Genomic DNA, 141,532 nt, shown 5'->3' with positions numbered 1-141,532 from the left:
CGCTCTGCAGTGTCGAGAGGGGAGTTCTCTTTCCTATACTGCTAGAGCGCTCTGCAGTGTTGAGAGTGGAGTTCTCTTTCCTATACTGCTAGAGCGCTCTGCAGTGTTGAGAGTGGAGCTCTCTTTCCTATACTGCTAGAGCGCTCTGCAGTGTTGAGAGTGGAGCTCTCTTTCCTATACTGCTAGAGCGCTCTGCAGTGTTGAGAGGGGAGTTCTCTTTCCTATACTGCTAGAGCGCTCTGCAGTGTGGAGAGTGGAGTTCTCTTTCCTATACTGCTAGAGCGCTCTGCAGTGTTGAGAGGGGAGTTCTCTTTCCTATACTGCTAGAGCGCTCTGCAGTGTCGAGAGGGGAGTTCTCTTTCCTATACTGCTAGAGCGCTCTGCAGTGTTGAGAGGGTTCTCTTTCTTAGACTTGTATGCAGGACTGCAGTTTTGAAAGGCGATCAGTCTTGACCGAGCTTGCATCCATATCTAACAATGTTTGATGATTTCACAAGTTGTTTGACTGGGTGTTGTCCATTTCCTGTCTGTAGAGGAAGCTGATGACGATGATGACCCTGAATACAACTTCCTGGAAGACATGGACGAGCCAGACCAAGAGGACTTCCGTAATGACCGGGCCGTACGCATCACCAGTAAGTGTATTGAGACCAGTCTGTACACACCAGTAAGTGTATTGAGACCAGTCTGTACACACCAGTAAGTGTACTGAGACCAGTCTGTACACACCAGTAAGTGTATTGAGACCAGTCTGTACACACCAGTAAGTGTATTGAGACCAGTCTGTACACACCAGTAAGTGTATTGAGACCAGTCTGTACACACCAGTAAGTGTATTGAGACCAGTCTGTACACACCAGTAAGTGTATTGAGACCAGTCTGTACACACCAGTAAGTGTATTGAGACCAGTCTGTACGCACCAGTAAGTGTATTGAGACCAGTCTGTACGCACCAGTAAGTGTATTGAGACCAGTCTGTACGCACCAGTAAGTGTATTGAGACCAGTCTGTACACACCAGTAAGTGTATTGAGACCAGTCTGTACACACCAGTAAGTGCCTATGGAGAGCGGGCTGTATAGAGACTATGCTGTGTGATTCCAGGGTAATTAAACAACCAAACAAATTATATTTTACGTATTTTATTTAGTTACCTGTTTATTTATTTATTGATCCCCCCCCCCCCCCCATCTGTCTCTTACAGAAAAGGAAGTCAATGAGTTGATGGAGGAGCTGTTTGAAACGGTGAGACTAATCCTCTCTGTTTGCCTTTGCTTGATCTGCTCTGCTATGGTCTGTTAACATGATATACATATATAAATATGTGTGTGTGTGTGTGTGGCTTTTACAGTAGGAAACTGATAAGGGATATCTGTTCATTTATGTAGAAAATAAAAAAGAAATAGACTCCCATTGCATAGCAGTTTGATCCATTCCTGGTTTTATTATGAGTTTAGTAAGACACACCTGAGCTTGTTACCTAGACACCCTGTGGCTAATGAAGCTTGTAGTAAAACCTGGAATGGGTGAAACTGCTATGCAATAGGAGTCTTACTTCCATCTCTATTATCATTGATTCACACTATAAGTGAAAAGTTACTGCTGCAGATTCCTGGCACCTAATCACTTTGCAATCAATCTCATCCTAGCTGCTGATGAGTTAATAACACTGACAGCAGCATAAGACCCATGCTTTCCTCTCCACTACAGAGCCGGCTCTTCAGTTGAATGGTGAGCCGCTCAGCCCTTGCCTTTCCATTAAATTCAATGGGCTGAGATGCCAGCTCAAACTCGATCCAATGATGTAGCAGCAGCCAGACCGTGTGACCCACAGCACAGTCTATAGAGCTGACTTTCAAGTATTTACATATCCCGGGTTTATTCAGCAGAGCAAGTGACGAACCACAATACTGTCAGCGCAGTAAAAAGATGACCAGTACAAATAAAGCTGATCAGCCTTACTGCAACTGCTTTGAACCTCAGGGTAGCTGTCCCTTACACTTTCTCAACCTCTCCTTCTCTCTGTCTGTCCCTCAGTTCCAGGAGGAGTTGGGGGTCCCCGAGCCGGATGATGAGGGACCCGAGGAAGATGAGGAGAAGGAGGAGCCCCCCCAAGGGACCCCGAAATTCAACGTCCCGCAGGCCATCAAGTAAGCAACCCACCTAGACACTCACACAGTCAAAATCACAGTGTGGATACAGCAAAGACGCCCAATGGCTAATCAGTCAATCAATCAATCAACCAATCAACCAACCAACCAATCAGTCAATCACTGAGTCAGTCAATCAACCAATCAATCAGTCAATCAATCAATCTATTTTTGTATAGCGCCTTTAACGAGGGCCGCCACAAAGCGCTTCACACGAAGAAAAAAACATTTACAAATCAAATATAAAAATAACAAATCATCAAAAAATAAAGCGATAACAGACTGTGTCACAGGCTTTGACGAGCAGCTTTGCTATATTGTTCAGCTTCTGGGTCTTTAGGAGATAAATACCCATTAGGTAACGTTTCAGGGAGCCAGGGTTATGATAATAACCTCACATTTTCATTAGGGGCGCACCGATAAATATTTTCTTGGCCGATAACGTTAGCCGATGGTTATCTACCCACATCGACAGATATCAATAGGATACCGGTAATAGACAGTGTAGGTAAGCGATTGTAAACTACTAGAACAAGACATAGGAGCTATATTTAAACTGTTTTATAATTATAAATGTTAAAGTGAACAGATATCGTTTACTTGTTGCATTTATAAATACAAAATAAATACAAAGAATAGTATTATAGTGTGTGCTGGACAGCAGTTTATACATTTGTTTTACAACACAGTCACACAAAAATAAACTTTGCATTTGCAAACACTTTTGTAGAAAAAATTTAACTTGTGTAGCCACTTGCTGTCAAACGTTGCGTATTATAACTTCTACCTGTACTGTACAGTACGACGAACAATCCTAGTATTCAGAGAGCTTTTTTTAAAAAAACATCAGAATAATATTTCTGTTGCACACAACTCGGCTATCCTTTTGTTGTCTTCAGACATTTAAAAAAAAATCCAAACCCCGCTCTTTTGAGACATATTTACTGCAGGTTGATCGCGGGTTACACAGCACTGCGTCATTATTAGCATAGCAAGCGCGCCTGACCAAACGTTACATTCTGTGCTGGAAGAAATTCAGCCGTGAATATCGGTGGACATTATCAGCTGAAATAACAAAAACGGATTGTTTTTTATTCCTTGTATCAGTGCCATGCCGATAGGTGAGTCAGTTTTCCCACTGAAATACATTTCAAGGAGAGTTTAATCAGATAGTCAAATATTTGTCGCAGCACTCGTTCCCATTAAAACTGCTCTCTAATATTTTGGCCAATCAGTGTATCGCACCTGTTAAAGTTCCACAGCCCTGGGGGGGAGGGGGGGGGCGATCGGAAACCTTGTATTTGTTTTTCTTTTTGATTTATCTTTGCTCTATTTCTGTCCCTGTATCTCTTGGCTCGTGTACATTGAACCCCCTTTCAGACAGGCAGGGGGAGTTTGCCTGTAGATTAATACAGCCACGCTGCTGTTTGCGCTGAGGCACAGCGTGCGGCTCAGTGTTTGAAATGAAGATTATTATCCTAAGCAGCTTCGTTCTGTTTAATATTGATTCTCTCAGACAGCAAGTGAGCAACACCTGGCCTTGTCTTGAAGTTTCTACAACAACGTGTGTGCGTGTGCGTGTGCGTGTGCGTGTGTGCGTGCTTGCGTCTTTTTCCATACTTGTGTGGCCCTGATGTTCTCATCCAGAGCTTTTTAATGCACTAAACTATGTCTATGCCAGCCAACTAGAACTGAAGAGCAGCTCTTAATGAAGTTTCCCATAGTAAAAGCACAGGAAAAATATGGTGAAGCATAGCTAAGCACTGTAAAGCCCAGAGATGTATGGTAAGGCACGTAAAAAGAACATGGCAAACCAGGGATGGAAATAAGACACCCGAGATGTTACCTAGACAGTTGGGCTAATCAAGCTCATAGTATTATTATTATTATTATTTGTTTATTTAGCAGACGCCTTTATCTAAGGCGACTTGCAGAGACTAGGGTGTGTGAACTATGCATCAGCTGCAGAGTCACTTACAATTACGTCTCACCCGAAAGACGGAGCACAAGGAGGTTAAGTGACTTGCTCAGGGTCACACAATGAGACAGTGGCTGAGGTGGGATTTGAACCGGGGACCTCCTGGTTACAAGCCCGTTTCTTTAACCACTGGACCACACAGCCTCCTAGTACAACCTTGAATGGGTGAAACTGCTATGCAATAGGAGTCTTCCTGGTAAATGCATAGTATAACCATTGGAAAAGCATAGGGGAAGATTGTAGAATTATCTGGCGCAAATACCATGGTAAACTTTTATAAGGGAGCTCCTGAACTCAACAAAAAAGATTAAGGAAGTCCAGTGTCCTCCTTGGAATTGGGGCAGAGCAGCAGAGTCTGTGCTGTGTCTGTTTGGGAAGGGAGGCAGAGCAGCTGCTTACTGCAGGGCCAGCCTCGGAGAAGGACCCGAGGCGTGGCCGAGGCACGGCCCAGAGAGGCTGCAGGGAAGCTACACTCCACACCCGCTGTCCTTTTCATCTGTGAACTCGCTTTGAATAATCAGAACGATGCCTTCAGAAAAATACAGTCCTGAATGCGGAGGGCCCTTTGTGTGTCCGAGTGTGACACTGTCTGGAGAGCGTGAGTGTGGCTCTCTGCATGCTTGTGTGTGTGTTTGAGTGACACAGTGCGAGGGTGTGTGTGTGACACTGGGAGTGTGTGTGTGTCTGTGAGTGATCCTGAGGACGTGCATTTCTCAGAGTAGCTGGGGCGCGTGTTGACAGGCCTCAGTAAAGTCCACACTGCCAGCCCAGCTGCAGCTGAGATCACAAACACAGATAGGCGAGGCGAGGAGAGGAGCAGGACTCCACCCAGCCTGCATCGCCTCCCCTTGTCCACCAGCACACAAACCCTCAGGCTCATCCGCTGGGCTTGTTTCCCTTTAGATGAAAAGCAGGCCCTTAAGGATAAGCTTTCAGATCCTCCTTTTATTTATTTATTTATTTATTCATTCATTCATTCATTCATTCATTGTTTAATTGCAGCGATGTGAGGCAACGAGACTCTGTAAGCTTGAAATACATTTTGGACTAGATGGATAGAGAGTTCTTGGGTAAATGAAGAGAGCACCAGTCAGAAAGTAAATAAGTTCACTTGAGTTTCTTTCAAAACAGCTAAGATTTGTGGAACTATTCTGTTTAAGTGCTTTGAAGAGTTAATTATTTTGTATTTAAACCTGTGTGTTTGAATGGGAACCGGAGCTATGGCTACAGCAGAGCTGCGGCTCTAATTGGTGTCATTATCCACCATCAATCATAATGAGTTAATAATTAATCCAGGACTGGATAATTGGACTCAGGTGTAGACCACGCGACTAGCAGCACCGTCTGCATGTGAGTGGAGATGCATCATGGATTGAGAAGGGGGGTGGTGGGTACTGTGTCCCACCACCCAAAAAAATACACTGACGTCATGCCTCCTTTTGAAATGAAATATTACAACATGTGTATATATCTATATATATATAAGTCTAATTAAACTAATTGAATAGATTTTAATTGCAGAGAGTGGGGGCGTTGGCATGGGTAAGTGGTAAACTGACGTGCATGAGCATGTACTGTATATACAGAGAGAGAGAGTATTTTCAGCAGCTCCGCCACCCCCATGTCTTGGTCACGCTTGCCTCCCCTGTGCTTGCTCCTTTAAAGTTATGTAGAAATGAAATGGAAACTTAACAACCCTCACTGTGTCTTTGTGTGTTTGTGTCTCTGTGTCTGGGTGTCTGTGTCTGTGCCTCTGCGTTCAGGTTTGAGGAGCCCCTGTCCATCATGCTGAGTGAGCGTCACCGCACTGTCAGGGAGCAGTTGGAGGCACTGCGGCAGCGCAGAGCCATGGCGGGGGTGCGAGTGGAGGCTGCATCTCCCCCCCGGCCCCCCCCTCCACCCCCGCCCCCTCTTCCCCGCCCTCACACACCCCAGCCCCTCTGCCTGAGCCAGCGCCAGAAACTACACCTGCAGCAGCAGATGCAACAGGTGAGCAGCTTCCATCCAGAGCTCTCCAACACTCACACAGGTGAGCAGCTTCCATCCAGAGCTCTCCCACGCTCACACAGGTGAGCAGCTTCCATCCAGAGCTCTCCCACGCTCACACAGGTGAGCAGCTTCCATCCAGAGCTCTCCCACACTCACACAGGTGAGCAGCTTCCATCCAGAGCTCTCTCACACTCACACAGGTGAGCAGCTTCCATCCAGAGCTCTCCCACACTCACACAGGTGAGTAGCTTCTATAGAGAGCTCTCCCACACTCGCACAGGTGAGCAGCTTCCATCCAGAGTTCTCCCACACTCACACAGGTGAGCAGCTTCCATCCAGAGCTCTCCCACACTCGCACAGGTGAGCAGCTTCTATAGAGAGCTCTCTCACACTCACACAGGTGAGCAGCTTCCATCCAGAGCTCTCCCACACTCACACAGGTGAGCAGCTTCCATCCAGAGCTCTCCCACGCTCACACAGGTGAGCAGCTTCCATCCAGAGCTCTCCCACACTCACACAGGTGAGTAGCTTCTATAGAGAGCTCTCCCACACTCGCACAGGTGAGCAGCTTCCATCCAGAGTTCTCCCACACTCACACAGGTGAGCAGCTTCCATCCAGAGCTCTCCCACACTCGCACAGGTGAGCAGCTTCTATAGAGAGCTCTCTCACACTCACACAGGTGAGCAGCTTCCATCCAGAGCTCTCCCACACTCACACAGGTGAGCAGCTTCCATCCAGAGCTCTCCCACGCTCACACAGGTGAGCAGCTTCCATCCAGAGCTCTCCCACACTCACACAGGTGAGCAGCTTCCATCCAGAGCTCTCCCACACTCGCACAGGTGAGCAGCTTCCATCCAGAGCTCTCTCACGCTCACACAGGTGAGCAGCTTCCATCCAGAGCTCTCACATACTCACACAGGTGAGCAGCTTCCATCCAGAGCTCTCCCACACTCACACAGGTGAGCAGCTTCCATAGAGAGCTCTCCCACACTCACACAGGTGAGCAGCTTCCATCCAGAGCTCTCCCACACTCACACAGGTGAGCAGCTTCCATCCAGAGCTCTCTCACACTCACACAGGTGAGCGCAGCACACGGCGTACTCACTGTAGTCCTGTTGACTCTTTTTTTTAATTTTTTTTCTCTCTGCAGCATGTCCAGTTGCTGACCCAGTGCCACATGCTGACCAGTGTGGTTCCAGGACTGGAGAGCGAGGCCACCACCACACGCCTCTTCCTGGTGAGTCTGAGCCCATGGCAATGCACTTCATTCTCACTGTTTAATAGAACTGTTCAGGGCTGACCTGCGTGCATGTTCGTTATCCCTCCCCTGTTCTTCCTCCCACCCTCTCCCTTCTCCTCCATCTCTTTCCCCTACCTCTCCCACCTTCTCTCTCTTCCTCCCTATTTTCTTCACCCTTCCTCCTCTTCTCTCCCCTCTTTCTCAGAGTGAGCTGCTCTCCTTTGCGGACCGCGCAGAGATGGCTTGCTGTATCCTGAGCCCCGGGTTCACCAGCGCATTCAGAGCGTGTAACCTGCAGGGGGCGCTGTGCCTGCTGGACGAGTTCGACCGCTCCGTCAGACCAGAGCTGACCCCCCCAGGGGACTCCCCACACAAGACCAGGGCCGTCAAAACCACCGGTAACGCTGGGATCAGAACGAGACTTCAAACATTTCCACTAGAAGCCTTTCTCGATGTCTTCAATGTAAATTCAGTGACAAACGTGTTCAACGAGAAGTCTTTCTGTGTCTTCAAATTTGACAAATTCAAAACGTCTGCCACTGAATTTAGGTTATTTTACTAATTAGATTTAGTTACACTATGGAGTGTTTTAATAGTTATGGGTGATACTGGGGACCAGTCAGCTATACTGGGGGCACACTGCTTGAAGTGAATTTGATTGCAAAAAAAACATGTTAGTATTCGTTCATATAAATTATAAATTACTGCATTAAAAAGATGTACAGGAAACCAAAGCATGACTGACAGAATAAATAACCCCATTCTACTGTAAGGTCAGAGATTGAAATAAGACTCCAGTGGCACAGCAGTGTCACCCATTCCAGGTTTTACTATGAGCTTGATTAGCCCCAGTGTGTATAGGTAACAAGCTCAGGTGTGTCTTATTAAACTCACAGTAAAACCAGTAATGGATCAAACTGCTAGGCAATGGGAGTGTTATTTCCATCCCTGAAGGTCATGTTTTTAGGGGTATTGTTCTTTGCGTTGACAGGGACGGACGCCCCCACGCTGCCCTGCAAGGTGGCCTGGATGCTGGCGACCCGAAAGGAGTTCCTGTACCCTGAGCTGCTGCCTGTCTGCTCCCTGGACCCCCAGTTGAAGAGCCGCAAGCAGAAGACTTTCTATGCCAAGGGAGAGGACAGGTAACCCCGGGCTGCAGCGAGCAGGGAGCAGGGCATTAGAATCGATGGTTTACACCCCTTGGTGTTTGCCATCACTCCGAGTGGTTCTGGGTTCGATTGCTCCTCCAGTACTGAGCTGTTGTCAGTTTTCTCTAAGTCTGCCTCTACCTGGCATATATACATGCTTTGAATTGAATGAGGCAGGCTGTTCAGTGCCTGGCATTTAGGCTTCTCCAGACAAGCTTAAAGCAGCTCAAAGCCAGGTAACAAGATTTAGAGGAAAAAATAACTTTATTTTATTTTTGAATCTTGTCTATGTTAATGTTTTCTTTCAAAAACGGCACCTCTGACACTTGTGTAGCACGTGATGGGGAACGTTCATTATTTTGTCAGCTACAATCATTTTAACCCTGCCTTGTGTCCTCCTGCCCTGTCCTACCCTGTCCCCTCCTGCCCTGTGTTGTCCTGTCCCCTCCTGCCCTGTCCTACCCTGTCCCCTCCTGTCCTGTGTTGTCCCCTCCTCAGTTTGCTGGTCCTCGGGCTGAAGCACTTTGCTGAGACGGAGTATCCGCGGCAGTTCATCAGTAAATACCTGCTCCCGGGAAAGACTCCTGAGCAGATCCAAATCCGGCTGCGAAAACTGAACTTGTCCCGCACTCCCAGCAACGACGTCAAGGTGAGCCAGCACTTCCTGCGGGGTCGCACTCCAACATGTCCCCTCGGAAACGACACAAGCGTCTTGATGACTAAAATGTAATATGGAAGTTGTTTTACCTTAAGTGGATATATTTCTAGAAATGAAAAACCTCACTGTTAGTTTTTCCACGTGTATCGGATCCAGTTAAAATTTTAAAATTTCCCACTTTGAATCGTTTAATGTTTATCACACCCCATAATGCTAAACAACACGCTGAAAAGTGAAGCCGTTTGAAGACGGCACTTCCTTAAACGGAAGCAAAATAGGAAAAATGAATTTCAAATTACAAAACAAAGAAAGAGTATAATAAGGGGCTCAGTAATCCAGTTTAGGATTGAAGGACACATTCATCATCACGATCACACCCCGGCTGCATGAAACATTCATAACAGACCCTTCCAGCGCCTTGTGGAGTCTGTGCCACGGCCAGGCTGTGATCAGGGGATCAGTGACACGACCACATCTCAGCTACATCTCCGGATATAGTGGCACATGCACCCTGGAGTGTCACACTGTAATATGTCCCCCCATCCCGTTTCTCTCTGCAGTATTACAGGACGTACAATGAGGTTCCTGTGATGGCTCGTGCCTGCCGCTACGTCCCCCCCACCCAAGCGAGACCCCCAGTGGAGAGAGAGCTGAGCAGCATGCCCATCTGGCTGCAGGTACGACTAGCCGGGTCGTTTAATTAAGTATTTTTTGAAAGAGGTGAAACACCTGTTGATTTTACAAAACTAAAGCCAGGAAACTCTGTTCTGTATTCCAGGTAAGCACTCTTGCGGTGCCTTTCATTTTGTAAGATTAACGTGATATTTTTTTTTGGATTAAAAATCCAGTAAAGGCGCTCCGCGTGGAGTGCAGAACGCGCCCTATAGCCTGGAGATCGCGGGTTCGAATCCAGGCTATGTCACTGCCGACCGTGACCGGGGGTTCCGAGGGGGCGGCGCACAATTGGCCGAGCACCGCCCGGGGAGGGAGGGATTAGGTCGGCAGGGGAATCCACGGTTCACCGCGCACCAGCGACCCCTGTGGCTGATAGGGCGCCTGCGGGTCTGCAGCGGAGCCATTCAGATCTGTGTTGTCCTCCGGCACTATAGGTCTGGTGGCTTCGCTGTGGATCCGCAGTGTGAAAAACGACAGATTGTCAGGAATATGTTTCGGAGGACCCGTTTCCTGAGTCACCGGGGGGTTGCAGCGGTGAACCAGGATAAAAATAATAGTTGGGCATTCCAAATTGGGGAGAAAACCAGGGTAAAAACCATTGGCGATGACTACATTTTAAATATTAAAAAAAGAATGGCAGAAACGCTTTGAAAATATGGCCTGCTGGCACTAGCCGAAGCGTTTGTCTCCTTGACTCTTTTTTTTTTTTGATAGTTTTACCAGCAGCAGAGATACCGTCAGCGTATAGTAGGATGCAAACTGTGTACATTTCATAGCATGCTGAGGCTTCAGTATGTCAGATATAGGATATTGTGATATCCACCCCTGAGGTCAGCTTGCATCTTACAGCATCATGTGAGACATTATTTAACTGTGAATAACTAAATAGCACAGCTTCTAATTTCCATCTGATACAAGCCATGTTATACAAAATGATGTGGAAATTTAAAAAGAGTGCCAGTATCAAACTAATATGAGGGACAGACAGCTAGCAGACCCAGGGGCAATTGCAATCACAGCAGAGCTGTTTGCTGAAAATGCAATTACAATTTCACTGGTATTGTGTTCAATTACAATTACGCTGGTATTGTGTTTAATTACAATTTCACTGGTATTGTGTTCAATTACAATTTCACTGGTATTGTGTTCAATTACAATTACACTGGTATTGTGTTCAATTACAATTACACTGGCATTGTGTTCAATTACAATTACACTGGTATTGTGTTCAATTACAATTACACTGGTATTGTGTTCAATTACAATTCATTACAATTATGCTGCAGTAATTACTATTACTGTATTTTGTTGAATTTATGACGCAGCCCACATTTCCCACCCTCAATCTGAGGAAAAAATAAAACCTCAAATAAAGATGCATTTACAAAGATGCACCCTCAATTACCCAGAAAGCCATTTATTATTATTATTATTATTATTTATTTCTTAGCAGATGCCCTTATCCAGGGCGACTTACAATTGTTACAAGATATCACATTATACATTATTTCACATTATAAAGATATCACTATTTTTTTTTTACATACAATTACCCATTTATACAGTTGGGTTTTTACTGGAGCAATCTAGGTAAAGTACCTTGCTCAAGGGTACAACAGCAGTGCCCCCCACTGGGGATTGAACCCACAACCCTCCAGTCAAGAGTCCAGAGCCCTAACCACTACTCCACACTGCTGCCCATTTATACAAAGGAATACTCAATTTTTTGCAATTAAATGCTACAAACTTGTCTATCGGCATATTGTTGAAGCATATTGCACATTGGTTCTTGTTACAAGCATGCTAATTTACCAATCTCTCCTTGTCATCATCCTCTGAGCTGGAGGGGTCCTCTGTCGCTTGACGTCTGTCAGACACTGACTCCCACCTCTTTGAAAATGACTGCCTGTATCTCATGGGTGATTTGAGATCGGGCAGTCAGTCACACACAATTACAGTTATAATTCACCTGAGGTCTAATTGTTAGATACATAGATAGATAGATGTATTTGTGTGTGTATTTATATATGTGTGTTTTAATTCTTTCAGAGAAGCTTGCCTTACATCTATGAGTGTGTGATGGACTACACCCTGATGCAGCTGGAGAGGGAGGGTCTCCCTGCCAGCCTGGGCGAGGCACCCCCCCCGCCCCCCATAGTGTTCCCCCCCGGGGTCCGCTACCCCCCCGAGCCCCCCAAAGACCTGGTCCTGCCTCTCAAGCTCGTTGTGTCCCGCTACCCTCGCAAATCCTTCAAATTCCGCAAACGGCCGACAGTCATGAGACCCCTGCTCATCCGCCCTCCCCCCTGCACCCCCCCTGGGCTCGTACCCCTGGCCAAAGCCCCTCCCCAGACCACCCAGGCACATCTGACCGCGCGCCCCTTAAACCTCAACCCGACTGTGACCCTGACCCGGATTTCAGGGAAGGAGCTCCTGCAGAAACTTCAGTCCCCTTCAAAAAGCCTCTGCAGCAAAGATGGGCTGATCGCACCCACTGGAACGAAGAGATCTGTGCACGTGCAGCAGGCTAAGACTCTTGCCCCTGCCCCCTCGCCTGCTCCCTTCAGGGAGCTCTGCCCCATATCCAAACTCCCTATGTCCTGCCCCGTCTTCAAGCTGGAGCTCAAGAAAGTGAATCGCCGCGGACCCCGAAAAGCCAGAACCAAGCAGGTCTACTCCAGTCTCCGCCCCCGAAAAGTGCAGCCCATCCAGCCAGCTCCGCCCCCCTCAGCCCCTCCACCCCCTCCCTCGCATCTAGTGTTTGCCATCCCTGCTGGGGGGCAGGTTCAGCTTTTAAGCCTGGGGGGGCCTCCTAGTAATAATAGCAACATTATGAACAGTAATCACAATAGAGGTATGGCTGCCATAGCAGCTAGCTTGACTCAAGGGTTGGGAGGGGTTGGGGGAAGAGGAGGACCCCTCAGTGCAGGCCCCGCAGGGCCCCGCAGTATGCTCCAGCCAACCACTGTCTTCATCAACCCCGCCTCCTTCCCCGTGCTGGCCACTCCCTGTTCAGTGACCGCGCCCCCGGTCCCCAGCTCATTGGGTACAGCCCTGGTCTACCCTGTCCCTTCTTCTGACCTGGCCCACCAGGGCGTTGTTTTAGGAGACAGCAAGCACAAAACAGCCGACCTCCCTCTCTCTGTGGCACCTAAGGACCCCCCAAACTGCCCTCTAGCCCGCTTGCGCCAGCTTATCACCCTTGTACCCCCTTCTAGGAGATCCACAGGTTCATCCCAAAACTTTGAATATCACCCAGTAGCAGTAGCTACCGGAAAGGAACACCCAGTCTCCAGTACCCCCCCTCCAAATACCAGCCCAATCCCAGAGGACCCCAACAGTGGCCCAAAGGGATCTGCTCCCCCACATCCCGACAACTTTATTCCCGAGTCCAAACCTGACTTCCTCATCGGGGAGTTCAAGACCAGCCCTGCCAGCTCTCCGGAGGTGGTGGAGCCTGCAGCCCAGACCCCCAGCCCCTGCGCCTGCCTCCTGCGAGAGGTGAAGCAGAGCCCTGGAGGGAGCCCGCCCCTCCCTGTGGAGGAGATGCACATCGACATGAACATCAGCAGCAACAAACACATCGTGAAAGACATTCCTAGCACCCCCAGCCCCACCCCCAGCCCCACCCCCGGCCCCGCACGCAGCCCAGCACACTCCTTGTACCCCGATTCTCAGTTGAGCCCAGAGTGGTACCCCCTGGTCCCTAGCCACCCTCCCACCGCTGACGAGCCCTATTTCGTCCCCGAAGAACCCCCTTTTAGTGAGAGCGATGGGGAGGGAGAAGAGCTGGATTTTGGGGGTGGCGGGGAGGAGGAGGAGGAGGAGGGAGGAGGCTGGGACTCGGGCAGTGATTTCGGGGAGCCCATGCTGGCCCTTTCGGAGTCGACGGGGAGCCCCGCAAGCAGCCTGGACGGCCAAGCGGACGCCCTCGAGAGACTGATGGAAGTGGGGACCCCCTTGAAAGGAGAGGGAGGGGAAACGATGGAGGAGGAGGAGGGAGGAGGAGGAGGAGAGAAAGACGCGGCTACCCCTGAAAGAACAGCGCACGTTTCCCTGGACACCCCCCACACTGAAATATCCCCCCCACCCCCAAGCCCTGACGAGCAGCAGCAGGGGGATGGAATACCCCCAGCGGAGTGGAACAGGGAGGTAGAGAGGCTGTGTTTAGGGGAGCATGGAGAAGGGAGGACTGAGAGAGAAGCGGGGGTGGGGGGGCACAGTTTGAGCGCCGACGCCCCCCCTCCTGACCAACAAGGAGCGCAGAATTCAGGGGGGGTGCAAGAGGAGCAAGGTGGGGGTACGGTTGAGGGGGAGGGGGAGGGAGAGGGAGAGGCGGAGGAGGGGGGTACCCAAGATGAAGAGGAGGAAGAGGGAGAGGAGGAGGATGATGAAGGGGAGAGGGAGGAGCCTGAGGAGGAAGAGGACTTCGATGACCTCACCCAGGACGAGGACGAGGAGGAAGTGATGTCGTCGGCCTCGGAGGAGTCTGTGCTGTCCGTCCCCGAGCTGCAGGTAAACCGGTGGGGTTTCGGAAGAGACAGTGATGTGCGTGCGAGTGTGTGTGTCTGTATACACAGTATGTTACAGGAAGGTCTAAGCAGGGTTCATTTGTAAAAATTAAGAAAGAGGGAAAGCATTTTTGTCTCCAGTCCTAATGCACTGCCCTTGATTCACAGCAGCTCTCAGATATGCTTCAGGTTCCCCTCTGCTTGTGGATCGGGGAGGTTTGTGTCTCATTGCTGGTGTCGGGAGCTGCATGCCCACCTTTGCTGTGTTTTAACATCATCTTCATTTTTGAACGATACCAGAGGCGTAGAGACTGATCTGAGGAGACCGGACACTGCTGTTGTGAAGAGCGCTAGTTTTTAGTTTTTTTTTATTGTGCATGTTATGTGTGTCAGTTTCTTTTTTGAAACAAAATGCTTTTTTTTTCATACGGTTAATCATGTCTGTGTTGACTTTAAAACATGCTGTATAGTTATAGGCATTGTGTTACAGGAAGGTGTGTGTATGGACAGTGTGTTACAGTAGAGCCTGCACACGTTGCTGCCCCCTGCAGAGCACAGTGGAGATCTCACCTGGCTCTGTGTGAGCGTGTGTAGACAGTGTTACAATAAGGTGTGTGTGGACAGTGTTTATAGTAAAGCCTGTGTGCTGCTGCCCCCTGCAGGAGACGATGGAGAAGCTCACCTGGCTGGCCTCGGAGCGCAGGGACGCGAACTCGGAGGAGGAGAACTCCCCCAATTCCCAGGAGGAGAATTCCGAGGAGGAAGAGGAGGGGCCTCAGAAGGGGGAAGAGGAGTCCGGTGAGGGAGGGGTCCCCGGGGGGGCAGGAGGGGAGACCCCCAGAAGGAGCGGGACCCCCGAGACCAGCGGCAAGGGAGCAGGGAGGAGGAGAGGTGAGGGGGGAGGGGAGAGTGAGGGGGTACAGGGCTGTGTTGTGTTCAGGGGTTGTGCGGTTGTGTTTCTGTGCTATGTTGCTGTGTTTTCTGTGCTGTGTAGCTGTGTTTCTGTGCTCTGATGTGCTGTGTTTCTGATCTGTGCTGTGTTGTGTCATGTCCCCCCAGGTGAGGCTGGGCGGGGGGCTCGCCAGGGCAAGGCTCCCTATAGGTCACGGCGGAAGAGGAGCCGGGTTCAAGCCAGCAAGGACGCCTCCAAACTGGTGCTGCTCTGCGATGAAGACATCCTGGAGAAGGACCCGCTGAGAGAGCACAAGGATATCGCCTTCGCACAGACATACCTCAACAGGGTGAGAGACAGAGAGGGGTGGAGTGAAGTCTAGGGTACAACCAATGCGTACAGATTACTCAAAGTTGGATAAAACCCCCATAAAAAATCACACACCTTCTGTTCTGTAAAGAGGTATTTCACACACACAGAGAATCCCCCAAAAACGGCTGCAGAGCAGAGCTGGGGAGAGTCCTCTGCTAATCCCCATACAGAAGAGAACTGGTTCCACCTAAAAGAAAGCAGCCCAAACTCTCTCCACTTCCCAGCACTGGAGTCGGTCTCAGGCAGTGCACTTAAACCATCATTAAACTCCTACATGCATCCCTCTCCTCCAAAACTACTGTTAATATCCAGGAGAGCCCTGGCACTGAGCCCGCCAGACAAAACACTAGGCTCTGCCCTGGTAGAAACCTACACCCTCTACTGGAGAGAACCGATTCAATATCAAAACACTCCCTCTCTACAGTTCTCTCAACAGAGAATACACACTGGCAGAGAATCTCATTATCATAAAGAACCCCCAAAACACCTATAACCTAAATACAGAGTCAGAAACGGGCAGCACAGAGCCCAGTGGAGACACAGAGAGGAGGGACTCTGTACCCAGAGACACCGTGGAGAGATTGAGATCCACTTCACCCTCCACTGTGAGAGGTACAGAGAGAGAGACACAGAGAGATACAGAGCTGAGAGAGGTACTCCCTCAGGCTGTCAGACAGGATCGAGAGCGTTCTGCTCCAGAGACAAGAGGAGAAACTGCAGGTCTTTCTGGGGGAGAGGAGAGAGGGAGCAGTGATAGCTGCAGAGTTTGCAGCTTCCTGCCACAGGGCCAGAGACACAGGCGAGCCCGACGCACAAATATTGTTCAGTTCAAGTCTGTTCTTTTGTGTTCTCTAACACATTGTATCATTGGCAATACTTGTTCAACTGGTCATACCAATCAAGTATTGAACTTGACAAATACACACACACACACACACACAGGTGCTGTATTGATCCCTCTCTCTTGACAGGTGCGCGAGGCCCTGCAGGACTCCCCTGGGAAGATGGAGCAGTTCCTGCGCTTGCTGTTTGAGTTTGAGACGAGCTCGGAGCCGCGCACCGCAGTCGATCTGTACCTGCAGCTCAGCGAGGTGCTGAGGGACTGGCCAGAGCTGCTCAGAGACTTCGCTGCCTTCCTGCTTCCTGAGCAGGCCCTGCAGTGTGGACTGGTAATACAGCCACCTTCTATCAATACCCTGACACTGACTCCTAACACGGTCAGCAAGGTGCTGAGAGCCCTCTTGCAGCTCCCAGTCTGACTGCTCTCTTACTGGTCTCTTTCCACCTGCTCCCAGTCTGACTGCTGTCTTACTGGTCTCTTTCTCACTGTTCCCAGTTCGAGGAGCAGCAGGCGTTCGAGCGCAGCAGGAAGTTCCTTCGCCAGCTGGAGATCTGTTTCGAGGAGAACCCCTCTCACTACCAGAAGGTCGTGCGCATGCTGCAGGGGGGTCCGGAGCTGCCCCAGGCAGACATCGAAGAGGTAAACATACCGCCCATACCCCTAAACCAAGCACACACCCGCCCATGCCCCCGACACACCCACCAGACCTGACACAAAATACCCAAAGCAGACACACACGCTCATGTCTCACAACTATCTCTCTCTGTCTCTCTCTCTCTCTCTCTCTGTCTCTCTCTCGCTCTCTCTCTCACTCTCTCTCTCTCGCTCTCTCTCTGTCTCGCGCTCTCTCTCTCGCTCTCTCTCTGTCTCTCTCTCGCTCTCACTCTCTCTGTCTCTCTCTCTCCTCTTCCTCTTCCCCTCTCCCCCTCTCTCTCAGTTAAAGGTTCAGATGTGGACGCTCCTCAAAGGTCATCACCACCTGCAGACCGAGTTCTCCTCCTTCTTCGAGCAGCTGCACCCCCCCCCCTCGCGCCCCTCTCACTTTGAGGAGGTTATCTGGACGGAGGAGCGCGAGCGTGACCTACAGCAGTTCGACGGCTTCGAGGAGGTGACCCTGCCGGACCTGGAGGAGGAGGAGGAGCCCGCCCCCCCCAAGCTCCCCAGCACAGGTGCCCGGAGCCGCAGGAGGAAGGAGCTAGGGGCCCCCGGGGGCCACGACAAGGTATGGCGACGTGAGGGGGACGGGGATCGTCACAGGAAATCGAGAGAGGCCTGTCTGTGTGTGTCTGCCTGTGTCTGTCTGTGTGTGTGCACGCCTCTGTGTGTCTGCCTGTGTCTGTCTGCCTGTCTGTCTGTGTGTGTCTGCCTGCCTCTGTGTCTGTCTGTCTGTCTGTCTCTGTGTCTGTGTGTGTCTGCCTGCCCCTGTCTGTCTGCCTGTCTGTCTGTATGTGCGCCTCTGCATGTGTCTGTTTGTCTGTCTCTGTGTCTGTGTCTCTGCCTCTCTCTGCCTGTGTCTGTCTGCCTGTGTGTCTGCCTCTGCCTGTGTCTGTATCTCTGCCTGTGTCTGTCTGTCTGTCTGCCTGCCTCTCTGTCTGTCTCTCTGTCTGTTTGCCCACGGATGCAGCAGTCAGTCAGTGGATCGGCTCTCCCTTGTTACTGTGATATTCTCTGTATAAAACCGGTTTTCTTTCCAGGAGTGGGAGTGCACAGAGGGGGGGAAGGACTGCCCCTGCTCCTGCCACAAGACCAGCCACGAGGGCAAACTGCGCAGGCACAAGAGGAAGAGCTGCCCACGCTGCCACGGGAGCAAGGTGAGAGGGGAAGAGGGAGGAGAGGAGAGGAGAGGAGAGGAGAGGAGAGTGAGGGAGAGTGGGGGGGATCGGTGAGTGAGAGATGAGTTGATCTATATTTCTAAATGTTTGGTGGCTGTCTTTAATTGTGTTGAGTATTTCTCACTCTTTTCCGTGTCAGGTGTGTCATACATTCTTACTCGTCAGCATCATTTCCTTCTTGTGCTGCACTTTTACCAAAGACTCGACAACTTACCCCACAGAGTTTACATCAAAGCTATGGTTGATGCTCCCCTGATAAAGGCACGGCTGTGTGGCGTGCAGGGTGAATTACACAGTCAGGGGCGCGCAGGGGTCCCTGAGGGTCTCCCCTGGTAAAGGCACGGCCACGTGACGTGCAGGGGGGAGTCAAACAGTCAGAGGAGCGCAGGGGTCCCTGAGGGTCTCCCCTGATAAAGGCACGGCCGTGTGACGTGCAGGGTGAGTCACACAGCCAGGGGAGCGCAGGGGTCCCCGAGGGTCTCCCCTGGTAAAGGCACGGCCGCGTGGCGTGCAGGGTGAGTCACACAGCCAGGGGAGTGCAGGGGTCCCCGAGGGTCTCCCCTGGTAAAGGCACGGCCGCGTGGCGTGCAGGGTGAGTCACACAGCCAGGGGAGTGCAGGTTCTCATCCCAGCTGTGGAAAGTCGCGGGTCTTCGCTGGGGACTCCGAAGGGAGCATCGCATTTGCTCTGAGGTAAAACCGGCAGGGGCTGTTTGTCCGACCGGCCAGACACCCAGTGAGCTCAGAGCGGACACCTGCAGGGCTGGCCTTTGTCCTGCAGAGGCCAGCAGCTCAATGACATCTCCTCTCGAGTTCCTGGGTGTGGAAGAGGAAGCTGGCTCAGTCGTGGGGTCGGAGGACGCCCGCTGAACCTTCACTTCTCCTGAGCAGCTGTGCGGGGGATTACTGCGGTGAGGGAGCGTAATTGGACATCTGAGCTAAAATAATTGGGCAAATAAATAAAAAGCTGTGGCTGATGATGTGCAATGCAGGGCACGGCTGGGCTCACCCCCGCACTCAAGGCTCTGTGTGATTGATGTACTGTGAGCGACCGTGTCTGCTTCTCCAGCAGGGTGGAGACGCCTCCAAGGGGCCGAAGAGCAAGGAGACCCTCGAGCCCAGCGCGGGCAGCCCCCCCAACGAGGGCAAACAAAAGCAGGACGAGGACGAGGAGGAGGAGGAGGAGGAGGGAGAGGCGGAGGAGGCAGAGGAGAAGGGGAGGCAGGCTGGAGGCAGTGAGCCGCACACACCTGTCTCAGGTGAGTGACTATACAGTATATTAGGGAGGGGTTGGTGTAACAGTTCCACTATATGCTAACTGTCAAAAAAAATACCCTGATAACCTTTATATCACGTAATACTAAAATGAAGGCTAAATGGAAAAAGTACTACTGTTAATTACTGTAAATAACGCACAGAAAATCCCACTTCCTTGGGCTCCCGAGTGGCGCATCCAGTAAAAGCACTCACGTGGAGTGCAGGATGTGCTCTATAGCCTTGACGTCGCCGGTTCAAGTCCAGGCTATTCCTTTGCCGACCGTGGACGGGAGCTCCCAGGGGGGGAGGCGCACAATTGGCCGAGCGTCGCCCCCTTAGGTCAGCCAGGGTGTCCTCGTCTCACCGTGCACCAGCAACCCCTGTAGTCTGGCCGGGCGCCTGCGGGCTTGCCTGTAAGCTGCCCAGAGCTGCGTTGTCCTCCGACGCTGTAGCTCTGGGTGGCTGCACGGTGAGTCTGCAGTGTGTAAAGAAGCGGGCGGCTGACGGCACACGCTTCGGAGGACAGTATTCACAAAGAAATGTGAATACTGTAAACCACCTGTTCAAACAAAACTAGTGTATGTATACAATACTGACCCCCCCTCTAGTGTATGTATACAATACTGACTCCCCCTCTAGTGTATGTATACAATACTGACTCCCCCTGCAGTGTCTATATACAATACTGACTCCCCCCCTAGTGTATGTATACAATACTGACTCCCCCTGCAGTGTGTATACAATACTGACTCCCCCCCTAGTGTATGTATGCAATACTGACTCCCCCTCTAGTGTATGTATACAATATTGACTCCCCCTGCAGTGTCTATATACAATACTGACTCCCCCTCTAGTGTCCATATACAATACTGACTCCCCCTCTAGTATATGTATACAATACTGACTCCCCCTCTAGTGTATGTATACAATACTGACTCCCCCTCTAGTGTCTGTATACAATACTGACTCCCCCTCTAGTGTCTATATACAATACTGAATCCCCCTCTAGTGTATGTATACAATACTGACTCCCCCTGCAGGGTCTGTATACAATACTGACTCCCACATTTAGAAATACTAAAATAAACCAAATTAATTCAATGACAAACTTTGCCATACTGCAATAACTTATATTGTGGATTTTTTTGGTCTTGTGGTTTTGTTGTGTCAAGGTGCTTGGCCAAAAAGCTGTTGTAGACACAGCTATGTGTAACACAGGCTAGATAAATCCTCGCTGGCTGTGCTCACGATGGTACTGGCTATTACTGCTGTACAGACTGGACGATCTAGCATGTGCTACAGAGGTCTATGGCTGGCATCCAGAACAGCTTCTGAACTCAAACACTTTGAAACAGACCAGTCACGTTCCTGTGGCACGGAATTCATTTCATTTCTTTTAGCACTTCATTTTGTTTCCTTTTGTCTTTCAGATTCCTGCAGCTCTCAAGACCCCACTGGGATGGAGGTGCAGGTTTGGGGGTCCCCAGACTTGGGGGTCACTCTGCCTCGGAAAGAGGAGGAGAGAGGGGAGGAGGAGGAAGAGAGAGTGGAGGAACAGGAGGAGGAGGAGGAGGAGAAGAGAGAGGAGGAACGAAAGGAGGAAGAGAGAGAGGAGAGAAAGGAGGAGGAGGAGGAGAGAAAGGAGGAGGAGAGAGAGGAGGAGGAGAGACAGGAGGAGGGAGACCCAAGCAGAGCTACAGAATCCACACAACCTTCCCCTAACGCCATCAACCAATCAGCAACAACCACAGCGATGACCTCGCTGGACCCCGCTGCTACCGTCGCCTCAGAAACAGAGCGAAGGGCCGCACAGACCGAGGGAGTCTGGGAAGGGGGTGGCAGTTCAGAGGAGGTGAAGAGACAGAGTGGAGGCTCCAGTGTCTGTTCCAGCCCCTCCCTCCTCCCCCCCCACACAGACTCCACTCTAACATCCCCCGGATACAAACCCCAGGGCTGCAGTGCCTCTCCGAGCAGGCAGGGGGCGCAGGGGACCCGGGACACCCCAGGGGTACAGCAGGGGACCCCTTCACCCCCCTGCGGGAGTGCCGACTCCACCGTGTGTGCCAAAAACATCTCTGTGAGCGCTACGGGGGAGAAGGTGATCCTGTGGACCAGGTGAGAGGAGGGGGGTCTGTGGAGAGAGAGGCAGGCAGGCAGGCAGAGATAGTCCTGGGGCCAGTTGTATAAAGTACCTTCATTATGAAGTCTAAGTGTACCCTTATCCAACCTCAAATGTGTTACCGCTAGAACCGCCGCGGTTATACTCCTAACTCAAACCGTCGCCGGCAGTCATTGCAGTTACATTTTAAACAACATCAGTATTAAAATGAAAGACAAACTATCGGATGCAACTCATTATTCAAGCACCTCGTATCAAACATCTGCACGGCCGAAACACCGTATTTAAATGAACAATTAAACATGAAAGGGTTTGTTTTCTATCTTATAAAGCACTACTTCAAAAAACGTAAACATTTCAAAAGAAACTAGTGTGTAAACAGGTGTATGTGCGTACAAAACTGTAAAAACGAAATTGCTGAATTTAAAAGGAAAGTGATGTGTTTTCTCTTGCGTTTGCCACTCGGTGCAGCACTGAATCCAGGCTGAGCTGCGGCAGCTTTGCAGTTTTCTGATCGAAATGTTTCTGCCGAAGCACTGTGGCTAGCTTCAAGATGAAATCTCTCCTACTCGTATTTTCCCTGGTGCATTCTTGTACAAAACGAAGGAATTGATGGCTGCCAGGTCCAGTAGAGATAACAACAGGCTTGTATATATTAAAAAAATAGAATATTGTAGGTTATATTCAAAATAAAAACATGTATTGTAAAAGGCAGTCAAAGTGACTGCTTTGGCGATTCTCAGTGGGAGGGATTATAACTTCCTTATTTTCGTGATCCTGCCTTTCCGACGTCGTCAGGGTATTTAATACGTGTATTTAGTAAAAGTCATACGTGGACAACCGCATAACTTTCAGATTTTTATTATTATTTATTTCTTTATTTATTTCTTAGCAGACGCCCTTATCCAGGGCGACTTACAATTGTTACAACATATCACATTATACATTATTTCACATATCACATTATTTTTACATACAATTACCCATTTATACAGTTGGGTTTTTACTGGAGCAATCTAGGTAAAGTACCTTGCTTAAGGGTACAACAGCAGTGTCCCCCACTGGGGATTGAACCCACAACCCACCGGTCAAGAGTCCAGAGCCCTAACCACAACTCCACACTGCTGCTACACACGCAGAGTAATTTCAATTTGAAAACCTCAAACTGTCAAAATGACGGCCGTGGTGGTTCTCGTGTTAAGCTGGTTTCTGCAGCACCCTCAAAGGAACACTTAAGGGGAAATGTAACTTGAAATATTTAATGCAACTGGCCGCTGTGAAGGTTTAAGGAACTGAATTTATTCAGCCTGGAACAGAGAAGAATTAAGACCCAACTTGACAAAGTTTTGAGATCAATCAGCTGGTAGGAACCGGACACTCTGAGCTGAATGGCCTCCTCCTCGTTCACAAATTTTCTTCTGTTGTAATAATGAAGCTGTGGAATGCAGATACAATTAGAAACACCTGCCATAACAGTGTCAATGGGGTGTAAGGACGATCATTCCTTCTCTCCCTCTCCCTCTGTAGGGAAGCAGACCGGGTCATCCTGACTACCTGTCAGCGGCAGGGAGCCAATCAGAGCACCTTCCAGGCTATCTCCGGGCAGCTCGGCAACAAGACGCCCAATGAGGTGAGAGCAGGACTTCAAGACTGTAGAAAATTTCAAGTCAAGCAGGCAAACGTTTCAGTGAGCTCTGAAGAGGCCCCGGCTACAGTGTTGGTCACTTGACTTTGTTTCTTATAGTTTGTACCTGGGAGTTCTGCCTGAGCGTTTCTGAAGTCGTGAATTTTGGATTTGTCGTTTGTGGTTGACCGCATTCATATTTCATATTTCTATTATTTTTTTTTTTCATATTAATACATTAGCTGAATTCAAAGGTTCTTTACATAACTGCTAAAACTAGATTTTTATTGATACTTTCCGGATCTATTCAAAGTTCTTAATATAAACACTAACAATATATTTTCAGGGTTTATTCAAAGTACTTGACAAAAGTGCATAAACAGACACAAATGGAATCAATTAAGAATAGAAAACTTTGTATTTATTAAGAAATTTAAAAATGTTTACAAAAATGAAGAGTTCAAACTGATCTTCATAGTATCAAAGTCCACTTCTTTGCTAAACTCATTTAGCCCATAATATTTCAACTGATTGGCATATAGAAATTAAAGTACGTTAAACTAATCACATCGCATCGGTCATCTTCAAATAAATCCACAACAATCTCTATTCAGAGCTATTTAAAACCATATAACCGCTGGTATCTTAAACGTGATCTAGCTAGTTAAATTGTGCACATCATTCTACTATAATTTAGGCAGTGTAGATGTTTCATAGTCAATTTACAAGCAGTGTAGATGTTTCATAGTCACTTTACAAGCAGTGTAGATGTTTCATAGTCAATCTACAAGCAGTGTAGATGTTTCATAGTCACTTTACAAGCAGTGTAGATGTTTCATAGTCACTTTACAAGCAGTGTAGATGTTTCAAAGATGTTTCATAGTCACTTTACAAGCAGTGTAGATGTTTCAAAGATGTTTCATAGTCACTTTACAAGCAGTGTAGATGCTTCATAGTCACTTTACAAGAAGTGTAGATGTTTCATAGTCACTTTACAAGCAGTGTAGATGTTTCATAGTCACTTTACAAGCAGTGTAGATGTTTCATAGTCAATCTACAAGCAGTGTAGATGTTTCATAGTCACTTTACAAGCAGTGTAGATGTTTCAAAGATGTTTCATAGTCACTTTACAAGCAGTGTAGATGCTTCATAGTCAATTTACAAGCAGTGTAGATGTTTCAAAGATGTTTCATAGTCACTTTACAAGCAGTGTAGATGTTTCATAGTCACTTTACAAGCAGTGTAGATGTTTCATAGTCAATTTACAAGCAGTGTAGATGTTTCAAAGATGTTTCATAGTCACTTTACAAGCAGTGATGTTTCATAGTCACTTTACAAGCAGTGTAGATGTTTCATAGTCAATTTACAAGCAGTGTAGATGTTTCAAAGATGTTTCATAGTCACTTTACAAGCAGTGTAGATGTTTCATAGTCAATTTACAAGCAATGTAGATGCTTCATAGTCACTTTACAAGCAGTGTAGATGTTTCATAGTCCATTTACAAGCAGTGTAGATGTTTCAAAGATGTTTCAGTCACTTTACAAGCATTGTAGATGCTTCATAGTCACTTTACAAGCAGTGTAGATGTTTCATAGTCAATTTACAAGCAGTGTAGATGTTTCAAAGATGTTTCATAGTCACTTTACAAGCAGTGTAGATGTTTCATAGTCAATTTACAAGCAATGTAGATGCTTCATAGTCACTTTACAAGCAGTGTAGATGTTTCAAAGATGTTTCATAGTCACTTTACAAGCAGTGTAGATGTTTCATAGTCAATTTACAAGCAGTGTAGACGTTTCAGTCACTTTACAAGCAGTGTAGATGTTTCATAGTCAATTTACAAGCAGTGTAGATGTTTCAAAGATGTTTCATAGTCACTTTACAAGCAGTGTCTGTGTATCAGTCACTTTACAAGCAGTGTAGATGTTTCATAGTCACTTTACAAGCACAAACAATTGCATTTGCTTTGTCCAATTGCCATTTGTTCTAGCACTTCCCCATGCACCTACTCACTTGATCCACTGGGGGAAGTACACTCCTTGTGTAACCCTGCACCTTGTATGGCATCCGAATCCACATTTACTGTGTTCCTTTTGTAAACAAAGTCCCATCTGTTTTGATAAAACTCAGCATTTTGTTTAAAGTTTCATCTCGACGAGCTGACCCTCTCAGTAGGGGTTCTGGACACTGGTTGATAAACCAGTCTTCACCAGATTTGAATCTACTCACGTCAAGGCTTCTAGGAGGTGATAAATCTTCACAGAACGTCTCGAGTCTGGTAAGGTGTGAAAACTAGACCCTCACAGACTGGAGTTTAGAAATAGTGTTGGAATTGTGATCGTCACAGACCCACATATATTAAAGAAAGGAATTGTATTAATAATTATACCCATTCCCCACACCGGGTCTGACCGTCCTGTCCCGTGTCCCCCTGCAGGTGTCTGCTCGGTTTCGGGAGCTGATGCTTCTCTTCCACACGGGGGCGCAGCACTACAGCTCGGAGGAAGAGGAGGAGGGCGCCGGCCTCTCAGAACAGCTGACTGATGAGGAACTGGACTGAAGCGCACAGCCTGATCTGGCCCGACCCAGAGGTGAACGAGCAATTCTGAATAGCTGTCAGCCACTGGACTGAAGCACAGAACCAGACCTGACCCAGAGAGGAACCAGTAACTCGGAACAGCTATCAGACACTGATGAGGAGCTGGACTGAAGCACAGAACCAGACCTGACCCGACCCAGAGCGGAACCAGCAACTCTGAGCAGCTGTCAGTTACTGGACTGATACACAATGGTACTGCCTATAGCTCTGTGTACTGACCCACAGTATAGCTGACAGCTACCGATTTAAAGAACTTGGCTGAACCGCAGAGCTGGTAGCATACTGTACAAATAAACTGGACCGGAACCAGAGCCGATTGCTCCGCTACTGACAAGGAATTTAATAAACTAACAGTGCCGATCCTAAAGGACAAGCAGAACCCGAGTGCCCGGGTCACACTGCCTGGACTTTGCCTGTTGATGCTACACAACCTTCATGCCCACGTTAATTTGCAGGAGTGTGTTGTATTGATGGTTTTGGACAGGCTGGGATTACAGTTTTTCTTACTGTGCTTTTGAAGTTACAGGGAAATAAGGAAAGAAATGGTCAACCAAATACTCGACAGCATTAATTAGGGAAGAGACCTTTTTTTTGTTTAAATGCTTATTTAGATCCATGATTCTTTTTGGTGTGAAAAAATAGATATTGCTTTTGGAAGACTGAGGAATGTAAGTTTGTAAATAGTAGAGAGGAAACGAAATGTACAGTTTTAAAGTGTTCCATGTTCCCACGTGTCACTGTTTTCTGTTCTCCTTTGTCATTTTTATAAATAAAAAAAAAACATTATATATATATATATTTTTAGTTAACACAAACACATGAAATGTTGGGGAGAATGTTACGTTTAAAAAAAAAATAATGATACTGTGTGTTTCTAAATGTTCAGGGCTCCCTCTAATGGAGAGTGTGTTTCTCGCGCCCTCTTTGCTGTGTCAGGCCTGTCATACAAAGAGTGCGAGAGAAAGCACACCCTCAACTTGATCAGAGGGAGCCACTGAACTCTTAGAAATGTACTGTAAGTCATTAAAGCTGATTATTGACATAATTTGATCTGTCGTGGTTTAGAATTCTGTGTCACTGAATTTTTGCGACATTCCTAAGTGTAGCTGTTGTAACTACGTTCCGGTAGGGATGTGACTGATAATTCAGAATCGGATTTTATTGAAACTCGTGAACACAGGATTCTTTTAACATCTGACCCGGATTAATCCACGACTGTCACGTTATGAAAATGGTTTTGCGAACTCCTGTTCGACGTGCATTATTTAGGGATTTAGAAATACTAAAAGAAACTTGAATTCAGTCGAAACATTCAACATCGAATCTATTACGTTTCTTTCAGCGTTTCTGAATTCAGCAGTATTGAGTGTTCAAAGTTCTGGAGGATAGATTTATTTTTAGGTAGTGTGGATGAGGAACCTCTGCAGTTTAACTTGAAAATGAATCCATTAAAAAAAAGAGCACAAGACAGAGTCCTAGGAAAAAAATGCAATGAAACCAGACCCTCCCCTTGACCGCAATGCATTTGTTTATTTGGTTCTGAGCTCCCAGTCCTCATGACTGGGTCTCCCCTTGCAGCACTGGGAGTTCAAGGTTTTTCTAAGCCAGTGGTGCTCGGTCCATTCCAGTCCAGCTGCTTCTTTACTGAATTTAACAAGTCTACAGCCTTAATCCAAAGTGCAGCCCAGCTCCTTCAGTTATTTCAGGTCCCTATCCTGTTCTTGGAGTGCAGATGATGGGTTCCTCAGTCCGATTCCTCCTCAGACGAGGCGTCGAGGTCAGAGTTCATCTTATAGTGCTGGGCCAGTGCCTTGAGGTATTGCAGCGCCTCCCGGAGGTCATCGAGCTCGGTGCCAGCGGACAGGAAGCTGCAGAACCTCCGCAGATCCAGAGCGCTGACCTCCGAGTGCAGCTCAGAGAGACAGCGGTGCAGGAGAGGGGAGGACTGGAGACAAGTGAGGACAGGGACACTGTCCACCGCTGGGGAGACAGAGAGAGACAGTGTGAGGAGAGGAAGGGGACGGGCTACAGTGAACGAGAGAGGAGAGAGAGAGAGAGAGACACAGACTCACGGGTGCTGGCTGGTCGTGGGTTGGACTCCAGGAAGCCATGCTTGCCCAGGGCGGGGGTGAAGATCTGAGGGAAGGGGGTCATCAGTTTGCAGGGGCTCTGAACCAGGTGCACCACGCTGCAGACCAGGGGAAACACAGGGGATCACCACGGTACACTGAAGTGTGCTCACTCTTACCAGGGAGGGAGTGTGTGCATTCTTTACCTGGGTGTGCCGGGGTACCGCTCCTGCAGGTAGGCTGTCAGCACGTCCTCTCCAGAGCCGTAGCAGTGCAGGGGAGAAGGGGGCTGGGTCCCAGGGGCCAACTGACTGGAGAGGGACAGGGACAGGGTTAGAGAGGAGCAGACAACACAATCACCAGGCTGGATCAGGAACAGCAGTGCTCCTCAAAGCTGTCCTTGTGAGACAGCAGCTGACATCTGGAATTCTGCAATACTGGCGAATCATATTTCTCCCTTGTGCAGGGATGGTAAGAAGACTCAGTAAAAGACACAGCTGAGCTTGTTACCTATATCCTAATCAATTTCGGATTAGGGCGAAACTGCTGACTTTTGACATTTACCTCTATTCCAAAAACGTGGAATAAAATGACATTGAAACACAGGATTTCTCAGATGGCAGTAGACTGGAATGACTCTGCAGAACCACTGAACTGGAACACCAGGTGAAGCCCGTTGGTTCGATATTGATACCTTCATGCGTGTGAAGACATGAATTGGATCAGAGTAAAAAAACGACAGCCCCCTGCACTCACCTGACCAGGCTCTGCCCCTCTACTCCTCTCAGGGACACCGATTGGGCGAAGCACCGCCCGTCACTCTGCTCCCCGCAGGCTGACAGCGGTTTCCACGGCAACGCCTCGCCGAACCCAGCGAGCGCGTTCGGGAGACAGTCGCCGAGCATCATGGGAAAGGGGACCGCGCCAGACGCTGTCACCACCTGATGCAAGAACGAAGCAGTAACTGAAGGGGTGATTGTTAATGAGATGACCGCGTCGGTGGCTTGGTTTTTGCCAGTTATGTTATCTAAATTAAAGAATATAAAAAGAAGTTGTTCATTAAAACTATACAGCTGCAATATTAGCAAAGACATTTTAAAAACAGAGAGAGGGAAAACAAAGTGCACTGAGACACGGCTTCAATGTGTTTGCACTCAGGAAACATGCAGGATTTTAAACACTTTGCTGCATTTTGCTGTACTTGCTTCTACCGAAGAGCACCCCCTGCAGTCTTTTCAAGAGCATTGAATGGGATACTCTACCTCCAACACAAGAGAGACATTGTGGAGCTCAGTGAGACATTATCAGGGATGGAAATAAGGCTCCCATTGCATAGCAGTTTGATCCATTCCTGATTTTACTATGAGTTTAATAAGACACACCTGAGCTTATTACCTGTACACACTGGGGCTAATCAGGCTCATTTTAAAACCTGGAATGTGTGAAACCGCTATGCAGTAGGAGTCTTATTTCCATGCTCAAAAACCATCCGTCAGACAGCCCCTTTTAGTCCACACATTTGTACTTTAGTGGGTATTTAAAATTAGACACTGATTTTTGTACATACAGTTTAATTACAGTAGCTTATAATGTATCAAGATCCTGAAACAGGTCTGCTGCTGTAAAATGCTCCAGACTAATCCAGCTGTGTCTTATCAGGGTAGAAGTGGAGTCTCAGCCTGCATACAATCCTCACTGGTTCCCAGTCTGCCCCCAGTACCCCCGATCCTTACCTTCCTGCCCGACACGGCGAACACGTCTGCCAGCTGCCCCATGGTGGCGCTGTCCTTCAGGGTGCGGTAGGGCAGGGTCAGCGTGTCCAGAGCTGTGGCCAGTACAGCACTGCTGTGATACCACAGGGAGGGCTGGGGAGAGGGGAGCGAGGGGTTAAATGCAATACAATCCTGTGTGTGTGTGCGTGTCACTGCCTGTCTGTGTGTCTATCAGTGTGTAGGCATGTGTCCTTAACTCTTTCAATACTGCAGACTAGTTAATGTATCTAACATAGGAACACAGCAGTCCCTGGCTGATACAGATTATTCTGTGTATTGGGCAGCAGTGTGGAGTAGTGGTTAGGGCTCTGGACTCTTGACTGGAGGGTCGTGGGTTCAATCCCAGGTGGTGGACATTGCTGCTGTACCCTTGAGCAAGGTACTTTACCTAGATTGCTCCAGTAAAAACCCAACTGTATAAATGGGTAATTGTATGTAAAAATAATGTGATATCTTGTAACAATTGTAAGTCGCCCAGGATAAGGGCGTCTGCTAAGAAATAAATAATAATAATAATATTCAGATATGGTGAACACAACCTATGTCCCCCAGTAATAGCCAATAAGTCTGACACTAGGACTCTGAATTGCATGATCCAAAAGAGACACACTGAAAAAAATAAAACAGAAGAACAGATACAAGCAGCTACCGAACCACTACAAAGAAGAACACGATTATAAAACAGGGCAATAAAACTAACTGAGACCAGCTGGGGAAAGGGCGAGGCGCTTTCAGAATTACTGATGGACTCTGTGGTTCGAAACGCAAGACGGGGACGAGAATTACAAGTTCAGGAAGAAAGTCCCCATATTTACCCATAGAAAGACATTAAATTATTCTGCACAGTAGTTAGTGAAAACCACACGCTGTGCTCTTCGTGCGGCTGACACATCTGCTGATCACTAACTTATACAAAGGTAAGAACGCTTCATCGTGTCTATTTTTACTGTCATGGTGGTCGTGCGGTGTTGAGTTGGGGGGATACATCTATTAATATAGGACAGTGTTTTTTGCGCGTGACTCCTCCCATGTGTGTGATGCGTACAACACTTTCACATTGTACACATTACTGTACAATGCAGCAGCAGGATTTGTTTTGTAGCTAGAGGCTAAGAAAAAAGTGTGTGTGCTAGGTATTCATTTGATTTTACTACAGTACTATAATGTATAGGTCTACTGTACAGATTCATATTTGTAATGTGCACAGAGAACACACAGTTACAGACACTCGTATTTGCAGGTCTCTGTACTGCTAGTAGTTTTGCACATGGTTCATGACTGTCTGGTGACTCACGTCGTACTGCAGGTGAGGGAAGGTGATGTGGGGGGGCGGTCTGCGCCCCAGCCCCCCCCTCAGGGACAGCGGGCAGAAGAGAGAGCTGTGATTGGACAGGCTGACCACACCCAGGACGGAGTTCAGCAAGTGAAACACATCTTTTACAGGGCTCTGAAACAGAGAAACACAATCGCTGCACACACTACACAGACGCAATCAACACACACACACACACACACACACAATCAACACACACTAGGGCTGCTATGATTAAATCGAAAGTCAGTTTTTCCAATCGATTTCATTCCTCATCATATACATCGATATAAATACTGGATAATTAATAACATTATTTAAGTTCATCAATGAAACTGCATCGAGCTGCCTTGCTGTTTACAGTATTTCTGCCAGACAAGCAGTGGGCGTGCTCTTCTCTTCCTGCTTGTGTTAACTAGCATCTGATTTGCTGGTCCCGTCCTACCAGCGAATCAGATTTGAAAATGCTTTGCAAGTACACGCCCCTCTGTGTATTCGATGTAAATAGAAAAGCGGTCTTGAATCCAGAGCAGGATGACAGGCTTGTATTCCTGGCAAACAACATGCAATAAATTATTATATTGTGTGCCCAATAATCGATTGCTATTTGGAGTCTTAAGTGACAGCCCTATTACACACACACACAATCACTACACAACAACCACACCTCCGACACAGGACTCTGGACCACACACATACTATGCCCCTCTCTCAGGGTCGGGGTGTGTGGTGGGTCTCTCTCGCTGTCAGGGTCGGGGTGTGTGGTGAGGGTCTCTTGCTCTCAGGGTCGGGGTGTGTGGCGGGTCTCTCTTGCTCTCAGGGTCGGGGTGTGTGGCGGGTCTCTCTCGCTCTCAGGGTCGGGGTGTGTGGTGAGGGTCTCTCGCTCTCAGGGTCGGGGTGTGTGGTGAGGGTCTCGCTCTCAGGGTCGGGGTGTGTGGTGAGGGTCTCGCTCTCAGGGTCGGGGTGTGTGGTGGGGGTCTCTCGCTCTCAGGGTCGGGGTGTGTGGCGGGTCTCTTGCTCTCAGGGTCGGGGTGTGTGGCGGGTCTCTCTCGCTCTCAGGGTCGGGGTGTGTGGTGAGGGTCTCTCGCTCTCAGGGTCGGGGTGTGTGGTGAGGGTCTCGCTCTCAGGGTCGGGGTGTGTGGTGGGTCTCTCTCACTCTCAGGGTCGGGGTGTGTGGTGGGGGTCTCTCGCTCTCAGGGTCGGGGTGTGTGGTGGGTCTCTCGCTCTCAGGGTCGGGGTGTGTGGTGGGTCTCTCGCTCTCAGGGTCGGGGTGTGTGGTCGGGGTGTGCGGTGGGTCTCTCGCTCTCAGGGTCGGGGTGTGTGGTGGGTCTCTCTCGCTGTCAGGGTCGGGGTGTGTGGTGAGGGTCTCGCTCTCAGGGTCGGGGTGTGTGGTGAGGGTCTCGCTCTCAGGGTCGGGGTGTGTGGTGGGTCTCTCTCGCTCTCAGGGTCGGGGTGTGTGGTGGGTCTCTCTCGCTCTCAGGGTCGGGGTGTGCGGTGGGTTTCTCGCTCTCAGGGTCGGGGTGTGTGGTGAGGGTCTCTTGCTCTCAGGGTCGGGGTGTGTGGTGAGGGTCTCTTGCTCTCAGGGTCGGGGTGTGTGGTGAGGGTCTCTCGCTCTCAGGGTCGGGGTGTGTGGTGAGGGTCTCGCTCTCAGGGTCGGGGTGTGTGGTGAGGGTCTCTTGTTCTCAGGGTCGGGGTGTGTGGTGGGTCTCTCTCGCTCTCAGGGTCGGGGTGTGCGGTGGGTTTCTCGCTCTCAGGGTCGGGGTGTGTGGTGAGGGTCTCTTGCTCTCAGGGTCGGGGTGTGTGGTGAGGGTCTCTTGCTCTCAGGGTCGGGGTGTGTGGTGGGTCTCTCGCTCTCACTCTCAGGGTCGGGGTGTGTGGTGGGTCTCTCGCTCTCACTCTCAGGGTCGGGGTGTGTGGTGGGTCTCTCGCTCTCACTCTCAGGGTCGGGGTGTGTGGTGGGTCTCTCGCTCTCACTCTCAGGGTCGGGGTGTGTGGTGGGTCTCTCTCACTCTCAGGGTCGGGGTGTGTGGTGGGTCTCTCTTGCTCTCAGGGTCGGGGTGTGTGGTGGGTCTCTCGCTCTCACTCTCAGGGTCGGGGTGTGTGGTGGGTCTCTCTCACTCTCAGGGTCGGGGTGTGTGGTGGGTCTCTCTCACTCTCAGGGTCGGGGTGTGTGGTGGGTCTCTCTCACTCACAGTGTCAGAGTGTGTGATGGGTCCCAGCCCCCAGGTGAAGACTCCTCTCCCCCTATACTCATCGTGCAGCAGCTCTGTGACTCCAGAGCCCAGGCCAGAGAACCCGTCCTGCAGGTCACACAGCACCTGGAATCCCTGCCAAGACAACGAGGCGGTCAATGCACACAGCGAGGGGGTCAATGCACACAGCGAGGGGGTCAATGCACACACACAGAGGGGGTCAATACACACACAGAGGGGGTCAACACACACACAGAGGGGGTCAACACACACACAGAGGGGGTCAACACACACACAGAGGGGGTCAACACACACTAAAAACCTTTACAGATTTATTTAATTTAAGACTTAATATACAGGATAAGCAATTACAACCATATGCGAAAGCACTTTCACTCTGTGTGTGTGTGTGTGAGTGTGTCTGCGAGTCCACGTCCGCCTGTGTCTCTCTCGCCCCCTGGTGGCAGGCGGCAGTGTTTACCTGCAGGTAGTCACATTCCTCCACAAAGAAGTGCAGCCGGTCCTCCAACTCCTCCAGAAACAGGGGCTCCCTCAGCAGCGCCTCCCCCTGGCCAAACGCCTCCATGCGGTTCGTCTCCCTGCAAGAGGAGCATAGGGACAGGGATGGTAATAACACTCCCACTGCATAGCAGTTTGAACCCTTTCTGGTTTTACTAGGAGTTTAATAAGATACACGTGAGCTTGTTACCTCCACACTGTGGCTAAGCTTGTATTAAGACCTGGAATGGATGAAACCGCTATGCAATAGGAGTCCATTCCCGGAACAATCAGCCGTCGTTGATGTTACAGTCAGGGACAGGGATGGAAGCAAGACTCCCATTGCATAGCAGACTGAACCCTTCCTGGTTTTACTTGGAGCTGAATTACACACCTGAAACATCAATTAATATTTCATTGAAGCTTGCAAAATAAAAGCCATGGTGATCAATAAATCGATTAATTGTTACATCTCTAGTAGACAGGGGCAGAGAGACAGACAGACAGACGGAGGGAGACAGACAGGCAGGCAGATAGGGAGGCAGGGAGGCAGGCAGGCAGATAGATAGGGAGGGAGGGAGGGAGGCAGGCAGGCAGGCAGGCAGATAGGAAGACAGGCAGGGAGGGAGGGAGACAGGCAGGGAGGGAGGAAGGGAGGCAGGCAGGCAGACAGATAGGGAGACAGGCAGGGAGGGAGGGAGACAGGCAGGGAGGGAGGAAGGGAGGCAGGCAGGCAGACAGATAGGGAGACAGACAGGCAGACAGACACATAGGTAGGCAGACAGACCCGTCGTGGTTGTACTGGTGAATGACGGAGATGGAGCGGGGGTGAAGGTGGATCCTGAGGAAGTCTGACCACACCCTCACACTGCCCTCCAGAGAGAACAGCTTCTGAGTGCGCTCCACACTGGCATTCACTGAGCCCTCTGCACCTGGACAGGGAGAGAGAGAGAGAGAGAGAGAGAGAGAGAGAGAGAGAGAGAGAGAGAGAGAGGAGAAAAAAAGAAGGGGGGGAGGACCTTTTATTTTTTATTAAAATGGGGAATGTTTCATATGTTTGTTTTTTTGTTTTTTGTTTTTTAAATTGAGGCGGCCGATTATTATTTTTTAATTATTCTGAAATGTCCTCAAGCCTAAAACCAGAATCGCTTTTACAATCCAGAGTAGAGGTGGGCGGGCTCCCAGAGGACAGAGACCAGCCCTGCCTCTTATCCGCTCTGAATGTGCTCCGTGTCTGGCCAGCAGGGGTCGCTGTTGCGCGACGAGGAGAAGCAATCCCTGCCTGTTTCCCATCCCTCACCCCGGGAGCGTCAGAGCCAATGTGACGCCCCCTTCAGGGTCCCGAGCGAAGTTCAGCGAACTGGTGCCGCCCAAGCTGTGTGACTCATCCTGCGCTCCCAGCTGGATGCGCCACTCGGGGACCGCGTTTACGATTGCTTTACATGCAGTATATAATACAATCCTTACACACAGTACTGGGATGACAGGGAACCCTTCAAATGAGTTCATGTAAGGAAAAAATATTCCATGTGCAATTTCTGAAATACTTCTTGTAACGCTTCGTCAGGGGGCCTTTTAGCAACAAATACACCTGGAGACAGCGGCTCAGCTGTAATATGACCAGGGAGTAATGCAGTTTTATTTCACTCCCACAGCAGAGCCCGATCACTTCACAATGAGGCACTCCCTAATCTAACTTGCTAGGATGTGGTTCAGGTCTCGAGCCAGCGCCTGCAGGAGCTGCTATTCCACCAGTATTAATAACCCTTCTCTCCCGACAGACAAGGGCTCGTTTGTCCGCATCCTCCCCTCTCCCTCTCTCACCTCTGTACTGTTCACGCTGCTGCTGCTGGCTGAATTCTCCCTCTGCCAACACCTCCCCCTGCTGGACACAAAGAGAACACATGCTCACTTATCGTACAGTTAAAAATGCTCCATGTTAATTCAAGTCTATCTTGGGGATGATATAACGTGGGGGTTGCCCAGCAACTGGCCAGCCCACACTGAACTGAAGACCTCTTACTTTATTATTATTATTTATTTCTTAGCAGACGCCCTTATCCAGGGCAACTTACAATTGTTACAAGATATCACATTATTTTTACATACAATTACCCAAACAGTTGGGTTTTTACTGGAGCAATCTAGGTAAAGTACCTTGCTCAAGGGTACAGCAGCAGTGTCCCCCACTGGGGATTGAACCCACGACCCTCCGGTCAAGAGTCCAGAGCCCTAACCACTACTCCACACTGCTGCCCTTACTGGCTCAGAGCCAATACGGCTGGGCTGGATCTTAACATTATACAGAGCGTCAGTCTTTACCAAATCTGCTTTTACACACTGCCATAGAAGAGGCGTGTGGTTTAACTCTAAACTGCAAAACTCATTACTAACATTTTTGCTAGTTTTCCTCATCAAAACTCCAGGGTCAAGTCTCCCCTTTTCTGTGTAAGTCGCTTACATAAAGGCTCCTGCTTAATGAATAAATAATAAAACAAGCACACAAAATAAACACACACCCATATATTGAATACAAAGAAGGGTGGTTAGGGCAGATAGGGCAGATATCTCACTTTAACCCTGCAGATCTGTAAGGAGCAGATGATTGGGCGGTTGGGTCACGTGACTCTGCACACACCAGAGCTGCGAGACGCCACATAAAACACCAAGAGAGACTGCGGGAGGGTTTATAAACCCATTAGGTGCCAAATTAATTGAACTTAACTTTTGCGGTTAACAAAATTAGACTAAGTTATCTTAACAATATAGTTTAAGAGATCATTTAAATAACAGGTAGATGCCAGTTAAAAATGTTCCAGAAATTCCTCGAATGGAACTTTTAATTGGTTAATGGCATCTCACTCCAAGAGTGTATTGAGTTACACAAAGTGATCCCAAAACAGTAACTAATGTTTGCTGAATGGTGAATCTGTGCAGCTGATGACTGCAATGAACTCAGCATGTTTGAATAATGTTGCAAGTGTTGTGTCTGGAATTGGTGACCGCGCCTTTAATTGTGTACAGCTGTAATATGGGAAACAGCACATTAGTGAAGTCCTTAAACTCTGAAGGTAAACAATGTAACAAATCTATGACGTCATAAATATTAACACGTTTTTAAAGAGAGAGGCAGCATTTCTTGTGTGTAACCCACCCCCCCAAAAAAATTGTTTTGCTGTCGCATTGGCGACCATTTGAGCCGCAGGCTGGAGCCCTGTGTATTTCGTTTATGTGGGTGGGTTCTTAATAGACTGCATGAATTGCACCCACATCTCTTAAAAGAGGGGGATCGGTCTCAAGATTGCAGGATTCCCGCAGTGGCACACCGAGCTGATACAACCCAGCTGGAGAGGATACTGTACCGATGCCCTACACAATCACCTCTAGTAGTGCTGCACACAAACCGACGTCAATTACTGGGAGCGAGCTCTCCACAGAAATCAGGTGCTGACAACCAGGCGAGGGGTTTGATTGGGCTAAATTTACATTTCAAGTGAAACCGCTGGAGAAACAGCTGCTTGGGTGTGCGAGGATTGCTGTTCTCCACACTGTAAGGAAAGCAGCGATCTTTCAGAGGAGAGTCTGTGCTGCCCAGCTGCTGTACTCACATCCAGCCGTTCCAGGTCCTGCAGGAACACGTTCTTCACAGCCGGCTCCTCTTCGTGCGTCATCACCTCTCCCTCCCTGAAAACAAGACAGCAGCAGGGACGGAAATAAGACTCCTACTGCACAGCAGTTTCACCTGCTCCAGGTTTTAATACCAGCTTGATGAGCGTGTCCTGTTAAACTCTTAGTAAAACCAAGGATGGATGGATCTAAGTTTTATATACAGTAATAATTCTTCCCTCTAGATTCACTGATTACCATTTGCATCGTGACAAGTCCAAGAAGCACAGCTCATTGTAATTCACCGAGGGGTTCTTCAAGTCAGTGTGTTTTATTGTTGGTATGAATACTTACTCTCCAATTTATTTTGTCTTTTAACTTAACAGTCCATCATTGAATCTTGCTGTGCATAACACAAGCAGCTTATCGCAGGTATGGTGACACGTATTGTGGGGAAGGATATTATCGTTGCACATTGCATACTGCACTGAAGCCTGTGCGACGGCGATATACTTCCCCGCTATCAGCCTCGTGGCATGTATTTTGCTGGGTAGTCGATAAGCAAGCCTGGTAAGCATAAAAAACACAACAGGAACACGTACATCATAGGATATTAAACAGGTACTGTGGGTATTTTCCTCGAGAGGAATTATCACTTTTTGACGTCACTACTGTGGTATTATTTTTTTTGAATGGCTCAGGATGCAAATATACCCTTCGTCCTTTTTTATATATATATATATATATATATATATATATATATATATAGTTTGAGAAAAAGGAAACTGCTGTGTACCAAAATGATCAATAAGAAAAAAGAGAAAAGGATATTTCAGGTACTTAAAAAGGTCTAATTAATTACAAATCAATTATCAGGACGTTTCAGACTACAAGTCCTTCATCTGCTGAATACGAAAAAAACAGTGCTTTAAGAAGTTGATAAAAAACAAACAAGTAGTCTTTTAAACAAAATTCCAGAATGTTGATGATGATGATGATGATGTTGATGATGATGATGATGATGATGATGATGATGACCTCAGAATAGAATGTTCATTCCAAACGGCTCCAAAGTGCCTAGTTTGAAAATAATTTCACATTCCTTTTGTTTCCTGACAGCATTAGTTCCATAGCATTGAACCATCCCACAAATTGTGATGTCTTCTATAGTGTAATAGATAGATAGATTTAGGAATGCTTCAGTCAGTCTGGAGTCACTCACCATGTGAAGGTGCTGTCCTGTCTGTGTAACTCATACAGGGTGCCTTCCTGTCTCAGTGTATTGAGGCTGCCTGTGGGACACGAGAGAGACAGAGAGAGAGAGAGAGAGAGAGAGAGAGAGAGAGAGAGAGATTCAGGTCTACCTTGAGATCCCTGCAACAAAAGTATATCAGTGCAGCACAAACTCACTATCCAGAATTAGCTCTACACAGGTGAGGGTCGTTGGTGTTGATTGGGCTAATCGACCATTCAAAGTGAAACAAGCGAAGAAAAGCAGCGATCCTCACAAACCCAAGCAGCTGTTTCTTCACTCGTTTCACTCTGAATGCTAAAATCAGCCCAGTCAACGGCAACGACCCTCTGAACAGTGGAATAATCGATTCATGCAGCACTAACGTGCGCAGACAGGGTGTCATGCTACACATGCAGGTGTTTCAAAGCAGTTACTTCACAGTCATCTTCATCAAGCGTTAGATTCAGAGCTACACCAATGCAAAATCAATCAAATCAATCTGATCGGTCACCATAAGGTGTGAAATATCTTTATGCAAAACCAAACAAATTCAGATTGATGCAGCAGTAACACGCCTATTGCACAGCAATGTCACCCATTCCAGGTTTTACTACCAGCTCGATTAGCCACAGTGTGTCTTATTAAACTCGCAGTAAAACCAGGAATGGATCAAACCGTTGCACATTCCTGTAATTGTATTGCCTATGACTATGAACATAAGAAGGTTTACAAACGACAGGAGGCCATTCGGCCCATCTTGCTCGTTTGCTTGTTAGTAGCTTATTGATCCCAGAATCTCATCAAGCAGCTTCTTGAAGGATCCCAGGGTGTCAGCTTCAACAACATTACTGGGGAGTTGGTTCCAGACCCTCACAATTCTCTGTGTAAAAAAAGTGCCTCCTATTTTCTGTTCTGAATGCCTCTTTATCTAATCTCCATTTGTGACCCCTGGTCCTTGTTTCTTTTTTCAGGACCCAGAGCTTGGAGATCACACCATCCCTGCTGCATCCAGTCCTGGGTTCAGAGTTACCTTTAAGAAGCTATATTATTGAAATATTGACTTACTGTTACACCATGAACAGACTGAGACTGTGCTTGCCTCTAGAGATATTAAGAGCTCAGAGTTTAAATGTTTAGAAGAAGTGAAATGGAATCTGACAGCTCTGCGTGCAGTGGTACCTTTGAGGTCCAGTGCGATGAGGCGGGGGGTGTAGGTGGTCTGTCCGGACTGTGTGAGCCCCTCCCTGAAGAGAGCATCGCTGCGGACCTCGCTGGGGAGGTTGTGGGGGTCCGCATCGTAGCGCAGAGACGCGTCCTGAGGGGGAGCAAAACAGCCACAGTCAATACCACACCTTCGGGCACTTACAACTGTAATTAAACCTTGGCACACCTTCGTAATTGTATTTGTAACTGTAATTGTACCATATAATTGATCAATTACAGTTTAAGGTCACACTTTTCCAAATGTAATGTAAGGTTATATAGCCAAGACAGCTGAATTCAAATCTAGAGAAGTTATATTCAAATGATATAATGCACTGGTACGACCACACCTAGAATATTATTATTATTATTATTATTATTATTATTAATTTCTTAGCAGACGCCCTTATCCAGGGCGACTTACAATTGTTACAAGATATCACATTATTTTTAATTAGAGTTGTTGAAGCAGAGACTTGGATCCTTCAAGAATAGAATGGAACCACAGACTCTCAGAGGTTTCATTTGCCCTACTAACCCGGTTCGGTTTTTTAGTTGGTTTGTTTTCCCTCTCCCGAGTACTCACGGACCGCGCTTGCATCACAGCGAGTGAGGTCAGGTGGTCCGAATGGCGTTTTCTCATTCTGGAATGTCTTTTGCTATCAATCATTCTCCGTTCCATGTTGTGTTTTACTCTGAGTTTAATAACACACACCTGAGCTTGTTACCTATACACCGTGGCTCATCAAGCTCGTATTAAAACCTGGAATGGGTGAAAATGCTATGCAACAGGAGTCTTATTCCCATTCCTGCACATGCCTTTTGTCTGCTGTCACTATGGAGTCTGGACCATCTTAAAAACTAAAGAGACATCGAACACAAGAGGACTATGCGGACCCTGAGAACCACGACTAGTAATAATAAGGCGCCTCCTTAAGACTCACCTCTTCAAACAGCACCTGTAGAACTCCTCTGTTGTATCCTGGGACACTATCACCCTTCATTTAAATATGCTTTATTTTGCTCTTATCTGCCCCCTATTTTACTGCATTTAATCCTGTACTTCAGAATACTGTAATCTGCCAAGTGTTCAACCTGTAGTACTTTGTATTTAATCATATCCTGCTGTAACTATCACTATTTAATCATATCCTGATGTAACTTTCACTATTATCTGCTGTATTATTGAATTGTGGTTTGTCACACTTGAGAATTATTGTATTTCTTGTTCTTATTGTATGACTTATATTGTAACACTTGAATGTATTTGTATTTGCTTGCGATTGTAAGTCGCCCTGGATAAGGGCGTCTGCTAAGAAATAAATAATAATAATAATAATAATAATAATAATACCAGTCTGTGTTTATTACGTGTACTGTTTTCTCGCGTTTGCTTCTCTGCCCTGATGTATTTATCCAGGACTCTGTAACGATGCTTATAGATCAATACTGTACAGGAAACCCACAAACCAGTTAAAGAACTACGTGTTTAGTAACTTGCCTGTAGATTCCACCAGTGCATCCCCACATAGTTGGCGTAATGACCGAGTTGCAGGGTAACTACCTCCCGACACACACTCCCCATCCCTCCTGAATGCAGATAAAATTCACTTTATCAAAAACACCGCAATCACCATCAGACAGTCTCACTCTAACGCACGTCTTTCAACCCCCGCCCCCTCGTTTCCTGCTTCCATAGCAGATTGGTCCGCTGCTCACGAAGCTGTTTTATGATTGGCTGGCTGGATTCGTGGTTCACTGGAAGTTCGGGTGCACCGCGCCAGGCGGCCACACGTGCAGCGGCGAACTTTCTGATTGGAGCGCAGAAAATAGGAGGGTGCCTGTGATTGGTTTATAGGTGTTGCGGGTAAACATCTGCGCTAATTGGTCTGTTAAATATTAATTATACAGCGTTTAACATTTATTATATTATTATTATTATTTATTTCTTAGCAGACGACCTTATCCAGGGCGACTTACAATTTTTACAAGATATCACATTATTTTTACATACATTTATAAAATCGCACTACAGACGAAAGCCTGTATTATGTCCTTACACTGTGAATGAAATTGCATTATTATTATTATTATTATTATTATTATTATTATTATTATTATTATTATTATTATTATTATTATTCCTCAAACTTCACTCTTCCATTTTAAACACAAACATATTCAATACCATAATATTTTATCATCCATTAGAAATACTCAAACCCATTTAATAAACTCTATCACAGTTTTGACTCCGTAATATAAAAAAGAAGGTAATTATTTATACATTTATTTATTTTTGATTAAGATCCAACATTTACATATTACATACAAAACATAATTACAAACATTTAAAAAAACATGTTGTTATTCACTGTTTTGATAACAAATGGTTTGCGAACCCTTTTTCAAGCACTTCACACACAAAAAAACTTCTATGTCCGGTAATCCGCCGCCCCTTATTGTTGTGTCGTATTAAAACACACACGCACACGCACACGCACACGCACACGCACACGCACACGCACACACACACACACACGCACACGCACACGCACACGCACACGCACCTCGACTCCTCCCCTTTAAACGCGAGCCTGCGCGTTCAGCTCACCTGGCCACACCTGGTCGACTCAGAGTCAGCGAGTTTCGCACTAAACAGAAACTCGGAAACGCAAAGTAGAACTGACCTTTAAAAAGGTAAGTTAACCAGTACTTATGCGACTATTAAAACAAACTGGAGCTTTACAAAGCAATGCTTGTGTTCGCTAAAACACATTTTTAATAATGCGTTAGTGATTGTTTTTCGCGTCCGCTGTATAGGCTTTCTCATGTTGACTATGTACTGTCTTTTTAGAAACAATAGGAGAAGCGATACATTTTTTCTTTTCGTAAAACGTTATTTTTATTGATGTTCTGTATATTTCTATCGAAACTACTTTTTTTAAGACGTATTGTTGATTAGCAGCCCAGTCTACCAATGAGAGTTGAGTTTGTGAGTCCATTCAATCAATCAAAATGGACTCGTATGAAAGGAGGCGGGCTTTCTCAGCACACCTGTTGCGGTATATTTTTGCATGGGACACAAAGCAGGAAGTCGTTATATATATACATGTATATATTACCTCTATTCAATGATGTCATCGAAAAGAAAATATCATTATTTGTGCCGTTGAAGTGGAATGTCTCGGTTCAGTTTGGCTATGCTTGTTGACCACTGTATTTACAGACCAGTTTGTTTGAATTCTTCAAAGGCAGTTGTAGCCCCAGGGAGAGAAGCTTGACCCCCATTGAAACCTGTCTGCCTGCCTGTCTGCCTGTCTGCCTGTCTGTCTGTCTGCCTGTCTGCCTGCCTGCCTGCCTGCCTGCCTGCCTGTCTGTCTGTCTGTCTGCCTGCCTGCCTGCCTGTCTGTCTCTGTCTGCCTGCCTGCCTGCCTGTCTGCCTGTCTGTCTGCCTGCCTCCATGCAGAGTTGTTCTCCAATTAGATGTGCCATTCAGAGGCCAGAGCCAATGCAAGCAGTGCCTTCTGAAGGAATACCTGTTCCTAACAATAGGAGGCACAGTTTCTAAAGATCTAGGTATAGATTATTGTCAAGAACACAAAGAGAAACTTGATCCAAAGTGGCTAACTAGATGGTGCTGGCTCTTGCTTCTAGGCTGATCTAGCCTAGATTATGCATATCTGTGGCAGGGAACTAGAACTAAGAGCATTTCCTGAACTCCTGTCAAAGCACCTTAACACAGAATTAACTAACTGCAGGTCTCATCACAGCATGAATATGCCATGAGTCTGTGGGATGTTCGTGCAGGTTCAGGGCAGAAACAATGTATTTAACCTCACACTCCTGGCTAATAATAGGGATGGGAATAAGACTTTCATTGCATAGCAGTTTGCTCCATTCCTTCTTTTACTATGAGTTTAATAAGACACACCTGAGTTTGTTACCTGTGCACCGTGGCTAATCAAGCTCATAGTAAAACCTGGAATGGGTGACACTGCTGTGCAACAGGAGTCTATCCCTGAATAATATCAAGCCATGCCTCGGTGTTGCTGAGTGTTGAAAATGTTCTTTTTTTTTTTTTTCTCAAGTGAGAACAGTCTCTCCACGTTTTGATCCTAACTACGAAGACAAAAAGAAACTGAAACACTGTCATGCTGTCCAGGACAGAGCAGCAGGCTTCGCTCCTAGCAAACACCCAAACCAACAAGGACCCCACACCGGGGGGAGAGGGAGCCTGGTCCCCAGTTCAGAGGCCGGGGGAGAACGAAGGCAGCAGAGCCCACATGGGGCTCAGCGATGACGCTAAGCTAGCCACCGGCAGCCTCTCCCAGGCGACGCCAGGAGAGGGCGCCGGAGAGAAGCCGGAGAGGGAAATGGAGACGGAAGATGGACAAGAAGTGAATGAAATGCCGGAGGTGGCCGCGCAGGTCTTCAGCCCCAGCGTTCAGATCGTCACGCCTCCGTGCAGCCTGAGGAAGAGGAAGGAGGCTGAGGCGTACGAGATCGAGGAGGCTCACCCCTTCCTGGCCCCGCAGAAGGAGCCCCTGCACGGGCTGTACGAGGACTGGCCTGAGGGGGCTGATAGCCTGCCCCACCAGAAGCCGTCCGGGTGCTGCGGGGGCCGCTGTGACTGCTGCAGCTACTCCAGCCTCAAGGCCACTGCCTCCCTGGCCGGGGCGCTGCTCATCGCACCCCTCTTGCTCTACGGGGGGTTTGTCTTCCTCCCTTTCGATGCCCCCATCCTCTCAGGAGCCCCCTCGGCCGTCATCTACACCCTGCGCTGTGCCGCCTTCGCCACTGTGCCCATCGTGCTGGGTGAGCCACCCCTGTCTGTCTGTCTGTCTGTCTGTCCTTGTCTGTTGGGCTGTGTTCTTCTGTCTGACTTAAGGGACAGGCTTGTGTGTTTCTGTCTTAAATTGTGAGGGAACCAGCTCCCCAGTAATGTTGTTGAAGCTGACACCCTGGGAACCTTCAAGAAGCTGCTTGCTGAGATTCTGGGATCAATAAGCTACTAACAACCAAACGAGCAAGATGGGCTGAATGGAGCCTCCTCTCGTTTGTAAACTTTCTTATGTCTGTCTGATTTTCAGGGATTGTGTCTGAGTGTCATGCTGTCTGTCTGTCTCATTGCCTGTCTCTATCTCGAGTAGTAATGTAGCAATGTGAATAAGTGGGTCAATAAATCCCTCCACCCCCCCTTCACCTCCATGCTTCTGCATCACTGTGTGTTCCCCTCCCCTCCAGGCATCGCAGTGCACGGGATCTCTCAGCTGTGCTCGTCCTCGCTGGATCCGTTCGGGGACAGGAAGCAGGAAGTGGAGGTTCACCGGCGCTTCGTCAACCAGTCGGTCAGCCTGCTGGTCCTGTTTGTCCTCAACCTGGCCGTGCTGTCCACCTACCTGGACAGCAAGACCCTGAAGCTGGTGCCCCTGCTCAGCGGGCTCTTCGGCCTGGCGCGGTGAGGGCTGCTCTCCTGCGGGTTCGCTGGCTTCTTCAGATCAAGTTGAGAGCAGACATGGGCTCCGTTCAGATAGTATCTGTGCAGTTCCTAGTTCATTGCAATTCCAATGCCATTCCTTTGAATCTAAGACACCCTCAAATTTCCAACGCTCAACTTGAGGGAGAAAAATAAAACATGCAACCTCAATTGCACATCTAAGAAAACGACGTATGGAGGCAGTTTGCGGTCGTCTGCTGTCGCACAGAGCATGACGGTTATGCGTTGCTTCTCATTTCCAGTCCTGATTACTCACACCTGCTTTTCTCCCTTTCTGTTAACTGTGGTATTGCTTGGCATGTCATAAAATATGCTCTCAGCTTGGTCGGAGGTAGCCACAAACTGATTTTAATGTACATAATCTGTGTTGTGCAGACCCAGCTGTGGTTTAAACACTTACAATAGTTTGCTGTTGACATTGAGTGCAGAGCTACAGTGAAGTAAGTGTGGCTGCTGCTAATAGGCTCCTGCTGGGACGTGTTTAATAATGTCCACTAAGAAGAGGTTAGTCTCCTCCAGGTGGGGCTGTGAGATGCTCTAAAGAAGGGCCTTCGTTCTGTTCAAACCCCTCTGCCTGGATGGCATCAACCCTGTGTGTGGTTATACCCCAGTACTGTGAAGTGTTCTAAAGCAGAGCAGACCCTCTGCATTGAGAAATAAGCTTCAGTCCACACTGAACCCTGCCTGTCTGTCTGTCTGTCTGCTACAGCGAGTCATGTCTCATTCCCACTGTTCTGCAAACCACCAGGTTAATTAAAAAGACGGGCTCAGGAATTTGCTTGTAAGTAGCCTGCCTACCTGTGGCATGATTTCAGAACAGTGGATTTAAAGGGACAGCGAGAATTGATTTGGAGAAAAATAACCCCCCCCCCATTGCACAGTCGTTTGGTCTATTCCTGGTCTTGCTGTGATAAGATACATATGAGCTTGTTGCTTATACACTGTGGCTAATCAAGCTCGTAGTAAAACCTGGAATGGATGAAACTGCTATGCATGGGAGTCTCAGTGTTGAAGCAGCATAACCCAGCTCTCCCCGAAGCTGCTTATTTTATTTGCATGGTGTTTTGCAGGTTGATCTACTGGCTGGCGTTCGCCATTGGCAGTAATTTCCGCAGCTTCGGGTTCGGGCTCACCTACTTCCCTATCGTGGCGATGCTGGGGGCAAACATCTTCTTCATGTTCGTGCAGCAAGGGGGGGGCTTGTTCGCTACCGAGGCCGTAACCACGACCCCCTCGCCCCCCAAGCAAAGATTCTGGGGCTGAACGCCCCCCGCCAGCACCAGCACCCAAACCACAGACCTCGTCGGATCATTAGAAATGCTGCAAGAAAGGTAGTGAAGATGGGTGACAAACATTTCAACTGGACGCTGAATTGAGCACTGAATTCAGTTTCTTTTAGGATTTCTAAACGCAGCACTAGTATGTGATTTAACAGGAATGAATAGGCTTGCTCCTTTCTCATGTTAATTTTTCAGGGGCTCACGAAATAGCATAATGAATCCCTCGGCTTTTAGGGTGACTGGGGTTCTTCTTTGGAACCCCATGAATCCTGTCAGTTACACAACAGGCTTCATTGCTTTCAGTCTGAGTCGTTTCTGACCAGCTGTGATCGAGGGGGGGCGGAGCTATCCTGAGCCAATAAGAAAGCATCAGGTGTGATTGACACCCGTTTCATTAGATTTTTCCTCTGCTTGGAGATCTCTGCTCCAGATGGATTTGATCAGAAGCACAGAATAAATTGAGAAGATTTTTGACCCCTTCGGTGGTTTGGAATAAAGCGGTACCAGATTATTATTTTTTTGTGCTTTTATTTTTATTTAATTAATATATATATAATCGTATAAACTGTAACGGGGAGATGCAGCTTTTGTATGTTCTAGAATGTTACAGATTTAATTTCGATGACAAATTAGTTTTCACGAAAGTGTGTGTTTTACGTGCCACTGGATTGGTTCATCTCCTTTGTCATTTGTCAGATGGCATCAGTCTGGACTACATGCAGGGGTGGAAATAAAAACCAGGACTGGATCAAACCGCTATGCAATGTGAGTCTTATTTCCATCCCTGAGGTGAGTGCCACTCAACAGGATAGAATAGAGAGTCGCATTTCAATCTTTAGTCCCAAATGTGTGAAGCCTCTGTTAAACCAACGTTGTAATCCGACAAACACAACGTGAACTGCTAACAATATTCTGACTTCTAAGAGCTGCATTTCTTTGTGGGTTCTTTCATATGTTTGTGTTTGAATTTTGTTAGCGGTGTGGTTTGTTTCCATTCTCCTGGGTAGTTTTAGCTGAACAGGGAATCACTTTGTTGGAAGCTGCTTTCCACTGGACTGGGTGAGCGCAGCAGAACAGAAATATTCCTGCATCCACTTGCAAGAGCAATGCAGACAGATGCAGAATCTTCAAGCTGCTGAAGAAACGCAGGCCTCACTGTAGCGCAGCATGTTCATCCCAGCAAAAGAATAACCGGAAATGAACAAATACATTTATAGTGTGGCTTTAATCATTTATTATTATTATTTAGTAATTTAGCAGACGCTTTTATCCAGAGAGATTCCAGAGACTAGGGGGTGAACTATGCAGAGCCACTTACAATAGGACCTCGGTTTACCTCTCATTTTTTAGTTATCACATTTTTTGTTTTTTATTGAACAAGCCTGTAAAAACAGATGCTGTTTTACTTGAGTTTAAACACTGAAGAATAATTTAATTTTTTTTTTTTTGTATTCAACTGTAAAGCTGTACAATCTACAAATGTACAAACATTATCGTTTTTTTGTGTGTGTGTGTAAGGTTGTCTATTTATTGTGGTTCCATTTGAATCCTCTATTTATTTTGTATTCGTATTTTTAATGTAGAAATGAAGAAGGTACTTTTTTTTTGTGTGATAATAAACCCACGATCTGATGTGATTGTCTCTTTTATTCTGCCTACAGATTCCTCAATGTATGGATGTGTGCTTTGATTTGCTGTTGTAATTCTTGCAAGCTGTTTGATGTAAATACCGTTGGGTTACACGTACACATTTAGTTCACTTGATGCCCCCCACGGGGGGGGGGGGTTGATGAAGTGAGTTTTCTCCAGTTGGGCTGAAGCTTGTACCATTGCCAATCCCGATGGAGATCAGTTAAACTAGAGCACGGTTCACACCAAACCAGACCCTTGCCATCACACAAAACACCCATTTTAAGTAGATTAAGTCAGTCCTGTGAAGTTAAGCTGAGGGAACGTGAAGCCACTGTGTGGCTTGGAACTTGGTTTCAGGAGACTAGGTTTCAGGTCACTGCACGGCACACCCAGGGAGACTTGGGGTTTGATACAGCAACCTCTAACTAGGTCTCCTGGAACCAGGTTTCAAACCGCTACTCCTGGAAAAGTGACTTTGTGTTCCCTCAGCTTTAGAGATTACACTTGTCTGCTTGCTGTGATTAATCTCCCTTTTATTTATAGTTGCATGCAAATCTGTATAATATGTGTTACACACGCAACCCCTACCCACTGAATCACTGGCAATATGTGTTACACACACAACCCCTAACCACTGAATCACTGGCAATATGTGTTACACGCAACCCTTAACCACTGAATCACTAGCAATATGTGTTTCACACACAACCCCTAACCACTGAATCACTGGCAATATGTGTTACACACACAACCCCTAACCACTGAATCACTGGCAATATGTGTTACACGCAACCCTTAACCACTGAATCACTAGCAATATGTGTTTCACACACAACCCCTACCCACTGAATCACTGGCAATATGTGTTACACGCAACCCTTAACCACTGAATCACTAGCAATATGTGTTTCACACACAACCCCTAACCACTGAATCACTGGCAATATGTGTTACACGCAACCCTTAACCACTGAATCACTAGCAATATGTGTTACACACACAACCCCTAACCACTGAATCACTGGCAATATGTGTTACACGCAACCCTTAACCACTGAATCACTAGCAATATGTGTTTCACACACAACCCCTAACCACTGAATCACTGGCAATATGTGTTTCACACACAACCCCTAACCACTGAATCACTAGCAATATGTGTCACACGCAACCCCTAACCAGTGAATCACTGGCAATATGTGTTACACGCAACCCTTAACCACTGAATCACTAGCAATATGTGTTTCACACACAACCCCTAACCACTGAACCACTGGCAATATGTGTTTCACACACAACCCCTGACCACTGAACCACTGGCAATATGTGTTTCACACACAACCCCTGACCACTGAATCACTAGCAATATGTGTTACACACGCAACCCCTAACCACTGAATCACTGGCAATATGTGTTACACACAACCCCTAACCACTGAATCACTGTCAATATGTGTTACACACACAACCTGACCACTGAACCACTGGCAATATGTGTTAGACACACAACCCCTGACCACTGGCAATGTGTTTTACACACACAACCCCTAACCACTTGTGTGCTACAATGCACCCGTTATTAACAAGCAGCAAATATTCAAAGACTGCTGAAAAAAACGACATATTTTATATATTTTATTCAAAATCGTACATACTTGTTTTAACGTATTTCAAAACGTATAAACTATTTCCTCTGAACATACACAGACAAGGAAGGTTACCTTTTACCTAGAACACATGTTTATTCAATGATAACTGCCAACACCCGCGCTTGTCAGAGCCTCCTTTGAACAAAACATAACAAACGCTTCTCAATCTCAATAGTGAAAAGGCAGTTGCGCATTTCTAAAAACTGAAGAGAGTCACTGACGAACCGGACTGACCGGTCTCAGGAGTACCGTGTGCGCCCGCCCCCTTCCACTCGCTCGCTGCTTATCACGGGTCTGAGCGATGTCGGGTCCGCCTGTGACGCCTCCGAGCCGGGCAGAGAGCAGGGAGGAGCAGCGGGGGGGGGGAGGCTGAAAATGGCTGCTGGACAAACTAGCTGCAGAAGGAAGTCTTGCGTTTTCAAACTTGCGTGCCAATATTGTCCTTTCCGGAAAATAAGAAAAAATAAAAATTATGGTAAGTGACTTTAATTAAACCTATTAATTTGGTACCGTGTTGTTTACGCTGTATAATGAATTCAGTCGCTCACGGTTTTTGCCCTCCAAAAGATTATGTAAGATGTTATAACGTAACTAATGTAAATAAAAGTGCGTCCACTTTAGTTTTTTTTTTTTTGGTGGGTGGGTCGTGTCGGCTTTAATTTAATGTATTATAATGTTGTTTTCCTAACGTAAGGAAAATACGAACTCGTGACTTAGGAAGTAAACAAAGTATTGTTCCCTAAACTCAGGAGATGTATTGATTAAAAAATAAACTGAAATAAAAACCCTCCTGTGCAAAGAAGTGTAAGATTACGAGACAAGCTGGAAAACAAACGAGAAAGTGGAAAATGACTTGTTATTTAGAGAGAGCAGCAATGTGATCATCACTGGACAGTCCAAACAAGCGACATTATGACTGAACAGCATGACTGCAGCGGTAGTATCGACACGCGTACTTTAAGGATTTTTTGTCCACAAAGCGCTTATTGTTTGACTTGGTAACTTTTTGCTTACGGTACACTTAACTAACACACTCAAATAGAAAATTCGTTTAAATAAAAATAAAGTGTGGAAAATACAGGAGTTTACTGCGTACTGCCTTCCAGTTCAGGCGGTCAACGTCGGATGTAGTTGCCACTAGCAGCCGCTAGAGGGTGCGAAACAAACGGTGTTGAACTGATAGTAAGTGTTTATAGTGATAGGTCTAGGTTCAGGGGGGTCAGGGGTAGGGGTTAGGTTTAGGGAGGTCAGGGGTAGGGGTTAGGTTTAGGGAGGTCAGGGGTAGGGGTTAGGTTTAGGGGGGTCAGGGGTAAGGGTTAGGTTTAGGGGGTCAGGGGTAGGGGTTAGGTTTAGGGGGTCAGGGGTAGGGGTTAGGTTTAGGGGGTCAGGGGTAGGGGTTAGGTTTAGGGGGGGTAGGGGTTAGGTTTAGGGGGGTCAGGGGTAGGGGTTAGGTTTAGGGGGTCAGGGGTAGGGGTTAGGTTTAGAGGGGTCAGGGGTTAGGTTTAGGGGGGTCAGGGGTAGGGGTTAGGTTTAGGGGGGTCAGGTGTTAGGTTTAAAAATATGATTTGCCAAAGATATCCCGTTTAAGGATAGTTGCTGTTTTGTTTTTTCTAGAGTTGTTTTTTGTTTGCCTGCTTTAAAGAAAAAAAAAAAAAGCGCTGCAGTTGTATTTATTGTAATGTGACGGCACGGCTGTATTTAGTTTTACTATATTTTTGTAATAAAATTTTAGAATATTTTCCGCAATTTTCATTATATTAATTTATGAAAGGTAAAGTATGAGATTTGGTAGAATTTTGTGTTTTTTAGTGTGTGAGTTAACTGTACCGCACCCACACTTTTAATGTAAGAAAACGCGAGTGTCCAGTTTTCTTTCTTTTTTTTTGTCTGTTTGAGTATTGGGGGTTTCTTTTCACAATTAATTTGTGCTGATATTATTGAGCCAGTGATCCTTTGAAACTAGGCTATTAAAAATCTTCAGGGAAAAACACTTCCAAAAGTTTTGATTTAATAATACATTCAAATCAATGTGCGGTTTCCTGTCAAATTCATTTATACCGTGCCTGATGGCGGACTGTGTTTGGGATTCGACATATAAACTACAAAATATATAACCTACAGAACTGTGCCAGCTCTGTGTTTACAGCTTTCGCTTGTAATTGTTAAGCACATGTTGTAACAGTCTCCCATTTGAATTGTATTCGTGTAATGTTATATTTTGAGTGCCATTGCAGGACCGGCACGGTTGTAGTATTAACGCGGCTGTGTTTTAATGTTTATCCAGCTTATCAGTGAACCCCTGATAAAGTCAACGCTGCTGCTAACATTTGTGCGCATTCCCCTTTGAAGCGTTCAAGGTTATTAGGTCGGGCGTGGGGGCGTGCGTGCGTGCGTGTGTACTGTTATCTTTTTTTCTCAAAAGTGCCAGCAATCTCCTTATGGTACCTTTTTTAAGGGGCAGGTATTGGAAAACAAACTATGGTGTTTGTAGTATATTGACGTAACAGGATATATGTAAAAAATTTTATTACATTCCCCCCCCCCCCCCCCGTAGATATCCGGAGCCCCCCCATGTCCAGCTCGGGGGGTCGGTGGTCTCCCTTCGAGCCCCCCCACACTGTTAGCACCCTGGTGAGTGTGGAACCTACCCCCTGCATGACCTACAGCGTGCCGCAGCACTCCGATCTCGAACCCTCCTCCGCGCCCAGCGTGTTCCTGTACTCGGGTGAGGGGCTGAAATGTTTGTCCATTTACCACTGTGCCATTTCTTTTAGACAACAGTCAAACTGCTAGTGTAGAAATAGCCTCATTGTAATTTCTTTGAAGCATTTTAACAGTATCATTTTATATTATTATTATTTATTTCTTAGCAGACGCCCTTATGCAGGGCGACTTACAATTGTTACAAGATATCACATTATTTCTACATACAATTACCCATTTATACAGTTGGGTTTTTACTGGAGCAATCTAGGTAAAGTACCTTGCTCAAGGGTACAGCAGCAGTGTCCCCCACCTGGGATTGAACCCACAACCCTCTGGTCAAGAGCCCTAACCACTACTCCACAGTGCTTCCCTCTTATTAGAAATGAATGCTTTGTAAATATGGTCTTGTGTTAGTGTGTGCTGGCGCCATCTAGTTCTCTGTAACACTACGTCTGCTGTTTCAGACTCGGAGGACGGAGGGTCTGCGATGGACACAGGGCCCCTTCCCTCTCTCCAGGCGGTGCCTCAGGGAGTCCCCCTCTCAGGTTCTGATCCGGACCCCCCCAGCAGAGCTCTAGCAGACCGGGACAATCAGAACTGGGTCCAGCCCGAGGACAGAGCTCCGAGCCTGCAGCCCGACCAGGACAGAATCCCAGAGCACCGCGAGAGCAGCATGGGTGAGTCTTGCATTCAGTCACTTCACATCCACTTCCAGCTACTGGAATCAGGCTGATCTCTGGGATACAAATTGAGTATTTGTGGAACTGCAACAAATACTGTAATGTGTTTTAGAAAATATTTTTAGCAGTTCCGCACAGGCCTGTTGTGGTGTTCACAGAACCAGTCCGAGCTGAGTTTGGCGCAGAGTTCGAATCCTGCTGGGAATGAGTTATTAGACATGAATTGGATGATTTAAACTGACCTGTATTGATTGAAATAATACTCTTTGTCAATAATTATAATAATACTGTATATACTCCTTTCAAATAGATCTGTAAAACCGGTAGAAAATATTATTAGCCGTCTACGAAAGTGCCTGCTGGAAGGAGTCAAACTTGGCAGGCTCTTATCATTATTATTTATTTCTTAGCAGACGCCCTCATCCAGGGCGACTTACAATTGTTACAAGACATCACATTATTTTTACATACAATTACCCATTTATACAGTTTTTACTGGAGCAATCTAGGTAAAGTACCTTGCTCAAGGGTACAGCAGCAGTGTCCCCCACCTGGGATTGAACCCACGACCCTCCAGAGCCCTAACCACTACTCCACACTGCTGCCTTGTGTGGATAAGGTCTTGTTAAGATATTCCAGTTTTATGAGAAAAAGTGGCCAGTTTCTTTTGTTACTTTCATTACTTTCATGTCTTATATTAATCAACACCAAAAAATTGGCAAAAGGCTAGGATGTCTTAAAACCTGCTTCCACTGGATTTTGTATGAACAGAGAAAGGGGTTAATTCAGTTAAATAATATTACCATTTCTAGGTTATGTTACACTGAAGTAACTGAATTAGAAATACATGTTATAAAATCATTTAAATTTAAACTGTTATACAAATAACAGTATTATTGTTGAAAGAACATATTGCATTTAAAAACGAAAAGTTCAGTACTAACTGACACGTTAAGAATATTGTAATAACTGTACTGTGTTTTAAAGAACACAAAACCTGCATAAATAATATTGCAGCAAATTATGAACCGGTTACAATGATTTGAACAAGTGTTAATGTTAGAAAGCTTGTCTATGTGCCTTTGTTGTTAGTGCACATACACTCGTGGAAGCCTGTAACCTTGAAAGAAGCAGGTCTCTGGGGGAACTAAACACGGAGGCTAGGTATTACAAATTAGCCAAAACAAAAGGGTAACCCTTTTTAGACAGAACAATATTTGAAACTAAAAAGACCTAATTGATTTTGATTGTGTTGTTACTAAGCATAGAGGTTTTAAATATTCTGATCAGTGACAAAACTCTCAAGAGAAATAATAGGGATATTTAAGTATTAAAGAAAAGGGCTTGTAACCAGGAGGTCCCCGTTTCAAATCCCACCTCAGCCACTGACTCATTGTGTGACCCTGAGCAAGTCACTTAACCTCCTTGTGCTCCGTCTTTCGGGTGAGACGTAGTTGTAAGTGACTCTGCAGCTGATGCATAGTTCACACACCCTAGTCTCTGTAAGTCGCCTTGGATAAAGGCGTCTGCTAAATAAACAAATAATAATAATAATAATAATTTTGATAATTCATTTTATAGTTGTGGGTGATATTTCTTGTGTTTTATAGAGATGGATACGGATGTTGACCCAGAGACAGGGGAGAGGGCGCTGGGCTGAACGCAGGAGGACCACACGGGAGCCCTCAGGAAGGGGGTCAGGACTTCAAATCTGTTCACAGTGTCCCTCAAGCTACGTTCATATGAAGGGTGTTGCTGCGTATTCCTTTGTAGACCGTTCTGGGTTAAATAATAATTGGACACACCCGTGGAGAGTGTTTGTGCAGCTCTGCTCCGGAGTTCAGGTCAACGGGGGTTCAGGTTAAAAGGTAGTTTATTTTACTGTAGGTAACAAAACCATAGTGCTTTATTTTTGTGTCTAGTGGGGATATATTTGTGTCTTTGTTTTTTTTGATAAGTGAATTAATGCTCGAGGGGGGGTGCTAAGATTTAAAAGCAAGTAATAACCTCCAGTTATTTTTTTCTAGCAGGACAAAAGCCATTGAAATGAAATGCGAGTCATGACTTGTGGCTTAAAAAAAAAAAACTGTGAAAGATAATTGGAATGAGTTGCTGGTGAAACTGCTGATCTCTAAAAGTCAAATGACTGTGGTTTGGTTTTGTTGCGCTATTAGAAGCTGAATGTCTTATTTATGTGTTGTGTATTTCTACATGGTTTGAAGCTCTTTTTACCAAAACCTTTATTTATCTGTTTTATACTTTTTTTATGTATACGGTTTCTATTCTGCACACTGCTGGAGTAAAAGCAGGGATCAGGAACCGTTTTCGGTGTTTTAATCCAATTCTGTTAGTAATACAGGTATAGAAATAAGACTCCCATTGCATAGCAGTGTGATCCATTCCTGGTTTAACAAGACACACCTGAGCTTGCTGCATGCACACTGTGGCTCATCAAGCACACAGAGGAGGCTGTGTGGTCCAGTGGTTAAAGAAAAGGGCTTGTAACCAGGAGGTCCCCGGTTCAAATCCCACCTCAGCCACTGACTCATTGTGTGACCCTGAGCAAGTCACTTCACCTCCTTGTGCTCCGTCTTTCGGGTGAGACGTAATTGTAAGTGACTCTGCAGCTGATGCATCGTTCACACTAGTCTCTGTAAGTCGCCTTGGATAAAGGCGTCTGTTAAATAACAACAAACTCTCCCCTACTGGGGAATCAAATTTAAAAGCACGGAATCCAGTCTTTTTTTTAAATGTTCCCTGTGTTTTAGATTCTAGTAGGGTGCTTCCTACCTTCAGTTCTAAACTTACTGATTTTGCTGTTTTATAGTCATCTGTTATACCTTACTTGGATATGCATTTTAAAATGGATTTTTACGTACAGATGAACTGGTCATATCTGATGCAGTTGGTTCCCTCGGATATGTGAAAATATTCCAGCTCAGGGAGTCATTATACTTCATTGCAGTTGCTTTATTAACATAGAAAATGCCAGGTTACTTCAGTGTGTCTGAAACGGCACAGTACAGAGCTGCACGTGCACTGAACAAAGAAAACCAGTGAAAATGACTGTACAAGAAAGCACTGCGATACAGTATGTGGCAATATTGAAAACAGCACCCCAACACCAGTTCTTGCTGTGCTTTCTCAGCCTGTACCAAGTAATCGGACAGGTTTTCTTTTTTGTTTCGCATCCTACGTGTTAACCTGAGACCAGAAATGGTCTTTTAAAAAAAAAACAAAACAACAAAAGCTCGCACACAAACACAAACTGTCTTTTCCTGGTTTAACTTTAGTCAGGCATACCTGAACTTGTTATCTATACACTGGGGCTAATCCAGCTCCTACTAAAACCTGGAATGGGTGGAACTGCTGTGCAATAGGAATCTTATTTTCATTCCTATAATAATAATAATAATAATAATGCTGGTTACCATCAATGGAAATAAGGCTCCCACTGCGTAGCAGTTTGATCCATTCCAGTTATGTTCCCTCTTGTTCTTCTCTCTGTGATGAATCTGAAGTCGTGTCTTGGGTTAACTCTCTAGTCCGTTTCTGATTTGAAAGACTTCAATCGGGTCCCCTCTGTCCCTTCTTTTTTCTAGGCTGAAGAGATTTCATTATTTGAACCTGTCCTGATCGCTCATGTCATTAAGTCCTGGGGTCAGCCTAGCTGCCCCCTTCTCGAGTGCAATGATGTCTTTTTTTTTTGTAGCGAGGTGACCAGAACTGCATCAGTATTCCAGGTGGGCACTGTATAATCTTAACATCACCTCTAGACTTGTATTCCACGCCTTTTGCAATATAGCCTCACCACACGGGTGAGATGCTTTCAGTGAGGATCCCTTTTTAGTCCTTGTTCCTTATATCCAGCCCCTTCATTTTGTATTTCAAACCTGGATTGTTAACTTTTGGAGTGCCTTTGCGACCTCGTTTCTTGTATCTTCCCTTATTTTCTTTTCTTATTTATTTAAACATTCTCGGAAACACACCTGTATGTGTCCTTGGTGATTTTAAGTTGTTTTGTAATGATCAAACTATAAATTGTATAGAAAAAGAGGAAGGTCTCTTAACTCTGTGACATGCCATGCCCTTTGGATGTCCAGCTTCTTGAAGAGCTGTCCCCCCTCCTCACATTGCATCATATGGAAACCCTGGTCCTCACTGGATTGTAAAATATGTTGCTTACTGGCTGCACCATGCATTGAAACTGAAATGTCATCATCCAGAGGAGAGATTTTGATAAAACATGATTTTGGTACCTTAAGGCAACGGTGGAGGAATAACATGACATTGTGAAGGAGGGGGGAAAACAAAATGTTGGTTGTAATTTTTAACCCTTGCTCTGTTCCGCAGTGTCAGTGTTCTCTTTGTAAAGGTACTGTTTGTACAGCTTCGATCATGTTGTTGAAAGAAAGAAAATGTATTTCAATAAACAATGAGGCATCATTCTGTAAAGATCGGGTGTGGTACCATTGACGGTCTGAATCAGTGTGTGCAGGAGTACAATCAATAACTCAATCTACTGAGTATCAGTGTGTGCAGGAGTACAATCAATAACTCAATCTACTGTGTATCAGTGTGCAGGAGTACAATCAATAACTCAATCTACTGAGTATCAGTGTGTGCAGGAATACAATCAATAACTCAATCTACTGAGTATCAGTGTGTGCAGGAATACAATCAATAACTCAATCTACTGAGTATCAGTGTGTGCAGGAATACAATCAATAACTCAATCTACTGAGTATCAGTGTGTGCAGGAGTACAATCAATAACTCAGTCTACTGTGTTATCAGTGTGTGCAGGAATACAATCAATAACTCAATCTACTGTGTATCAGTGTGTGCAGGAGTACAATCAATAACTCAATCTACTGAGTATCAGTGTGCAGGAATACAATCAATAACTCAATCTACTGAGTATCAGTGTGTGCAGGAATACAATCAATAACTCAATCTACTGAGTATCAGTGTGTGCAGGAATACAATCAATAACTCAGTCTACTGAGTATCAGTGTGTGCAGGAATACAATCAATAACTCAATCTACTGAGTATCAGTGCAGGAATACAATCTAATATTCTTTAATATTGACTTTTTACGTTATTATTCATTAAATTCACTTGCAATTTGAACCTTAACACCTGTTTATTTATTTATATATATTTTTTTTACAGATACTAATATCCATGTATTATAAAAAATAATAGATGGGCCTCTTCAGTGAGTTACAGGAAAACAATTCCTTCTCGGGTTTCTGTGACAGTTTATAAACTACTCAACCTGACGGTCTCGTAGTTTATGATGTCACAGCAGGGGTCTGCAAGACTGGTCCTGGAGAGCTGCTGTGGCTGCTGGTTTTCGTTTCAACCAATCTCTGTTACTTAATTGAACCAATTACTGTCTTAAGTAGTCAAGATTAACAGGTGCTCCAGATCTTTAGCCAGTGATGATGTAAAGACAGCTATAAATCCTGCTGGATCGGGGCTCTCCAGGACCAGGGTTGGAGAGACAAACCCTAGATGGAATTATTTTCCTGTAACTCACTGAAGCCCATCTGTTATCTTATTTATATATCTTTCTTTATCTCAATACCAGGCATCAAACATGGTCAAGAAATATGAAAAATAAAGACATACGAATGTAGTTTTCATATTTTTTTTAATTGAAAATATTTCTGTGTTAAAACAATCATTTACATCTTGAAGTTAAATATGAGAGAGGAGAGAGGTGTTTCAGTGAAGAGCTGGAGAATCTATCACAGCCATCAGTGCCAAAGCAGCAGGACTGCCACAGAAAACAGAGACTGAACTACAGTGAGTGAGTGTGTGGAGAGAGGATGCAAGTCTGTGTGTGTGTGGAGCAGGGATGTGAGAGAGTGTGTGTGTGTGTGGAGCATAGACGCAAATCTGCGTGTGTGGGTGGAGCAGGGATGGGAGTGTGTGTGTGGAGCGAGGATGCAAGTGTGTGTGTGTGTGGAGCGAGGATGCAAGTGTGTGTGGAGCAGGGATGCGAGTGCGTGTGTGGAGCGGGGATGCGAGTGTGTGTGTGTGTGGAGCGAGGATGCGAGTGTGTGTGTGTGTGGAGCGAGGATGCAGGTGTGTGTGGAGCAGGGATGCGAGTGTGCGTGTGGAGCGGGGCTGGCATGCACGATATCCTTGCAGTGAGACGGAGGGGAATTAACTGTACAAACAAAAATATATAAAGACCAAGAGGATCGCTATGAAACAGGTTTTAACACCAACAGCAGCGCTGCCTCTATATTACCACAGAACAATCCGGCCATGCTGACAGTACATTGTAAAAGTCCTGCATTACCCTGAACAAAGACCCTTCGCTAATCCACGGTTTTCAATATTTCATGTTTTTCAGATATGCTAAATAAAGAGGGAGAACAGCATATGAAAAGAACAATGCTGGTTGCTATTGAATGAGTTGCGACTTCACCAGCTCTCCCTGGAAGAGTAAGACCAGGTACAGAACCTGGTAGTAAACGTCTAACACTCATCATCATAAACTCCAAGTCCAACGTAAAAGACACTGGCCCAAACGTTTGACTTTCTTGTCAGTTAACCCCGTTTTTACCAGGTTAACCTGTAAGTGACTCGGTACGCCCTTTTTTGTGAATGGGTGCTCTGGTATGCAGGGATGAAAGAAGACTCCCATTGTATAGCAGTGTGATCCATTCCGGGTTTTACTGATTTTAATAACACACCGAGCTTGTTACCTACAGACTAATCAAGCCTGTAGTAAAAGCTGGAATGGGTTGTGCTGTGTCAGCCACCCAGCCTCTTCCAGAAAAACATCACAACTCAGATATTTCCTCAGAATAATATTTACAGAAACATGGTCTTGCCCAGGCTTCTTCTGATTGGGTTAGACACTAGCAGCTAATTAGTAACGCAGTGGTTTGATTTGGGTGGGGGTGGGGCATAGCATGGCAAATGATACAGAGAGATGCTTTGGAAGGGTTTTAGAGGTTAAGAGGGGGTGAGTGTAATTAAGAGTATTGTAGCAGCAACACCCACACTGGGCGAGGTCTTAGTTTATTGGTGCACATAATGGGGGCGTGGTCTCATAGGTTTGCGGGCATGACATCAGTATTCCGGAGGGGTGTGGTCTCAGTTGATTGGTGCGTACCCGGGCTGCTGTCTCCCCAGTCGCCGCACACACACATAGGCCCCTCCCACCAGCAGCAGCAGCGCGGGCGTGCCGAGCCCCACCACCATGATACCCAGAACCAGCGGAGAGAAGGAGTCCTCTGGGGGGGAGCCCAGACCAAGCAGGCACGACCTGGGGGGGAGAAAGAGGACTGTAAGGCCATTCGAACGAGGTTACTGTTTGATCTTTGTAATCATTTCTTATGCATTTCTAAGTGCTCTAAAACGTGCAGCTTTGAAAGAAACCCATTTTAAAGCATGCTACCTGGTAGTACACAATTGCAGCACTAATGCTTTAAAACTACTCCAATTCAGAGCAATGGCAAATCGAATTGGGTGGATAGTTCCCAATAAAGTGGCCAGGCAGTAGACACTGTTCGCTACAACCCCTCTGCAGCCCTGCAGTATCAGTGACTCTTGTCCCTCACCAGCTCAGGTAGCCTGTGGCATTGTAGAAAGGTTCTCCAGGGATCCCGAAACTGATGTTGACAGCGCTGGCTCTGTACCCCTGATCCAGGGCGCCCCCGAAGAAGGCCAGAGCGAGCCCCAAGCGAGGAGGGGGCAGGGGGGGGCTGGCGGGGGAGTGCCGGCAGGGTGTGGAGTCCTCGAACACGGGCGAGGCAGTGCGGTATGCTACCGGCTTCCACTGAGCATAGCTGAGCACCGGGGCACTGCTGTTAACATGCACTGAGACCAGCTGAGACACCTGGGACAGAGGAGGGGCAGGAGAGGAGAGAGTTTTCAAAACATACCGACACAGCCAGACACACCAGGGATGGAAATAAGACAATTGCATATGATAACGTTGTTTGCTATTGAAGTGGCTGTAACTAGGGGTAAGACTCCTATTGCATAGCAGTTTCACCCATTCCAGGGTTTACTACAAGCTTAATTATCCAAGTATCTATGTAAAAAGATCCTATGTGTCTGATCAAATTGCAATGCAATGTGAGTCCTATTTCCATCCCTGGACACAGCCAGACTCACTCAGAGCCTCTTTACCTGGAATATGGAGGGAGTATATTCATCGTCGATGGAGCGGTGGGTCTCCTCTCTCGCCTCGTGATCTCGACTGTCGATCGAGAGCAGCTCTAGAGCGAACCTGGAGCAGTTTGACCTGGGCATGACCCCTTCAATCACGAAGCGCAGCTGGGAGGAGTTAGCACTGTGGAGGAGGCGGGGCCAGGCAGGGTCACGACCCCAGGACTCAAAGGCAGAGATCTGAGTGAGAGAGAGTGAGAGAGAGAGAGAGAGAGGAGTGGCAAGAAAAAACAAACAAAGTCACAGTAGAATCCTGGAACAAAAGACATTTAAATGTACTCTGTGTCAAAAGTGACCATGTTCGTATTCGTTTATATAAAAGAAATTATAAAGGACTGTTTAAAAAAAGATATCAGATCTGAAGTGAACAATACAGTCTAGCTTGTTTGACTGGTTTTCCAGCCAGTATTTGTTGAAGTTTTGACAGGATATACCAACATGAAAAACCCACGCTTGTCCCAGGAATAGTCACAAACTGGTCCTGCAGGGTCATACTTGAAAAACAACCATGCATCAGATTACAGAAAGAAAAAACTGAACCCAAAGGCAGTCTAGAGGCTGGTGGACAAGTTTGGAGGAGATCGGTGACTGTTGTGTCACTTTGTAGAGTGCAACATATGGACAGATACACACACAAGGCTCCCCTCTCCCCTCTCCCCTCACCTGGAAGCAGACTCTCCCTCTGTGCTGTGACTGGTTCCTCCCACAGAGCTGCGCAGTCAGGGCCGAGTGGTTGAGGGTTCGATTCAGGTCCTCCCAGGTGAACTCCTCCAAGCTGTAGGGAGGGAAGTAGCTGTCAGCTGCCGCCTGGGACTGATCAGTGCTGTTATCCCTGTACTCCCAGATCTGCAGGGAGAATAAAAACAGTAGGGATGCAACAATGAACCAATTATTGATTCTTGCTAGCCTCAATGAAACACTGATTGGATTAATCTCCCTGGTTCCCCTATTTGGAGCCTGATGTAAAACGAGGTACCCAGAATCACGCGCTTACCTGTGTGTTGCTAATTAAAGCTCTTCCATTTGTATGGGTTTCGATATGATAAACTGCAGAACCATAATGAAGAAAAAAACAGATGCAGGGATGGAAATAAGACTCCCATTGCACAGACGTCTGACCCATTCCTGGTTTTCCTATAAACTTAATAAGACACACCTGAGTTTACCTACACACTGTGGCTAATGAAGCGCGTAGTAAAACCTGGAATGGATGCAACAGGAGTCTTATTTCCATCCCTGGACAGATGTCTTCTTGCTTTTTAATAATACAGTTCTCACAATGCATATATTATTTTGCTCTATGTAATAACATGCATGTTTGCCATGTTTACTGTATCTGTGTACAGCATGTAACGGTATATGGAAATGGTTGGGAAGAGATACCGAAAATAAACTGGCCTGTGCTGTACAGTTATTACAGTGTAATCACTAAAGCTAAATTCTTAACGTTAAAACTGGGCTAACGTTAAAACTCTAAACTAGTACCAACCCTAGGATAACCTACTGTATTACAAGATCCACATTTACAATGCATCTCCAGCATGACTCCAAAGACATTTCTTGTCGAAACACTAATCGCAGGGATTGAAACGGCTCCTTTCGCACAGCAGTGTCACCCATTCCAGGTTTTACTAAGAGCTTGATCAGCCACAGTGTGTAGGTAACAAGCTCAGGTGTGTCTTATTATTAAACTCAAAGTAAAACCAGGAATGGATCAAACTGAGCAACAGGAGTCTTATTTCCATCCCTGGATCTGTTTTTCGTGCTCTAGTGGGAGTGTTCACAGCGTCGCTATGCAGGAGCTACCTTACTGAAGAGGAAAGCCGTGGAGTACCGCACAGCGCTCGCTGGCTCCACCGTCAGGCTACCCGAGATGTTGTTAGACAGCATGCGCTCCCAGTCGATTTGCACCCGGGTCTCTGGGCTGTCCGTGTGCACCAACAGCAGCGTGGGCACCCCCTGGCTGCCCCACAGGAAGTGCAGCGTGTCGTTGTTCCCGACGGCACGCACGTGGAGCACGCTGACATTGGAGGAGCCGCTGCGACCCGGGTTCAACTCCAGGGAAACCTGCATGCAAACACACAAGTGATTGAAGAGTAGGGTCAGGTAGGGCTAATCCACCCACGTTTTCAAATCACAGACGTTCATAGACAATATGTTACTTCAAATTTTAAATCAGGGATGGAAATCATACTCCTATTGCATAGCAGTTTCCCCCATTCCAGGTTTTACTATGCGCTTTGTTTGCCACAGTGTATAGAAACAAGCTCAGGAGTGTCCTATTAAACTCATAGTAAAACCAGGAATGGATCAAAGTGCTGAGCAACGGGAGTCTTATTTCCATTCCTATAAATGTACCTTAAAGTAGACAAGGTTGCAAATCGTATTTATTGCAGTGCAAGCATATTTAAGGCGAGATTAGGCTCGGGGGTGGAATAGCCCCACGTGAATATTTTTGCAAGTTCCGTTTCTTTGTGGACAGAATGTCAATGATTCGTCATGTGCACCATTCGAGGCGTGCATTTCAAGAAACCGCAGCACTATTTATTTTACTTTTCCCTTTTGAATGTGTACGTTTTACAAAACCGCCAGCAACCAAGTTTAAGCGAAGTCAAAAGATTAATTACACTTTGTAGCTTAACATCGGGCTTGAAAAAAGAGATTCTTAGACTTTAGACCTTAACGTGTAGAGAAAGGGAACGAGGGGCTGGTAAGTTTTAAAGAAATCTGGGTCCGGTTCGGGTTTCATACCCAAATAACTGTGTATATATTATTATTTCAACAGCAGAAGTACAGCACTGTACAATGGTAGCTACTGACAATATAAATAAACCAAATGAGCGCAGTCACCGGAAACGTGCAATGCAATTCAATAACAATGTACCGGGTTGACAGCTTTATCGGAAGCTTTACTGACACAACGTTTTAACAGCAGAGTTACATTTCTTAAATTCGGCGTCTTACCTTTCTGCGGTAATTATCCGTGCCGCCCCCAAAGAAAGCCTGGACGGCTGTTATTAAACTTATAAAGTATAAAAATACATCGAGCCGGACCAATCCTGCCAACAGCTTCATGGCTGATTCCGCAATGAGTCACGTGTGACCAGTCAGCTGATCTGTAAAGCACAGGCGCGCTCTAAAAGGGGAAGGAACAGCTTTAAGGGCTTGCACGATCAAACGAGCACTAGCGACATTACACCCCCAGGGGCGCCATCGAGGGAGGGGGGCGGTATGGTGGCGTAGTGGTAGTGCTGCTGCCTCACAGCGCCAGGGTCCTGGGTTCGAATCCAGCCTAGGGTACTGTCTGTGTGGAGTTTGCATGTTCTCCCCGTGTTCGCGTGGGTTTCCTCCCACAGTCCAATTGGTTGATTGGTCACTCTAAATTGCCCTGTGTGTGTGTTGCCCCGCGATGGACTGGCGTCCCGTCCCGTCCAGGGTGTATTCTCGCCTTGCGCCCTGTGTATGCAGGTTAGGCTCCGGCTCACCGCCACCCTGTAAAGGAGTGAGCGGTTAATGCTGATGCATGGATGTTGTAAGCACCAGAGGTCACGACACCAACAAAAAGCCAACTCAGAACACCAGCACTTCAATTATAACGTCTTAAGTTAAAACATCATTACATATGCAGCGACCTTTACATGTTGTGACTAGTTCCCAGACAAATCGCAAAGTATTCTGCAAAAAAATCAAAAAAAGTCGCACAAATAGTGAAAGAGCGTTCAGCGTCAACATTGCTTTAGAAATTCAGATTGATATGCGTTCATATACAGCAGTAGTGTGTTCATTTAAAATAGAAGATTGTTGACAATGAAATGTTACTGACAGTTACTGTTTTTTCCCATCACAGTATGCTAACTCTGCTTGTATCGCAGTATGTACCAAGATGTAAACGCTCTTCATTGACGCGTGATAAACGGTCTTGCCACCTGAAAAAGAACATTTACAAAACAAGGCGGCCATTTGGACAGTCCGGTTCCTGCAGCTTATCGATCCCCAAACGATATCAAGTCGGGTGGTAAAGGACGATTCTCAGAACCAACGAGTGAGACAAGCACTCGGGTCTGTTGTATTGTAACGGCTGACCTGATCACACCACCATGGCACTGTGTGTATAACTGTGCTGCTTATCTATCGCTGCTAATCACCGTTTAAGACTAGTTTAACCGTGTTATTGAATTCAATTTCAATTCAACTCAATCTATTTTATTCCTATAGCGCCTTTCAAACCACAGTATCTCAAGCGCTGTTGGTAAAACAGAAGTACACAACATCAAGTAGTAGTAACACATTAATAATAATAGTAATACAATTGGAGAATAGAGGTAATTAATAAGAATGAACAAGATTAAAAATAAGCAAATAAAACAATGATATTTGTAAGTCAGGTTTAAAAGGCTACACTATACGTCTTTAATCTTGCTTTAATATCGTGTGAAGCAGCATCTCTAACAGAGAAGGATAATGACTTCCAGTCTGGGGTGTTTATAATTGAATGCAGTTTCTCCACTCCTTTCACATCTTACCTTTGGGAGGCACACATGGCCAGCGTTAGCTGATCTTAAAGTGCGCAGAGGTTTATATGGGGGCAGAATCTCTCGTAGGTAATCCGGTGTCAAGCCATGCAGTGCTTTAGATGTCAAGAGTAAGATTTTTAAATCAGTTCTAAAATGCACTGGAAGCCAGTGCAGGGAGGTCAGCACAGGAGTTCTCTGATCCTGTTTCTTTGTTCCAATAAGAACCCTGGCAGCTGCATTCTGAACAAGCTGCAAACCGGACAAAGCATGACGTGGAAGCCCAGCAAATAAAACATTGCAAGAGACAAGACAAAACCAAAGAAAGAATTACCTTCTCAGCATCAGACAAAGAAGGAAAAGATCTAATTTGAGCAATGTTTCATAGAAGATAAAGACACTTGTAATGTTTCTAATGTCTCAAAACTCGTCAGAATTTTTTTTTTTTAAATTACAAGTATGTCTCAATCCTAAAATTCTATAGCTATGCAAAATCTTTGGCCATAGCTGTACATTACAACACAGGCAACTTCCCCATCATACTTCTGCAAACCTTTGTTACAGTATTTTGAAACTATAAAATCAATGTCATGACATCATGCAGGTGGCTCATTGATAAAATGGCCAGTGAAGATTTCTTAAACCCAGCAATATTAGACAAAAAAAAAAAAAGTCCATGCTCACAGGTTACGGAAGAGCTTATAAAAGGGGCTTGCTAAATGCCTGAAACCAAAATATGTTTCCAGTACAAGACGATCCAATATTCTGCACACATCCCAGTCACAAAGCCCACCTGTGTGCTTACACAGGACTTGAGGATGGGGACACCAGTGAAGCAACTGAAAACATTTATTTTAAACAAAGTATTAAAAGAAATGTAGAAACAAAACAAAGCTTTATTATTTCAACTGACTTTATTGTCACTATTATAATGCAGTTACAACTGATGTAAACCATTTTGTGTCATCATTTCGACAAGCTGGGTGTCAGAGAGCACACTCGCGGAGGATTCTGGCTCCGAGCCCCTCAGACATTGCAATAAATACTGAAATGCGGGCGCGTGCGTGTGTGTGTGTGTGGACTGACTGGTTGTTCAGAGACATTGCAGACCATTCCTACTGCTCAGCCGGTGGAGCTCCAGAGTCACCCCCCTTCTTCTTGTGACCGGAAACAATGTCGTCGATACGCAGGAGCAAGATGGCAGTCTGGAATAAGAACATAAGAAAGTTTACAAACGAAAGGAGGCCATTCGGCCCATCTTGCTCGTTTGGTTGTTAGTAGCTTATTGATCCCAGAATCTCATCAAGCAGCTTCTTGAAGGATCCCAGGGTGTCAGCTTCAATAACATTACTGGGGAGTTGGTTCCAGACTCCCACAATTTTCTGCGTAAAAAAGTGCCTCCTATTTTCTGTTCTGAATTGCTTAATTCGTTTGTCTGTCAGGTCAGTACCTTGTTTCAAAAGGTAAAAGCTAGCCTTTTCACTTAACTTCACATCTGCTCCAATCTAATCATAACTACCCTGCAAAACCAATGTGTAATCGACCCATCTCTCACATTTCACACATATGCCCTTTCAACATGTAGTATGCTTTCTCAAACATTAACCCTTTGCGGTCCATTGTCGGACTGGGTCCGACATTGCAATTATTCCTCACAGGTCCTTTGTTGGACTGGGTCCGACATCATTATAGCAACGCAATAAACGGGTGTTTAGTCGTTTTTTCTCCGGAAAAAGCCGAGAAAACCATTCAATTGCCGAGTGGGAGCGACAGGAGCCGAGACAAGTCGGGGAGAAAAAAAAAAAAAAAAAAAAAAAAAAAAGGCGTATCTCATGAATAGTCATACATGGTATCAGGTATCAGATAATGGGGCGTTCATAGTAAACAAGCTGGCTGAGTGCGTCAGCGCACTGAGACTATCATGGACATTTGCAGAGCTTTTTTCAGATGTTATAGTAATAAAATAATGACTTGGATCGCATTATTGAGGAGTTTGGTGATAAAACGAGTGATCAGGAGATGATTTATCGGTATGTACGACTATTATTATTATTATTATTATTATTATTATTATTTATTTCTTACATAGCTGAACGCTATAGCAAACGAAAGGGTGGGGCGGGGCTGGAGATGCCTAGTGAGTGCTTTGTTGATATGCAGGGCCATTTAAACCCGTTTGACTGAAAAAAAATACTTTTAAACAGCGTGTTTAAAAGTATTAGTTAATAAATGGACCGCAAAGGGTTAAAACACATTTAAAAGGGGAACTGTAATCAAATGAATATACTGTACTAACAAACACACAATTAAACAGAATTTAAAAGAAATGGCTCAAAATAAGCCGAAAAGCAGCCACCTCTGGGGTGGAGCGAGGCAGCGTATCTGTGCCAGCACAACACAAACACAAACAGAACCAAACATGCAAAACAGAAGCAGAGAGCCCCACCTCCACTGCGGTTTTGTAGGTCTGAGCTTTGACAGCGAGTGGCTCCCAGATCCCCAGCTCCTTCATGTCCACCAGCGCCCCGGTCTCTCCGTTCACTCCCCACGACATGCTGCCCTCCTGAGTGTGCTTTGCCTGCAAGAGACCCCAAACAAACGTCTTCATTCAAAATACTGTAGTTCAGATTTGAGCTGCAAGAAAACATTTCTATATGTAATACTATGGAGTGTGTTACTGTTCTGGATGAAACATTTCTGTATGTATCACTGCAGGGCTGGATATAAAACTCCCATCGCACAGCAGTTTGATCCCTTGCACTAAGGATTAATCATTTTTAAGTGCACCACTATGAAGTGTGTTAGTTGTGAATGAAGCATTTCTATGTGTTACAGCGGGGAGTGCCTTACCCTGAGGGAGGTAAGGACCCGGATGGTGCTGGCTCCGCAGTTCTGAATCAGGGTTCTGGGGATGACCTCCAGGGCCTGTGCCACGGCGCGGTAAGGCCACTGCTCCACACCGGTCATGGTCTTGGAGCGCTCCGTGAGCAGGTGAGACACAGCCATCTCCGCAGCCCCGCCCCCCGGCACCAGGGAGGGGTCAATCAGCACATTGCGGCACACCTGCATGGCGTCCTGCAGATTGCGCTCAACCTCCTGTGCAGGGAGCAATGGAAAAGCAAGGTGAAGATAATGCCTTCATCAGTGTATACAAAAACACCTGGACATGTTAAACCTGGTCCACTCGCAACAAATATCTCCTGCCATGTATAAAATAGTGGTGTAACTATATACTAATCTCATGATATGGTAAATTTCACGATATGCATCATGATAGATGTGACTGTCCCGATTGGCTACATGTAGGATACATTATAAAAAAAAACAATTAAATGAGATAGGGAGAGTATATATCCATACCAACCATAAAACCCACTTCATTCAAGAACCACTTGGTGATCTGCAATGAGCCATGTTATGCTTGTGTTCTTGTATCACGATATCAGAGAATGGGATGCCATCTACACATATAAGATGTAAAGGGGACTGGTTGATTTCTCGCTCAGGTCGTGTCCCTATGGCTGTGTAAGAGAGCTAGTATCTCCTTGCTAGCACAGTTGATGGTGTTTTTAGTTTTATGATAGTGTGCAGTACACATATCTGCCCAGATCTGTGTCCGAACTCCCAGCAAGTATCACCATGCTAGACCTTGTATGGAGCTGATGCTGTACTCAGTAAGCTGGTACACAGTACAGAGAGCTGCACTCCCAGCCCGTATCGCCATGCTAGACCTTGTATGGAGCTGATGCTGTACTCAGTAAGCTGGTACACAGTACAGAGAGCTGCACTCCCAGCCCGTATCACCATGCTAGACCTTGTATGGAGCTGATGCTGTACTCAATAAGCTGGTACACAGTACAGAGAGCTGCACTCACAGCCAGGATCTCCTTGCTGGCCCCTCTCAGGATGATGGTGCAGGCTTTGGGCTCCTTGCACTCTGTGATGAAGGTGAAGTACTCGTCCCCAATCTTCTTGATCTCGAACAGGCCGGCGCCGGTGCCCACGTCCTCCTCGCGCAGCTCGTCAGTGCGGCTGGCAATGTGCGCGCCACACGCCCTGGAGAGAGGGCAGGGTTAGGAGGGGGCAAGGCCACAGAACTGGGAGGACAGCAACAAGAACTAAGCTCAGCTTTTTTAAGGCACTAGCCAAAACGTGTTTGTTTACATGGCTTTGTTTCTTAGTGTTACCTTTAGTAAATCCTCTCTGTCTTCCCACTTTACCATACAACCTTTAAGTTAATAAGACAGATGTGTTTCAACTAGTGCCTTCATCAGTGTACCTTTCTTTCAGGATCTAAACTAGGCAATACAAATGAGAACATGCTCCTAGTATTACTAGTAGTAGCAGCTAGAGATGGCAGAAAAATTTAAATTCTGAAATCAGTTCAGAGACGCCTCACGATCCCTCACCTGGCAATTCTGTTGTTATCTGTTTTCCTGACACGGCGGATGGCTGTGATGTTTGCTTTCATGAGGTAATGCTGAGCCAAGTCTGGAAGAAACAGCAGGCGACTGTTACATTGCAAGCCAAAGCAGCAAGACTCAATGCTAGAGGGTCGCTAGCTGGGGGCTTGGAGTCCTTGACTAGAGGTTAAACTGAATTACATTTAGACATTCATGGCTGGTTTCACAACCCAACTGGCATTAATTTCAGACTAGCTCAAGGTAACATGAGGTAGTCTAGTGCCCTTGAAACACCAGGCAACCTTTGAGGAACTTACTGTAGGTGACAGGTTTATCATGTAAAAGATCAAACACACTCTCAGCAAGCAACACATTTTAAACGTATCCTGACTTGAGATACTGAATGAAAATGGATCACCCCTACAACAAGCTGCTTGAAAAGTTGCCTCATGTTACCTGGGCTCAAATGCTAAATCGGGGTCTGTTTTCTACCTGCATGTTTTCAGGAACAAAATAAAGATTGCCAAGACTTTTTACATAAAAATCTATGCAGTACTGTAGTCAGTGGAAGTCTAAACTAATAAAATAGGTCTGCAACAGGTGTAAACTCAGGGATGGAAATATCCAGAGTTTTACTCGGAGTTTGATTAGCCACAGTGTATAGGTAACAAGCTCAGGCGTGTCTTAACTCATAGTATCCCTGGTGAGTTTTGTGGTTTCTTTCCCTACCCGAGATTCCCTTCTCTGTGAAGATGAGGTCTGGTTTCAGACGGATGATGTCTTCGCAGATCTGCTGGATGTATTCCTCCTCCATCTGCAGAATTCTGGCAAAGTCTTCCTCCCGGGTGATCTCAATATCCGTCTAGACAGACGGACAGACAGACAGAGGAAGCGTTAGGACAGTCAGCCAAGAAAGGAAATACTAGGCAAACAGTCTATAGCTATGGCCCAAATTTTTGCATCACAATTCCACACACATCTATCTATCTATATATATGCAGCTGGTTCTTTGAGATAATTTTTAACTGACATACTAAAAGCTCTGAGCCGGGTTGCTCAGTAACCGGTTTAGGGGTCCTTCAGAAAATGCTAAGCAAATGACGCCTTGCTAGCATTATCAAATCGCACGTTGACTTGGTTGTTTATCAGTTATTAACAAAAGAATCACAAATCAAAACAAAAATGTCACTCTGCTTCATCTAAAAGATCAAGGTTGGCTTCTCAGAAATATTAAGAGGAATTTACCACAGAATGGTAATTTATTCCAAATAAAAATCAGGTGGTGAAGTATTTGGATTGGGGTTTAACTTCTAAATGCTGTGTTTACAATTACCAAAATGATACATTGAACAGCAAAAATGAGGTCATTGGCTTGCCAGAGCCCAAGAACCTTTTAATTTCTAGGGGCTAGCAGCCTCTGGCCTTACACACTCCCTCCTCGCTTCGCCTGGCACATGCTATTGTTTTCTCCTTTCATAAGTTGGCATCTCTGGAATATGTTGACGTAACATTATTCAGCCAAATCGACTTTGAAGCAGTTAGTTAATTCTAAATAGTGCTGATGCACAACTTTTGGCCATAGCTGTACATCCAAGACTAAACACCAAAGGTAATCCAATATAAAAGTGAACTACAAAAACACCTACAGTGTGTTTATTTGAAAGTATTTTCATAAATACACAGTTCAGGGTTGAAACCCCCCAACCCGCCGCCACCCACACCGGTTATATAAATTAATAAATTAGTTGTTTTATTTATAAATCTAATTTCAAAAATCCACACAAAGAACAAATTGCAGGAATCTAAACAATACCCTCATTGTACATCAGTTTGATCCTGGTTTTACAAGGAGGCTTTCAAATGAACTGGCGTTAGCTTATTCAGCCAATGCTCGCTCCAGCAGTATTATTAGTATCCAGTCAGTTGATGTTGCGGATGCTGTGGGGGCAGTACCTGACTCTCTCCCTTCTTGTACTCCAGCGAGCAGTCGAGCAGCACGATGCGCGGGTTCTTGATCATCCTCCGCATGCGGGGGTGAGTCACGTCCTTGTTCACCATCACGCCTCGCAGGACGCACGAGTCCTCGATGATACCGCCTGGGATCTGGAGACACAAACACATTGAGCAAAATGAAAAGAAAATCCAGCGAAAAACCTCTGGAATGCAATCATGTCTGAATCTCACAAACATGATTTAATATATATATATTTTTTTCTTATTGGTTGAACAGTGAAGGGAATTCAGTTTTGATTACAATATGCAGTTGATTCAATTCGAGTAGCACTTCTATTAACCCTTTGCGGTCCATTGTCGGACCTGGTCCGACATTGCAATTATTCCTATCAGGTCCAATATCAGACTATGTCCGACATCATCAAAAAGACGCAAAAAAATGGTTTTTAGTTGTTTTTCCTATGGAAAAAGCCAAGAAAAACCATTCAATGGCCGAGTGGGAGCGACAGGAGCCGAGACAAGCCGAAAAAATCCCCCCAAAAAAAAACCAAAGGGCACATCTCATGAATAGTCATACTTGCCCCTGGCATCAGATAGGGGCGGTCATAAGGAAACAAGCTGGATGGTACTGCATCAGCGCTCACAGAACATCACAGACATTTGCAAAACTTTTTTGAGATGTTATAGTAATAAAATAATGACTTGGATTGCATTATTGAGGAGTTTGGTGATAAAATGAGTGATCAGGAGATGATTGATCGGTATGTACGACTATTATTATTATTATTATTTATTTCTTAGCATATGTGAAAGCGATAGCGAACGAAAGGGTGGGGCGGGGCTGGAGATGCCTAGTGAGTGCTTTGTTGATATACAGGGCCTTTTAAACCCGTTTGACACTGAAAAGAAAACTTTTAAACAGCGCGTCTAAAATTAACTGCGCGTGTGAAAATAAATTGGACCTGACGCGCCTGACACGCTCTTAATAAATGGACTGCAAAGGGTTAAACAGACTCTGCATACTAGCCCATGTGTTTATCTTGCCCATAACCGCACTTCCATTATGTTAGTGCATGCGACTATACCGCAGTGCTGAAATCAGATGAGGCTGTGACTGGGTCTGATCAGTCTGCCTGCCCCAGATTAAACCCCATGCCAAGGAGTGTGTCCGGCAGCCTGGGTCGTACCTTCTCCACCTTGGCGTATTTCTTGATGTCGATCTCTTTGCGCCCGTTCTCCTCCAGCTCTACGGTCTTCACTGCGTCCAGCGCGATGTTGCAGGCCAGGTCAGCCCAACGGTTGATAGCCTTGGTGTTGATGGCAGAGTTTATGATCTTCAGCATCATCTCCCGGCTGCTCACATCCACTGGGGTGCTGAAGACAGACATCGTTTTATTTTTCATATAAATAACGGAAGGTTGTAAATAAAGGTTTAAACGTTAAAACTGACATTTTTTAATAATTAAAATAGCCAAAAAGAGGATCTTGCATGGATTCTAATTTTTTTTTTTTCAAAAAAACATTTATGGTATTTTGATGCGCTGCAAAACACTAATTGAAAAAAAAAAAACTGAAAAGTGAAATTATATAAAATGTACACATTAACACAGAAAAGTCTACTTCTCTTGAAAATTGACAGTTAAATTGAAATTCACGGTTGACAAATACTTACTCAACAAATGTACATTTACAGCCTAGTTTTAAATTAAAAAATAAAAGTGGGAAACTTGAATTCATCAGGGATCATGTAAGGTGCACAAAGTATAAACTTGAAGGACAGTCAAAAGCTCTGTCACTGATCTTACATTCCTTTTAGTATTCCGAACTTAGCAGGTCTAACCCCAAAAAAACACTGAATTTACAACACAATCAATGTAATGATCCCAGCAGTGTTTGCGAGGGACAGCCCAGGTGCGTACCTGATGTCTTTCAGGATGCTGATCATGTCGTCCAGAGCCTGTCTATAAGCGCTGATCACCACCGTCGGGTGCATCTGCTGCTCCAGGAACTGCTCTGCTACTGCCAGCATCTCCCCGGCTAGAGGCACACAAACAAGCATCACACGCTGCAGCACTGTGGTCACAGGTCGAGTGCAAACGGCAGTGAAACGCTTAACGTTCACTGGTCACCACCTGTAATGGAAGTCTGAGGGAATCCTAGAATACCCCTGCGTGCCGTGGACAGTACAAAAGACCCCCACCCCCCACTGTCCACTGTTTTTAAAGCTGTTTAATTTCAGGGATGGAAATAAGACTCATTGCACAGCAGTATGATCCATTTCTGGTTTTACTATGAGTTTAATGAGAGTCATAAGGGATAGTGACACTGTAACCACTTTTAAAACTAAGCTGAACACTTAGCAGTACACTTCCTAATTACAGTCCTGAGTATTTCTATGCGCTTTGCCTGTCCTCGTTTGTAAGGAGGTTTCTCTCGTGCTGCTGCATTTACCCAGAATGATGACTGACGTGGTCCCGTCTCCCACTTCCTCGTCCTGGGTGCGGCTGATCTCAATCATGGACTTGGCTGCAGGGTGCTGCACTTGGATCTGCAGACAGTAGGAAACAGCCCTCTCATTACAATACGCTTTGATTGTTTTTAGACACCATACACATCAACCAATCGCGATGAACTACTTCCCAAATTCCAAAATTTCAGCACATCTTATCCTGCGTTCATAGAACTCCACACCAATGTTAAAAAAAACAAACATGTAACTGGTACCTTTAAGAAAATATTAACAAAACTGCAGAAAAGCATTTGCTACAGTCTAACAAGGTAAAAGACATGTAATCCTTTGATGCAGCTGGTTCAAGTTTGTCCGGCTGCACTTTCGTTTTTCATAAACCCTGTAGCCCTGCATGCATTATTTAAGGAATGTGGTAGTTGATTCTGGACTGAACCACTTCAAGACAAAAATAAAAATATTTCATTTTAAACCTATTCCTGAGTACATTTGTTCGATTTCTAATAAGTTAACACGTCACGTGTAGGTCGATTGTTCTTGTAGAAGTGACATCATTTCACCCAGTTTGAGCTCAGTTTTGCTCCGCAGTCCTCTGCACAAGAAGACATCTCTCATTCAATAGAGACACCCTACATGTGACACACTAACTTACAAACTGAGACTCCCGTATGCGTCTCAATTCATATTGTATTACTACAATGAGCTACAGCAGTATGGTTCTTCACCTCTCTGAGGATAGCGTTGCCATCGTTGGTCATTACAATCCCTCCCATGGGGTCAAGCAGCATCTACGAATGAGGAAAACAGAACAAGCAGTGAGAATATAAACAGAACACAGTGAATCTGGTGAGAAGGCTCTCGCATTTACACCATGGAAAAGCGAGAGTCTGTCTAACCCCACAGCAGCATTAAATTAAAGAAAAGTAGACCATTGTTTTGATGTCTGTGAATGTCTTGAACTTCTCTTTTGACATACTGCGCATCTTATGACGTTATGGGCATACATTAAAACACCTTCTAAGCTACAATTATATAAAAAAATAACTGCTTTATACAAGTCACTAAATTCCATTTAAAATGGAGAGAAATTGAAAATATAAATGCTTTCTTGTTTATTTATTAATATATTTTGAAGGGATGGTCACCCAGATAAGTACCATTTGCACAGAGTTACCACACCAAGCCATATTGGTTAGAAATCTATTTGGTCAGTGGTAAGTGGAGTAGTGGTTAGGGCTCTGGACTCTTGACCGGAGGGTCGTGGGTTCAATCCCAGGTGGGGGACCCTGCTGCTGTACCCTTGAGCAAGGTACTTTACCTAGATTGCTCCAGTAAAAACCCAACTGTATAAATGGGGAATTGTATGTAAAAATAATGTGATATCTTGCAATAACTGTAAGTTGCCCTGGATAAGGGTGTCTGCTAATAAATAAGATAAATACGTTGTACCCTTCCATGAATATACAGAGCTGTATTTAGTCAGGGAAAGCCAAATAAGGCAATGACTCCGACTGGTTGCAGTAAATGAATGGACCAAGTCGCTTACCTTCATCATAGCTCTGGGTCCCAAGCACGTTCTAATGACATCTGCTATGGTCTATAGAGTATAAAGAAAAAGGGTCCGACATCAGTTACAGATCATTGCAAGAAAACGTAATTATTTTTATTACATTGTATTTTTTTCCCCATCAGCTACACACCTTCGCTGCGCTGATGTTCCCGGTCTGGACTTTTCGTCCAGACTCCCTTTTCATATTCTGACCTGAACAGCGAGAAAATAAATGTGATTAATAATATGAGAAAACAGCCACCTACACAACTACTGTATAGCAATCTGAAATATCAATTGTTATCGATGTAAAATGCACAGACCGCACACTTATTACAAAGTACACAAACACCAGAAATATAGCGGTGTACAGTATTTTGACGCAGTTATAATATCCAACACACCGCTAGGACTAGAAGCACGTTAGACACAAGCAAGTCTAGTACGATTGGTAATAACAGATATTATGAAGGCAAGACAATAGCAGTACAGTAAACAAGACTGAATCTTTCAAACGGCCTTTTTTTTGACAAGACAGACAGTTTTCCCAAACCTAAAAACTGCATTGCAAACATGAAAAAAACAAAAATAACTAATCTTGTCCAACCTACCGCGACGAGACAGACAACAACATATGCGAGTAGCATCATTTGAACAGCAGAGCTGAATAAATAACATTAAATTAAAATCACAATTCGCTGACTAATTCGACCGTGCAGGACATATCCGGCGCTAGGCCCATTCATTGCGTCTCGACTCCAGACAGGAGCTCCTGAGACTGGACAGCAGGGTTAATTATTTAGATTAAAAAAATAGCTTTAGAAAAATAACAATAATCGTAATTACAACTTACTCAACACGATAACTGGGCGGCCCATCATTTTGACTCGAGGTGTGTGTAACCGAACCGACTAGAAGCTTCTACAATGCCGGTTGCACAGACTGAGAGACAGAGTGGAGGTGGGGCTAATGACAAGTAGCCAATCCCTGAGAGAAAACCATGCCTGACACCGCCATAAGCCAATGGAAATTCGACTTCGCATTGATGTGCGGGTCGTGCAGCCAATCACAGTGAAATAGCCCTACTCTAAGGGGAGGTGCCACGCAGAGGTAGCCGCCTCGGTTTTTTACCAGGCTCTCCTCGTGGGCACAGGGAGTGTAATGAAAGACGAGAAATAAACATATATTTGAATTTTAAGAAACTGATAAAATTCACAGACACGCCACAAGGCTCACAGGTTTTTAACCATAAGTCGGCGTCTCTTATACACCGTTCTCCGTTGAAGTCGCTTTGCCGTCCCAAACTGTACCTAAGAAGCGGAATGGAAAAAACCGTTAAATTACTACGCATGCGCGCCCAGTCGAAGATGGGATTTGTAGTTTTCTTTTAAGTTACCATGACTACCGAACTCGCTCTCCGTACACACGAGGCTGCACCTTTGTAACCTGGGCATGCATGCATGCATGTAAATACTCCTCGATCGCAGCTTCATTCGGCTGTGGCTTGTTTTGTTTTTGTGTCAGCGTGCAGTAACTGGCAAAATGAGCTGTACTCGTATTCTGATACACATTTATTACACGGAATTGTTTTGTTATAATTTTTTCTCAAAACTTCATTTTTGTAAAAAGTGCTGTGCTCCCTCTTAATTCTGCGACCTGACTCGCACATAAAAAAACCCAACAAACATGCATCTTATGTTGTCAGTATTATTACCTCTGGCGTGAGGGAGAGATCCATTCCACACTGATGTAGGGAGCCAGACCTGGCGATTCTTACAGATCATATACATTAAACTGCAACACAGTAGTTTCCTTTTTTTTGTTTGCAATTAGTTCTCAGTTGGGGGTCCATATTCAAATTTTAAAAAGGAGTCCACCCCCCAGAAAGAAAAGTTTTAAACCCTCTTATCTAAACAGCAGGTATGCTAAATTCTGCAAGCCCCAGCGATAACCAGCAATACTGCACAATATTCCTAAACGTTTTTACTAGCACATTAAAATATCCTGGATGATTTGTGTACTTGCAAATACCCAGTATGCAAACCAGCACCTGGGTGCAGCACGCTGCAGTGTACTGCAGTGAATGCAAATGTTTTAATGTATAAATCACAAGTCAGAGACACATTTTCATAAAATAGTCAAATCAAACCCTAAGATTCAAGGCCTGCCTCCCAGCAAAACTGTGAAAGTAAACGAACGCATACACTGTTTTACAAAAAGAGAACTTTCCAGGATTCTCTGGGGTTTCCCCTCGAACAATCTTTGTCGACCCCAGTTTGAAGACCACAGCTGTAGATTGATCCAAATGTAGAATTACGTATAAGGCTGTATTCCCCCCCCCCTCCCCAAAATTAGCACAGATTTCATGATTTCCGTGAAGGTTCCCCATTGCTGTGAAAGAACAGTGTGGCACTTTACTTCAGGTAAATGATTGAACATGCTGCAAAAGCTGCACGATTTCTTTAAAATGTCTTCAATGAAAAAGCAACCGGAAATCTTTCTCTTGAAGATCGCCATGTCCAGCACAAGGGGGATTTTCCTGTATCTCTTGTTATTTTTACATTTATGTATGTTTTTTTTATTTTGTTTGATAAATTTAGGAACATCTGTTGTATAATAACTCGAGAATGATCTATTTTTGAACGTGACAAAGCTGTTTTTACCTTGTTTTTTCCTGTGAAATAAGCCATTTTTTTTACAGTGAAAAAAAATCCAGCCCTGCTTCTATGCTGCAATCTATTATTATTTTCACATTTTTAAAAAATCAATCCAATCCACTTACAAAAAAAGCAGAAACGAACATCAGATCATCATCATCATCATCATCATCATCAGTGCATTTATTGTTTCCTTGAAACCCATTCGCTGCAGAACAGGATTTGTAATAATTGCTTTTATTTCGTCATTGACCAAGGAAGTGCTACTCTATTAATAATAATAATAAAATAATAATAATAATAATAATAAAAAATAAAAAAGTTGTACATGACATTTTACAAGGATGGACTAAGACAACCATTTCACAGAAGTTCAAGCCATTCCGGACGAGACACACCAGTTTGCATTGTAATCAAGTAGTCACACTATCGTTTTAAATACCATTGTTATCCAAGAAAAAAACAGTACGACTCTCTGGTAAATTAAAGTCAGCTACCAGTTTACAGCTATTGTGCTTATAAAACACACCCCCATGTTAAGTGTAATCCCTTAATCTTGTAAACTCAGTCCACAGTAGAGCTGCACGGACCGATTACTGGGACTGAGCTCTCCAGAGAACAGGAAATCATTGGTGTTGACCTGGCTAATTTACCAACCAAAGTGAATGATTGGTAAAATCCCACCTCAGCCACTGACTCATTGTGTGACCCTGAGCAAGTCACTTAACCTCCTTGTGCTCCGTCTTTCAGGTGAGATGTAATTGTAAGTGACTCTGCAGCTGATGCATAGTTCACACAGTCTCTGTAAGTTGCCTTGGATAAAGGCGTCTGCAAATTATTATTTTTTTTTTTTTAAATGTAATTTCAAAATTAGCCTGATCAACAGCAATGATCCTCACCTGCGTGCAACTCTAGTCCACAGTAAAACACGGAATGGCTCCAAAGATCCATTCAAGATTGTATTTAGTCTAAACTCTTTCTATTTAAAATATCACATACTATTCCTTGTGTATTTTCAGCAGAACTGCAGGTTAATAGATCGAGGCGGGGCGGGGTCTATTTTAATGATCTTAAGACCACCCACCCCCAGCCCAGGATTTAAATGCATACAGTGACTGAAGTTGTATTTTTTCAATTATTCCCCCCCCCCCCCTCCAGTTTCAATTCTATACTCTATATAAATATAATAAATAAAATTTACAAAGATGACAACTCGCCTTGCGGTCTCAATTTCTAAACAAAAATGCATTCAAGATATTGCACACCGACAATTCTTGAACCAAGTTCCACTCGACCTTTCCTTAACTTAAAGAGAAATCCTAAATTACTACTAACTGGGTAAAGCCCCACCCTAAGTTACTCCAAACCACACGACTTTGGTTTTATGTACTGGCCCACTGGCAAGAGTATAAAACGTGCAGCAATCCCTGCAGACGCAGAGGGGTGCAAATTCAAGACACGGGGCTAAGATGATACAGTAGCTTCAAATAAATTACTTTAATTAACTCTACCTGCGCCCCCGTTCACAGAATCGCTGATTTACGGAATTATACAGTAATCAGCCCCTCCCCAAATGCATGAGAAACTCCACCCTTGAACAGATAGACCAATCACCTTTTTGTCATTGGTCCCAGAAGCCCCACCCTCCTTCAGTATCCCGTGACAATCATTTTGAAAAAAACAAAACAAAAAAAAACACGGAACGCATTTGTCGATATTAACCAGTTACTGCTGTCTGCTGGAGTTTTCACGTACTTGCTTAAAACAGTACTTTAAAATACCCATCTTCCAATTCTGACAGTGATGAGCGCAAAATAAATCTCTGAAAAACGTTAGCTCTGTCTATCTATCTATCTATCTATCTATCTATCTATCACAAACAATGAACATGAAAACTCAGTATTTTAATTAGCTACAACGTTTCAGCTTCTCTCTTGTTCAGATCTCGTGGCAGAAATAGCCAGGTAGATTGATGCTGGTGTCTGCCTGGCTATTTCTACCACGATATCTGAAGACGATGGAAGCCGAAACATTGCAACTAATTATTAAAGATGGTGAGTTTTCAGTTCATCAGTTACCTTTCTTCCTCATTAAGTATTTCTAGTGATTGATGAGTAACCTGTTGGATCCCAATTCTCCTTGGATAAGGAGCTGTTTGTTTTTGAATTCTCTGTATCTGGGAAGTTTATTATAATGGCGCCACACAGCAGGGTTAAGCGGCACAGGCTGTTCGTTTTGAGTGACTCAGTCTCCAAGCACGGACAGCAGACAGCGCTAACAGGCACGTGGACACATCGACAGGCGCGTGCCGTTCACTAGGTCTTCTTTCGTCCGTTTACAGATCTTCCTTTCCAGGGGTCAGCACAGGGGTGCTCGTTGCCTCCCTCTTCAGGTAGTTGATGAAATCGCTCACCTCCCGACCGCCCTGGAACAGCAAGGTACAGCATGAGTGATGCTGGAGGTACGAGGAGCAGAGCAGGGCAGGACAACAGAGCTGCACGAAGCGATTGTTCAGATGGAGCTCTCCGCGGATTCAGAGGAGGGGTCGTTGGTGTTGATCGTGCTAATTCAGAATTCCAAGGGAAACAAGTGAAGAGACATCTGCTTGGATTTGTGCGGATTGCCGAGACCACTTTGAATGGTAAATGATCCCAATCAACACCAGTGACCTTTACCGGATTGTCAGCGCCTGACTTCTGTGGAGAGCTCAGTCGGAATAACCAAGTATTTGTGCAGCACTATTGGACAGTAAATACAAATTTTCGATGCCTAGGTTTGATTATGGTTTCCCTTTCACATCACAAAAACGTGACGAGAAGACTTGCCTCGTATCTCTTTGGTGACTCCTTGCTCCCCTTGGGCACAAAGTAAAGCGCAGGGAAACTGCAAATGAACAAGAGAGACATCATTATTAACATGCTTTTTTTAATCATTGGAAAAAAACAATAAAAGAATCAAAATGCATTAAAAAATAAATACAATAATAAAGTTGATACAAAAAATATCTCTGATGTTGCAATAGAGATGGAGGAGGTAGGAACTGCCCTGTCCTGTTTTTGTTGAATGTGTTACTAATGTTATTACAGCAACAATCAGGCTGCTGCTACCCTGAATGGTTAAACTGTTTAATAAACACAGCGACGCTCTAGTGCTGTTTGGGAATGTGCCCGCAGGCCCGTCCTTACCCTTGCACGTCATAGTTAGGTGGCACATCGTTGGCTGTGGCATCCATCTTGGCAATAACAATGTTGGGGTCATTTGCCAGCTGAAAGTGTAACATTTAAAACAAAAACAAAAAAAATGATTATAAACATGACAATTGTTAATTTCTTTTTTTATTTAGTAGTCGCCAATTATTTTTTTTTATCTTTTTCTCCCAATTTAGAAATATCCAATTATTTTTAGGCTCAGCTCACCGCTACCACCCCCACACTGACTCGGAAGCTGTGAAGACGAACACACGCTTCTTTTCACTCTGCAGGCCCGCCACACAGCCAACCCAGAGCTACAGCGTCGGAGGACAACGCAGGTCTGGGCAGCTTACAGGCAAGCCCGCAGGTGCCCGGCCAGACTACAGGGGTCGCTGGTGCGCGGTGAGCCGAGGACAGCCTGGACTCGAACCGGCGACGTCCAGGCTATAGGGCGCCTTTACTGCACCACTCGGGAGCTCCCAGCAATTGTTAATTTAACAGGTCTTTCAAAACTCTTCATTATGTTCATCAAAATGGTGCCGGATGCTTTGCTACACTCGTAAGAACATTGATGTTTAACAAAACAGCAAGAGAAACGCTGCGAAACGTTCCTATACCCCCCCAGTGAACCTCGGGACAGTGCCCACAGTCCCTCAGGGCAGTCCCACCTTCTCTCCCAGCTCGTTGTATTTGGGCTCCAGGTTCTTGCAGTGCCCGCACCACGGGGCGTAGAACTCGATCAGCACGTCCTTCGAATCGTCGTTGACAATCTCATCAAAAGTCTCTGCTACCACCACCTGGGATCAGTACAGGAACCAGGACTATCACTGTAATTATTACTATGACTATTACTACTGCGACTACTGTTATTACCACTATTATTACTACAGTAAAACCTGTCTAATCCAGCACCTCTGCAAACCAGCATTCCAGGGACAGCAAGAAGATTCCCGTTGCACAGCAGCTTGATCCATTCCTGATTTCACAGAGTTTAATAAGACACACCTGAGCTTGTTACCTATACACTGGGGCTGATCAAGCTCGTAGTAAAACCTGGAATGGGTGAAACTGCTCTGCAATAGGAGTATTATTTCCATAGCTGTACAAACTCAAAAAAATAATAAAGTAATAACATAGTTTAACCTCGACAGGTCAAAACATTTGTCTAACAGTCTTAGTTTGTAGTGGTTTCACCTCAGTAAGAAAGAGATGGAAATAAGACTCCCATTGCATAGCAGTTTGCTCCATTCCTGGTTTTACTATGAGTTTAATAAAACACACCTGAGCTTGTTACCTATACACTGGGGCTAATGAAGCGTGGAAAAAGTAAAATCAATACAATCCTTGTAAATACCGGGTATACCTTGGCAATATCACCGGGTTCAGTTTGTATTGGGGATAGTGTTAAATTTTACAATACTTCTGTAATCCGGCACACTGTATAATCCGGCACAATTTTCTGGTCCCACTCTAGGCTGGATTTTACTGTAATACTATTGTCAATACAGTTGTTGCTACTGTTGTTATTGTCAATATTATTTTTCTATGAGCACCTTGACGGGCCCGTCGCTGTTCTCCGGGACAGGTTCTGATTTCATGTAGCGCTTCAGCTTCCTGGCAAAATAATCCTCCAGGAATCTCTCCAGAGCCTTCCCGTCACGCCTGCGGACACAGAGACACGGAATGAGGCTACATGCGACTCACACGCCACGAGAAACACACACAGAGGCTGCACATACACACACGAGTAACGGTTAGGGCCCTGAACTCTTGACCGGAGGGTCGTGGGTTCAATCCCAGGTGGGGGGACACTGCTGCTGTACCCTTGAGCAAGGTACTTTACCTAGATTGCTCCAGTAAAAACCCAATTGTATAAATGGGTAATTGTATGTAAAAATGATGTGATATCTTGTAACAATTGTAAGTCGCCCTGGATAATGGCGTCTGCTAAGAAATAAATAAATAAATAAATAAATAAATAAATAAATAATGAAACTCAATTGAAACTTGGTCTACTGGGAGTTTCAAATCTCTTAGGCAAATTTGACCTTAGAATTCTGATTTAACATTTTGGATGCGAGAAAAATGCACACACAAACACAAAGGTGCAGCTAAACTAAAATACAGATATACTACAACACTGAATTAAAACGCTTGCTTGTTTGCACCCGTACTCACGTGAACTCCTCCTGCATGGCGTACTTCTCCCCGGCCACAGTGCGCAGCGTGACGACGGGGAGCTCCCCCTCCGTGGCCCCCAGACCGAACTCAGACACCTCGTACGAGAAGTCAGAGCGGTCCGCGATCGCATAGCTCAGAGGCATCCCCTCCGACACGAACCTAGAGGCAACCTTCATCACCCTGAGAGGGAGAGGGAGGGAGGGAGGGAGAGGGAGAGAGAGAGAGAGAGAGAGAGAGAGAGAGAGAGAGAGAGAGAGAGAGAGAGAGAAGACAGGGATATATATATCTGCATTGCATGTCTACAAATATGAAATATTTCTGTATGCTTCCTGCATTAACTATGCTTGTATGACTTGTCATGCCGTTAAGGACCATTCGAGTTGGAGAGAGGGAGCGGGGGAGATGCAGGGAGACAGGCAGACAGGCAGGCACATTACAATGAGAGGGAGAGGACGAGTAATTCTTTGTTGAAACAGAATTGACTCAATGATTTTCAGTGCAACACTAACAATCCTATTGTCCCTGTTTGAAAATGTTGGCCAACATAAACGTTCACTTGGCCATCTGATTTTGAAATCTAGTAGCCAAATGGCCACCAGCATACCAAGCAATTTGTCCCACCCTGTGTGTGTAGCAGTTTGTTACTTTAGTATAATTTTAATTGTAACAATTTAATAACATAGCATTGTATTTGTAATTGGAATTTCATTCAGCAAACAATTCTGCTGTGATTGTAATTAAAATCACACTGTACCTATTTCTCCAGTAGTTGGATCCCTTGGGGTTGCGCAGGTAATCCACATCGAAGAACACAGTCAGCAAGTCCCGCCCCATCAGCTGCTCCTTGTTCTCATTGGTCAGGTGTGGGCACATACCAAATCTGCAGAAAAAACAGGGGAGGAGCAGAGCAGTTTAATTAGACTGTGGGGCTTTTTCAATTATCTAAAAAACAGTAGCAGATCTAAATACCACCACCAGGGAAAAGTAAAAAATGAAAATAGAAACTGCAAACTTCATAATGGGTTTGTGTATTGATATTTATTTATTTATAATGGGGTTTGGGTGTGCAAGGTCTTCCATTCCCCGCTCATGTCATTTAATGACGCAAATAACGTAATTATGTTATTGTTTAGATCCAGACACTTCCTAGCTTGGTATGTACAGGCGTCTCCAGCTGCTGTAGCTGCAAGAGCACTACGGCCAGAATGGCCGTGAATAGACACACACATTTTTGTAGTGGACAGAGCGATCTTTAGCAGAAATTTTTCCTTTGATGCAGCTGGTGTCTTTTTCGTAAAAGACATTTTAAAGAAATCGTGCAGCTCTATGCAGTGTGTTCAATAATTAAGGCTGGGATTTTGTCACAGAATTTTGTACCAAAAATCACGACGAAATCAGGGTAAATTTTTTCAAAATTACAGAGGAAGGGGGAAAATGGTGTGCAAAGTCACAGCGATGACAATGCAACTGTGTCTTTTTAAATACAATAAACAATGTTACTTTGTCTACAAAACTGGAAAAAAAATAAATGAATTAATCTTGATTTATCATGGTTTTGCCACCTCAATGTGAACCGAAGTGACGAACTGAACTGAGCAATACGCACTGTCCCTTCACCACAGACATAACACTGACACAATCAAACAAGATAGCTGCTTCCGCATCCAGCTCTCAAAGAATATCACAGACATTTGAGATGTTATAGGAATAAAATAATGACTTGGATAGCATGTGTTCGTTTTCGCCCCTCTCGAGTCAGCGCAGGGGTGGTAGCGGTGAGCTGAGCTAAACAAAATAATTGGACATTACTAAATTGGGGAGAAAAATAACAAAAAAACTAATTGGCGACTACTTAATAAAAAAAATAAAAAAAATAACTGGCAATGCCATGTTGCTGGTTTATTTAGGGCCAGGTTCGAGGTCGTTAAGCCCGTTGCTAAGCAAATAACACATTCACTTTCCTAGCGTATTACGTGGTGCACAAAATGGATGAATGATCAGAAGCAATGTCTGTGCACACTGCCCACCTTCTGAAAGCTGTTTTTTTTTTCATGTAGAAAGAGAAAAATTTAAAATATATATCCAAAACACACGTTTAACAGTTTAAAAAAATAAAAACTGAATTTTCTAAATAGGTCTTCGGGGGGTACTTTTTCCAATTATTAAATCAGTTAAAACTGAACACTTCAAGCCCTACCTATATTTATAAACTTATCTTAGACTGGGGCTGAGAAGTTCCAACTTGATTTTTAAGACTGCTAAGGTAAGGCGGGGTCTCACTGAACTCTAAATTGAAAACATACTTTAATTGGTTTTGTTTTTAACTTTTTACAGCGCTCTGGGATGCCTTGGTGTGAAGGATGCTATATAAAAATAAATGTGTATTGTATTGAAAAGGGTTAAAGCTGTTTTTCATTTTGTAAAATTAACATGATTTCTGTCCTTTCAAAAAAAAAAACAGGAGCAATCAAAGTACGGAGGAAACACTCTGAAAATACGGCCCATCATACGTTGACCTGGGAAGTTACAGACGACTCAGCCGCACGTACAGCTATGCGTCTGAAGACTCACATGTTCTCCTTGATGAATCTGCGCAGGCTGCTGGTGGAGATAGCCTCAGTGTATCGCACAGAGCTGTCCTCAAACTTGCTGTTGAGGTGAGGAGGTCTGAACAGCACAACGGCTCTGGGAAGGAGTGAAAGGAAGGGGAACGTTGCAATTTCCAGAATTACAGAAAAAAAGGAAACTGTGTGCCACTACCCCATTTTTTTCTTAGACCCCCTCCCTCCCTCGCTCTGCCCTCCCTCCCTCCCTCGCTCTGCCCTCCCCACCCCTCTAAACCCCCTCTCTGCACTCTCGCCACTCTCCTCCCTCTCTTTTTCTCCTCTACCCATACTCACTCTCCTTGGATCTGGTTCCTGTGCAGCAGCTCCGGGGTGCTGGTGTGGGCAAATTGGTAGCTGTCTCTCAGCACTGCAGCAGCCTTCAGGAACTCTGCCAGCTGGGCACTGCCGGCATCCGAGAAGAACCCTGGGAGAGAGGGAGAGGGGGAGGAAAGAGGAGAACGAGGGAGGGGAGAGAGACAGAGAAAGGGAGACACAATTGAGAGTTTGTGAAAAAGGGTCCCAATTATAGTATAGTAGTTCTCAAATGTGCAGTTTTTGAAAGAAACACATTACAGCAAACATATAGATTTTATTTTCCGCAATGCCCGATAAACTTTTTTTTTTTTTTGCCATTGGAAACCTGGTAAACAGGGCTTTTATTGCTAACAATAAAGGGTATATTTAAGTTTTCATTGTTTCGCTTTTTTAGAGGTTCTGGACAGGTAGTTGAACTGCAATGCGTCTTCTTGACTGCTGAATGTTGATGTTAATGATTTTGCAAAGCGCTGTTTATACTATACTATCAGGGCTCCAGACAAACTTTCTGACTTGGGAGTCAATGGCTTCTTGGCCAAAAAAAAAATTGGTCGCCAAATCCAATTGCTGGGTGCCACGTCAAAGCAAGTTGGTTGCCATCATATTCAGCTACTTAAAATACAAGTAACTATGTCTGAATACTCACTTGTTTGTTGCCTCATTCTGCCAAACGGTTAATCTATGCAGCTGACGACTGCAATGAACTTTATATTTGAAATATTTTGCAAGTGTTGTGTATGGAATTGTTGACTGCGCCTTTAATTGTGTACAGCTGGAATAAGGGAAATATATGAAATCTGTTTGTGGGACTCAAAACTTTATTCAGGCACCCTACGATTTGACTGCCGAAAGATAACGCTGGTTTATTGTAGTTTACAAAGAAAACCTTTTTCAGCTTGATACAGTTACCTTTTCACTTCCTTTTTGTTTAATTGAGCTTTTTGTTGCATTACAGCCCTTCATTAAATTTGTGCCACTCTTTATTTTAAGTCTGCAAAGTATTTTGTTAACGGCACATGTGCAACTCACAAACCTTCAGTGTATTTTAATTTTTTCGCTGTTCTTGTTCAAAATTTCTTGAATGCAAGTGTTCATTTTAAGCTACATTTTTACACAACAGTACTCACACACGTTCGTGTCACCATCACACCATTGCATGAAACTGTGGTCCCCGTATTCTGCTGGTGTTAATACAGAGCCTCTCTGCACTTACAAGCATTTGTATTCGATCAAATTGTTACCAGTTTATTAAAACATGTGATATTTGCAGGTTTTTTTTTTTATAGAGACCGATGTCATGGTGCGTTCATACACATGCTTTTAAAGAGAGAGGCAGCATTTTTGTGTTACAGGTGTCAGTGGTGCCTCACCCCAAGAAAAAAACATTTAAAAAAAAAAAATTGTCGTTGTCGTGACCGTTTTAGTCGCAGTCTGGAGCCCTGTACCAAACTCTCCTCTACTCACCGACCACGCTGGCATCGAAGCTGTGGATGAGCCGGTCGAGATCCTCAACAGTCTTCAACTCCACTGAGCTGGGGCCAGCCTGCTGCTTCATGTGGCTCACAATCCCATCTGCAAACAGACAGCCATGGAAATAAGACTCCCATTGCAAAGCAGTTTGAGCCACTCCTGGTTTTACTAGGAGTTTAATAAGACACACCTGAGCTTGTTACCTATACAGACTGTGCCTAATCCAGCTCATAGTAAAACCTGACATGCAATAGGAGTCTTATTTCCACCCCTAAGAGATCATATTGAACGCTAAGGAAAAAAAATAAAAATGTCGATCTCATATGAGAAATGTTTCTCTCTAAATCTGCCTTTACCTGGCTTGACTATTGCGCTCTGAGATAATTGCTTTTAAGGGCGTTATACAAAATAAAGTTTATTATTATTATTATTATTATTATTATTGAAGCAGGAAAATCCTGTGCCAGGACTGAGCAGCCTTCCTCATTCCATTCAAATCACTTGGATAGTGCAGGGATAGTAATAAGACTCCCAACTGCACAGCGCTTTGATCCCCTCCTGGTTTAACTAGGAGTTTAATAAGACACACCTGAGCGTGTTACCTATACACTGTAGAAAACCTAGCTTTATTAAAACCTGGAATGGGTGAAACTGCTATGGAACAGGAGTCTTATTGCCATCCCTGCAACTCTTCCAGCCCCGTCTAACTTTGTGTGTGTAATTATATATATATCACACACACACACACATACATACTGTATATACACACGTTACACTATTGGAATGTAACCATTAAATCTGACTCCCCCCACCAGCAACACTGCCCCCTAGTGGATGGATCAGTGCCTACAAACTCACCTGCAGATCGGGGCCCATCATAGGCCGAAGATTCCTCTCCATTCCTGAAGATCTTCAGGGTGGGGTAGCCATTCACCCCAAACCTAGCGCAGGTCTCAGAGTTAGCTGTACAGTCAACCTGCACGCCAAAATCACCATAATTAATGACTGTGTAAATATAAGAACTCTGTATACTATATTATTATAACGGGCTTCACAGACCCCGATGAGCCCTCATCTTGGACAACCTAATGTCACCTTAAGCTAAGGTAGTTCAAGAGCTAAATCAGGAACCCAGCCATCAATATAACTCCCATTGCACAGCAGTGTGAATCAAACCACGTTTTATTACTGCAATCTCAGCTGTGTAATAAACCAGGCCATTTCATTTATTTATTATTTTGCTTTAATTTAGTGTGCCCAATTATATTACTCCTGATTTTCTCCCAAATTTGGAATGTCCAGTCATTTTATCCCCTCACCGCAGCACTTCCCCACACAGCTGAGGAGAACTGAAGGTTCAGCGGGCGTCCTCCGAATCCACGACCGAGCCAGCTTCCTCTTCCACACCCAGGAACTCAAGAGTGGATGTCACTGACCTCTGGAGGACAAAGGCCAGCCCCGCAGGTGTCCGCTTTTGAGCTAACTGGGCGTCCGGCCAGCAGGGGTCACTGTAGCACCAAGAAGGAGAAACAGTCCCTGCCAGATTTGGCTTCCTATCCCACGGGAGTGACGGAATCCCCTGCGAAGACCGTCCACTTCACACAGCCATGACCCGAACCTGTGCTGGGCGAGCTACCCTGCACACCACGCGGCTGCGCTTTAACCAGATAAGCCACTTGATGACCCCCCAAGTAAGCCAATTCTAATGCTCTATGAAGCCACAGACATCCTTATTCTGTGTTCCACAGACAGAACTATTTTTGGATAATAGTTTGTTAAAAAAATTAAAAAAAGACAAAAACAAGCACGGTCCTTACCTTGGCCAGGGCTACCACTCCCCTCAGCCTGGTGGCAGCTGCTTCATACTCTGGAGCTAGCTTCTGACAGTGACCGCACCTGGACAGAGACAGAGACAGACACGGCATGTGTACACGCAAGACAAAACTTCAGGATATCAGTAGTGCTGCACGAACACATTATCAGGGTCGCGCTCTTTCCAGGTGAGGGTCTTTCAGTACGGTTACGCGAGATCAAGTTTTCAGAAAACCAATGTATTTTGGAAAACTGAATCAGGAAACTGACTTCCTGAGAAAGACACATCTGTGTTTACATGACTTGGGACAGATAATCCAGTTACACTTATGATAAATTCAGCTATATAGCGTGTGGTGCTAAAAAGCAAAAACGCTCCAGCCTGAGCTACGCAGCCTGGGGGAAGAGCACAAAGTCAGCTGACTTATGTTGCTGGATCCTTGGGAAGGAGCGAAAGAGCGACTCAAGCAATACGTGTAATTAGTAAAAACTATTACAGAGATTAGTTTAAATATCACATATCATTTGTGTAAACAATAATAAATGGAGTGTGGAGTAGTGGTTAGGGCTCTGGACTCTTGACCGGAGGGTCGTGGGTTCAATCCCAGGTGGGGGACACTGTTGCTGCACCCTTGAGCAAGGTACTTTACCTAGATTGCTCCAGTAAAAAACCCAACTGTATAAATGGGGGATTGTATGTAAAAATAATGTGATATCTTGTAACAATTGTAAGTCGCCCTGGATAAGGGCGTCTGCTAAGAAATAAATAATAATAATAATATATACAGATTATTTATCATTATTATTTATTTCTAAGCAGATTTAATCAACAATGTACTTATCTGAACTAGGCTCTCCAGTCAGGTCAGTCTTGATAAAGATGGTGTGGAGATCTGTGAGCGCTGCCCTTTTACGCCCTTGGGGGCGGGCCATGGCTGCCTCACTGAGCAGCTTTGCCATACAATATTCAGGATTCAGGTCTTTAGGGACCCAAACGGTAATGGTTACATTTAGTACTTGAAAAGGAACAGTGCAGTATTGCATAATACTGCTCTCATACTGTGATGGCATTCAACAAATGTATTAATTAAATCAGCGAAGTGCTGCCCCAGTTCCCATGCTTTCTTCCACAGCAATATGTAAGAAAGTAAAAACTGGAACAATACATCAACCGCTGCCATCTTTCATGATACCTTACCGGATATTGTAAACATCCGGTTGACAGACCATAGCAAACCGAATGCACTTGCAAACTGAATTGTGAACAGAAACGAACTCGGTCCTGAAAAAAAAAAATTGGAAAAGGACCAAAAAAAAAAAAAAAAAAGCATGCAAACGAACTCGGTCCAAAGTGTCCGAACGGACCCAGTGTGAATGCAGCCAACCTCTCAGTCAATCTACTCTTAATCTTGCAAGTATCGCGATGCAGTCATTTTTTAATGCAAAGTAACTTGTGTTTTTTTTTATTTGTTATTCAACCCAGGAACTAAATAATTATTCTATTAAACGCATTATTCTATCACAGCACTTTGCGAGAGACAGACGGACAACCTTCCCAACACATACAGTGTCCGCTACTGTTTATGTTCCATTCATCACCTACAATGCAAATAAGATGCACAGAACCACATTATTATTATAATTATTATTGTTATTAATTACAATTTATTACCATGGAGCGAAAAACTCCACCAGCATGGTCTCTTGCTGGCTGGCTGTGCTGTCGAAGTCCGAGTCCCCGAGCTCGAGTACATCACTGGCCGCTACCAGAACCGCGCCGAGGGCCAACACGGCTACCGGGGAGAGCGACAGACACCGGGCCATTCCGCTCCAAACCGGGGACTTAGATAAACACGGGACAACGAGGAGGACGAGCTAGCTTTCTGAAAATGTCCCTAACGAAAAAAAAACCCTGAACACCAGACTTATCTTGTGATGACAACCGCGTCTCAAGAAGGAAAAGGAGGCGGGTGCAAACCGCTCGGGGCAGAACCTGTGCGCCCGGCGCTGATTGGTTAGAATCGAATCGAGGGGTTGGGGTGGGCGGGACTGTGAGGTGCGTAGACTTCTGGGAAATGTAGTTTGTGTCTTTACTATATATATGTAGTTTATTCTTGAAAAATAACCCGTTTAGATGCACTGTGCTCACTTCTCTTTCTACACAGCTGAAGGGGTTGTGTCCGATATTACAGTGAACACCTAATTCTCTTCACAATGGGTATCAAAAGCCTCTGCCTAGTTATCCCCAACAGTGATGGTTTACAAGCACTTAGGCACTCCCTTGATAAACGGACTGTAAAAAACTGCAACCAATAATCTTCTGAAACTTGCGGAACTTGTCCTTTCTTTGAATTGTTTTTCCTTTAATGGAGATTGTTATAAACAATCAAGAGGTGTCAGCGTGGGGGTTAAAATGGATTCCTCACAATTCTGCACAGACATTTGCAGAAATTGTCTCACATAGGAAATCGTTATTTTTTTTTAATTATGATTATTTTTAAATCAGAAATGCAGGCATGTTGATTTACTGTAGTTTATTTTGGTGTCCGCAGCAGCCCGCGACAGCTTCCGTCTAAACTACAGGATGAATCGCGCACGTAGAATATAACTGCACATGTCTGTGCTGAATAGAACCACAAAACCTTCCATGAAGACGTGCCTCATACCAGCATCCGGGGGAAAACGTTAGGATAATTAAGACAATAGCGATACCAGTTGAAATGAGGGAGAATACAATCAGAATTACTGGCACCGTATATCGGCAGCTACAGTGATACAAGTGTTTAACATCTGCAAATATAAACGCGAAGGACAGTAACATTGTTAAAATGGGCCCGAGCGCAGTTGCACCTGTTGCCAGACATTTCAGCACAAATAACGACACTGCAGAAGACAGCAGAATCTGTGGGGTAAGTCAGTGCTATGGGACTGTAGTCTGCCGCACCCGTGTGGTGAATGAAGTAATTGCAGGCGGGAGCACTGAAAGTAAAAATAAAAATCAACACGTTTCTTAAGGTCGGTTGCACGTAGCAGTGATTCTAGCAAGCCATGGAAAATAAATCTAGTGATTCAGGGAACTGCAGTGAATTTCAAGATAGATACCGGAGCTGATACTAGTGTTATCTCTGAAATAGGAGGTAATATCTATATAGAAGGCTGTGTGGTCCAGTGGTTAAAGAAAAGGGCTTGTAACCAGAAGGTCTCCGGTTCAAATCCCACCTCAGCCACTGACTCATTGTGTGACCCTGAGCAAGTCATTTAACCCCTTTATGCTCTGTCTTTCGGGTGAGACGTAATTGTAAGTGACTCTGCAGCTGATGCATAGTTCACACACCCTAGTCTCTGTAAGTCGCCTTGGATAAAGGCGTCTGCTAAATAAACAAATAATAATAATAATAAACAACACATTTAATCCTGAAGAAAACTCCACTCCACTCCGCGAAAGGGTACAGATGTAACCCTTGACAAAGTATACAAAAACAAAGTATAAAGAAAGAGACTCGAGGTTTGAGGACTCGACTACAAGTCTGATATATATAATCTTTGCTCCAGTTCATTAGAATGTGTATATTAGTATTTAGCTGTTTAATAGATACATTGTCAACACCTGGCCAGCAATTAGTTCAATGCACACATTAGCCAATAAAGGGGTGTGAACAAGAAAATCAGAAAAATGCAAAGTCTTATACTCTTTCCTGCTTTCACCCTAAGAAGAGACCCTTGAGGTCTTGAAAGCTTGTGGTTAATTATTGTTTAGTTCATCCAATAAAAGGTATCGCCTCTCCTTCTCTGTGTCTGTCATTTCAGGACTGATACGGCTACCGTTTCACCTATCAAAAGAAAACAGGAAAAATAGGTATGCAACAACTCCAGATGAATTTAGTGTCATGCTTGCTGGCCAAGCAGCTACATTTGTCACCACACTTTGATATCCAGCAGGGTTCCGTGGAGGCACACGGGGGTTATTTGTTCACCCATCAACACCACAGTCTTTATGTACTGACTGGCAGATGAAACTGCATTCCAAACATGACCCAGCACCTCCCTCAGATAGCTGATCATACACTGTGAGTTTACAGAGGCCATATCCCTTCCGATTACGCTTCCTTGATTTACCCATGATGTGTGAATAAAAAATGTCAAAACAATGTTGAAAAATATATTGCTGCAACATGGGATTCAGCAAAGGTAATGGGTTTCTTGTTAACACTTCAGGAGGTTCTGGAACACTTTTAGCCCATCACACTGTGCCCATAGCAACCCCAGTGAAGAGGACCCCCAGCTCGGAGCTGTTCTCTGACTCAGGAATGCCTCTGAGCAGCTGTGTTTGCACAACGCCTGCCAAGAGCCCAGGCCTGCACGACAGCACAGTGTCTGAGGAGAGGAATTCTGAGCCACGAACGCCAGCAAGAACCAAGCTGCCTTTTAAATGCCTTATCATCATATTTGTAACCTGTTTCAGGTCACGATTATTAGAACAAGCTCCCTCTGCTCTGTGCTGGTGGATTAAAGGAGGCTCTTACATTAGGGTTGCTTTTCAATGAACCCCAAATAACTCAACCCAGGCACTGTTGGCTCTATTTAGCCCAACAGGGCTCTGTCATTGGCATACTAGCCCCTCCAATCCCCTACTAGCTATGCTCCCACCCAATCCAGCTGCACACAGACGCCCCTCATACCACAATCATAACACAAGCGGACAGAAAGAACAACAGTCTTTGATAGCCGCCTCACCGATACAGTATTAAACAGAAAGAAAAATCGAAATTGATTTTTTATTAATCTGTTTTAACTTAAAGAAACAAAAACAAAATATATATATATTTTTTAAACTATTAAAAAAAAAAGCCTTTTAATGCGCAACAATTTATTATTATCTAAGCGGAAGTCTTACTAATTCTGAGTTTACAAAAATGAAAGTGATTATTTTAAAATAACATCACAATTCAAATTTTTAAAAAAAAAATTACACGTGCTGCATTTTTTTTTTTTGTTAAAATAGCAAATTGCTAACTTGAAGGCCAGCAGTGTGGAGTAGTGGTTAGGGGCTCTGGACTCTTGACCGGGGGGTCGTGGGTTCAATCCCAGGTGGGGGGACACTGCTGCTGTACCCTTGAGCAAGGTACTTTACCTAGATTGCTCCAGTAAAAACCCAACTGTATAAATGGGTAATTGTATGTAAAAATAATGAGATATCTTGTAACAATTGTAAGTCGCCCTGGATAAGGGCGTCAGCTAAGAAATAAATAATAATAAAAGTGTCTCTAAAAACACCATCTCTCTCTCTCATGTAAACCACCTGTCAAAAGAGGGAGGGCTTCACTGAGCAGCTGCAGTTTGTACTGCAGTAAAACGCGTAGGAGTCGTTTTAAATGGGTAATATTTTGTTTTCAACATATCAAAATGTGACAATTAAATACTTATGTTAAAGTAAATGAAATTGTCTCTTAATAAAACCGCTCTTACATTCACGGAACTGCCCCCTCTGCTCTGATATTGTTGATCAGAGAAAGAACGCTGTTACATTAACCGAACTGCCCCCTCTGTTCTGATATTGTTGATCAGAGAAAGAACGCTGTTACATTCGCTGAACTGCCCCCCTCTGCTCTGATATTGTTGATCAGAGAAAGCTCTTACATTCACTGAACTGCCCCCTCTGCTCTGATACTGCTAATCAGAGAAAGCTCTTACATTCACTGAACTGCCCCCTCTGTTCTGATACTGTTGATCAGAGAAAGAACGCTCTTACATTCACTGAACTGCCTCCCTCTGCTCTGATATTGTTGATCAGAGAAAGCTCTTACATTCACTGAACTGCCCCCTCTGTTCTGATACTGTTGATCAGAGAAAGAACGCTCTTACATTCACTGAACTGCCTCCCTCTGCTCTGATATTGTTGATCAGAGAAAGCTCTTACATTCACTGAACTGCCCCCTCTGCTCTGATACTGCTAATCAGAGAAAGCTCTTACATTCACTGAACTGCCCCCTCTGCTCTGATATTGTTGATCAGAGAAAGAACGCTGTTACATTCACTGAACTGCCCCCTCTGCTCTGATATTGTTGATCAGAGAAAGAACGCTGTTACATTAACCGAACTGCCCCCTCTGCTCTGATATTGTTGATCAGAGAAAGCTCTTACATTCACTGAACTGCCCCCTCTGCTCTGATACTGCTAATCAGAGAAAGCTCTTACATTCACTGAACTGCCCCCTCTGCTCTGATATTGTTGATCAGAGAAAGAACGCTGTTACATTCACTGAACTGCCCCCCTCTGCTCTGATATTGTTGATCAGAGAAAGAACGCTGTTACATTCACTGAACTGCCCCCCTCTGCTCTGATATTGTTGATCAGAGAAAGAACGCTGTTACATTCACTGAACTGCCCCCCTCTGCTCTGTGCCAGTGCAGCAAAAATAAAAGGAGACTCTCATAGAATGCTCTTATACCGAACTGCCTCCCTCTGCTCTGGGCCTGTGGAGCTGAGAAAAGCAAGCTGCCATATTTACATTCTTAAGGTCCGGGTTCAAAACCTGGTTCCTTATGCACTAACTGTTTGCAAATCATTTGCAAGTATCTTGAATTTTAGATAAATTTTGAAGGCATCATAATTTCATTATGAGATATCTAAAAATGAAACAGATATCTCAAATTGATTCACAGATTTCTTTAAATAATGTTTTGCTAGCATGACTAGCCTGTAGAGATATCTCTAAATTATTTTAAGACGTCTGTAAATAACTTCCTGTTCATTTATATATAGCTCTAAATAACTTCCTGTTCATTTAGATATAGAACTAAATGAACAGGAAGTTATGAAGAGATATATTTAAATGAACAGGAAGTTGTTTAAAGATATCTCTAAATGAACAGGAAGTTACGTAGAGATATATTTAAATGAACAGGAAGTTATGAAGAGATATATTTAAATGAACAGGAAGTTGTTTAAAGATATCTCTAAATGAACAGGAAGTTACATAGAGATATATTTAAATGAACAGGAAGTTGTTTAAAGATATCTCTAAATGAACAGGAAGTTATGAAGAGATATATTTAAATGAACAGGAAGTTGTTTAGAGATATCTCTAAATGAACAGGAAGTTATTTAGATATATCTTATATTGAATTTCAGATATCTTTAAATCATTTAAAGATATCTCAAAAACATTCTGAGATATCTTAAGCCGATTTAAAGATATCTGAAAATGCATTTTAGACATCTCATTTAAAGCTCCTTTTAAAGATATCTGAAAATAATGCTCAGATATCTCTAAATATATTTTAAGATATCTCCACATATTTAGAGATATTTGGAAATGATAATTGGACTTGCATAAGAGGTTATGAGGACCCTCTGTAGGTGTCTTCGCTGTTTTTTATACATTTATTGATTTTTAGTTATAGATTTCAACATCACCTATGTATATGTACATTATCATATATATATATGAATTGATATATTTTCATTTATTTTATTTTGTAATTTCATTGTTTGTATTTTTAAATACCTGTGTAAATATATAATGTTTTGTGTGTCCGTCCAAAGGTAAAAACGAAAGGGCTTTGGATTTGAAAAGAAAGCTGTTTTATAGTGGATCATTATTCAATAGGTACATTATCATATTATCCCAAACTTTTGTATTTGATTTCTTTATCACTGAGTGAATGATCAATCTTTTCCACATTACACTAGGATTGAATTCCAACAATGTACCATCTGGGATATTTCCAATTTAGTAAAATAATTTTTTTAACATTGACATTGATAATAAAATCGATTTCTTTTTACTGTTCATACAGATCACCTAATATAATGGAAAGATGATAGGATTAATACTTTGGATACTGTTACAACAATATGGCTGCTCTTAAAATATTCTCGAGAACCTTTTTGAACGAGAGAATCTTTCTTTTTTTACGATACAAAAATGTGTCAAAATTTTATCTGTGATTATTGATTTATAGATTTATAGATCCGTAAGCACAAAAAAAACAAGAAAAAATAACTAAAAAGTCATTTATAAAGTTTACCACAGTTGTTTTGCACAATGTTTTTGCAGTTCTAATATGATTTCTATGATCCACGGTATACGTTGCATTTATAAATGACCCTGGTATGCCCTGTTCTGTAATAACCCCTCGCTGGTCTTTATAGGGTCACCACCTTTGAGACACAAAAAAGACAGCCACTGCCCCCCACCCCCCACCCCCCACTAATAAAAGGGTCCTAGTGCCGATTATTAATTAATAATACTAAATTAATACTAAAATGCCTTATTATTTCTTAGCAGACACCCTTATCCAGGGCGACTTACAATTGTTACAAGATATCACATTATACAGATATCACATTATTTTTTCCATACAGTTACCCATTTATACAGTTGGGTTTTTACTGGAGCAATCTAGGTAAAGTACCTTGCTCAAGGGTACAGCAGCAGCGTCCCCCACCTCGGATTGAACCCACAACCCTCCAGTCAAGAGGCTAAGAGTCCAGAGCCCTAACCACTACCCCACACTGCTGCCGTTTAGAATCCCTCTCAGTTTCTTCAGCTCACCCACTAACCTTGCTACACCTGTGATCAACATTAATCTCAGCTCTATTATGACTAATTTAAACGCTGTTGCCATATAAATATTCCTATAGACAACCTCAAACAAGAATAATGGTTTAGATTTTACATTTTACATCATTTTGATATTGAAATGATATGGATGTAAAGGTTTTATTGAGAATGGTCATGACAATCCAAGACTTTTGTTTTCTACAATAAGCAGACTGTTAGAGCCGAGGAGCTCTTCTGCGTGACCTGCTTCTCAAGGTCTTAGTGAATCATTTTCTATTTACTGCGGACAAGACAAAAAATATACAGAACTATATGCGTCCCTTTATGATCACTGTGCTTAACTGCCCCAAGTGAAAAAAAACCCAGCACATTAAATCTTTTCGTCTGCAAGGCTGTACAAACAACGTCCAGGTGGCAACCCTAATGCTTTTCCATGCTTTCTCTGTGCTTTATTGAATTACATTTATTTAGAAAAACTGAAAGAGACAAGCAGCAGGTTCCCAACTGAACAGGTTCATCCTATATCTTTTAATAGCTCCCCAGCCCCCACCCCGCAGCATGTGTACATGCTCAGAAGCTTGGCAGGCTTGTGCAGTTGTTGGCTTTGCAACAGGTGTCTTTGCTGCATGATTTGTCTCCGCTGTGGTATCCGTCAAGGCCCTCTGTGAAAAATCACGCTTGTCTGCCATTTGACAAGGGGGGGGGGGACGGGGGGGGGGGGGGACGGGACTCAGCAGCTTGCTCATTATTTCTTCCCTCAGCGATTCACAGGGACAAACTCAAACACTGACACAAGGGAGCCTGTCTTGCACTCAGCGACAGCACAAACCAAACTTCTTATAATGCTTTGGGATACAGACTACAGTGTATAAAAGGTTAGAAAAAAAAGCAATTGGATACACTGTACATTTTTTCCAGCAAACAGCGGAGCTGTGAGGTAAGTGATATTAACAACTTCCTTACATTATTTAAGTGTTAAGGAGAAGCAATTTCCGTCACTCACTGTGGTGCGTGAGGCGTTATGGAGAGAGCAGCAATATGCTTAAAAATGAACTTAACATGAAAATGTGTGCATTTTTATAAGTATTGAAAGTGTCCAAAGACTTTGTTTAAATGCGTTATGCGAACAAATCTGTAACGTTTTTGCCCTAAACAAATTTTATTCACAGTGTAGAAATTGTAGTAATAGCAAAATTCAACGACTATTTATCCTTCCGCAAAGAAGAATTAGGGGGGACTTGATTGAAGTTGAAAAAAAAAACGAAACCATACCCTATTTAAGCACAGGACTAATATTTAGTTTCTTCTGAAAAGACTCTGAAGTGAGGTGGGGAAGCATATTAGTGTTGCTCAATGCACTGAAGCCCATGTTCTGCGCAACAGCGATATGCTTCCCTGTCTAACGTTCTGAGAATCAGTACTCTTTTTATATGCTTTTTTTTTAAACTTCATGTTATATTTTGGAATAAATAGTTAATATTGGTTTTATTTATTGTATTGGCTTATTTAGACACTCCACAATAGTACAATATTAGCATGTACTTTATGAGACACGTATGTGCCCATGGCTAAACATTTGCGGACCACTGATGGGTTAAAGAGCTGTAGATAAAAAGAATGATTTTACCGTTTGCTGTCCATGCAGATGCAATTGATCACACTGTGCTAGGAACTGAAAAGATTTGGAGAGAAGGAACGTTTTGACCACCTGTTCTAAACTAAAAATAAACAACCCTGAATGTTCAATGAAGGGCATCTTTCTGAAGCTGTTTCGTGCTTGTATTGAACATGAGCTGGTTCAGGTTCTGGTTCAGGTTCTGGTTCAGGTTCTGGTTCAGATTCTGGTTCAGGTTCTGGTTTAGTAGCTGGTTCAGGAGCTGGTTCAGGAGCTGGTTCAGGTTCTGGTTCAGGAACTGGTTCAGGTTCTGGTTCAGGAGCTGGTTCAGGTTCTGGTTCAGGAGCTGGTTCAGGAGCTGGTTCAGGTTCTGGTTCAGGTTCTGGTTCAGGAGCTGGTTCAGGAGCTGGTTCAGGTTCTGGTTCTGGAGCTGGTTCAGGTTCTGGTTCAGGTTCTGGTTCAGGAACTGGTTCAGGTTCTGGTTCAGGAGCTGGTTCAGGAGCTGGTTCAGGTTCTGGTTCAGGTTCTGGTTCAGGAGCTGGTTCAGGAGCTGGTTCAGGTTCTGGTTCAGGAGCTGGTTCAGGAGCTGGTTCAGGAGCTGGTTGAGGTTCTGGTTCAGGAGCTGGTTCAGGTTCTGGTTCAGGAGCTGGTTGAGGTTCTGGTTCAGGAGCTGGTTCAGGAGCTGGTTCAGGTTCTGGTTCAGGAGCTGGTTCAGGAGCTGGTTCAGGAGCTGGTTCAGGTTCTGGTTCAGGAGCTGGTTCAGGTTCTGGTTCAGTAGCTGGTTCAGGAGCTGGTTCAGGTTCTGGTTCAGGAGCTGTTTCAGGTTCTGGTTCTGGAGCTGGTTCAGGTTCTGGTTCAGGTTCTGGTTTAGTAGCTGATTCAGGTTCTGGTTTAGTAGCTGATTCAGGTTCTGGTTTAGTAGCTGGTTCAGGAGCTGGTTCACTGGTTCAGGAGCTGGTTCAGGAGCTGGTTCACTGGTTCAAGAGCTGGTTCAGGAGCTGGTTCACTGGTTCAGGAGCTGGTTTGCTGGTTCAGGAGCTGGTTCAGGAGCTGGTTCGCTGGTTCAGGTTCTGGTTCAGGTTCTGGTTCAGGAGCTGGTTCGCTGGTTCAGGAGCTGGTTCAGGAGCTGGTTCGCTGGTTCAGGTTCTGGTTCAGGAGCTGGTTCAGGAGCTGGTTCGCTGGTTCAGGTTCTGGTTCAGGAGCTGGTTCAGGAGCTGGTTCGCTGGTTCAGGTTCTGGTTCAGGAGCTGGTTCAGGAGCTGGTTCGCTGGTTCAGGAGCTGGTTCATTGGTTCAGGAGCTGGTTCGCTGGTTCAGGAGCTGGTTCATTGGTTCAGGAGCTGGTTCGCTGGTTCAGGAGCTGGTTCATTGGTTCAGGAGCTGGTTCAGGAGCTGGTTCGCTGGTTCAGGTTCTGGTTCAGGAGCTGGTTCAGGAGCTGGTTCACTGGTTCAGGAGCTGGTTCATTGGTTCAGGAGCTGGTTCAGGTTTTTTCCTTTCACAAAAAAAAAATAATAATAAAACTTGCTAATTAAGAAACTTATCATCTGGTATTTTCCTCCAGTAGGTGAGATACAGACAAGATTAAACTGGAATTTATCTACAAACACCAGAAGCCTCTTCTCCAGGTGTGAGTGGACATTTAAAGTACTGGAAAATATTCCATTCTTATGGTAACTGAATTGAAAACTGGCATAAGAGTAGCAGTGATGACAGGGAATGAAGGGGGAGCATTTTCATAAATTAGTGGGATAGACAACCATTGTCTCAGTTTAGTCTGGTGCTGTTGGATTCAACTCAGTTGAATCGTTTGCAGTGTTATGGAATGCCCCGCAGAATGTATAAGAAACGCATTACACTACCTTTGCTGTGTCCCGCGTTGTCCGTATCTCAGCTAAATATTTTTAAACACGTTGCCCGTTTTTAATCACAAATCATGGGCTATAAATCTTCTGGGGATTATCCAAACCACGCAGCTTTAACAGATTTTTGATAGAATGAGTTTTTGTATCTGTCTGTTATCTATGGTGGAATCCCTGAAACTAGGATTGAGGCTGGATAATATGAATGAACATCTGAGCGTTACTGGAATTCAGCCAGGACGTTGGAAGTGCATCCCTGGCTCTCCTTCGTCATGTCCACAGTAGACCCAGTTTAAGATCTGCAGGAAGGCACGTTGCCTCCAAAGCCCTTTCTTCTAGTCCTTGTTCATACTTTTTTTCAGCAACCCGACTGTGGCAGAGAGCTCTGCCCGTGTATATTTATTGATGTTTGGTGGTGGTTGGCAGGGATGGGATTAATCGCTAATTATTGATTTCACATCCCATAAAAGGAGAGCCCAGGTCTCCATTTGGAGAGAGGAGTTTGGTGAGTGAAGCTGTGTTGTTTTTGTGTCTTTAAAAGGTCAGTGAAGGCTCTGCCCAGCCTGAACAGTTTTTGCATGCCTGTTTAAACCTTTATTTTGCCCTTGTGCCTTTTTGTTTGTACTTTTGTGTTATTTTTGTTCATTAAAGTGTGCCTGTAAAGCAGTTTCCTGGCTTCTGAGCCTCTGTCTCGCCGCTACCCTGTCACACCTACCCTCTCCCTTGCCGTTTTCCTACATTAGCAGCTGCTATTTCAGGCACTGGGTACCATATGCTGTCGGAAAGGCTTGACTAAATTTAGCTTGCTCTATTTCTACTGTCCCACCCCCTACCACCACCGCCCCATTTAAAGCCCAGGGTTCGAATCCTGTAAGTAGAAGAAAGGTCAAAAGGAGACAGCAAGGACAGCTGATCAACTCATCGGTGGCCGCTAGCACACAAGCATGATCTAGAGTCGATACTGACTAGACAAGCTTAGCTAACTTAGTGTTACAGCGAAATGTGTTTTATAGATCAGCTTAGCAAAAGCAGAAAGCATGGTAAAGCATAGGGAAGCTTTGTAAAGCTCAAGAGGTATGGTAAAGCATGTTAACTAGTATAGTATAATCATGGGAAAAGCATGTAAAAACTGCAAAATTACCGTGCAAATTTACTGTAGTAAACCTTTCTAAAGATTTCTAAGGGATATACTATTGTTTAAGAGTGAATTAAGTCAGCATGCGATTGCAACACAGTGCAAAAATACATCGGGGATAAAATGATACAGATTTGTCTACTGCTTAATGTTAGTTTATAGTTTATGGGTTTTATAAGCGTTTATTACTAGTTAACTAAACTGAGGCATTCACACCTTTAAAGGTGGCAGCCTTAATCACAGTGCATTCAGATCATGCTCCCTGATCTGGATACACTGCGATCCTTAGGAGATATATTTTTTCTCCTGGTGAGCGCGTTGAAAAATGTATTGTCCAGTCAACGGACGGCACAGGAGTGTGGTAATATAATATAATATAATATAATATAGGGCTGCAGTGTGGAGTAGTGGTTAGGGCTCTGGACTCTTGACTGGAGGGTCGTGGGTTCAATCCCAGGTGGGGGGACACTGCTGCTGTACCCTTGAGCAAGGTACTTTACCTAGATTGCTCCAGTAAAAACCCAGGCTGTGTGGTCCAGTGGTTAAAGAAAAGAGCTTGTAACCAGGAGGTCCCCGGTTCAAATCCCACCTCAGCCACTGACTCATTGTGTGACCCTGAGCAAGTCACTTAACCTCCTTGTGCTCCGTCTTTCGGGTGAGACATAACTGTAAGTGACTCTGCAGCTGATGCATAGTTCACACACCCTAGTCTCTGTAAATCGCCTTGGATAAAGGCGTCTGCTAAATAAACAAATAATAATAATAATAATAAATGGGTAATTGTATGTAAAAATAATGTGATATCTTGTAACAATTGTAAGTCGCCCTGGATAAGGGCGTCTGCTAAGAAATAAATAATAATATAATATAAAAAATGGGCATCTTAGTAATCAAAGCCCTTCATACATGTGTTATGCAGTGGGCCATTTGCTTTCATTTTGCACACAGTGGAAATACAGGCCAACGTGTCAAAGATGTATTTGGTTTCTCTTGACAGAGATGTGAGGGTGATGTACTGTAATCACGTCTCTATAAGACAGATTGCACATGCGAAATGGTTTTTGTCTATATAAATATAGCGTCTTGAGTGGATTGCACGTTTCACTACACAGCCTGGCCACCCTTTTGCATTGTCATTGTTTGCGCTTGCATGACCTGTCTCTTTGTACAGCAAACACTGTACTATAGATTGCAACACTCTCACCTCACCCCACAGAATGACAACTAGATCTCCATTTTTTGTTGAAAGATCAGTGTGTTGGATTTCTATAATCTATAGTGAGAACAGGTCTAAACGGGGCTGACTGGGGTTCTTCTGCGTGGATAATCTGATTACTGGGGAAGGCTGGGTTCCAGTTACATTAGTATAAACTGGCAGAAGTCAGAAGTGATGGACTTTTTCACAGGCCAAAAAAACCACAGTGGTTGGAACGCGTGACGTTGCAGTGCTGGCGCAGCAGGTATGGAAATATTTTCCTTTTAATAAGAAATCTTTCAAGAATGATGTTCTCAAAGTCTCCTGGATTATTTCACAGGGTCATATTTCCAATGTGATTACTCCAGTCTGCTTTACCCTTCTGCTTTTAGAAGTGCTGCTTGAAATGTATTCTGTGGCACAAAATGACTATGTTCATATTCGTTCATATTGCAGAATTTTGAAATGACTGTATCCAACAATCTAAATGATATCATGCAAAGGAAACTGAAGCATGTATGACAGCTGAAATAAATTCACATACTTTCTGCTGTAAAGATGTTGCTCTGCTTTGTAAGAGATAATATGATGGTGGTTTGTTTTTACTGTAATACGTTAGGATTTCTGCTTTTTCCTACTAATTCAAAATTCAAAGAATATCTCAACATTTATTTTACATTTTTTAAAAATATTTGAACATGAAAAACCATTATTAATGTAATGAATCTCCTTCTAGTGTCATCGCCTCTAATTCCTTCCACAGCCTATGGAAATTGGTTCAGACTCACTTTCTCTGTAAAAGTGATCTGCTCTGAGACAGATTTATTTTTTCTTTAACTTAAATTTCAAATCATAGTATGTTTTTTAAACAGAGATGAAACAACATTACGTTATCTTGGGACTAAAACAGCAAAAAACAAATGTCTTGAAATGTATACCACACGATTCCTCAGCCTCTATATATTAAGAACCCTTTTATCATTAAATGAGTTTATACTTCTTTCATCGTGTATTATAATTAGACTTTTCTCATTGATTTAGTGTCCCATCTGGACAGGGTTGTCTTAGTCCCCGGAGTATTTTGATTGATTAAAAAACATTGCAATTATAATTCTTTTTTAATATATAAATTATAGTGATGGAGTAATCGTGGTGTAGGTTTTCATACATTTTGCATTGTTTAGTGCTAAATCTTATTTTTCTCATCCTTGGATTTCTTGTCTTCATTGTCAGCTATTATTATAATCTCCTCTTCAGTAAAGTCGCCCTTTTTGTGATTTTGAACACTTTGAGCCATTGTTCCGGGGTGAATCTTGCACATTTTTTCAATCGCAAGTGTTTTTTCCTCACCTCTGGAGGAGTTGTGAAGTCCACCTACAAGTGCGAAATTCAACAAATATGTATGATGTAGAAGGACTGGGTGTGTGGTGCTCTTCTCTGGGTGTGTGGTGCTCTTCTCTGGGTGTGTGTGGTGCTCCTCTCTGGGTGTGGGGTGCTCTTCTCTGGGTGTGTGTGGTGCTCCTCTCTGGGTGTGTGGTGTTCTTCTCTGGGTGTGTGGTGCTCTTCTCTGGGTGTGTGGTGCTCCTCTCTGGGTGTGTGGTGCTCTTCTCTGGGTGTGTGTGGTGCTCTTCTCTGGGTGTGGGGTGCTCTTCTCTGGGTGTGGGGTGCTCCTCTCTGGGTGTGTGGTGCTCCTCTCTGGGTGTTTGGTGCTCCTCTCTGGGTGTGGGGTGCTCCTCTCTGGGTGTGTGGTGCTCTTCTCTGGGTGTGTGGTGCTCTTCTCTGGGTGTGTGGTGCTCTTCTCTGGGTAGTGTGTATGTTGTAGAAGTTCTGGGATGTTAGGTCAGTGTATGGCCACTGCAACTCCAGTGATGTGAGAACGCAGCATTGACAAATCAGTCAGCGATTCTTCTGACTTTCTATCATAAAAAAATAGTGGCCACTAAAAATGCAGTGTATGTAAAGAATGTTTTTCACCTGGCGTTCTGCACCCGCTATCGAATTAGCACTTTGCCATCATTAATCCATTTAAATGATATTGAAATGCATTCAAGTGAAGAAAAGAGCATGGAATTGGGCGGGGATCTGGAATACTAAGAGGGCGCCAACATTCTAATGAGATGCAAGGATTGTGCCTTGCACTTAAGCAATTGCTGAATCTCCAAAAACTTTGCACCTCCTCTTAAAAGGTGCAAATCATCGCAGAAGCGAGTCATTAAGAGCTGTATAAAACCACACACCTTGTCCTGTCATTGGCCTCAGGATGGTTGCTGTGGTACACTTCCTGATGCGGTGACGCTTGGCTCTTTTGAGGACAGACTGGGAAAACCTTCAGAGGAGAAGGACAAGACAGAGAAGACTGCATATTCAAACCCAGGGTCGCTTTGGGATGCCAGAGGATGCGGTGGTAAGGTGTTATCATCTCACTCTGCAGGTCATCGTAGACCTAATAGCTGAAGAGGACCATATGGCCTCTTTGGTAGCTTAACTGATGTTGGCTGAGGAGTAATTTGCACTGGTCTCAAGCTTACATCGGCTGCAGGGCAAAATAATTGCCTGGTTGCTAAGCAATTTGGATTTTGCAGCCACAACTGTTTGCACAACGCCTATCCTTACATCAGCCCCATAGTGTTTAAATTGCAGAGCAAATTGCTCAATGAACCAAAACCTTATCTGGAGCTCTGGTTGTAGCAAATATATCTCAGTTATGCATTATGTAGCCACTAAATTAAATGTATGGCCCGCCAAAGGTATTGTGTCCCTCTGCTACCTCAAAGTTGCCCATTCCTGCTGTGTATGGTAGAATGAATTCTGTGGACCTTGTGTTTTTGAGGCAGTGTGAGCTGAGCAGCGCTGGCAGAGCAGTGGCAGACGCGGAGCTACTGATTCCTGCATGGATTGGAATGGGGAAGGCATCTGCCTGCAATAACAACACACTGCAAACCAAGAGAAGCTCAGTGGTCTGGAGACTGCTGCTCACCCTCCTCTTCGTCAAGCAAGGCATGTGGCTACAAACGAATACGTTAAAGCATTAGAGCAGTTAGAGGTTACTCAAAGTATAACCCATTGAAGGGTAGCCTTTTCATGACGACTGTAAAGTTGCTGAGATATGAAGTTTTATTAATGTCCACTGGGAACGCGAGTTGATACACTCAATCATGCTTAACATCTGTTCTGTTAATATCACATATTAATGTCATCAAATTGAAATTCTCACTGTTGGCGTCACTATGATAAGTGCCGTTCAAATGATTCTGAGGCACTATCTGATCCCTAAACAAAGCCCTCTCTCTTGTGCTCTGCAGCGTCAGCCCAGTGCAGGATCCTGCGATGTAACTCAGAGTTTGTTGCCGCCACGCTGGACCTGGGCGACGGGGCGGGGGGCAACGCCCGCTACTGCAGTGCCCTGCGTTCGTACGCCCTCTGTACCCGCCGCACCTCCCGTGCCTGCCGGGGAGACCTAGCCTACCACTCTGCAGTGCAGGGCATTGAGGACCTCATGATCCAGCAGCGCTGCCCCAAGACAGGGCCCACCTCCCGTCCAAGGCCCCAGGCTCCGCTTTCCAGCCACGATGGGCGCCCAGCGGGGGACACCTGCAATTACAACAGGAGCTTCTACTTCCGGGAGGGTCGGCTACCTTCCTATTTCCACTGCGGGGTCTTTGGAGACCCCCATATCAGGACCTTTCAGGATGACTTTCAGACCTGCAGAGTCAAGGGTGCCTGGCCCCTCATAGACAACAACTATCTGTATGTGCAGGTCACCAGTACCCATGTGGCAAAGGGGTCCAATGCCACGGCGCTCACTAAGGTAAGAGGGGGTGTAATGGGATGCTATAACAAGCCATTCCAAAGGCCAATTTAGGCACTGGTCAGCTGGTGTTCATGGCAGGGGCCCTGGCAGTAGCTTCAGTGACACCGGCCACAGGCACTGTGAATCATATCTCAGCTCAATCCTAAACACCCTGCCATCCAGTCCTAGGCCTCTCTTAATTTAAAGACAATGACAAGGTGTCTTAATTTAAATGACAATGTCAGCTGGAGGCTAGTTTATTTATTCTGTTCTATTGGTTTTGTTCTGCTTCAAACTAGAGCCCTGAATGTTAACTTGAAAAACGAATGGCATACTCAGTGTTTTGTTTGTTTGTTATTGGAGTTTATTCAAAGTTATCCATTAGTAGTTTTAGAAATCAATAGAGGGATGAATAGTCACCTTTTCACAATTTCTCAAAGCTTACGTGTACAACACAAATCTAGAGCATTGTTTTCTCTCTGTAGACTAATGTCTAGTTGATGCACTTCATACATCAACATCTATACTAAGTGAAAGATGAAAGCCTGACCTTTGCTAGTTATCTGCACAAACTCAAGTATTAACTAGTTCCTGGAGGTGACACAGGTAGGGAAAGTCACTTACAGAATTTGTGGAAAAAACTTTTAACCTCCAGGTTAATCCTCTGTTATCAATGGTCTCATGAGTGTGGTTGAATTGATCCAATATGAATAAACATTTGTATAAATACACAAGATAGGTATGTATTTATCTTCCTATCTGTTACAGGTGTGTGTTTTTTAAAATGCAGATGCTATGATGATGTAATTCTGCATGATGCAATGGCTGCAGTTACCAGAATACACAGTTTCTGTTTAGTTTTAAACCATTTAAAATGTATTTTATGTGTATTTTTTTTTTACCTGGAAGTGAAAGGGGTGAGAAAAAATTATCCATCAAGTATATAGTGTTATGTTGTTGAAGCTGACACCCTGGGATCCTTCAAGAAGCTGCTTGATGAGATTCTGGGATCAATAAGCTACTAACAACCAAACGAGCAAGATGGGCTGAATGGCCTCCTCTCGTTTGTAAACTTTCTTATGTTCTTATGTTCTTATGTTATCTGCATGGGCTTCGCCTGAGTAAAAAATTAAGTCTGGAAACAAGCATCTTGTGAGAATGGTTATTGTGCTAAAGAGATGTTAGAAACCACAGCTGCACTCATAACCTTCCTCTCCCTTTGTGGGTTCCAGATCACCATCATCTTCAAGAACTTTAAGGAGTGCATCGACCAGCGGATCTACCAGGCGGAGATAAACAACGTCCCTGCCGCCTTTAGCGATGGATCGACCAACGGCGGCAAGCGAAGGGGGGGAAACAGCCTGACCATTGGGGGTCAACCGTCCGGACAACACATTGAGATCCATGCGGTCTACATCGGGACCACCATCATAGTGCGACAGAGTGGGGACTTCCTCGCCTTCTCCATCCGCACGCCCCAGGAGGTAGCCAACTCCTTCTCTGAGGAACAGGACCTGCAGCTCTGCTTGAGCGGCTGTCCCTCTTCCCACAGGCTTCCCCCGCTGGTGTCTTCTGCGTCAAGCCTGCAGACGGCCAAGCTGAAGTGTGGGAGCGAACTGCCCAAAGAGGATATTTATTTCCAGGCGTGCGTTTTCGACGTGGTGACCACTGGGGACACAAATGTAACGAGGGCTTTGGCCGAAGCTTTGGAGGATGCAAGAACATTGATCCCAGACGTGGAGCGTTTGCACCTTTATGCAAGTTCTGCAAGCACAAACCCCATCACTCTCCCCGCGCTTTGGTTAATCTTCCTCTTAGTCACAGCACAACTTTAACTGGAATTATTTAATAGCACACCGTTCCTCCAGGATGCTGGCATGGATGTAGCGCAGAGACAGTACTTAGTGTGCGACTCATAATGTCCCCTCAAAATAATGTGCCTGGGGGTCCCCGAGTGGCTGACCTGGGAAAAGCAAGACCATGTGGGGTGTGGGTTCAAATCCCGGCTGCACAGTTGCTGATCTTCACTGGGGATCCCGGAGGGAGAGTCGCATTGTCTCGGGCGTGCCCGTGGGTTAGGGAGGCAAAACCGGAAGGCAATGTTTCTCCTCATCTCGCTAACCCAGCTGGCCAGGCGCCTCGTAAACTCAACCAGAAACCTGCAGGGCTGGCCTTTGTCCTCCAGAGGGCGGTAGCTCGCTGACAGTTCCTGGGTGTGGAAGAGGAAGCTGGCTCGGTCGTGGGGTCGGAGGACGCCCGCTGAACCTTCGGTTCTCCTGAGCAGCTGTGTGGGGAATCGCTGCGCTGAGAACAAAATAATCGGACATTTAAAACTGGGGAGAACATGGAGGGTAATATAATTGGGCACTTAAAAAAAAAAAAAAAGAATGTGCCTAAAGTGTGTCCTGGAGGGTCTGTAAGAAGAAGAAACTGATTCGAATACTCATACTGCCAGCAAATGTGCCGACATCCACCAGGTCCAATGGGAGTTTCAGAGGATGGAGGCCTCTCTCACCCCAATTCCAATGGTGTTCTTGGAATGACCTGTCTTATAAATTGTTAAACTCAGCTCATCTCCAGCTAATGGGACACCTCTGGACTCAGACTTAAATACCTATTCAGACTGGTACCAATATACAAAGTAGCCAGTACAGCGAGGTGCCACTGTAAATACTGCCAGGAATATAACTCTCTGAGTTTGTAAGAGGCTGTCCATATCTGTCTTGTGGAATCTCCATTTCAGACCCACGTCATCGTCAGCTGTACTAGTCTGTGGGCACTGTGATTTACAAACTCTGTTGATATGAGGAAGAATCTGAACCTGGGTTGTGCTGTACGTGCGACATGTAGCTGTGGATCTCAGGGGCTGGGTTCAGATTCCAGAGCCGACACAAAATGCGTATCATGTGCTCCGGTCCTTATTGGGTGAATCTTGAGCCTCCAGATGGCACAATTTGTTATATAAACATGCCATTCAAATTGAAGGTGAATGCACATATTTTTTTTTGACATGTGACTTTTTTCCTCAGGCCTAATTTGTAAATAAGAACAGATTTTATTTTAAATGATTGAATATAGGGAGGTTGAGCAGTAAACAGTCCAGGACTGGAAAAGAGAAATGGGATATTGCTGTTAATGTAGAAACATTGCACGGGCTTATAGCAAGCATAGATTCCCATAGAGAAGTATTTTCATGCTATGCTAAAAAAGCCTTTAGCAAATAGAAGTACATGACAAGTAAGCGCTACGTAATTATTTCATTAGCTATTACCCCTTTAAATACATAAATAAACACAATGCATGGTACACCTGTATAGCTGTTAAGCAGGGCATGCCTTTAGTTACTATGCTTTACTACACCCTGAAGTATTCCATGCAATGTCATAATTGGGCACTAGAGGGTGCTACAGTACCATTCTTCCGGTTACCTGGCAACGCAATGCTCACCCCTGAATAAGAACACCTGTCCGTCTCTGCTGTTTGTTGTCTGTTGGTTATCCCTGGTGCACTGAGGCCCATGCAGGTGATAAAAATGAAACGTATTTCAATTTTACAAATGTAATATTTCCTGTATTCTAAATGTTTTCAAAATGTTCACATGCATGAAAGAAAATGAACGTTAAAAACGGAGAAAAGGCACAGAAAATGTCTTTCCCGTGAGTTTCCAATTCTCATGTGAAGAAGAGAGTGTCGGGGGTCTCTAAAGCTACCTGCATGTCCAGCTCATCCTTATTAAATACGCAAAGAAACACTAGCCTGCTCTCTGTTTATTCAACTGAGAAAATGTTAAGAAGCACTTAATAGAGTTAGAGGATGGGGTTTGTCGGTGTATTGGTAATATCAAAACATGGCAAACCTGGGTAAACAATGGTACATGCAGAGTATAACCATGGGAAAGCATGGAGGGAAACGGCACAATTATACAGAAACACACGCTGTGCCTTCCTGCTACCTTATTCTGACTGTGGGACAGTTCAGGGAACGTGTTCAATATTGGGGTGTCCAGCACAGAGACTCTAATATCTGTAGCGTCCCTCTTCCCTCTGATGTTGTAGCTTCAAAGATGTTTCAAAGGGAAGAAAAAACCTATTCGAAATGAAAATGGTATTTCAAGCTTATTAAAATCAATTTCTTGCATCTTATTAGCTTTATTAACATTAGTCCCATTTCTTGGTTGTTATTATTTCTTAGCAGATGCCCTTATCTAGGACAACTTACAAGATATCACATTATTTTTACATACAATTACCCATTTACAGAGTTGGGTTTTTACTGGAGCAATCTAGGTAAAGTTCCTTGCTGAAGGGTACAGCAGCAGTGTCCCCCACCTGGGATTGAACCCACGACCCTCCGGTCAAGAGTCCAGAGCCCTAACCACTACTCCACACTGCTGCCACACTTCTTTCATAGATGAAATGGTAGTCCAGAGATTACAGACACAGAGAAGGAGAGGTGATACCTTTCATTGGACTAAATAATCAAGACCTCAAAGGTCTCTTCATCAGGTGAAAGCAGGAAAGAGAGATTCATGTTTACATTCAAGGGGACTGACAATGAGCGAGACTTTATCAGGAATTCACCAATAATCTGTCAAAACAAGCATTAAAACAAACAGGTATTGAGACAACACATATGCCAGTTTTTCTGTAACTCAAATATAGTACTAAGCATTGCATTGTTAACAATTCTGTTCATTATTACAATTTATTTTCAATATACAGAACATTTTAAAACACATTTAAGAATTAAAAACATACATTAAAATCTAATCTTGTGCTTTTATTTCTCAAAAGTTGGGTGGAAATCATGTATGATTGATAAATGTGATTGAGATTAACCAATAACAGTAGCTGTAATGTTTCTGGGAGCTTGTACCTATTGACTCTATATTCAGACGGGAACGTTTCAATATGCAGAGTGGGGCATTAACAGGAGTAATAGTGAGTGAATATATAAACTGAAAGCCTGATGTTGCACTCAGCTCTAAGTATTTTATTTTAAAGCTCAACTCAAGGTTATAGCCACACTGCCTAGTATTGGGACAGGACAACGCAGCTCTGGGCAGCTTACAGGCTAGCCCGCAGATGCCCGGCCAGTCTATAGGGGTCGCTAGTGTGCGGTGAGCCGAGGACACCCTGGCCGACCTAAGCCCTCTCCCCCCGGGCGGTGCTTGGCCAATTGTGCGCCACTTGTGAGCCCTATAGGCAAATATTTTAATGAGAAGGTAGCAGTGCTCCAAAATGCTATCCCTTGTCTAGGAATACAGCACGACTCGGGATGTAATGGTTATTGAGGTCAATCCCACTCAGACCCCTACAAAATATTTTGGAATCCCAGAATAGATAATCGCCCCCTTTAAGTAAACTGGTGTCAGATTATAATAAGTGAGGTGGCATTTGCTACCAATGGGATCCTTTTCCTTCTTTAAACCTCACAAAACTGAGTTTCTGCAACCCGTCTGCTCCGCAATTCAGTGTGATCGCTGTCCTCCTGACAGACACCATTACAGACATGAAGAATGTTCCACCCAGTTATTCTGCATTGGTGGTAAATGAATCCTCATTTCTGCACATTTTTTGGAGGCAGTGTGGTCCAGGGTTTGTAACCAGGAGGTCCCCGGTTCAAATCCCACCTCTGCTCCTAATTGATTCACTGTGTGACCCTGAGCAAGTCACTTAACCTCCTTGTGCTCCGTCCTGCGGATGAGATGTTAAATCAACGTCCTATTGGAAGTGACTCTGCATATAATGCACAGTTCACAGCCTACCTCTGTAAAGCGCTTTGTGATGGTGGGTCACTATGAAAGGCGCTATATAAAAATAGATATTATTATTATTATTATTATTATTATTATTATTATTATTATTATTATTATTATATCTAGAGAACCACATATCCAATTGTCATGAAACTTGATAGAAACCTTGTTCAGTTTAAGTTGAAGATCTAGGGTGTATCTGTCTGTATGTATACTTTTAGCAGGACAGTGCAGAGCTTGAACTGGGAACTATGAGCTCAAACCTGTTCAGTAAAAGAAACACTACACCATAAATGGTCAATTTCAGTTTCCATTGTCGCGTGCCAGGATGTATCATTTTCCTTTACATAACGGCTCATTTATTTTGCCCAGAATAGCTTCACAGAACACTCAAGATTTCAAACCAGCAGGTTAAAGACAGAAAAGCCTTCCACGGACAGAATAAACTCATTGAAATGGTGGCTTTTTATGAACAGTATATGATAAATGAAAACTCTTTACAGAGGGTCATTTGTAAGAACAGTTTAACACACTGGCAGAACAAACTCAGTGTTATGCCATATTACACCACAAGAGGGTAGCAAATACAAGAGACATGCTTTTTGCACTGCGGGTGTAATGCTTTGGTACAGACTGGTAATCCCCTCTGTAGAAAAGTACCTTGCTGGCCTCTTTGAGAGTGTTTCTTGTAAATGCTATGCTTATGATAACACTGTGTCTGACTAAGGGAACCGCTTATCCAGTTGTGATGAAATTTGATAAGGACTATGGATAATACAATGTAGAAATAATTCTAGTGCTTCTGTCTGTCTATAAAAGGAGTGCTAACTATGATTTCACCAAACTGCTTTCATTTGGCAACCATTTAATACCCCACTTCACTTAAAGATCTTTGGGTTCTTTGCTTGAATTTTATATTCTAATTTGAGACAACAGACAATACATTAAAAGGCTGCAGCTGGTTCCTGGTCACTATGTTGTGTAATTAACCACTGGACCATTCTTGCAGGAGTTACATTTTTGCAGTGGCTTGTTACCAGGAGGTTCCAGGTTCAAGCCCAGCCACTGACTCACTGTGTGTGACCCTGAGCAACTCACTTAACCTCCTGGTGCTCCGTCCTTCGGATGAGACGTAAAATCAAGGTCCTATTGTAAGTGACTCTGCAGCGGCTGTTGTTGATGCATAGTTCAACCCCTAGTCTCTGTAAGTTGCTACGGATAAAACTGCCTGCTAAACGACTGATTTAAAATCATACCAATGGTCTCGCTGCACCCAGACCATGTGACCTCAGCTAACAAGATGCAGCAGTTTATCTACAGCATTGTATTGGAAGCATATCCTGAATTAACATATTTGAAGAACCAGAAGTTAAAGAAAAGGGCTTGTAAGCAGGAGGTCCCCGGTTCAAATCCCACCTCAGCCACTGACTCATTGTGTGACCCTGAGCAAGTCACTTGACCTCCTTGTGCTCCGTCTTTCGGGTGAGACGTTATTGTAAGTGACTCTGCAGCTGATGCATAGTTCACACACCCTAGTCTCTGTAAGTCGCCTTGGATAAAGGCGTCTGCTAAATAAACAAATAATAATAATCTAGACAGCAGTATCAGTTTATACCATATTTGTCCTGGCTTGGGAAGGGGCAGGTATAACCAGTAAAGGACCTTTCTTTTATTTTTTAACAATGAACAGCAGAATGTGACCATGCTATCATATGTGTTCCGGTTTTAACCTCTGCATGTGTTTCTGTTGTCTGAAATGAACAGGAGAATTGCTTGGTCTGAATGCATGCTTTTCAGATTTGATCTCTATGGATGCCTATCAGGTTCAGGGCTGTATGTGCTGGGAGCTGTCGTGAATGAACTGTGGTCTGAATACTTGTTGCATATTTTTTGACCTCTGTTATGTCATGGAAACAATCCAGGGCAGTTTAGCATGTACTGTACTGCACTAAAATTACTGCGGGACAAAAACAACTCATACATACCATACTCTAAAATTACCAGAGCATCGTATTGTCAACAATATAACACACGTGCACAGAGCCACCAACAACGCTTATGATAATTATCCAGAGGTTTACTAATATCAAATGCAAATGCAAGTTAACGAGGTAGTTTATTTAATTCATACACTTGCAATTTCTCAGAAGACTGTGTATAGTTTTCAGTTGAATAACATTCTAGTTTCTCTCTTCAAATGACTAACAACATTAGAATTTATATAACTGTGTCATTACACAGAGCTCTCCTTATCCAACATAACCAGACACTGATCTGCCATTGTTTTCTGTGGAGGTATCTCATTCATACTTGTCATTACACATGGGGCAGCAGTGTGGAGTAGTGGTTAGGGCTCTGGACTCTAGACCGGAGGGTCGTGGGTTCAATCCCAGGTGGGGTACACTGCTGCTGTACCCTTGAGCAAGGTACTTTACCTAGATTGCTCCAGTAAAAACCCAATTGTATAAATGGGTAATTGTATGTAAAAATAATGTGATATCTTGTAACAATTGTAAGTCGCCCTGCTAAGAAAGATGACACGGGTAACGACACCTGCTCTGAAACCACTCAAGCCCTACTCTAAGCAGTGAACTCTCTCAGTGGACTGCAATGTTTATTTCAGATTAACAGAGGTAAGTGAAAGGATACCTTTAAGAAGCTGTAGTATAACAGTGATTGTGGCATGTTCCTCAGTAATAAAAAAACCCTCTCATTCAAGTAATGGCTTTATTGCCTTATTAATACATTATAACATGACCCAGCAATGCCATTATCACTATATTCAAAATATATAAACTGCAACTTTTACTTCAAAAGCGTTCATGTCATTTCACTTATACCAGAAAATATCTATTTACTCTACTGCATCAGAAAACAGACTTTGCTGGCGTTTGCAAAATGCTCTTATAACTGCTGCAACAGGAGGTTATGAATGACATCATAAAAATGATTTCATACAAAAACCAGCGGCTGATCTTCTGAAAGCCCTCAATCAGCTATCTAGCTCCCCTTGTTCCTCTTGCTGCTGGCACTTTGACCTATCAACCTCCTCCTCCCCATCCATCGCCTTGCTGTGCAGCCCGAGTCTACTGTGAGAGGCTCAGCGACCAATCTTCTGCACGGCCTTGTCCTGACATTCTAGAGTGGCGCTTCCTGTGAAGGAAAAGGCTGAGGACAAAGTCACGTGTATTACCAGATAAAGAACTGCAATCTGTCACGTGGCCAGTCTATCGTTCTGGAAAATGGTTTCAGTTTCACAGATAGTATTTTACAGAAAACACGTACGTAAATTCGGGCTAGCGTAGGCCTACGCGTTTTCAAATCCTTGTAGTGAACATCCTGTCCACTCTAGCCAACTGTAAATAAAACAAGATAAATAAATACATGCATAATCTTAGATGACTTCAAACAAGGTCACTGGTGTTTAGTTATGTATCACTTCCAGGAAAGCTGGTGAAACAAATCTATTAAAACTCCCTTTACTGGAAAGTTTTTCAGGCAGCTGTTTGTTGTCTACACTCCTTAATCTTGTTGCTGTAGATCTTGTCTGTATTGACACATACCTGCTGGCTGCCTGCAGGCTTTGATATATATGTTTCAATTCCTAGCTGCTCATCAGCAAGTGCTAGGATTTTCAACAGGGTATTAAGAGTCATGTTATTTAATAATGAACAAAAACATTCAGAAAATCTAATCGGATAATTAACATTAAAACACACAGCAAAAATTATTATTTATTTCTTAGGAGACGACCTTATCCAGGGCGACTTACAGTTGTTACAAGATATCACATTATTTTTACATACAGTTACCCATTTATACAGTTGGGTTTTTACTGGAGCAATCTAGGTAAAGTACCTTGCTCAAGGGTACAGCAGCAGTGTCCCCCCCACCTGGGATTGAACCCACGACCCTCCGGTCAAGAGTCCAGAGCCCTAACCACTACTCCACACTGCTGCCCCAAAAATGTTGTACTATTATATTGTACAATATAAACACCTGAGAACGAATTAATTACATGAATTATACAAGAAAATAAATATATTATTTAGGCCTATAAGGACAAAACGATTGCTCAAATTTTCACATTTTTAAATATTTGTACGTTTTTTTTTTTTTTAAATCAATGAATAATTCATTGCTAGTAGTGCTTGTGAATGAAGTCTGGTCTGAAGTCTTGTTGGATATTTTTTGACCTCTATGCAGTGGGAAGTCATGAGGTTTTAATAAGCTACATAGTAGATTCTCTGCCATGCATTTCACCAGTCAGAGCCCTGGGGCGCGTTCAGCACTGCTTTCCAGGAATTAACAACCCTGCCCCAAGCTGGAACCTGCATTAACCATGGACTAAAATTAGCCAACGGGACAACAACAACCCGTACTCTTGGTCTCCCAGTTGGTGGCTCTGTCATTGACAGCGTGTGTCTGGTTATACCGTCTCGCCAGGTTTGAAATTGCTGGCTGTGAGCACCCAAGACGGCAAGCCACAGTATGGAAGGACTGCGGAGGGTCCTGTTGAACAGCCGTCCCAGGTGTGATTACTGTGCTGCCGTCTGGACAGAATCTCGTCTCATCTCGTCTCCTCGCCTCTATTCCTTCTTCTCTTTAAATAGCTGTACACTACAATACATTAAAACTGTGAACACTCACTGTATCACCGAGTCAAGTTATAATACAAACACACGACTAAAAAAAAAGTATTCAGATTATTCGTAAACGTATGTGTGCCCATGAAAATAATATTAGTAATTCGTTAAAAAACACACGTTCCTTTTGTGAAAGCAAAAATCATCAGCCCATTAACTTTAAACAAGTCTATCCTATAGGGGGCGCCAAACACTTGAAAAGGCGCCACTTCCATGAGGACATTAATTGTTATTTGTCTGTACTGTGGAATGTGTGATGGATAAATAGGATTGTGTGTTTTATTAAACGGGGTACGTCGTGATGAGGTCTGGTCAATTAATACAAAAACGAGTATTAATAAACGTCAGCATTGTTTAAATTGTAAACGCCCGGAAGCATTTCTTGATCTGATGGTCAGAACTACACAAAACACCAAATAAGACGACTGCGTTACATACAGCAGACTCCCATATTCATGTGAAATGTCTTTGTGTCAGATAGTTTCATGTAAATAACGTAACACTGATATTAGCTACAGTGTTATGTTATTGTTATATTATTGCGTGTTGGAGGTATCATATAGTAATATGAATCATTATTAAGATAGTACAATATCAACGGCCATTATTTTACACTAAATCATCACAATTACTTCACAAACGGGTAACACGGTGCAGGCCTGAAGTATCTCTGTGCATTTTCTATATATTTAAGTGAAAATGATAAATGACCTAGAATTCACTCTAAATAACAATACAGTTAAATAGATCTAGGCAGCAACAATAACACAGAACTATAAATGATGTATTTTTGTTACATGTCTCAAATAGCATTTATATCCGCTTCGGTCAAGATTTTTTTAAATTAATATTTTTAGAAATGTCAAAAGAGTTTGTGAGAACTCTTATGGAATTGGAGGCGATGCACAACAAAACTAAAAAACGTTATAAAATAGATACCTAGATAAGAAACTTAAGAATTATACAGGCAGTGACTGAAGGGGATCTGGAATGCTAAATATAAATACTAATTCTCTGTAGAATTATGGGGTGTCTTAAAATGTATGCGTTGTTAAAATAAAGTGTAGCATGCACAACGCACAAAGGTGTATAATTAACACGTACATCGACTAAAATATTTCAGAACTCCTTCTAACGTCTAGAAACATATAGTATGCATATGGAATATGGTCGGTTAAACTTTGCAGTAGAATTTAGCGGGTTGAAAACGTGCAGAATGTGCGTTTGCCAGACTGCAAGGAGAACATTTGACCGCACCTCCCAGCAACAAAGCAACTGGAACAGAACGTACACCTTTAATTGTATCTTAACATTGGACGCGGACTTCGGGGTGCAAAACAAGGCTGCCTGAGGCTTTGTTAGGATGACTTGATTGGCTGTCTGGGTTTTCAATCAACCTCTAAAGCCACACCCCCTTCTCTCCCGGCCCCGCCCCCTCAGCGAGCACTCGCTTTGCTGTTATTATCCATGAGCTGTCCACGCGTCGGCTTTAGTAGCTGATTGGCTGAAGGCGACGCAAACAAGCCGGTTTGGCCAATGGGAGGGCTGTACACGCGGTGAGCCATGTTGAGCATTCTAGTAGCACATGGACACTGAAACTGATCAACAAGGTCTGTGAGTCATGGCAAAGGGTAGGGATATAAAAGCGAGGCTTCCTGGGTTTGTTTATAGCGCTTAGGTTACAAACAGCAGACAGAAAAGAGCGAGCAGGCAATTGAAATAAGCACTTTGCGAGCGAGGTGCATGGTCGAAAACGCATAACGATATTTTGTTTTGTTCGACATTGCATTCGCGTTAAATTCGGGAAACGAAACAGAAGCCAAAATGGTTGTGATGACAAAGAAGATGAAGAACTTTGAGGTGGTTTTCAGCGACCCCAGCAAGACTTACTCGAGTGGAGATAAAGTAGCGGGACGCATTTTGGTGGAGGTAGCCGAGGTGACCAAGGTGTCGGCGGTGAGAGTCATCGGCATCGGATGCGCCAAAGTGGAATATGCCAAGGGGAAACAGCGCTGCCGGGAGGACATCGACTATCTCCGCTACGAAGACACGGTCACTCTGGATGACCAGCCAGCAGGTAGGAGACGAGACTCAAAGCATCAGACATCACTACATAGAATGGTGTTATACAGTACAATGCTTGATCAGTTACACAGCACACTTAGAGACCATGCAAAGGGATTCTATACAGTACTGGAATTGAAAAACCTTTTAAAACTGCTGGACAATTTAATTGGCAATTTTTCCTGCGGGTTAGCTTTTTGATGGGATCAATTTGAAACAGCTGCGGCGTGCAATGAATTGTTCCCATCAGTTCGTCATTAGCTGAGCCATTTATCTCTTCTGGGCTGCTAAAATTACTGTAATTCCCCTGGCTGGCGAGAGGGGGCGCTGTTGAGGACGCGCTAATGGGGTATTCCCATGCTCTTGAGAGCAATGGCTGGCAGGCAGCACGGGATGTGTATTAGGGAGGGGTTTCCCTCGAGATAACAGGGGTGTGCTGCTTGAGAGCCTAGATAATGTTAAACCAATAGCGAGCAGCAATAGGTCTGTGACATCACATTAGTCATTGTACTGCACAAGAACTAACCGATAATGTTTTCATTTTGTTTTTAGATGCGGATGGTTCAGTGATACTGAGACCTGGAAAAAAATACGAGTACAAGTTCGGGTTTGAGCTTCCACAACAAGGGTATGTGTCTGAAGCACTGTGCTTTTTCAGCATATAGATGACCTTTTTGAAAATGAAGCTTAACTGATGCGCCCTCTGCAAAGTGCTAAGAAAAATGTTAATTTTGTGTTTCACAGGCAGTTGGTCTCGTCCTACAAGGGGAAGTTTGGCAGCGTACAGTACTACGTTAAAGCATTTCTTGAGCGTCCCAGTCAGCCGTTACTGGAAACCAGCACCAACTTTGAAGTGGTGGAGCCCATTGACGTCAACACACCAGACTTGATGGTAAGGGGATTCATATATAATACAAAATCAATCTATCTATCTATCTATCTATCTATCTATCTTTATTTTATATAGCGCCTTTCATAGTGGACCACCATCACAAAGCGCTTTACAATAGTCGAAATACAAAAGTCAAAATACAGAATTGAACAGAAAGCTTATTTTCTTTTGGCACTAGTTAAGAGCTTGAAAGAATGATGGGCTTGCAGTAAAGCATTGCCAAAGCTGCAGTCTGCTAAGATGGATAGCAGCTGGAATCTCTTACAGCTCATATCTCCAGTTCAAGTCTAGAGATTCAGTATATCAAGTTAATTTAAGAGACACATTACCTGGATTTGTGTTAGGCCAAGGTCACTTAAGCCATTGTGACTGACAACACAGGGTTGGTCGATTCTGTCCCGCTACAGTGAGCACACAGTAGTAGCACCGAAGCATATCTCATTAAGAAACAGTCATGCCTTTATGAGGCTTTATGACTGTGGTGGGCAATTAGTGGTTAATGATTAACTCACCTGGTACAGTAACTCACTCAGTAACTCAAGTGCATGTGCATTGAAAATAACTAACCTAGCTTCAATCGACATTAATGTTTCCTTTCTGCCTATTTTCAGTCACCCGCCGCTGGGACGAAAGAAAAGAAAGTGACTTGCATGTTCATTTCGGACGGACAGGTGTCACTCAATGCCAGAATCGACCGGAGAGGCTTTTGTCAAGGTAAGCTTTCTGATAGATACAAGTACGTTGGTGTGCCCGTGTCTCTGATTATTATCGCCTGAAGATTGATGATCGCTAACATTGCCTTTTCCTTGTGTCACCAGGAGAGGAGATCACGATCGACGCAGACTTTGAAAACTCCTGCTCTCGCATCGTGGTGCCCAAAGCAGCCATCATTGCCAAGCACACCTACCAGGCCAACGGCCGCACCAAAGTCTTCCAGCAGAAGCTGTCCTCCGTCCGGGGTAACCACATCATCTCCGGCATGTGCGAAACCTGGAGGGGCAAGACCATTCGCGTACCCAAGATCAAGCCCTCTATCCTGGCCTGCAACATCATCCGGGTGGAGTACTTCCTAATGGTGAGTTCAACATGCTTGACAGCCTTTAGTTCAGAGTTCTACAAAGTAGATAACTACACCCCCTCTGTTTTTGGGTGAGCGAGTAGGGATTAGCAGGCAAAAGAGGTATCTTCTCCTGCAAGATCTTGGACAAGGCCTGCAATGGGATTCAGTCCCCCTAATCCAGATTGTTGGTTTGTTCTCAGCTAAGACATTTTTAACATTCCTTCTTTTCCCTTCTCACAGATCTACGTCCACATCCCTGGCTCTAACAAGCTGGTCCTGGAGCTGCCTCTGGTAATCGGCACTATCCCCTACAGTGGTTGCAGCAGCCGCACCAATAGCATGAGCAGCCAGGAGGGCAGCAGCGCAAACAACAGTTGGGTGTCTCTTCGCCTCCCCGAAGCACCCCCAAGTTACGGTGACGTCTCCAGAGACTGCCGCATGGAGAGCCCTACCACGCCGCTGCTGGACGACTATGATGGCAGCGACAGCCCTCTGTTCATGACAGCACCCAAGTTCCAGTTCTGTCCACCCCCAGCCTACACTGAGGTAACGACCCCTTCTTTCCCTCTTAAACTTGACCTCATTCAACCACCAGGATTGTTTTAAAGTATGTGTTAGTTCCTAAATCTAATAAGCTTTTCTTTTTTGTCTTTTTTCAGGTTGACGAAGAATGCAATGGCAACGCTTTGTAGATTTGCTAATAAAGGGGGTCGCTTAGCAACTTTCTACTGCGGGGTTTGCTCAACCTTCCTCAGCACTTTTCCTGGGATTCCGACAACTAGGTGTAAAAGCACAAGTCTGGAGGTGACAGAAGGCCAGTGCCTTGGTCTTGAGAAGCAGGCTGGCTTTTTTGAGGAATGGAGGAGAAAGAGGGCTCGGCCTGCTTGACGTCACCTGTGTGCCGACACTTCAGGCCCTGTAAATGCAAAGAAAAATAAGTCCATAAACTTTTCTCAGCCAGGTCTATTTGGTGCTTTGAAAAAAAAACGATGCTTCTTTCGATAAGCTGTTCTTCCTACTGAAAAAAATGGAAACGAAAGGCCTATAGCCGACGTTTTCTTTTTATTTAAACATACCATTTCACATCTATTTTGTTAGTAAAGAAATCTAGCAACAAAATTACATGGAAGAATTGTAGAATGTAGTACTGAAGGCTGAGGCATCGGGCCCGAAGCCCCAGTCTGGATTTATTGGCTCTGCGCTCTGTTTGCTGCTTTCTTGGGGTTAGCTGGCCATGCGAATCTTTGTAGTCATTCCAGTAATCCTGTTTTTGCAGAGGACGTGTAGTTAATGGCCATGAGGGGGTAGAGAGGAGAAATCCAGAACCGATGGCATATGAGCATTTCCTAGTCAAGAAAGCAGCAACGTTCATTTTGTTTCTACAAGAAAAATAAAGATATTTCAATTTTGTATTCAATAAGAATATCAGCCACATGGTTTCCTCAGGCATCAGTCAGAGGAATGGAGATCTATTACTTGGTCTTCCAAAGAGATTGTAAATCAGTGTTTTTCTTCCTTTTTTTTTTTACTGTATTACAGCACTTTCTAAGAATGCAAATTGCTCTATAACTGCCTGTGAGGAAAGTGATGAATTCCACTATTTGTCTTCCGGATTTTGTTACTGTTTTAAAAACAATGTATAAACAGAGAGCTTAATTATATGTTTGAAGACGTTTCCTTGATTGTCAGAGCATATCGGTTGCACACATAAAAGATATGGGGCGGGGCGGGGCGGGGCGGGGGGGATGTGAGTTAATTCCCTCTGCCCCAGAATACTTTTAATAGCAAAGCAAAATCTAAGGGAAACTATTTAGGCAAAGTGTAATAAAAGCCCAAACTTAAGACACTTTCAGTGCCAAATTTGAAACTCGGTTTAAAACAGCATTAATTTTCTCTGACAAATCAACAAAAAAAATGCACCTTGTTCTGTTTGTATTGTTTGAGAACTGCTCTCAGCACTGCGTTTTCATTGGGTGAATCTGAACCAATGTTTTTTCTCATTTGAACCTGTAAAAAAAGAGATTTTAAAAAATGTTTTTGTATATTTTTTTTTTGTAATATTTTGGATATTTTGTTTGAAAAAGAAGTATTATATTTTGTATTGTTTTTTATAAACACTATGGGTTATTTTTTATAAATAAAAGTTTGAAAATAATAAAACTCTTCTCTCTTGTTTTCAAAACCCTCTAATTACACAGGTCGTCATTTGTAAAGGTTTTGTAGTTAATAGATTTGAAATCTCACCAAGAATAAATAACCAACAGATTACAATATAAAATGACCAAACTAATGGTCAGATAGGAGTCACATACAAGTTAGCCCGTGTCCTGCTTGATAACTTTAAAATCCCTCATCAGCCCATCAAAACATACAGATCTCGATACTACCTGTTACAGGAGACATTGTATGTAAAGGTATTGGATGACTCAAAGGTTAGCCACTCACTGTGATAGATTTCAACTAAAGCCCTTTGCAATGCTATTGTTTCTCCTTCAAACACAATGCTGTTATTGTCAGCATTCGCATCCATTTTTCTTTAGATTCGTATGTTAGAATTACTTTGTCAAAGCGATCAGCTAACAAAACAATTGTATAAATCTCACCTGCTGTGCACGTCCGTGTGTTATATGGGTCTCAAATGAGAGAAGCACATGTTCTATACATTAAAGCATGATACCTAGGACTACACTTGGTTAAAGACTTCTCTGTTGCAAGCCACTCTTTCACCAAAGTGAGTGAGCCGAGTGTAGGTGGGCCGAATGGAATTTCCTCGTTCTGGAATTTCCTCGTTCTGGAATTTCTGATGTTCTGATGTTCTTATGTACCCGAAGATTCTGATTTTCAAGTTTCATCATAACCGGTTAAGCAGTTTTCAAGATCTACGTAAAAAGTATGACCTACAGACAGACAGCCTCTGTTTACTCCCGTATTCGGAAACAATTAAAAAATGTGTGCAAAATAATGTCCTTTGAAAGTTTCATCACAATCGGACAAATGGTTCTGTAGATATCTGCAAAACTTAAAAGGAGTGACGTCTGCACTCTCTCACAATTACCAGGGAAATGCATGGTGCGATGGAATAATAAATTCCTTTTTAGTACTTCTATCGGCATACTGTTCGACCCCAGGCTGAATTGCATGTTCAATGAAGCTGGTTATGCAAAGACAAACTAAAGCACTTCCATATCTCCCAAGGGATTATTCAAAGACGTTGCATATTTCAAGCCCTTGTGTCATTATCTTTATAGGTAATCAGTTACAGGGTGCAATTTGTCTAATTTCCAGTGCCGTCCTGCAGGAGAAATGCAGTTATTATTTTTATGGCTATCAAAAGGCAGTAACAAAAACTACCTACACTTACAGCAACTAAAATAATGTTAAAACGCACTCATGACAAGTGCTTGCATTGTTGCACATAACCTCACTGATAACTACACAGAGTGTAACAAATGGAACATAATACACGTATTTGAACAGTTTAATCTGCAGGAGTTCATTGTTGTTAATCTTGGCCTGTTTTTCCACTCTGCTCAGCGGGTGACTCGTGGGGTAAAACTTCCAGTCTTTGGCTCTGGGGCTGTTTAAAAAAAGCTACTAGGGATTTTCAGTGTCCTGTCTTCATTTATTTTTTCTTTAGTATAGTATGCACTTCTGATAATAAGAAATAACGGTTTGAAATACAGCAACTCAATGACGTTGACGTAGTTGATTCTCATTGGTTAATTTGCCTTGCTACGGTGCGTATAACCCTACTGTTGGATGACAATGACGGGTGAGTGGAATCCGAACCTGATCAAACTTCATGATCCGGCTCCAGTGAAACCAAACTCCACTCCTTTTATTTATTTATTTTAATCATGTTAACAGAATGTGCTTCTGATCCAACAGTCTGAAGTGCTTAGACCGAAATTATTTTGAAGTCAGTTTGCGTAAAAATGATGCAGCATACATTGATCATTTTAAATATCTTTAACATTTCCTGAAAAAATCATTGTAAATTGAAAATCTTTTATCGGGGGAGGGGGGGGGGGGGGGTGATCAGCTATGGAAAACACGCTTGCTAGCTCCAGGGAAAGTTTCTGAACAAAGTCAGTCACCTGTTAATGGGACATTCCTGCCTGGGAGCCCTGGATGAGACGCTCTACGTGCTGCTTGTCCTGCAGGCTGTTTGTCCATCTAGGCGCGTCTCTTGCCAGCACACTTAGCAAAGCTGCATGTTTAAATCCATTTAGGAAAACGTGAGATCGAAGATGGTGGTAACACTAGATTTTATTTTGTTAGCTGTACTTGAGTAGAAGAGACTTCTTGAAACAGTAAAACTGACATTATATAAACTGACATTCTGTATGATCTGGCCTCGTTTTTGGGTCTGAAACAAATCCTTACAGTTTTTATGCATGTGGCCGTTCCCCAGTTAGCACTCAATAAGCCAACTGGGGAATGGCCACCACTTGGCAGGGATGCCATCAACAAGATTTGGGACAGATGAAATGCAGTGTGACTGGAAGGGTGGCATAATATTGCATTATACAGACAGACGTTTAGACAAACCCCATTTATCCCATTCATTGAATCAACCCTTTATGGGGGGTAAAATGAAGAACCAGTCACTCGCCCAGTCCCGTTCTGAATTGTTAGTAAATGGAAAATATTTTGTCACATGAATGAGGACGCCTCTTCAGCACTAGGCAGTTAGGATTTTCCAGACAAACTCACAGACCTCAGCTGTGTTGTCAAGCCTAACTGTAAAATTGGCTTCAGATGCCTGCCTTTGTCTTTCTAAGGCTGGGATTCAGGTAGGAAATTGTGATCACTGCTGTTGTTGTTGTTTTCCACACTGTGTGTGTTTTTTATGTTAGCTCCCTGGGCAGTGAGTGGCCTCTCTTTCAGTTTTCAGAAGCCAGGAACATCACTTGTGTTTACTGAATAAACACACAGTCTGTTTGAAAAAGCAAGGAAGGAGAACTTCCTGATAAAGAGCACTTCCTTATCTCAAGGACTGGCTTCCTGTCCACGTTGCTTGGCAACAGTAAAGGAGAAGGGCAGCAGGGGAGATTGTAAGTTTTGTCTCCGTCAAACTCCTGCTTTTAAAAAAGGAGGTGTCTAGTTTAAGTGTATACAATTAAAATGCATATATAATGCTGGCCCAAGTCACTGTTTCAGCTCAGTAGACTAGGCCGGGGGAACAGGAGGTAAGCAGTGTTTGAGGAAGTTTAACTGGATAGCTGGAGCACCTTTTGTAAATAACAAGCTTTTCAAGATGGCTTAATGAGCTCAGAAAGAACCCTCAGTAAGACCAGAAAGGGTTTGTTTTGTGAAGAGAAGTGTGGAGTAGTGGTTAGGGCTCTGGACTCTTGACTGGAGAGTTGTGGGTTCATTCCCAGGTGGGGGACACTGCTGCTGTACCCTTGAGCAAGGTACTTTACCTAGATTGCTCCAGTAAAAACCCAACTGTATAAATGGGTAATTGTATGTAAAAATAATGTGTAAAAAATAATGTATTTGTATGTAAAAATAATGTGATATCTTGTAACTATTGTAAGTCATCCAGGATAAGGGCGTCTACTAAGAAATAATGTAAAAAGGCTTCTAGCTTTTAATAATAACATATTTCTCAATGGCTAGATTGTATTACTATGTATAATAATATGCACATGTATGTTTTCAGTTGTATTTTGCAAAGACGCATTTGTTCTTGGTTTTTAATTCTTGAAATGTGCCATGAGAGCTTCCCCTCACAGCTCTGCAGTCAAGACCCTCAGTCCTGACCTATCACCCCAGCACGCCATTCAGTCTTGCCTCTCTCAAGCAGAGAAAGACAGTCCTGCTGAACTGCTGTGGACAAAGTTGAAAAAAAAGCATTTCCTTGTGACTTTTCCAACTTTCACAATGGTATAAACTATCCAATACATACTGGGGATCCGTTGCTCTAGAGACCGGCCAATGTTCTACAGTATCGGGACCACTGGATAATATTTTTTGTTTTTGTAAATTTATTGTGATGATCTTGCTGCTAAAGTTGTTTCTTCAAGGTCATAGATTTATGATGTCTTTGCGTTTTCAAGTTTGCTTCCTGGTCTGCAGGCTGATGATAGAAAAGGACTTCTGAAGGCACTATACCAGATAGGAAATGGCTGCTTCCTGTCCTGTTTCACATAGACTAGAGCACCCAGCAGGCATAGGGTGACAAGCAAGGGATCAAATCTCACCAGCACTAAATCAAACCCCATTACAATGGTGTAAATCAAATTAAAACAGACTTGTAACAAGCATGACGTCTGAACACTATGGTGTGCAGATCCAAATTGGCAAAGAGTATGGAAGTATGTGCCTGCCTGTTTATACTTATTATTTATTAGGGGTGATCCTCAGTGGTCATCGCTCCAGTTAGTAATGTGTTGTTTCCAGTGGGATTGTACACAGCGCTACAGAAGGGGTAGCACAGAGACACAGGGGGTCATTTCATTCCTCACCCCCTCTCGCGGCTACACCACCTCCAGATCACATAGCCAGGGACTCAGTAGCTTTGGGAATCTCCTGAGAAGTTGTGGGGAGTTGCTGTGGTGAGGGAGCGTAACTGGAGTAAAATAATACATTTAAACTCAATAAAGTATTATAAAAAAATAATAAAAAATAAAAAAAAAACATGGCATTGAAGATACAGTATAGCTTGCATTCCTAAATTCTTTATAAACATTTGTACCTTGCCCTGCTACTTGCCTGTACTTGCTCCAGAAGGTCTGAAATTCCTGTTTTAAACATGTGGTCCGAAACTGATTCAATGATTATACACACCACCCTGTGATAGGCAGAGGAATGAGGGAAACCACTCCTCAGCAGAAAAGACAAAGTGAAAAATATTGGAAGGTTTTAGATTTCGTCATGTCACCCCCTCCCTGGCAGCAGTGAAGCAACAGCACTCGACAAAGAGGGCGTTGCAATGCATTACCGAATTTGGTAAATCCAGTCTAGTCAGTAATCAGGTAACTCATAATGTGAAGAGTCTTGTGCCATGTTTCCAGCCCCACCATGAAGCAGTCTATAAACCTCATTCCAGTATCAAACTAGGGCTGCTTGTCTAAGGCGCGAACCAGTGATCCTGCACACCTCAAGTGAGCGCCTTAACCACTATGCAAAAGAGTCTCATTTGCATTCATGGTTATAAAGCTTTTAACCTTATGTCATTGACAGTGGACAGGATCACAGCAGTGCTTCATACAACACAGCCAGTTCCCCTCTTTCCCCTCTAATTGTATCCAATGCTTTGCAAACCTGGAAACTCCTGCACATCAATGTCCCATCAGTCAGGAGTATATTTTCCAACACAGTTAACAGAATGCAGGTGAGAACCTACCGTGCAAGCGGTGGTGACACAGCCAGTAGCAAATGCAGAGCCTGGCAACCCACTTCCATACAGTCTGAACACAGAAAATCAAGCATGCTCCTGCGGACAGCGTGGTGCAGTACGTGCATTTGATCTGTCTAGTACACAATACACTTGCACAGATCATGTAGCTAAGAGCTTACATGAGCACATCAACACATTTTGCAAACACTGCTGTGTTATTGAGGAAGCTTATACTTTCCTAATAATAGCCTTTGCCCCAGTAAACACCTTGTAAGGACTGTGTGATACTCTATAGTCGCCTGGCTTGGACTGTGATACCAAGCTTGGACACCATTAATAACTGCATTGGGATGTGATTCCGTATACAAGTCTGGGTTCAAAGAATGCCTGGTTGTGATCTGGGGTATAGGACGGCATGCATCTGGGTACAAGAGAATATGCTCATGAACAGAAGTGAATACATGCAAACACTTGCCATTCAAACATTGTTTTCTGTTAACATTTATGTTACAAAATTCAAATCCGAATATTTCTAATAATAATAATAAGTGTTTATTGGGTCCACTGGCACAGAGTTGGAAGGGAATTCTGTAAAGTGGATGTGGTACTGTAGGTGACTTTGTTTTGAATTGACTTTGCATTTGAATAGAATTCCAAAAGGAGTCTAAACTATGATTCTTCAAGCAAGAGACATGATTCATGAACTGCAACTGCAGCGAGGACAAAGTTCAGTATGGTTTGGTCGATGTCGTGAATGGGGTTTGTTTGTGATATGTTGTGCCACACAAAACTCAATTGGCTGAAAGCTCCTCAGCAGTCTATAATATTAGTAGGACCAATAAATGTCCAGTTTGTAGCAAGATATAACATGCAGTTAAAATGATTTAATAGCCCATCCGGTTATTCATAACTGGAGCAAATGTGGAAATCAAAATCCATTCTAGTGGGTTCCTCAAGGCCTGATGAGAAGATTGCTCCAGATTGTATGAACACCTTTCTTTCTTAGAAACTGGTTCTATTATTAGGCTATGCCAGTGACTAAAGGCTGTTCCGTCCTTCTATTACAGTGTTTGTGAGCCCCTCCCTGCACAGTGTAGCTCAATAATACTGAAACAAAGCCATTGCACTAGAACCTGTTTTCATGCTATGTGATTACTAACGTGTGCAAAAGGACATCTTGTATAGAAAAGTTGGAAATATAATTGAATGATGATCTTTTGCTTTGAAGAGGAGACATTTATCACATCTTAAATCCCCACATTTAAAATATGCTGGTGCTTTTGTGCCAAGTTGGATTCCCAGGTGTTTTTTGGGAGTGTTTGACACAGTGGAGATTACACAGGTACCGTACCTGCCCAGCGAAGACTCATATTTATAAACAAGCAGTTTACGAATCCCAGCGCAGCAGCTGTGTCACAGAATCCAAAGCTGAGAGATGAATTCCCATTCCTATCAGCCTGTCGTACTTCAAAACCCTTCCAGGAACCCGTTCACTGGAGCACTGCCAGTGACGAGATAACCAGCCTTGATCAAAGAACTAAAACCACCAAGTAAGGTTGAGGCATGAAGCTGCAGGGGAGCTTACACAAGGAAAACAGCTATTTGCATAACTCCCTGCGATTCTGAGTGATGAAGGCATGAGTCAATGCCATTGTCAGCCCAATTTTACCTCAGTAAATATCCTTTTAACTATGCATTTACCATGTTTTACCATTCCTCTATGGGATATACAATGCTTACCTATGATTTACTGTGCTTTCACTGTGCTTTTTTTACATTTTGCTATGCTTTTAGTATGGGCAACCTTTATGTCTTTGGGAATTACGATGGACAGCCGTGAACCGTTCATAAATATAATTGTGATCTGTTGAATATAGTCTGGTCCAGACAGATTGGATTTAGCATTAACGAGGTGATGGGCATGTTGCCCTGGTGTACCTTGGGTCCTTTATAAAAGCTTACCACAGTGAAGGCATAGCAAAGTTTCATACAACATAGGGAAAGCATGGTAAAGTGTGGAGTAGTGGTTAGGGCTCTGGACTCTTGACTGGAGGGTCGTGGGTTCAATCCCCAGTGGGGGACACTGCTGCTGTACCCTTGAGCAAGGTACTTTACCTAGATTGCTCCAGTAAAAACCCAACTGTATAAATGGGTAATTGTATGTAAAAATAATGTGATATCTTGTAACAATTGTAAGTCGCCCTGGATAAGGGCGTCTGCTAAGAAATAAATAATACTAATAAAGGTAAGCATTGTAAAGCCCACAGAAATATATAAAGCCTATTAAAAAACATGGCAAACTATGGTAACACGCATAGTATAACCATGGAAAAACGGTATAGTTCAAATTTACCATGGTAAACTTGTATAAATACCATTGTATTATATAGTATAAATGCCACTGTACTGTACAGTATAAATGCCTCTGAATCTTGCTTGGCTGGGAATAGCCCATGATTTAGTCAGAAGAATATTTGGTACCACACCAGAAAGTCCTTGCATAGATGTGGCATGTCTCAGGGCTATGTGCTTAAGCCCACATTTACAAACCTCACTTGCTTCAAAGCACTATCTGGGACAAAGGTGAGGGGATATTTCAGCTATCCAGTGACCGTCACCTGAGCTTCAAGGACATGGAGAAGCCTGCCAAGGGCTCTGGTTACTATCATTTCAAACAGCTTTCCTTGTTTACAGCCCTGCTTATGCCAGCTAATGATTTCTGCATGCTTGACACCAACTGCCTATTATACTGGCAAAAAACAAACAAGGCTGAACACGCAGAGTTTTCCATCCACCTTGTTCTAACCTCTGTACCTTGATTTCCAGTTCCTCCACCCTTATATGGGGAAAGCAAGCTTATTGAAGTAAATGTATTGCAAAGCACAGATTCATGTTTATCATGTAAAGCCTTCAATAAAGAATGATATCAATAATGTGTTGCACCCCCCTCTCTCTCGTAACATAGAGAGACATCAATGGTAAAACACAAACCATTTTGTGTGCAGCTACAGAATACAGATTTCCATGCCTGCAGGGGGACAGCCTACTTATTCTGTTCTTAGTGTTAGACATTTTTTCATGGTATTGCTATAAGTTTCTGTGCCCGGTACAATATGCCCTTCATAGAAAATACTCATCTGATCCTTGTAATCTGAATATCAAGCTGTAGGAGCTTTGCAAAACTCGTCTGACGAGCAAGCTCATGAGCATGGGATGGGGGAACTCAGTTATAAATAAATCAAACTGCATCGAGTTTCACAACTCATAAATAAAAACTACAAAATCTCCAACACAAATGAAACATATCCTATTGGTAACATAACCAGGAAATGTAGTTTTCTGACCATTGATTTAGAAGTCAATATTTACAAATCCTCCCAATTTATTCCCTCTTGCAGTTTAGGGTTTTTATATTGAGATATTTCTCATACCAGGATCATCCTAATTCTGCTTTGTTCCAGGCTAAAGAGATTCACTTAGTTCTATCAGCCTATGTTACAAAAAGTGAGCTACACTTATCCTTTCGAAAACACGACAACCAAAGCCCACTGTACTGCACGCTTTCTGGTGTTAAGCTGAGTATTCTCTTGGCACCCCAGGGTGTCTGTGGACACCTTTGATAAGATTCCCAATGTTTATTACTACAGATCACAATTAGCAAGAAAGAGAATGTAATCTATGGCTGAGTTGTTTATTCATGGTTTGGTAACTTTACTGGAGGAGTTTAGACAATGTGGAGTAATTTGTTAATACATGCATCTTGTCAATTATCCTCTCCCAAGCTATAAAAGGCAATGCAGCACTGACACTGCAATGACAAAGCACTCCTTGCTAAGGGGAAATAGTTACATAATGGCAATAGAATGATAAACCACAGTGATCAGAATTTGACCAATGTGCTATGCGTCAGCCGGTTCGAACCCATTACCCTGTCATTTGAAATCCTTATTTTTCTCAAACTAAAGCCTGCTTTATGGTGCAGCGGGGAGTGTTGAGTGTTAAACGCTCTCGAACCATAAATGCAGACATGCCTGTCTCTTCTGCATAGTGGTTAGGGTGTTCACTTGTGTAGTTTCCGGTTCACGCAGAGGCTCGATATTTCCTGAGCATCCCTGCCTATTTTTTCTTTAGAGCAATAATATCCAGATCAACTATTCTTGATACTGAAACCCCAATGCACCCAAGGTATTATCAGCAACTGCAAAAAATAAAAACTAATTAGCATCATTTGATTATAGTTTTTAATACCTCTAAATAGATTTGATGTTCTTGCATCACTAGGCTCTTAATGTTGGAAACAATAAATATTACAGATGACCCAGCATGGTAGTTCAATGGATTACCTGAACATATTGTTTTGGTACTTTTAGCATGTCAAACCATTAAAACTGTAGTAACTTTGTACTAATTGCTTGTTCCATTGTAGTTGCCCTTGTGTTACCATTGACCCCTAGAATAGATGCAAACGCATCTGATGCCCTTATCCAGGGCGACTTACAATTGTTACAAGATATCACATTATTTTTACATACAATTACCCATTTATATAGTTGGGTTTTTACTGGAGCAATCTAGGTAAAGTACCTTGCTCAAGGGTACAGCAGCAGTGTCCCCCACCTGGGATTGAACCCACGACCCTCCGGTCAAGATTCCAGAGCCCCTAACCACTACTCCACACTGCTGCCCCGACAGCGCTGCCTTTCTAGGGCAGAGTTGTCTAGTCTGTTTGGGTTTTATTACAAACTGAAGGCCAGTGGGTTCTTAAATGTATTTATAGGAAACAGACTGACTAAACAGTTGTCAAAAATAGAATAAAAAAAAATAAAAATAAAAATAAGACATTGATTTATTCATTTGTGTTGTATAAGACATCTGTTGTGTTGCATATGTATCAAAAGACTACCAATGATCCTATATGAATCTGTTCTCACCTTAAACAAGTCCCTTCCCCTTGTTATGAAGCAGCATTTTATACAGCAGGACATTTAAAGCAGTGTGGTCATGGTTCACCTTTGCCCTATATACCATTTCACTAGCATGTGCATCCTCATTATAAGGTTAACACAATTAGCCTCTTAACTGTGTTGCTAAGGGGAAGCACACGTTCTTCAGCCAGATATAGCCCAGAACGGTCTTTGTGGTTCTTAAACCTTTGTTTAAATCTCACACAAATGCAAGCAAAGCCAAGACAGAGCGCTACAGTGGCTGACTCCGTCGCAGCTTCTGATATCATCCTCTGTGGAGTAAGAATGCTCTTTCCTGTGATTGGCCTGCAGGGCTGATCACTCGCTGTCTGATTGGACAACGCACTTGTTCACATGCACAGCACTCTCAGACTACATGCTCCAGGGCTCTTTCCTCGTGGTTTTGGCTAAGCCCTGCTGCTTCCTTCCTGTGAGTGTATATGATCTTAAGAAAAGAACAGATGTGGGTGTAATGTTATTACTGACTCATATTCATGTTTGTAGACTGATGCAAATGACATTTCATGAGAGAAACTCATAGCCGCTAGGCAATGACATTTTTTCGCAGTAATAGGTACCTGATAAATGTGTTTTGTAATAGAGTTAGGCACTGAGAGACTTTAACTCTTGGGATGAAAACATACAATGTGTTTTTTTATGAGAAGAAAATTTGTTAATCTTCAGGAATAAGAAAAAAAGAAAGATTCTGTGTGTTCCCTAATACCCCTTTACAATTTTACAACTAAAGGCAGAATAATCTGATTAAATGTATTACCACCCCCCATTTATAGAATATATAATTTATGTCACACAGTTTGGGACGGACAAACTGCTGGTTTAGGACAGAACACCAAACAGTAATTCTTAAAGCTTTTAATTACGATCACCGCTCGCATCCAGTTCAAGACTCTTGTACTTGCCTACAGATGCCTTGACCAGACTGCACCCAGCTACCTCCAGACCCTCATCTATCCCTACACCCCCACTCGACCTCTCCGCTCCTCCTGCACTAGAAGACTAGCTCTACCGCCTCTACGCTCCCCTGCATCCAGAGCCCGCTCCTTTTCCACCCTCGCCCCGCAGTGGTGGAATGACCTTCCTACAGATGTCAGGACTGCCCAGTCCCTGACCACCTTCCGGCGCCTCCTCAAGACTCACCTCTTCAGACAGCACCTGTAGAACTCCTCTTTTCCCTCTGGACACTTTATCACTCTTCCTTAATGTGCTTTACTTGCTCTTATCTGCTCCCTATTTTACTGCATTTAATACTGTACCTTAGATTACTGTAATCTGTCAAGCGTTATTTAATCTGTAGTATTTTGTATTTAATTATATCCTGATGTAACTATCACTGACACTGTTATCTGCTCCGTTATTGAATCGTATTTTGTCATATACTTGTACTTGCTAGAACCGAAGTCATTGTATTTTATCTTGCTCTTAATTGTATTAATTCTTGTACTGTGATTCTTGAAATGTATTTTTGTTTATGACTGTAAGTCGCCCTGGATAAGGGTGTCTTCTAATAAATAAATAATAATAATAATAATAATAATAATAATTATTATTTGGCTGCACAGAATCAAAAGACAGTATTTAGGAATCTCTTTGGAAACACACACAGTCTGTATTGTAACCTCTGAGTTACTAAACAAAAATTAAATATTTATGCACAGTGGTTTAGAGATAATATATAGTACAGTAAAAAAAATAAAAATCAATTATTTTCTTTTAATTTCATTTTTCTTTTTGCATTTCGGAGTCATCCTGAGTACCCCCTATGACTCTATGAATACCCCTGGTTGAAGACCCCCTTCACAGTGACTTGCGACCGTATTGGGGTAATGTGACTTTTGGGTTTCAGAGTGATGAAGACCTAAGAAATACTAAAAGCAACACAAATGCAATGAGAAATGTCTAGTAATCTAATTCAATGTCTTCAAAGTCTTCCAGTCAAATTGTTTATCATTTAATATTTGTTTAAATTTAGCATTTCTAATGCTTCGAGATACTGCCTTCATACTCGGTATACCTCTGTATTGTGTAATTCTCTGAATCAGTTTATGGGATACAAGACCTTGTGTCTCAGAAATCATTTGATGTAGTTACTTCATATATGCTGGGTTATATTAACCATGTGATCATGACTCAGATCTCTGACTAATAGATTGCCATATTAGGGGCAGTGTATGCTTTTCCTTAACAAAAATATAATAATAATGTCAAAACTATAATAAATGAAATATCTGAATTAGATTAAAACTAATGCCAGCAGGCAGGACCAGTGGCACCAGAGGCCACCTTCCCTGTAGACAAGGCACGCTGCAAGGTGGAGGGAGGGGAAGAGGGGAAGCAAACAAACGAAAAACGATAAGGGCCGTAGATGAAAGAGTGTATTTATATGGTTTCCAAAGATCCTTTCTGATGCGATGTGGTTAGCAGTATCAGTGAATATCGTGGGAGATCATTTGAATGGCAAATGGTACAGAGGGACAGCACTACATAATTACATTTCAATGCAATTCATTGTTCAATGGCAGTTTTATACTGTATACCCCCTAGTTTGCAAATACATGCACAATTCATTCAGATACATACCATAATAAGCAGTGTGGAGTAGTGGTTAGGGCTCTGGACTCTTGACTGGAGGGTTGTGGGTTCAATCCCAGGTGGGGGGACACTGCTGCTGTACCCTTGAGCAAGGTACTTTACCTAGATTGCTCCAGTAAAAAACCCAACTGTATAAATGGATAATTATATGTAAAAATAATGTGATATCTTGTAACAATTGTAGGTTGCCCTAGATAAGGGCATCGGCTAAGAAATTAATAATAATATGTCTAAAATTGGTTTCTCATACAGTGCTCCGTACTACACATAAAAGCTTCTTTTAAACTACGCTGACTCGTAAACATGGCGACATTCACGATAATCTTGCTTTCCCACCCAAAATTAATTTTTTTAAATTTTTGGCACAAAATGTAATTGTCAGGAGACACCTTCTAAAACAATATTATTATTATTTATTTTTTAGCAGACGCCCTTATCCAGGGCGATTTACAATTGTTACAAGATATCACATTATTTTTTACATACAATTACCCATTTATACAGTTGGGTTTTTACTGGAGCAATCTAGGTAAAGTACCTTGCTCAAGGGTACAGCAGCAGCGTCCCCCACCTGGGATTGAACCCACGAACCTCCGGTCAAGAGTCCAGAGCCCTAACCACTACTCCAATATGCCTGCCTTTTTTGGATTTCCATTGCAGTCACCCCCCATTTCTCTGATGCTACTATCCAGTTTCATTCCCCTGTTACAGCTATGTCTCATGTAGATTTGTTACCTATTAAAATAACAAGGCAAACACCTTATCCAGCTAACCCAGAATAGTTACACAAAAGAGGCAGTGGATGAAGCAATATTTGCACTCATGATGGCTTCAGTTTACAACAGTCTGTTTCACTTCCAGTATTACAGGTATCACTGTTTCACATGCACTCCAAATGTTTTTCAGAATCTGATTGGCCAGCCTTGGCAGTATGCTCTGCGTGATTGGTGGAAGGCATTTGTTCGCATGAGCAGTCACTCAGGGAGCTCATGCACGGCTTTGTCTTGAATTGTGGGTTTGTCTGTGGCTTGGATCTAGGTGTGGGGATTACCACAGCTACAGTGTGAGGAAACAGAATCCTAGTTCTAGTATAGCTGCCCTTGTACAGAAAGGAAATTGAGCCCTACCCATCGATTCCTGGCAACTTTCCGAACAAAAGACACTGAAATGTGTGACTGAGGCAGGGCATTTTAATTGTAATCTAACTAATCTGTATTAAAGTGCACACATATAGTATAATTATTATATATTTTCTTACCAGATGACGTTATCCAGGGAGACTTACAGTTGTTACAAAATATCACATTATTTTTACATACAGTTACCCATTTATACAGCTGGGTTTTTACTGGAGCAATCTAGGTAAAGTACCTTGCTCAAGGGTACAGCAGCAGTGTCCCCACCAGGGATTGAACCCACGACCCTCCTATCAAGAGTCCAGAGCCCTAACCACTACTCCACACTGCTCCCCTATATAAATCAATTATGTCTGAACAATAAATAATAATACATTAATTGGCCGTTTTGTATATTTTTATATCCAAAACATTTTTCAAAGACACAGAAGACGTATTACTTTCAGTTTCCTTATTATTTTAACAGCCATTTGGGGAAATTCTTCCAGAACATTTTGTTAATTTACCTCTTCCTCTTTTGTAAGATTTATTCATGAGACACACTACCACGTACTTCCACTCATTTACGTTTCCAAGCGCTCCATTCTATAGATTTGTCATAAGGGAAAAATGTATAAAATTCACAAGAATCAACTTCGTTGCAGGAAGGGGGCGCTCAGTTATTACACCAGATAAACTGGGGGTCCCCAAATGTCTCCCCTGGTAGAAGCTTCTCCACTTAGTGTGCAGGGTGAGTCCTACAGGGGAGTGCAGGTTCACATACCGGCTGTACCAAATAAAAAGTGCTGGAAGGTAAATCTGAATCTTAAATGTCTGAAGAACCCTGGTCTCCATATATATAATAACATATTCAGAAGAAGAGTTATTGGTTTTGAGGCAAGTTGTTAACCGTTATTAGGGAGACTGTGAAGTAGGTATTTCTAAAGTTTTCTGCTGGTTTTCAAAAAAAGGGCTAGGTCACTAAGAACTGAATCTATTTAGCCTGGAACAACGAAGAATCAGGGGGACATGATTGAAGTCTTTAAAATCTTTAAAAACCTGAACCAATACTTTAAGGCAATACAGAATCCAGGACCAGAGGACACAGCTGAGTGGAGATAGACTTAGGACAGAGGGAAGGAGACACTTCACACAGAGAGAGAGTGTATGGAATGGGCTTCCTAGTCATGCTGTTGAGGAAAAATCAATTTAGCAAAGCTGTGGTTCAGGCAGGGAACTCACTTTTAAGATTAAAATCGAAAACATCAAGCATAGTAGGCACTCTCATTACCAGAACGCCCGTCAGTCAAATAGCATCTCATTCGTCATTCGATAAATAGCTCGTCCAATGATCAGCTAGAAAGGGCTTTATATCCATTGGTCCCAGCTGTGCGTCGGAGTTCGCCTCCTCCTCCCCAGCCTCTACCTGTTTTTTGGCTTCGTCTAATGGGGGAGGGCGTCTATTCTGCCCCCCTGCCCATGGCTTCCCTACAGTCAGCCTCTCCACTATCAGCAAACTGAATTATAGGCCCTCGAAGGGCCAGGTCAAAGGCCAAAGATGTAATGAAAATATGTAACGTAGTATTTGTCATCTAAGCTTTAATAAATAATATTCTCTATCGCATGAGTTTTCCTGACTGAAATTAAATCTTAACCAGCAAGGAACGACCACCTTGAAGTAGAGACACACACACGGCAGGTTGCTGTTATTTTTTAAATTGTACCATCGTGTTTCCTCTCGACACGAGAGCTTGCTCTTCAGTTGACTGGTAAGGCGTTTGTCTTTTAACCTTTTAACTTTGTCGTTCCATGCAGTTCAATGACGTGAAAAACCCTAGCGTTACAGTGGCGTCCTATGGGAAGAATCCTGACCCCTGTGGTGGAATCAGGTAATTGCATATCCGTGTATGTAATGATCACCTCTAACTTAAAAAAAAAAAGATGGTGAGTAAGTAGATTCAAGAAAATGCACAGAGTCCTTTTCTTCATTCAGTTGATAGGTTTATTGAAATATGCAGGAAGTCTGGTCCCAGGTACAGGACAAACAGAATACTCGTTCTTACAATCTTTTGCATGACATTAAATACCCCTCTGCATAGGTGTCTCTCTCCTCCTCTTTCTCTGACACTTAACCAATAGAAAAGGTACAACACATTATCCTGTTACCATATATTTCATTTAGTGTGAGTGTGTGTGTGTGGTGTGTGTGTGTGTCTGTGTGTGTAGTCTAGTGTGACGACCTCTGAACTCAGTGCATTCTTCAGACCCCTGGTGCCACAAAAAGGTCCATACATCTGGTTTTTGTCATCTTCCTTGTTCCTATCTCTCCGTTTTGCCTGAGACCCTTTGAGTCCAGTGGCATTATCTCTTATTCTCCCTGTGAAC

The 141,532-nt window shown here is 44.0% G+C and overlaps 8 protein-coding genes across 13 annotated transcripts in view; 4 read left to right on the top strand and 4 right to left on the bottom strand.

Annotated features, from left to right (window-relative positions):
* The window catches only part of LOC131703052 (GON-4-like protein), a 40,587-nt gene extending 13,917 nt beyond the window's left edge, over positions 1-26,670 (top strand). Inside the window, exons 12-31 of one of the 2 annotated variants that reach the window (XM_059005899.1) lie at positions 534-635; positions 1,204-1,244; positions 2,037-2,149; positions 5,891-6,116; positions 7,268-7,354; positions 7,563-7,755; positions 8,349-8,499; positions 9,004-9,154; positions 9,724-9,840; positions 11,888-14,353; positions 15,012-15,240; positions 15,409-15,590; positions 16,585-16,782; positions 16,950-17,093; positions 17,392-17,676; positions 18,149-18,265; positions 19,358-19,544; positions 20,973-21,657; positions 23,189-23,291; positions 25,723-26,670. In XM_059005899.1, coding sequence (XP_058861882.1) covers positions 534-635; positions 1,204-1,244; positions 2,037-2,149; positions 5,891-6,116; positions 7,268-7,354; positions 7,563-7,755; positions 8,349-8,499; positions 9,004-9,154; positions 9,724-9,840; positions 11,888-14,353; positions 15,012-15,240; positions 15,409-15,590; positions 16,585-16,782; positions 16,950-17,093; positions 17,392-17,676; positions 18,149-18,265; positions 19,358-19,544; positions 20,973-21,657; positions 23,189-23,291; positions 25,723-25,845 — 5,900 coding nt within the window. In that variant the 3' untranslated portion in view covers positions 25,846-26,670. Of the gene's footprint in view, positions 1-533; positions 636-1,203; positions 1,245-2,036; positions 2,150-5,890; positions 6,117-7,267; positions 7,355-7,562; positions 7,756-8,348; positions 8,500-9,003; positions 9,155-9,723; positions 9,841-11,887; positions 14,354-15,011; positions 15,241-15,408; positions 15,591-16,584; positions 16,783-16,949; positions 17,094-17,391; positions 17,677-18,148; positions 18,266-19,354; positions 19,545-20,972; positions 21,658-23,188; positions 23,292-25,722 lie in introns of both variants that reach the window. The other variant, XM_059005898.1, reaches the window with a different exon arrangement.
* A 158-nt stretch (positions 26,671-26,828) lies between these two features.
* On the bottom strand, positions 26,829-41,456 carry LOC131703053 (protein misato homolog 1-like). 3 transcript variants are annotated; one of them, XM_059005902.1, is made up of 14 exons: positions 41,272-41,456; positions 39,747-39,882; positions 38,556-38,625; positions 37,336-37,411; positions 35,552-35,612; positions 34,515-34,659; positions 33,711-33,828; positions 33,230-33,364; positions 31,020-31,172; positions 29,687-29,818; positions 28,710-28,894; positions 28,160-28,264; positions 27,957-28,072; positions 26,829-27,864 (listed from the first exon to the last, which is right to left on the bottom strand). In XM_059005902.1, exons 1-14 carry the CDS (start codon positions 41,353-41,355, stop codon positions 27,629-27,631), a joined length of 1,752 nt encoding a protein of 583 aa, XP_058861885.1. In that variant the 5' UTR covers positions 41,356-41,456; the 3' UTR covers positions 26,829-27,628. The 3 variants fall into 3 exon arrangements, with proteins under 3 accessions (XP_058861885.1, XP_058861883.1, XP_058861884.1); XM_059005900.1 differs by lacking the exon at positions 41,272-41,456 and adding an exon at positions 40,309-40,428; XM_059005901.1 differs by lacking the exon at positions 41,272-41,456 and adding an exon at positions 40,309-40,428 and having other exon boundaries at positions 35,552-35,609.
* Positions 41,457-42,354: 898 nt separating this feature from the next.
* On the top strand, positions 42,355-48,182 carry LOC131703157 (transmembrane protein 79-like). Its single transcript, XM_059006104.1, has 4 exons — positions 42,355-42,470; positions 43,862-44,588; positions 45,018-45,231; positions 46,341-48,182. The coding sequence occupies exons 2-4, from the start codon at positions 43,925-43,927 to the stop codon at positions 46,531-46,533; spliced, it is 1,071 nt and encodes a 356-aa protein (XP_058862087.1). The 5' UTR covers positions 42,355-42,470; positions 43,862-43,924; the 3' UTR covers positions 46,534-48,182.
* A 10,677-nt stretch (positions 48,183-58,859) lies between these two features.
* Positions 58,860-64,535, bottom strand: LOC117965080 (glycosylated lysosomal membrane protein-like). The gene is made up of 6 exons (XM_059005925.1): positions 64,381-64,535; positions 63,223-63,483; positions 62,080-62,262; positions 61,378-61,596; positions 60,804-61,081; positions 58,860-60,508 (listed from the first exon to the last, which is right to left on the bottom strand). Exons 1-6 carry the CDS (start codon positions 64,489-64,491, stop codon positions 60,337-60,339), a joined length of 1,224 nt encoding a protein of 407 aa, XP_058861908.1. The 5' UTR covers positions 64,492-64,535; the 3' UTR covers positions 58,860-60,336.
* Positions 64,536-66,822: 2,287 nt separating this feature from the next.
* LOC117965053 (T-complex protein 1 subunit gamma) lies at positions 66,823-77,287 on the bottom strand. The gene is made up of 14 exons (XM_059006090.1): positions 77,153-77,287; positions 76,451-76,512; positions 76,297-76,347; positions 75,476-75,538; positions 74,735-74,831; positions 74,203-74,320; positions 73,471-73,657; positions 72,284-72,433; positions 71,060-71,192; positions 70,337-70,418; positions 69,803-69,983; positions 68,778-69,023; positions 68,374-68,505; positions 66,823-67,132 (listed from the first exon to the last, which is right to left on the bottom strand). Exons 1-14 carry the CDS (start codon positions 77,178-77,180, stop codon positions 67,043-67,045), a joined length of 1,620 nt encoding a protein of 539 aa, XP_058862073.1. The 5' UTR covers positions 77,181-77,287; the 3' UTR covers positions 66,823-67,042.
* Positions 77,288-79,115: 1,828 nt separating this feature from the next.
* LOC117395576 (protein disulfide-isomerase A3-like) lies at positions 79,116-92,485 on the bottom strand. Its single transcript, XM_059006086.1, has 13 exons — positions 92,204-92,485; positions 90,537-90,615; positions 89,578-89,695; positions 88,714-88,821; positions 87,229-87,358; positions 86,900-87,013; positions 85,083-85,208; positions 84,326-84,508; positions 83,701-83,809; positions 82,816-82,944; positions 82,142-82,221; positions 81,782-81,839; positions 79,116-81,381 (listed from the first exon to the last, which is right to left on the bottom strand). The coding sequence occupies exons 1-13, from the start codon at positions 92,353-92,355 to the stop codon at positions 81,292-81,294; spliced, it is 1,476 nt and encodes a 491-aa protein (XP_058862069.1). The 5' UTR covers positions 92,356-92,485; the 3' UTR covers positions 79,116-81,291.
* A 7,378-nt stretch (positions 92,486-99,863) lies between these two features.
* Positions 99,864-114,033, top strand: LOC117962364 (hemojuvelin-like). Of its 3 annotated transcripts, none has more exons than XM_034910087.2 (5): positions 99,864-100,034; positions 107,160-107,304; positions 107,735-107,897; positions 108,203-108,708; positions 109,923-114,033. In XM_034910087.2, exons 2-5 carry the CDS (start codon positions 107,287-107,289, stop codon positions 110,523-110,525), a joined length of 1,290 nt encoding a protein of 429 aa, XP_034765978.2. In that variant the 5' UTR covers positions 99,864-100,034; positions 107,160-107,286; the 3' UTR covers positions 110,526-114,033. The 3 variants fall into 3 exon arrangements, with proteins under 3 accessions (XP_034765978.2, XP_058862071.1, XP_058862070.1); XM_059006088.1 differs by having other exon boundaries at positions 107,731-107,897; XM_059006087.1 differs by lacking the exon at positions 99,864-100,034 and adding an exon at positions 103,611-105,165.
* A 6,655-nt stretch (positions 114,034-120,688) lies between these two features.
* LOC117395562 (thioredoxin-interacting protein-like) lies at positions 120,689-125,270 on the top strand. The gene is made up of 7 exons (XM_033994529.3): positions 120,689-121,171; positions 121,711-121,786; positions 121,903-122,050; positions 122,662-122,764; positions 122,869-123,125; positions 123,351-123,656; positions 123,770-125,270. Exons 1-7 carry the CDS (start codon positions 120,919-120,921, stop codon positions 123,800-123,802), a joined length of 1,176 nt encoding a protein of 391 aa, XP_033850420.3. The 5' UTR covers positions 120,689-120,918; the 3' UTR covers positions 123,803-125,270.
* The last annotated feature ends 16,262 nt before the right edge of the window (positions 125,271-141,532 follow it).

The sequence above is a fragment of the Acipenser ruthenus genome, chromosome 32, assembly GCF_902713425.1.
Source record: "Acipenser ruthenus chromosome 32, fAciRut3.2 maternal haplotype, whole genome shotgun sequence".
NCBI classification, from domain to species: Eukaryota; Metazoa; Chordata; class Actinopteri; order Acipenseriformes; family Acipenseridae; genus Acipenser; species Acipenser ruthenus.
The sequence above is the reverse complement of the archived record's forward strand: the minus strand, read 5'-3'. Positions and strand labels throughout refer to the sequence as shown.

Bases quoted from the DNA above. Each gene is read 5' to 3' on its own strand.
- LOC131703053 (XM_059005900.1), bottom strand. From the start codon at position 40,413: ATGAGAAAACGCCATTCGGACCACCTGACCTCACTCGCTGTGATGCAA. The intron at 39,883-40,308 runs GTTAGTAGGGCA...GCTCCCCCTCAG, and splicing joins CAACTAAAAAACCGAACCGG to GACGCGTCTCTGCGCTACGA. The intron at 33,829-34,514 runs GTCTGTCTGCCT...CTCCTCTTGCAG, and splicing joins CACCAGTACAACCACGACGG to GGAGACGAACCGCATGGAGG.
- LOC131703157 (XM_059006104.1), top strand. From the start codon at position 43,925: ATGCTGTCCAGGACAGAGCAGCAGGCTTCGCTCCTAGCAAACACCCAA. The intron at 44,589-45,017 runs GTGAGCCACCCC...CCTCCCCTCCAG, and splicing joins CACTGTGCCCATCGTGCTGG to GCATCGCAGTGCACGGGATC. The intron at 45,232-46,340 runs GTGAGGGCTGCT...GGTGTTTTGCAG, and splicing joins GGGCTCTTCGGCCTGGCGCG to GTTGATCTACTGGCTGGCGT.
- LOC117965080 (XM_059005925.1), bottom strand. From the start codon at position 64,491: ATGAAGCTGTTGGCAGGATTGGTCCGGCTCGATGTATTTTTATACTTT. The intron at 61,597-62,079 runs GTGAGGGGAGAG...TCTCTCACTCAG, and splicing joins GAGGGAGAGTCTGCTTCCAG to ATCTCTGCCTTTGAGTCCTG. The intron at 60,509-60,803 runs GTGAGGGACAAG...TCTCCCCCCCAG, and splicing joins GCCACAGGCTACCTGAGCTG to GTCGTGCCTGCTTGGTCTGG.
- LOC117965053 (XM_059006090.1), bottom strand. From the start codon at position 77,180: ATGATGGGCCGCCCAGTTATCGTGTTGA. The intron at 72,434-73,470 runs GTACGACCCAGG...TTGTGTCTCCAG, and splicing joins AATACGCCAAGGTGGAGAAG to ATCCCAGGCGGTATCATCGA. The intron at 69,984-70,336 runs GTGAGGGATCGT...CCCTCTCTCCAG, and splicing joins GATAACAACAGAATTGCCAG to GGCGTGTGGCGCGCACATTG.
- LOC117395576 (XM_059006086.1), bottom strand. From the start codon at position 92,355: ATGGCCCGGTGTCTGTCGCTCTCCCCGGTAGCCGTGTTGGCCCTCGGC. The intron at 87,359-88,713 runs GTGAGTAGAGGA...CCTCTCTCCCAG, and splicing joins CTTCGATGCCAGCGTGGTCG to GGTTCTTCTCGGATGCCGGC. The intron at 83,810-84,325 runs GTGAGTACGGGT...CTGTGTCCGCAG, and splicing joins GCCATGCAGGAGGAGTTCAC to GCGTGACGGGAAGGCTCTGG.
- LOC117962364 (XM_034910087.2), top strand. The intron at 107,898-108,202 runs GCATGTGGCTAC...TGTGCTCTGCAG, and splicing joins CCTCCTCTTCGTCAAGCAAG to CGTCAGCCCAGTGCAGGATC. The intron at 108,709-109,922 runs GTAAGAGGGGGT...TGTGGGTTCCAG, and splicing joins ATGCCACGGCGCTCACTAAG to ATCACCATCATCTTCAAGAA.
- LOC117395562 (XM_033994529.3), top strand. From the start codon at position 120,919: ATGGTTGTGATGACAAAGAAGATGAAGAACTTTGAGGTGGTTTTCAGC. The intron at 122,051-122,661 runs GTAAGGGGATTC...GCCTATTTTCAG, and splicing joins TCAACACACCAGACTTGATG to TCACCCGCCGCTGGGACGAA. The intron at 123,657-123,769 runs GTAACGACCCCT...GTCTTTTTTCAG, and splicing joins CACCCCCAGCCTACACTGAG to GTTGACGAAGAATGCAATGG.